General features: G+C 40.6%; 1 protein-coding gene across 1 annotated transcript; it reads right to left on the reverse strand.

Annotated features, from left to right (window-relative positions):
• Positions 1 to 15,029: 15,029 nt before the first annotated feature.
• Positions 15,030 to 111,612, reverse strand: LOC126481320 (aldehyde dehydrogenase 1A1-like). Its single transcript, XM_050104983.1, has 12 exons — positions 111,488 to 111,612; positions 93,394 to 93,498; positions 93,197 to 93,298; positions 88,583 to 88,748; positions 61,039 to 61,229; positions 57,527 to 57,640; positions 44,946 to 45,048; positions 32,366 to 32,550; positions 26,044 to 26,208; positions 18,528 to 18,685; positions 15,327 to 15,401; positions 15,030 to 15,246 (listed from the first exon to the last, which is right to left on the reverse strand). Exons 1-12 carry the CDS (start codon positions 111,518 to 111,520, stop codon positions 15,177 to 15,179), a joined length of 1,467 nt encoding a protein of 488 aa, XP_049960940.1. The 5' UTR covers positions 111,521 to 111,612; the 3' UTR covers positions 15,030 to 15,176.
• Between the last annotated feature and the right edge of the window lie 32,567 nt (positions 111,613 to 144,179).

The raw sequence follows: 144,179 nt of genomic DNA on the forward strand, positions 1-144,179 counted from the left end.
TTCGTGAAGACGCAAAGCTGGTTCTTTTCTGATGATATAAAAGTACAGTAATCACACCCAATGAAAAAGAATTAGCTAAGGAAATTGTAAATAATACCTTTCATAAAATTACCAAGTGGTTCTCTGTGAACTACCTCTCACTAAATTTTGAGAAAAAATGGTATATACAGTTCTGGCCAGTAAATGTCATAACACCAATGATAAATATACACTTTGAAGAGAAGTCTGCTGCTAAGGCTGAATATTCAAAATTTCTGGATGGGTGCATTGATGAGAAATTGAGTTGGAAGAAATACATTGATAGTCTGCTGAAACATTTGAGATCAGTGACTTACACTGTTAGGGTTGTTGCAAATTTTGGTGATAAACATATCAGTAAAGTAGCCTAATATGCCCATTTTCATTCACTGCTTTCATTTGGCACCCTGTTTTGGGGTAATTCATCATTAAGAGAAAAAGAACTCGTTGCACAAAAGTGTGTAATCAGAATAATAGCTGGAGCCCACCCAAGACGACCTTGTAGACATTTATTCATTTATTTATGGAACTCAGGATATTCACAGTAACTTTACAATACATATATTCACTTATGAAATTTGTTATTAATAACTCACCCCAGTTCAAAAACAATAGCAAAGTACATAGTTACAACACTAGAAGGATGGATGGTCTTCACTATGCTGCCACAAAAGGCTTTGGTCATTTACCAAATAGAGAGATAGAGACAGAGTCAACCAGCATTTAAAAACAAATTCAATGAATTTATGAATACTAACTTCTTCTACTCAATAGATGAATTTTTAGGTACGAAGTAAAAAAAAAAAAAAAATAATTACATCATATAAAGGAGCCTTATGTTAAACTGACACATTTCACATCATTACTAAACGTCATATTCATGATCTGTGAAACAAGTATTGATGTAATGTAACATAATACAACAATTCCTAAGGTGGTCTGTAACAAGCTTAGAAAGTTATCTGAAGCAAAATACAAAGTTACCATATCAAGTTGAATTACATTCTTAGCAGCAGTTGTAGCAGATTATGCCAACATGCTCCACCTCCTCAAAGATCTCCTCTTTATGGATCTATGGAATAGTGTACCTAGTCATCTAACCAAACATCACAAAGTCCAGCATTTGGCTCTAATATACTAATCATTTCAACACAAAAAAGTATGGAAAAAAATATGACATGTGTATGAGAATGAGGATTTTATTTATTTCTTAACCTTACCTTTGCCTTGTACTTCAGTAATAATCATTTAGTATCTGACCTATGAATACTTCTGAAAATCCTTTCAAGGCCCACGAGAAGATGGAAACTCCTAATTGTGAGGCGTGAAAGATAAAATATGCATTTCACTGTAACATCTGTCTTCTCTCAGATTGGCTGATAATGTTCATTTACATATGTCTTATTCTTCCTGTTACTTGTAGGTTTCAAATGTTGTAATTCCTCTCCCATATACACATGTGTTAGCAATTCCATCTTTAGCTGCAAGATAAGTTGCTGTTTTTCCCTGTTAATGTCACAGTAAGTACAGTTCTGTATTTAGCATTACATATTCATCTATTTATTATCTCACAAGACAGCTTTCAAACTGCTTAAGACACCATCCACAATTACATACATATTTATTAAGTGTTTTCAAATACATGTTGTACTGACAGTGTGCAATTATACAATTTTTTAATTACGCTAGGTTAAATTTAGTTACACTACCTATTAAAAGTTGTACTCCACACACTCCTATCCTAAGAACAGTATGCCTGGAAGCTGTTTGTTTATAATTAAATTAACAGGTAATACAAATAGCAGCAATTTGTTTGTAATTAGATTGATATATCACTCACACCACTATTTACAAATTCATCAAGAGTGTAGACTGCTTTTTATTTCAGCCAGGAGTCTATAACCTTTCTGAATTCATGAGTGGTTAACTTCAACCCAGTAGCTAATTTGTTAAAAAAAGGCCTTCTTGTGTGAAGAAAGTTTTTTCTAGTCCAGCGAATATTCAAAGAGTCCCTTTTCCTATAAAAGTTTTATAAGAGTGAACATTTGATCTTCTGTCATGTTAATCCCAGTTTTTCTTGGTGTGTATAAGGGTGTGGAGTAGGCATAGACTGGGGAGAATCATTATTCTGTTATCAATGTAATACACTTTGGACTGAGTGTTTGGTTTGTAGACCATACCGGTACATGTTTCTGATACATGTGTGTGTGTGTGTGTGTGTGTGTGTGTGTGTGGATGGAGGGTGGGTGGGTGGGTAGCAAAAGGCATAGATGGTAAGGAATAGTTGTTTTGCACTAATGTAAATTTTTAATTTCTTGATGAGATTCAACACATGAACTAGTTTGCTGCATAAATATCTGTGTGTTTTGTGTTGAGGTGGATCCTTGGCAATTTGACAGAGTCTTTGTCATTGTAATCATTATCTTTTAGGGAGTATATCATCTTCTCAGTTTTGCTATTGTTTAATTTATTTGTCTTAAACCAGCAAGATGCCTTGTCAGTCATTGATTTACTCATTTCCATCATAGAATTTTTGCCATTATGGGAAGTAATAGATGTGGCATCATGTGCATACATTACTACTTCTTTGTAAAGTAGCAGGCGAGGCAGATCATTAACATAAAAAAGATCAAAAATGGTCCAAGCACCAGTCCCTGAGGCACTCCTCTTATAATGTTCAGAAAGTTTCATGTTTTGTTTGAATCAGTTAGGACCATGTGCTTCCTGCTGGACAAGTATGATTTTAGTAATGGCAACTTCCTATCTGTTATCCCATACTATTTAAGTTAATTTATAAAAATATTGTGTGACATTGTGTCATAGGCCTTTTGTTAGATCAACCAATGTGACACATTTATATTGCTTATGTTCATATCTCTTTATGGCAGATAAAACCATATCCTGCATTGCTTTAATTGTGCACTGACTTTCACGAAATCCATATTGTATTTGTTTTAAGAGGTGTCTGTTCTCAATATATTCATTTACCTGCTTCTTTCATTATTTCTTCAACTATCTGAGATATAAATGGAATGTTGTAAGAGGGTCTACAATTTCCTGGTGATCCACAATCTCCCTTTTTATGCGCAGGTATAATTATAATTAGCTTTAGGTAGTCAGGAAAGGCACTTTCCTCAAACATCCAGTTTATATAGCAGCACAGGGAATGCCATTTTATTTCTATAATATTTTACAATGAAGTTGGAAAGGTCATAATATTCTTTAGTTTTTAGTTATTGAGTTTTGCTACTACATCTACTACATCCTCAGGGGAAACACATTTCCATTTAAATTCACTATTATGTCATAGACAACATTTTGTAGTATGACTTTAACAGTATTTTTAGGTTATACAGACAATGAGTGTACCAGTTAGAAAGAGTTTAGTCTTAAAATTTTCCACTAACGTATCTAAATTAATATCACAGTTAGAAAGAGTTTAGTCTTAAAATTTTCCACTAATGTATCTAAATTAATATCACAAATAACACATATTCTGTACCTCTTATATTTAAGCAATGATATTAATAGGTTTCCCATGCCCTCCATGAAGTCCTTAAAGTCTGTTTTGGAAGGACAGTACACAGGCATTATAATTACTTTGCAATCAGGCAGCTACATAGCAGCATCTTCAAATTTTCCTTCTACAGTTAAATGTTTAATATCTGTTACTTTGGGTTTTACAGACAACTGTTTGTTAACTAATTGTACACCACCACCCTTGGTCTTCTGTGCTGTTTAGTAACCAGTTAGGCTAGTGAAACGTGGATGATTAATAGTTTAGACAAGAAGAGAATAGAAGCTTTTGAAATGTGGTGCTACAGAAGAATGCTGAAGATTAGATTGGTAGATCTCATAACTAATGAGGAGGTATTGAATAGAATTGGAGAGAAGAGAAATTTGTGGCACAACTTGACTAGAAGAAAGGATCGGTCGGTAGGGCATATTCTCAGGCATCAAGGGATCACCAATTTAGTATGTGAGGGAAGCGTGGGGGGTAAAAATCGTAGAGGGAGACCAAGAGATGAATACACTACACAGATTCAGAAGGATGTAGGTTGCAGTATGTACTGAGGGATGAAGAACCTTGCACAGGATAGAGTAGCATGGAGAGCTGCATCAAACCAGTCTCTGGACTGAAGACCACAACAACAGGCTAGTGCAGCCAGCTGGAATCCTCTTCCTTAAGCAATTATCCATCCAAACTTAATATTTCACACAGTAGTTTTTCTGAGAACATCTCCATCTCAGGAAGTTTGTTTCTTAGTGACTGTATGTTGAATTGGATTAAGGTCATATTTTCCTGGATAGAGACAGTCCTAACAAGTAGCCTAAAATAGTCTTGTTTTTTAGTATGGTTCTGGTCCTCGTAACAGAACATCTTCTTCTAGCTTTAATTTTCCTCAACAGCAGTTGTCAATACCAGTATTACTGTATTTTTCAAATTTTGGACAGGTCAATATTATTTTAGTTTCAATGTTATAATTTATAAGTACTAGTTCTGAATGTACAGTTAAAATTAATTTTTATAGAAACATTTGAAATTATGAATTATTTACACACTTAAAATTTCTATTATTGATTATGCAATCCTATAGTATTTACTATGTTTATTTCTCGATTCGTTTGTGAAATAATAATTGAAATTAATAATGTAATGAAAACTAGTAGGAATAATTTTTTAAGAAAAATTGTAAACCCTTTGGAATATTGTTAATTCTGCAGAGTGTGAGTTTTTTACGCTTGCCTCTGATGTGATCAGATCTATTTTTGTATAATAGGTGCAAACAATTTAATTTCAGCTTTGTTAATGTGAAAAATCAAAATACTGTATGATATACTAAAATGTGAGAAAATCAGTGGAAAATATATTTATGTAAAAAAAAATTTCTGCAACAACAATCTTCCAATTTATTTAGTTCAAACCAACCATGAGGACCTGATGTTAGATTTTCAGCCTCAAGAATCAAACCCCTAGACAAGAAGAACTGGAGCCATCTCAACATGACAAGCTAAGTAAACTTGAAAGTTTATTGTATTCTTCGTTCCTCACAAATCTTCATAAAAGACTTTGCTTATTAATTACTTGGACTGCGCATTGTTTAATGTGGACAATAGATGAAAGAAGGAAGGAGAGGAGAGTTACATCTTCTTCATTTGGAAGAGACCAAGCCTGACATGGATTAGGCTTGGTCACTGACTCATTTCCCTTGTCCTTTAAATCTGTTTTCATTTCACTGTATAGAAGTGATGTAGAACCACTCATCCGTACTTTAGTGCCAAAGTCTAATGCTGCTTTTCTAATAAATTCCAGAATTCTTTCACTTGCATAGTATTTATCAAGACTGTTCAGGTGAAGGCCGTGTATTGTGTGGAATCTACTTCATAATCTGCTTATATCCACAAATAATACATTTGTATGTTTCTTCCAAATGTGAAACATAGTTTCATTTGCTTTTCTTACTTTTACATCGACACAGGACCACTTAAGTAGATCGTGCCTGTGGGGCACTGAGGAAAGTAAGACATGACTGTTTCTTAAACAATGCAATGTTTACTAATGATAAGCACAAACTGAGATGCATTTAGCATGTGTGATGTGACACAATTTCAATAAATGATGCATAGGTTCCACATGTCTGGTGCAGACCTGTGCATATTGAGATGAGCATGACGACTGTGCCCTTCAGTCAGGGTGACACACATATGTGGGATACTACATAATATGTATCATGTAATACAATGTCAAGGGATGAATTTGCTAATACTAATCCTGTTAATCCACCAATCATGAATAGGAAAATGAACCCTAGAGACACCAGTTACTGACCTACTGCCTGCCAAACTGACAATATGTGATTTGCGAATAAAATAGTTATTATTGATAGACTTGAGTTTCAAATCAGATTCAGATGCTAATGCTGAAGATAAAGTGTTGCCTTATTCATTAATGAATAAAAAATAAATATCATTCAGTAAATATATTTTGTTTGAAAGGAAAAAACATGGACAATTTCAAACTATGACTAAGATGAGTGGTGCTGATTGTACAAATTAGTCCAGAATTACTAGAAAGCAGTTTTCTGAAGTAAAAGGAATCACACAGCACGCCATTAACTCGAAGGGATGTAACGGACAGGAGCCAACTGTATGTGAACAAAAACTGTCAGTATTTTTGAGGCAGGTGATGAACACTGACATTCAATCAGGCATGTGTCGCATCCCACATCTGATTGATTGACTTGGCTGACAATTTCAAATGCAACATATTTGTCATGTGCTGTGTTGTTGTGGTCTTCAGTCCTGAGACTGGTTTGATGCAGCTCTCCATGCTACTCTATCCTGTGCAAGCTTCTTCATCTCCCAGTACCTACTGCAACCTACATCCTTCTGAATCTGCTTAGTGTATTGATCTCTTGGTCTCCCTCTATGATTTTTACCCTCCACGCTGCCTCCAATGCTAAATTTGTGATCCCTTGTCATAAACAGATAAATATACAATGTTCATATCTAACCAATAAAAGAAATACTGATACACTTATTCCAGAATCATAACTGAATGTGAACTCTAAATATATAGTCAACATTCACAGTCTGAAAGCCATAAAAGATTCTCTATGATCCCATACGTGTTATGGTGCCACATCGCCTAAGCAAATTTCTGCAGCAAATAGTTTTACCTGAGCACATTGTGTTCAGTGTGATTACAAGTCACATTCATGAACATGCTATGTTATCAACCACACAACTCAAAATCACACTCTACTCAGTTCTTCACAGCAAAACATACATTACAAATGAAAATGATTCCTTAAATAAAGAAAAATACTTTTTCTAATTCCCAGCTGAGGATTGCTTTAGCACAATTCCATAAATTTACCTTCAGAGATAGAAAGCAGAAATAATGGATAACTTAGCAATCAACTAATGCAATTAGATCTTGCCTAATAATCTTATAACAGCTCACTAGTTTAAATTCTTAAAGGTAATTGATGTCTGAATATATGTTAATGTGAATACTGTTAAAATAGATAACAACTTTAGGAATGCACAAGTTTGAGAAGGATTAGAAGAAGTTTATCAAGACAGTGTCTTTAGTTCATCTCTGATAGATTGCTCTGTTTACCTTAATGTCACTACATCATATTGCAATGGTTCCAACATGGCACAACCTTCTGAAACAAGTCCAAACCCCATTAAAATGTTGTTGTTGTTGTTGTCTTCAGTCCTGAGACTGGTTTGATACAGCTCTCCATGCTGCTCTATCCTGTGCAAGCTTCTTCATTTGCCAGTACTTACTGCAACCTACATCCTTCTGAATCTGCTCAGTGTATTCATCTCTTGGTCTCCCTCTACGATTTTTACCCTCCACGCCACCCTCCAATGCTAAATTTGTGATCCCTTGATGCCTCAGAACATGTCCTACCAACTGGTCCCTTCTTCTTGTCAAGTTGTGCCACAAACTTCTCTTCTCCCCAATTCTATTCAATACCTCCTCATTAGTTATGTGATCTACCCGTCTAATCTTCAGCATTCTTCTGTAGCACCACATTTCGAAAGCTTCTATTCTCTTCTTGTCCAAACTATTTATCGTCCATGTTTCACTTCCATACACTCCATACAAATACTCTCAAAAACAAATTAAAATACATGAGGAGAATCAGATTAAAATTCAGCACGTTATGGGGAGCCCAGTGCATCAACTTTACTAGAGTTTGACACTTCTGATAAACACAGTTTTGCAACACCTCCGTACACAATCTCCACAAAAGCTTCTACTTTAAGCTTAATCCAAAAGTTCTAAAACAGTATTACTACAGAGCACCACCAGAATATTTCCAGATTACTTCCATAGAAAATTGGGAAATTTGTTAGTGATGAGCATGATAAGACAGCCTATGAAACATTACTAAATGTCTTCTCTGAGAACTACCTATAACACATAGTTAGGAACCCCACTCATGGTGGAAATATATTGTATCAAATGACAATGAGTAGACCCATGCACTGTGCTCCAGCAGGTTGCAGCGAGCAGGTGTGGATCATGGAGAGAATGCCTGCAACTGCCGGTGGAGGGGGAAGGCTACAGTCATGAATACTGGACTAGATCCACTTGAAGAGCAGTCTCAGATCGCACCTGATTAAAATTACAAGCTACATTACCAAAATATCGTGCAAGAATGACGCTGATATCTGGCAGAACACCCGACAACCCAAGATGTCATTAGATCACCAGCAGAGCCTGAAGAGTTACATCAGAAGACTCGATGGGGAGGAGGTGTACCATAAAATCGAGAAGCTGGACAAGCTTCGACAGAGGAAAGGGAGGATGCTGAGTTCCATCAGGTTTTTGCTGAGATGTTGAGATGGAGAAGTGGTACCAGTATTCGCCAGAATTAAACATCACTTCAACTCCAGAGCGGCAAACAAGATAAAATGCCGAGTGAGCATGGCACTAGTGAGAGAGAGGATCCAAGGTATGCACCACAGATTGGGTGTTGTAGCAAGGGAGCTGTTACACCTTCATCTGTACATGACAGCCTCCTTAACAGAGGAAGATTGGAACTGGGTAAACTACACCTCCTGGTCTTTAGCAGAGTGTGCCAGAAGGAATGCCTCATCTAGCCAATCTGCAAAGTTTGACTGCATGAGCAAGAAAGCACAGCAGATGGAGGAGACTCACACTGAGATGAACCTAAGTGGCACACAGTTTGATGACACAACCTTAAAGGTACTCAGCAAGGTTCTCAAATTTTGCACCAACCGCTAGAAATGTGCCCATTTCAGGTTTAAACAGTGCAATAGAGCAAGTTACAGCCACACTTCCACCTAATGTGACAGAGGAAGTCTGCTGAAAGACTTGCAGGTCTCTCACCTATGCCAAGCCTCCAAAATCGAACATCACAACTGAGGAGAGGCATGCACTCAAGAAGCTCTGGGAAGACAACAGTATTGTATTACTGGCAGCAGACAAAGGGAGTTCTACAGGCATTCTACAGCAGGTGGATTATGATGAGGAAATATGCCAACTGCTATGGGACACTACATATCGAACCTTGGAGTGTGTCCCCACTGATAAGGTGGACAAGAAGACCAAGGCTCTTCGGACGGAGATGGGGTTGCCTGATAAGATCATCAGACAACATCGGGCAAAAGCACCAGTGCCACCTAGACTTTATGGTTTTCTCAAAATACACAAGGACGGCATGCCCCAAACACTCAATTGTCAGTAATATTGGGGCACCTACGTATGCTACAGCCAAGTACTTGAAAGATCTGCTGTCTCTGTATGTGGGGAAATGTGTTCACCACATCCAAAACTCAGAAGACTTCCTGCAACGCCTCAAGCAACTACGCATCACAGATTCGGACATCATGGTTAGTTTAGATGTGGTATCACTGTTCCCTAGGATCCCACTGAAAGACTCACTAGAATTGATTGTGGAAAAATTTGACGGTGCTCTGTTGGACCTGTTCAGGCATACACTGACATCCATGTATTTCCTGTATGGGAACCAATATTATGAGCAAACTCAAGTGTAGCTGTGGGCAGCCCACTGTCTCTTGTGTTTGCCAAATGTTCATGGAGAGATTTGAAGAGAGGGCATTAGAGACAGCCTGATTTAAACCCACATGCTTCTTCAGGTATGTGGACGTCACCTTCATGATCTGGCCACATGGGAAGGACAGTCTCAATGAGTTCCTTGAACATCTGGACTCTTGCCGCCCAAATATCAAGTTCACCATAGAACTGGAGAAGAATGCCCAGCTTCTGTTTCTGGATTTACTAGTTAAAAGGAAAGTGGATGGATCAATCGGCCACAGTGTGTATCGAAAACCCACACACACTGATTTATATCTGCAGGCCAGCAGCTGTCACCAACCTGCACAGAAGGACAGGGTTCTTAAGACATTGGTCCGTAGAGCACGTACCCTGTCAGACCAAGAGAATCTACCAACAGAAATAGAGCATCTTAAAACAGTGTTCTGTAAAATTTGATATACTACCAAACAAACTGAGATGGCACTCCAACCAGTCAGTACACGACAGGTTCCAGAAGCAGAGCAAGATGAAGCAAAGAAGGTGGCGTATCTGCCCTATGCTGGTTCTGTTTCTTCCAGAATCAGTAGGATCCTCTGTAAACACATCAATTGTGTTTTCTGTTCATCCAGCAAGATAGGGGGACTGGAGGGAAATGTTAAAGATGACCTGGGGTTACGGAAACAAGGCATTTACAACATTTCAATGTGGCATGTCCTACATTGGCCAGACAACAAGGAAATTGGATATCAGATGCAAGGAACATCAAAGGCACATAGATTAAGACAGGTGATGAAATCAGCCATTGCTGAACATTGTCTGGAACTAGATCATGTCATGAATTATGATGAAACCAAGATTCTAACACAGACACCCAGATTTTGGGACAATGTTATAAGGGAATCGATAAAGGTAAATGTAACTGACAATCTCATGAAATGAGACATGGGGTACCAGCTAAGCAGAGCCTTGAACCCTGCTCTGGAATAGTTGAAGGAGCAATGGGGAGAGCTGCAGCACTACATGAATAGAAGAACTGAAGGCGTGGATATAGAAAACAATTTCCAGACAGAGTGCCAGGCTCACCGGACCAAAGGCAGAACATCCAGGAGCAGGTCCGATGGGCACAGACTGCAGAGGGAACATCCGGAACTGCAGCAGACAACGCCCCAGAAGATTGCATGGAGTGGGAGAGGACCACAGGGAGAACACTTGGCAACACAGACAGAACTCCAAATGCACCAGGCCGAAGATGGAACACCCAGTAGTGGGTCTGGTGTGTGCGGAACACAGAGGGAATGCCCTGAACTGCAGTGGATGGGAAAGGAAATGGCAGTACTCCAGCAAGTTGCAGCAAGCAGGCGCGGACCGCAGAGTGAATGCCTGCAACTGCTGGAGGAGGGCAAAGGCCGCAGACATAATTACTGGACCAGGTCCATTTGAGGAGCAGTCTCAGGTCACACCTGATGAAGGTTACGAGCTATATTATTGAAATATCATGCAAGAGAAACCCTGATATCTGGCAGAACACCCGACAACCCTAGATGTCATTAGATCACCAGGAAAGCCTGAAGGTGTACTTCTCCCAAGTTGTTTATTGACTTAAGTGTTTTTCACCAAGTGCTCCAGATGCAGGTTGATACACGTGCTGCAGTGATGTTTTTGAATTCTCAAACTTATGTGACTTGAGGCTCAATGACATTGACATTCATCACATAGGAGCTGGTAAGTTATAACAGACAGAACATTGTACTGTTGGAACAATTTAAAGCATCTGCCTCTTCCACGTCAGTGGTTCATTCCATCACGTTTTTGGTGGTTGCTGATGCCAGTGTTGAGAACATTTTTCAGGATGGATACATTTTAGGCATTTGGATTTTATATTACTGATACAGTTCACATTGAACCTGATCAGGTATCATATTCTCCACTGGAATCACTGTGTGATGAATTTTCGGACTTGGATTCAGAAGAAATAGGGTGTGCTACAATTTTTTTTCATCAAATGTTTTTGGAATTCACTGCTTAGCTTCATCTTTGTTGTACACACCCTATTCCTGTCACCCTGAAAGATCAGGTGAGAGCAGAATTGAAAAGACTTCAATCTCTAGGAATGTGCAACCTGTTATGGCTAGTGATTGGTCATCTCTGGTGGTTATAGCTCATAAGCCATCAAAGAAACTTCACCTCTGTGGTGACTTCAGTACTACTGTCATTGCACAGTCAATCACGGATATGTATCCCCTCCCATGCCGGGAGGAACTGTTGGTAAAAATACCGCGTGGCCAGTATTTTTCTTAAATTGATTTGTCTGGAGCGTACCTGCAGGTTCCTGTGGACGAATAGCCTCTGCAAGTTCTGGTTTTGAATACTCCTTCTGGTTCCTATCAATATTTGCACGTTCCTTTTGGTATGGCTAGAGCCCCTTCTATTTTCCAATGATATTTATACCAAATGATTACGCATGTGATGGGTGGCATTAATTATCTGGATGTTACTGTTGTCACTGGCTCCTCTCCTTGAAAAATTTGTGCACTTTTTTTCTGTCTTACAGTCCACAGGCATACTGCATAACCTTGCAAAATCTCATTGTTTTTAACCTTCTATTGTTTGTTTGGGGTTCAAAGTCTCAAGGATGGGGTTCACCCTATGAAAGACCACATTTCCTTACCTGACAAGCCAGCACACCATCTACAATGCTGGGCACTGTTCTTGTCTTGCTACAATTAGGATATCCATTTTTGACCTACATCCATACTACCGTAATGCAGACACTTTGACTTGCTTTCCTGTGGGTCCTGATCCCAACTTTGATAATGAAGAACTGTTTTGCTTCCATCTTGATACTGAAACCACAAGCCAAGATTGAGGGTTTCTCAGTTACAAGTTCATGCATAGCAGCTGCCAACCTGGTTCTCCATCAGGTGGTTCAGTTTGTTCAACAGGGCTGGCCAGACAAACTGCTTGGTAGGGCTTTGGACCCTATGCATGGCTATTTTCCCTTATGGTATTGCCTCTCAGTTTTTGACAGTGTTTTGCTGTTGTCCATGGGAGATCGATATGCCGGGGCAGTCATTTCTGCCACATTATGGCACGAGTTTCTACGCCTTCTCCACCAGGGTCATTGGGTAGTTTTGGCATTAAACTGATAGCTGGGAAACACGTTTTTTGGCCATGGATTGATGGTGAAATTATCCGTTATGTTGTGGCTTGTGAGCAGTGTGCCTGGCAGCAGGCAGCTCCCAGGGCATCTCTGTCAACCTGACCTGCTCCACACCAACCATGGGAGTGCATTCATGAAGACTTTACAGGCCTCTTCTTGAATACCTATTGGCTCTTGGTGGTGGATGCATTTCCCCAGTTTCCTTAGATTCTCTGGTGTGTGTTGACACCAGCTGAGGTCACAATTTGCACACTTTTGAGGATTTTTTTTTTTTTTCTTTTTTTTTTTATTCAGTGGTTGCCTTGTACCTTACTTTCTGCCTGCTAATGGTCACCAGTTCATTTCACACACCTTTCAATTATTTTGTTCCCATCACAGCATTTGTCATGTTAATGCTCCATTCTTCCACCATCAATCAAATGGCAAGGCAAAATGACCAGCGCATATATCCAGGTTCCAAATGAAAAAGTTTGTTGTGGATTCTTCACCAGACAACATCCTTCTCCGTTTTCTGAGAACCTACTATGGGTGAATGGAGACTAGCTGAGTTGCTTAATGGCTGGCAGCTATGCATGTTCCTCCACCTGCTGTGGCCTGCACTGCACCTGCTTTCGTCGGCTTTGTCCGGCAGCTTCGCACCGGGATCACCAGTGTGGGCACAAGGTTTTGGTTCCTGGCCCAAGTGGACAATTGCCATTGTTGTCTGCCGTTGGGTAGTGCACCATTTTGATCAGTTGCACTCCATCACCACAGGCCGCACCACTTCTCTCCGCCTCGAGCGCATTGTCGCCTGCTGTGGAGGCACCTCCATTCCATTGGCCATCTCCTCCCCATGCAGTACCCTGGGGCTCCAGCTTCCTGGTGCAAAGTGCCTCTCCACCACATCATCTGCCAGCAACTTGCACATATATAAGCAAAGTACAGCAATGAATAACTCTAACCAGACATTCTAGTTTGTATTGAGCACATAAAATGTTCTGTGTTTTGTGGAGTTTCAAGAGGCTATCTCCATTATTGTTCATAGATTATGAATAAAGCCATATTTGTGCAACTTGGACTAGTTTTTTGTATTAGTTGGTTACTACACAATTGGAAACATGCACACGTGGCGGCAACACACTCAGTGCACTCACACTCACAGACACTAGTACGATATAGAAAAACCTTCTTTTAATGAGGGATCAATCTTACGACATAGAATGTGAAATATGATGTCACATTCAGTGCACTGAATACTGTTTCTCACCATGATTCTACACTTTCTGCAAAGATTATGATTAAGATTTTTAATCATGTTTATCAGCACTTGTCAGTCCCATTTGTGTTCATACTTAACATTTTACCCATTTGTGATTTAACACATATATTTCTTCCAGTAGAATTGTAATGATCTTGTGTGTACAGACCTTGTTGATAAATTTCTTACTGAGATTGTCTTTATCACAACTTGAGCATAACTAAATTTTTCATTTGATTCACTTTTGCACATTTAAAATGACATGCATTTTATCTTACCAGGACCACTATCATGATTAGGATTACAAATCTAGGCATAGTGGAAATGATGTCAACAGTGATCACACTGGGAAATGCCAATCACCATGTTGCAGCAAATGGAAAAAGAAGCTAAGTTACTTAACAGGTCACAGATTGTCGAACACTATCCTGTGAAAACCTACTTGTTCAGTTTATAGCAATGAACCTAAAAATGTTATCAACTCCTTATATATCTGTTACTGCCATAAGGATCCCAAACACAAGATTAGATGAATTAAAACACCCACAGAAGCATTTAAGCCGCATCCTTCCTGTGAGTCATGTGTGAAAGGAAAGGGAGAAAGTCCTAATAACTAGCACTATGAGACTGAACCTGTGCCATGCACCTGATACTGTTTACCCAGTAAAAAAGTTGATATCCCACAACTGAATAAAAATTTATCTGAGTTAAGGCCCATTGCTCTAAATTATAATAGAAGGTAAACTTAGGTACAAAAATGAATTACGTCTCACTACTTGTGTATTGCAATAAAGATTCTATAATAGCAGACTCTATACAGTATTCAGTGACATAAAATTAAGTCTGGAATCTTATTATTTTTTCATCGTCTCATGAAACTCTTACAGTTTTATAAAAGTGAAATGGGCTACTGCCTTTGTATGGCAAGAAGTAATACTTAATAGCAATCCATTAATGCTTCTTCATTTGGTTAAATGACAGTTGAAATTCAGAGTAATGACAGACATGGTTCAGAGTAATGACAGACATGGAGCAGTACCAGCACGCTAAATAAAATGAATACACTAGACTATAAATTAGGAAACAGTTTATTAAAAATTGCAAATGATTTACTTCATTAGAAATTATCCTGAGAAATAATAATTTTAACAAAGAATACTGCTGGTTCTGTAATATTATAAAAGCAGCAAAGCCTTGTTTCATTTCTTGGAAACACTTCAAGACTTGGATGGGAGCTTCACAGAAACTGTCTTCACTTCTAAGTACTCATGTAGTGTTTCTTCTCCCCTGCAAAAAGTTAAATTTGTCATTAAAAAATATTTCTGTTCAGTAACTCATGTTATTTAAAAGGATTATTTTTTACTTACATTTCCCTACCAATTCCAGACTCTTTATATCCACCAAATGGTGCCTGAACAGGAATAACAAGGAAGCAGTTGACCCTTAAAATAATACAATGAATTTATCAATCATTACACTGAACGCAGAAAGCACATAGCATTTGAGAACAAATGTTATAAGGTACACAATTTTCTAGCACATTTCTATTACTTTATACACTATCATAAAATTGTACCATGACAGTGTGAGAAGAATGGTTCAACTAACTGTTCTGTGACTAATGTGGTCACACAGTCTCTCAAAAGAATGAAATATCTGTAATGTTATAAAAAGATGGCATGACAGCTTTAGGATGTACAGAGCAGTTACAACATGGGAAGGTGTCAGTGCCTTGTCTCTGTATGTCTGCTAAACTGAGTTTCTCTATAACCTTTATTACACAGAATGGCCTCCCTCACCCACTTCCTCTTACTATATGAGCCTTCTGCATTGTAGCAGACTTTGTAAAAATATGTGCATTTTCAAGAACACGTTCCTCAACTCACAAAGCCAATAGTCTGGCATAATTATATTCATGTACATTAAAAAATATGTTTCTGGAACTTATGGATCCCAACCTAAAAGACAAATTTTCATCTTTTTGCAGAAACATTTTGCCTGAAGTGCCTGTTATTTAATGATCTGCAATTCAATAAAGCTGATCATGTTAGATTACGGATATGAGACCATTCCTTGCAATAAATAATGTTTAATGGAAGGTTTTTGTATGAATTAGCTTGAGGTTAAAAGTGTGCTCTGTGGATTTCCAATATTTGTTGCATACATATATTGGTTTGCCTTTCTTTAACCTAGCATCTAACATAAGTTGTGGAGGAAATATTGTCTTACATATTCCTGTATTTCACTGGAAGCCAAACAGATCTTCCCTAAGGTACACCTCTACCAGTTTTTCTATTCTTCAATAATTTGTGTCAGTATGTATTTCGCAAACATGACTTATTAAACTTATGGTTTGGTAGTACTCATACCTTTTTGCACCCACATCTTTGAAATTGAAATTACTAAGTTCTTCTTGAAGTCCAAGTTTATTTCACTTGTCATGTATATCTCACATACAGTTATGTCATGATTCCCAAGGATCTTAATATTTCTGAGGAAATGTCATCTATGCTGTGGACCTTGTTTTGAAAAAGTTCTTTCAATTTGGTTCATACTGGTTTCCCACCAGAGCTTGTAACATTAATTAAGGTGGGTCTATTTTCTCAAAAGGTGTCTTTAATTTTCATACAAGTGGCTTCTGTTTGTCTCATAATCATGTATGTTTCTACAGCTGTATATTTCTCTAACCATTCCTGCTATGGTATTTTGTGCTTTCTGTCAGTTTCATTTCTTAAAAGCTGTCTTCCCTTTTGCCTACCTCATTTCTTACATTTTTAAATTTTTTACATTTGTAAATTAAATTCAGTATCTCTTGTGTACCCAAGGATTTCTTCTGGACCTTGCCTCTTTGCCAATTTAGTGTTCTACTGCCATTACTATTCCAGTTCCCAAAGCTCCTCAATCATATTCTTCTATATCCCTTTCCCTTGTTGTAGCCAATCACTGCCCAGTGCTTCCTTTGAAACTCTCAATAAGCTCTGCATTTTTACTTTATCCACTTCCCACCTCCTTAACTTCCTACCTTTCAGATTCAATTTACAATTATGGTCTGAGTCCACACCTGCCCCTGGAAAAGTTTTGCAGTTTAAAATCTGGTTTCAAAAATTCCTGCCTTACCAGTAGGCAATCTATCTGAAACTTCTGCTCTTTCCTGATCTCTTCTGTGTAATGATAGTAATGGCAAATAAGGAATAATAGAAAAGGAAAACTAAGACTATGAACTGACAACATTAATCAGTTTGTCGAAATTCTAACAAGGGAAACTCCCGATTACATCCCCCATCAGATTTGATTGTGAGAGGGCCCAGTGGACAGCCCGTCAAAAATGAACACAGATCAAGCATGGAAACAGGAAGAATGTGAACTGGACTGTGAAAAAAAGCAACATAGAAACAGTGAATAGTCCAAGAGCAAGAAGTGCAATATAGAGGTAGTGGAATGCAAATGGCATCATGGTTAAGTGGCTACAGTGCTGGACTGCCGGTGAGCAGGTGAACTCTGTTCAAACTTCCATTATGCTAAATTATTATTATTATTATTATTTCCACCATTTGCTTTATTCAAATTTGTGTCTGTGTCATAGTGTAATGTCCATTTGTAACAGAAAGGCATAAGGTAGTGAGACAGGGACCTATAATGACATTTGATTCTGCACAACTACTCTATTAGCAGCTGAAAGGAAGTGGCTTTCAAATGGGAACCACAAACATTTGATGACAAAGGTGACAAGTCAACCAAATCCTCTACAGGAAACGATGTCTGGTGTGTCATACATGGCATTAGTGACAGTATGTCTGTCACGCAATAGGAATCTCTTATAGACGCACCTAATTTGTATGCATGGTAAATGAGTGAGATAGGCATCCTTGCTTAATATACATGTTCGTATGAATGTGAAAACTCCCCAGAGAAAAGATGAAAACATAATAGTCTGTCACATAAGCTGCACTGTTTCTCTGTGCACTGTCAAAACATACGGTGTTAACATTTTTGAAGTCACATTCCATTTTAGAAGTCCTGACTCTTGAATTTATTAGCTGTAACATAGTTCACATGCATTTATTTGTTGTTTTATTTTCTGTGAGACATCTATGTTGTATCTTGCTTGCTCTCACTATTCATCACATTTACTTGCGATGGTAATGTAATCTTACCACCTGACTCATTTTCTGTAACCAATGTATAGTATGACAACTACCAAGAGTACAGAAAGGCATTCTGATACCATCACCACTTACCCACCATGTTATGGCTGTTTCAGCTTGCTCTTTATTCCACTTCTTGTCCTCAAACCATTCACTGTTTATATTTTGCTTTTTTTCACAGTTGAGTACACCTTTTTCTTGTTTTCATGTGTGTCCACTGAACTATCTTACCACTAAATCTGAAGGGGGTGCAATGTGGAGTTTTCCTTGTAAGAAACAACTGAGACACCTGAGATCATGTGGAGATAAATAAAATAAACTTTTGTTCTGGAGCACAATAACATATGTTTGACTCAGTAACATAACAATAACATTAATTCACACATTAAAAAGTATGAGGAATACACATATATTGAAACTCACCAAATACTCCCAGCCTCTAAAGCATTTGCACAAGTGAGTGCACTATTGATATCCTTTGTCAAGATTCCAGCAGCCAACCCATAAGAAGTATTGTTTGCTCTTTCAATGGCTTCCTCAAGAGTTTTGAATTTTAAAATACTCTGAACTGGTCCAAATATCTGAAACAGCAACATTTTGAATGTTTTCAAACTTTAAATGATGTATAAATCTACTGTAAATGATCATTTGTTTTCAAAGCTCTATATTCTCCAAAGTATTATGTATACAAATGTGACTGGTGCATGAATAGAACTGTAAGCTCAACAAGTTTGCATTTTTCACTCCACAAATGTTCTACGAGTGCTCCTCTGCCCACATGATATACGTCCAAGTGGTAATCAAGTTTGTTCTGTACCTTACATAGTATACTGTCAATGGTCATCAAAGCAGCATTAATGTTTTCTCTGAGCTGTTCCAATGTTCTTGACAGTGGGGGTACATAAACATAGTCCTTAACATACCACCATACAAAAACTGTCACAAAGCATTAGTTCATGTGATCTGGGGGACCACTATGCCCAATCCAGCAATGCAGAATTTCATCATTTGTGTAGTGCCAAACATAAATGCTCCAATGAGAGGGTGCCTCTTCTTGTTGGAAGATGAAATTCTCAGAATCAGAACTCATTTGTGGAAACAACCACAACTGCAACATATCAAAGTAAGAGGTAGCCATCACAGTCTTCTCACAGGAGAAAAATGGCCTATACAGAATTGTCTGTGACATTATGCAGAAAAAATTGATCTCTGGCAAATCTCATCCCTGCACCACAATTTCATGAAGATTTTAAGTGCACCACACACTCATATTGTGGTGAATCGGAGGTTGCTTCATTGCTGCATATTAGCTTGGAGGTTGAATGTCTATCCTCGAGTGCTTCCTACATTGTGATGCAAAACTGAAGGTGCCACTCATGATCTTCTGATTTTAATTGTTGCATGACTGCAGACAGTATGTGCCAAAAAGTAAACACCATCACAAAACCTTCCACACAGTTTGCTGCGGTATTCAAGTTCATGACTTGCTGGCTTGCATGGATCATCGATTTTTTTGGACTGCATACAAAACATTCTCTCACCCTCTCCATGGTTGCATCTGGCACACTTGGTCAACCAAGACAACCAGACCATTTACAGAGACAACCAGTGTCCATAAACCGTCAATAACAACACGCAATCCTCTGTTTACATGGCAGTTCTTTTCCATAATTTCTTCTGAATGCACACTGCACTGTTGTAGTAGACAAACATCACACATATGCCAACACACAAAAAATCTTTCTTGCTTTGAAGCCATATTGTCAGGACAGTACACTCATTATGTCAACTGGTGGGCATAAGGCAAAACTGGTGCATTTATGGTTCGATCATCCATCAGTCATCTCTGTACTTGTAATACTTTGGAAAATATAAAACTTTTAAAATAAATGAATCATTTATAATAGCACTGTATTTTGGAGAGAAGCTCTATCATTATTTTTACTGGCAATGTCAATTAATGCAACATACTTAATTATAATGGGAGTAGGAAAAGCTTAAATTAGAACAGAGGTGAAATTTGTGAATGTCTTCATTTTATAGTTATTGTACATTATCTTACAGTATACCTATCTGAGCATTCCTGTGTGTCGATACACCAACAAGGCAACAATTTTTTTTAGTAAGGCTATTGCATAAAAAGGAAAATATCATTCAAAAAATCACTTTGTTAACAGAGAGACAGACAGACAGGCCATCATTTATATTCAGGAGGCACAGCTGTTAATACAGCTGATAGAAATTGATATAAACACACAAAGAACAGTATTCCTAGCAGTAAGAGCTTTCCTGATCTGATCCAGAAACAAATCTCTTGGACAGTATCCAGGGGCCATGGCACGGGAGGTGGGGCTATGGGGGCTATAGTATAGTGTCCCTCCCTCTCCCCCCCCCCTCCTCCCATCCCCCAATGGAGTATCATATTACATGGATAAAATGACTTCACAAATCAGCAAATATATTACTTCAACAGATTCAATCTTTTTTTTTTTTTTTTTTTTTTTTTTTTTTTTTTTTTTTTTTTTTTTTTTTTTTATATATATATAGTCATGTAGCAGTATAGGTTGCAATGTATTTCAAATACATTTTAAGAATAAGAGTGGCAAATAGCTTACTATCTAAACCAATAAATAACATTTAACTTAAAATGGGTGTCTTTATTAATATTCATTGGATGTATATTAATGTATGAGTACCACTTACAATAATCAAGAAAGCTAAATGTGCCGGGTATGCCTACCAACACTTAAATTACTGACCCCAGACAAAAACTTTGAAATTGCCAAACATCTGGGTTAAATCGTATTATTTTCCCAGGCACACACATTCTGTAGATATGTTTTTACACTGAACTCCAAAAATTACCACAAACTACATTAAGCAACACCAAATTTTACAAGTTTGTCGGTGGAGGACCCCAACTCTCCTTTTGTTAAGCTATATTCCATTCCCCCCAACCCCCTCCCCTCCTCCCACCCCCACCCCCCACTAAGCCAACCCCCCCCCCCCCCCTCCAGACCAACTTCTAGAATCACCCGTGACAGTATCCACATCTTGCTCTCTGAGCAGCAAAGTTTTTACCTCCAAACCACTTAAAGCACTCTTTCCCAAACTTCTCATTACCCAATGCCATTCACAGCTTTAATGCCTGAATAGGTTACTGCTCTATCCATAGAGATATGAATTTCCTATTTTGAACTCTGAAATCAGAGCATTATTTCCTAATACTATCATTACACTACACAAGAGTTGCTTTCCATCACCCTCCTAACCTATGCAACATACCTGTTGACATATTTATTCCAATGTTCATATTCCCATTAACTGATCTCTCTTTAACACCTGCCTATGCAGAAATCCACAAACATATTTAGCTGCACCTCAGGAAAAAGTAAAACATTAAAAGGAGTGTCATATGTGAGACTGTTAGATGGCATTCATTCACTGCATAGTGTTTTACATAAGAACATCACTCGTCAAATTTCCAGAACACTTGAATGCTGTTAGACAATAAACCTATCTCCTTACTTAATCTTTCCCTCTACTCCAGAATACCATTTGCCTAAACTTTCTCCCCCTTTCTCTTTATACCTCATGAGCCTAGTTTCTGGGATAGACATGCCCCCTCCCTAATGCACCCACTTTTTCCTCTTTTTCACATCCTGAAGAAAAACTAGTTCAAAAGTAAGATGTGCCCTTTTGTTGATTTGTATATGTTTTTATCAGCTATACTGAGAATTGCATGACCTACAGGCTGTTGAAAATATTCTTCAGACTGGTAGCATAATTTATCAGTGCTAATAACTAAACAGCATAGATAGAGAATAATGTGCACTTCATTGACTTTTACTTAGAAAAATGATGTATGAATAGTACATAGATGACTGAATGTTTCAACATGTAAAAGTAAATATTTGTTGTACTAACTGAAAAAGTGGTTCATGGTGTGGACTCCTGTTGTCATGTCCTAGTTCATGAACCACGGGCAATATATGAGTGGCCAGGTAAGTGGTCCTGACAGTCGGGATACCAGTTACTTTGGAATAAGGCTGGGCATCTCAGATATATTCTGAGTCGTGGTCACCTTTGTGCTCAGACGGCAAAGACTACCAAATCCACCAGTTATTCTCTCAACCATTAGGGGTAAAACCCAATGGAACACGGGGCAAGTAAGGCTAGCAACCTGCTTTCCTGGTACTTTAAATATGATGCTGGCAAAAATCACAGCAAAATGCCTCGGACCTTTGGAGGTGACAGAGTCTCACCTCTAATTGACAAACCAGGGACTCCTAAGATATGACTCGGCAAACGAATGGTAACGAGATGGCGAGCTATTAATATCAATGGGGGCTACTCTGTGAAGAAGGTAGAGCTGGCAGAGGCTGCAAGTAAGATGGGGTTGGACGTTTTAGCTGTTAGTGACATTCAGGTAAGGGGTGAGAAAGAAGAGGAAGTGGGAGAATACAAGGTCTACCTGTCAGGAGTCAAAGCAAGAATAGCATAATGGGGTGAAGGGCTTTACATCAGGAAATAAATGAAACCCAGCGTAGTTGCAATAAGGTATGTAAACAAATGACTGATGTGGATAGATTTGAAAGTGTCTGCAAGAAAATTAGGATTGTGTCAGTATATTCGCATTGTGAAGGGACAGATTAAGATAAGATGGATAGTTTTTATGATGCACTCAGTAATGTAGTTGTTAGCGTAAAGGACAAGGACAGTGTTCTTGTCTTGGGTGATTTTAATGCCAGTATTGGAAATCGAACAGAAGGGTATGAAAAGGTTGTGGGTAAATTTGGAGAGGATATGGAGGCCAACAGGAACAGGAAACAACTCTTGGATGTCTGTGCCAGTATGGGCTTAGTAATCACAAACTCCTTTTTTAAACATAAGAACATTCACCGGTATACTTGGGAAGGCAGGGGAACCAGATCTGTCATTGACTATATAATAACAGATCAGGAATTCAGGAAGGCTGTGAGGGGCACGTGTGTATTCAGGGGATTCTTTGATGACACTGATCACTATTTAATCTGCAGTGAAATTGGTATTGTGAGGCCGAAAGTGCAGAAGGTCAGGTCCACATGTAGGAGGATAAGAGTGGAGAAACTTCAGGATAAGGAAATCAGGCACAAGTACATAACAGTGATCTCAGAAAGGTACCAGTTAGTTGAATGTAGTCAATTACAGTCATTGGAAAAGGAATGGACAAGGTACAGGGACACAGTACTAGAAGTGGCTAAGGAATGTCTTGGAACAGTAGTGTGTAATGGTAGGATGAAGCAAACAGCTTGGTGGAATGACACAGTCAAGGCAGCCTGTAAAAGGAAAAAGAGGGTGTGGTGTCACCGCCAGACACCACACTTGCTAGGTGGTAGCTTAAATCGGCCGCGGTCCATTTAGTACATGTCGGACCCATGTGTCGCCACTGTGTGATCGCAGACCGAGCGCCACCACAAGGCAGGTCTCGAGATACGATATAGCACTCGCCCCAGTTGTACGACGACTTTGCTAGCAACTACACTTACGAAGCCTTCTCTCATTTGCCGAGAGACAGTTAGAATAGCCTTCAGCTAAGTCCATGACTACGACCTAGCAAGGCGCCATTAACCGTATCTGAAGATAGTCTATCTGTATTATCAAGAGCGATGTACCACAAGGACGATATAAAGTTAAGTATTCGAGGAGCTGCATACTTTTCTTATTAGCATTCACTCCTTATCCTGTTCCAGAATTCACGCCCGTCTGCGTTAGATTTCAGCCTCCTCTATCTACAAGGTGTTGGCACATTACCAACACATCAGAGGGCATATCAAAAATGGCTACATACTAGAACTCAGGTAGACAGAGAACGTTATGTTGAAGAAAGGAACAAAGCCAAACAGATAACTCGAGCATCCAAGAAGAAACCTTGGGAAGACTTTGGAAACAGGTTGGAGACTTTGGATCAAGCTGCTGGAAAATCATTCTGGAGTGTAATTAGCAGTCTCCGAAAGGGAGGTAAGAAGGAAATGACAAGTATTTTGGACAGGTCAGGAAAACTGCTGGTGAATCCTGTTGATGCCTTGGGCAGATGGAGGGAATATTTTGAAGAGTTGCTCAATGTAGGTGAAAATACGATCAGTAATATTTCAGATTTTGATGTACAATGGGAAGGGAATGATGATGGAAATAGGATCACATTTGAGGAAGTGGAGAAAATGGTCAATAGAGTGCAGTGCAACAAAGCGGCTGGGGTGGATGAAATTAAGTCAGAACTCATCAAATACAGTGGAATGCCAGGTCTTAAATGGCTACACGGGATAATTGAAATGGTGTGGGAGTCGGGACAGGTTCCATCAGACTGGATGAAAGCAGTAATCACACCAATCTTTAAACATGGAAACAGAAAAGATTGCAACAACTACAGAGGTATCTCTTTAATCAGCGTTGTGGGTAAAATCTTCTCAGATATTGTTGAAAGGAAAGTGCGAGTATTAGTTGAGGACAAACTGGATGAAAATCAGTGTGGGTTTAGGCCTCTTAGAGGTTGTCAGGACCAGATCTTTAGCTTACGGCAAATAATGGAGAAGTGTTACGAGTGGAACAGGGAATTGTATCTATGCTTTATAGATCTAGAAAACGCATATGACCAGGTTCCTAGGAGGAAGTTATTGTCTGTTCTATGAGATTATGGAATAGGAGGCAAACTTTTGCAGGCAATTAAATGTCTTGACATAGGTAGTCAGGCAGCAGTTAGAATTGACGGTAAATTGAGTTCATGGTTCAGAGTAGTTTCAGGGGTAAGACAAGGCTGCAACCTGTCTCCACTGTTGTTCATATTATTTATGGGTCATATGTTGAAAACAATAGACTGGCTGGGTGAGATTAAGATATGTGAACACAAAATAAGCAGGCTCGCATATGCGGATGACTTAGTTGTGATGGCAGATTTGATTGAAAGTTTACAAAGTAATATTTCAGAGCTAGATCAGAAATGTAAGGACTATGGTATGAAGATTAGCATCTCCAAAACGAAAGTAATGTCAGTGGGAAAGAGAGATAAACAGATTGAGTTCCAAATAGGAGGAACAAAGTTAGAACAGGTGGACGGTTTCGTAGTTAGGATGCATATTCTCACAGGATGGCAACATAGTGAAAGAACTGGAAGTGAGGTGTAGCAAAGCTAATGCAGTGAGTGCTCAGCAATGATCTACTCTCTTCTGCAAGAAGGAAGTCAGTACCAAGACTAAATTATCTGTGCACCGTTCAATCTTTCGACTAACTTTGTTGTATGGGAGCGAAAGCTGGTTGGATCAGGTTGCCTTATCAGTAAGGTTGAGCTTACGGATAAGAAAGTAGCTAGGATGATTGCAGGTACTAGTAGATGGGAACAATGGCAGGAGGGTATCCACAATGAGGAAATCAAAGAAAAACTGGGAATGAACACTATAGATGTAGCAGTCAGGCTCAACAGGCTTAGGCGGTGGGGGCATGTCACACGCATGGGAGAAGCAAGGTTACCCAAGAGACTCATGGGTTCAGCAGTAGAGGGTGGGAGGAGTCAGGGTAGACCAAGGAGAAGGTACCTGGATTTGGTTAAGAATGATTTTGAAGTAGTAGGCTTAACATCAGAAGAGGCACCAATGTTAGTACTGAATAGGGGATCATGGAGGAATTTTATAATGGGGACTATGCTCCAGACTGAACACTGAACACTGAAAGGCATAATCAGTCTTAAATGATGATGATGATGATGACTGAAAAAGTAATTAGTTATGGTTATTGTATTGACAATTTTGATACAGATTACTTTTACCTTACTACTGGAGGCATGGGCACCTTATTGTGTCATGAATGGAATATGGTATTAATTTCAGCAAATGAAAATCATAAACTACAGCTTATATTCAGAAAAGACAATAAAACTTTCAAAGACAAAACAATAAAAAGTGCTTACCTCCTCTTTTGCAATTTTCATGTCATCAGTAACATTTGAGAAGACTGTTGGCTTGATAAAATAACCTGTTGTACCCAGACGTTCTCCACCACATTCGATGTGAGCTCCTTGTTCCTTTCCTGATTTAATATAGTCCAGAACCTTATTCATCATTTTCTCATTGATCTGTAAAGAACTATCTTCATTAGCAGTTTTTCTGAATTTGAAACAATAATTAGACAGGTCAGCTCTTAATGTACATTTTTATTTGTATCAAATGGAAAACTCACTTGAGAAAATTATAAAATTATGAGACAGGATGGCTGGCCAGTACTTACCTTGTAGAGGTGAAATTCCAATTCTGCTGATAGACACATTTAAAAGTACTAGAAACTGTCCTAGCTTATGGAACTACTAATTCCTTCTTTAGGACGAAAGAGGGATGGGTGGGGAAGGTTAGAAAGTAGGGGTAGGTGACTCAGATTCAAGGATGAGAGTGATCCACCTTTTGTAATAACACGATGAACTAGCTGAGCACCTGTATGAGCATTGAAGAAAAGTTTATTTTTGGGGCACACTTTAATATTTTTTATTATATTTGTTAACTCAGTTAACATTTTATTGCTTTCCAATTTTTATCTTTTTATTCTATTCTGTACACCTACCCTCCACATTTCCCAACCCCACCCCCCCACTTTCCTCCTAGTTTTGAGTGGACAACTTGTAACTGAAATACTCATGTCACTTCTCATTTCTCTTTCTCTTAATCCATCTTTACTTCTCATTCTGTTCTCTGGACTGAAGCTGGCACTGTGCTTACCAATATATTATCTTTGACCTCCAACTCTCTTTGAAGTCTCCCCTTTTGAACTTTGTCTTCCTTCATACTCACAATATGTGGGTTCCTCATATCATGCAATTTGAGTGAACTGCATCTCCTGTCTAATCTTTGGCTGCCGCTCCGTCTTTACTCTTTGAGGAAGAAACTAATAATTCCAAAAGTCAGAATTTTTGTCATAACTGTCTGTTGGCAGTACTGGAATTTTTGTCTCCTGAGTGTAAGTTGTGGCCAGACATTCTGCCTCCAAGTAATTACCATTTTTTATTTCATTTTCTCAGGTAATAAAGACTGCTTTGTTGGTGGTAATAATTCTGTTCAATGTCAACTACATCAGTGAAACCTTACTATTGTCTGAAATGTTCAAGTTATGGGACATTTCAAATCATTCTGACTATGTGATATGTGATTCAGTCTTCTCACAGCAAGAACCTGTCAAATCATTTCAACTGAATTACATGAAACAGAACAAAATTTACTTCATAACATTCATGTTTCGCAATTTATTTTACTGCTTACTAGATGATGAGTAATTTAGTAATACAAATAGTATATTTAAAAGAGAAAAGAGAACAAACTGAGGTCACCAGGTAAAAATAGGTGTTACTTGATGGGAGCCTAATAAGCTGAGCACTGGTAAGTAATAACCAAATGTTACTAGAACAAAACACAATTTGTTTGCTTTTTATCTTTAAATCTGAAATTGTTCTACTGGAAATGACAGAGGAAGCCATTCACATGGTAATTGGTGTAATAAATAATTATACAATTATTGAGTTCAAAATTTCAAATCTTTAAATATGGCTACATGGACAAAAGAAACAAAACTTATGTACAAAATTGTGGTGCACAGGTCTTCTTAGTGAGGTTAACTGCTGAAATGTGGCTTGACCAAGGGCACCTATAACCAGGCAGGCAAGGGGAGGAGGGGGTGGGACAAGGTGGGGTTGATCCCCTCCCCCCACCTCTCAAGAAAGACACAAATATAGTGTATTCATGTGTTTTTCTTTCAAGAAAATGATTTAGGAGTAAGTACTACGCAGGTTTCAGAACTGGGACAGGTTTTTGGCTATGTACAAGTCACCATTTGTCTCCCAAAATAATTAAAATACTCTGTACTCCAAGTTTAGCCCCCGCCCCCCCTTCCCCTACAAACTATTGCATGGGTGTCCCTGGGTCAGACAGGCATTTAATTTCACTAAATGAATTATCTGGAGAGTTCTGGGTAAACTAAAAGTAATGGAAGGTGTAAAAGTAATCATTCACTGCATAGTTGAGGCGGTGTGTGATTGACACATGCATAAACAAGACTGAAATTGCTGCTTTTGCACTACATTCTTCTTCATATATAACTGACTAGCAAAAGCAGTCTAGGGGTTAGAAAGATTCCTTATATAAAGTCTGTCAATGTATTTGACTGTTATACGATTATAATATTATATTGCTGAATTATTATAGGTGAGCACAGCTACCAAATAACATAGGCAAACACAAAGTCTACAAGTTAAAAACAACAGTGTATTGCATACACCAAAATCAAATGTGATCTGTTGATGGTTGGAACATCACTCAGTGTGATCAAACATGTGCAGTCATTATGCAATAACAAATACTCAAACCCAATTATAACTTGTGAAGTAACACATTCTACTGTATCATTTTAACAGGTTTTGAGCATGTTGCCTAACTTGTCAGTCATCAGCACACGCACATCCTTCAGCCACATAATCCCCTACAGCCGGCATATCTCATTCAAACTGCCAGCTATGTTTCACACATTTATGAGAGACAAGTAAATGCTAAAGTTATGTGCAGCTACATTGTCCTGTAATATGTGCAGCTACATTGCCCTGGTGCTTAGGCTGACTGAGTTGTACAGCTGTGTACTTTTCTTCTTACTGAGCCAATGTAAGATTCAGTAGAGAAGTGTGATGAATGGCATGGGGCAAAAACTTCAAAAATGTTCAAATGTGTGTGAAATCTTATGGGACTTAATTGCTAAGGTCATCAGTCCCTAAGCTTGCATGGGTGTCCCTGGGTCAGACAGGCATTTAATTTCACTAAATGAATTATCTGGAGAGTTCTGGGTAAACTAAAAGTAATGGAAGGTGTAAAAGTAATCATTCACTGCATAGTTGAGGCGGTGTGTGATTGACACATGCATAAACAAGACTGAAATTGCTGCTTTTGCACTACATTCTTCTTCATATATAACTGACTAGCAAAAGCAGTCTAGGGGTTAGAAAGATTCCTTATATAAAGTCTGTCAATGTATTTGACTGTTATACGATTATAATATTATATTGCTGAATTATTATAGGTGAGCACAGCTACCAAATAACATAGGCAAACACAAAGTCTACAAGTTAAAAACAACAGTGTATTGCATACACCAAAATCAAATGTGATCTGTTGATGGTTGGAACATCACTCAGTGTGATCAAACATGTGCAGTCATTATGCAATAACAAATACTCAAACCCAATTATAACTTGTGAAGTAACACATTCTACTGTATCATTTTAACAGGTTTTGAGCATGTTGCCTAACTTGTCAGTCATCAGCACACGCACATCCTTCAGCCACATAATCCCCTACAGCCGGCATATCTCATTCAAACTGCCAGCTATGTTTCACACATTTATGAGAGACAAGTAAATGCTAAAGTTATGTGCAGCTACATTGTCCTGTAATATGTGCAGCTACATTGCCCTGGTGCTTAGGCTGACTGAGTTGTACAGCTGTGTACTTTTCTTCTTACTGAGCCAATGTAAGATTCAGTAGAGAAGTGTGATGAATGGCATGGGGCAAAAACTTCAAAAATGTTCAAATGTGTGTGAAATCTTATGGGACTTAATTGCTAAGGTCATCAGTCCCTAAGCTTACACACTACTTAACCTAAATTATCCTAAGGACAAACACACACATCCATGCCCGAGGGAGGACTCGAACCTCCGCCAGGACCAGCCACACAGTCTACGACTGCACTGCCTTAGACTGCTTGGCTAAACCCGCGCGGCACAAAAACTTCTTTTGAATACATGCCACATCCAAGAAAGCTATCTTTCCTTGTTTGTGACAACATATCATAAAAGATGCTAATTATTTTTCTTTATCTTCATAGAACAATGATGAAAAGCTCTCAGTTTTGCAGCTGGGGGGCCACATTAACATACCATGGCATTTTGGTGAGTGTCATGTGTCATCCTCATCATCTTCTGGCAAAGTGTCAAGATATTACAAATGACCCAATATCTATACAAATAGTTCCCCACCCACCTAGCTGCAGTCAGCTAGGTCCCCTGTGCAACCAGTGGGCGACGGGGGGAAGGGGGGGGGGGGGGGGGGAGTGTAGTGGTGTAAGGTGGGAAGTGGGCCACAAGCTGTGCTCAAACCTCTGCGTCTGCATGAGTATTCTAGATGTGTCTTGTGTTTTGAAAAGTGGTGGGTGTACTCTTGTTGTAATGCAGCTAATGGTAGCTTTCAAGCCTTACTATTTTGGTGACCTTCATCTCTATTTACAAGACTCTCATGACTCTGTATTTCTGTGGATTCCTTTATAATGCTGCCCCCAACAGCTGGTTGTTCAGCATAGCATCATCACGGTACCATAAAGCTGCCAGCTATATGGAAACCCAAGAGCTTTTCATTAGTAGAATACAATGGGAAAGTCTACATTAATTCATTGTACAATGTCCATACGAGTTACTGCATATAATGAGCTAATGGCACATGTAATCTCTTTAGACGCTTCTGGACCACTGCCTACTATTAGGGGACATAACTCGTCATCCACATGAGAATCTGCAAGTTAAGTTGTGCATATTACATGTCAGTCTAGAATTGTAAACATTATTAAGATGAAAAACTCTCTTGGAAGTTTTCAATTACGAATGTAAAGAAATTTGTACAAGAAAATCTGATGCCAGATATACATTTAATAACCAAGACAACTGAATGGGTTGCTTCCAATGTCACATACACTGTTGACATGTTCCAGAGAGGACAGAGAAGAGCTGAGAGGTTTCTGTCTCCATAATAACCACACTGATAGGCTTTCTGGGTACGAATATGTTTTATTGGTATTGAGAAAGCAAAGAGAGCGACACAAGTGAGAAACTCCTCATAGTTTTCTCAATAAATCTGTAAAATATCATAGTAGGGCCTTTGGAGGAGTAGGGAGTAATTTTTTAACTAGGTATAAAACATCTGAGCTGATACAAAAGACAGAAATATATCATTGAGGTTGTTGTGATTTATACAGTGAACTAACAAATATGAGATTAACTTCTTGGAAATGAAAAAGTTATTTTTTATTCAGAAGAAATTTATCATTTCTTGACAATTTCTGGTATGATTATACCATTTTTAAATCAGCTACAAATGCAGTTTTTAAGCTCATTTGTGTCTTAAAATAAAATAATTATTTGTGGCATCACACAATAGTTAGACTGTGTATCACCAGTTACCCCATTTACTCTATCACCACATACAATTTTAAAACCCTTTTCTCTTGTCTCCACAACCAGGAATATCACTTTTGGAACCATAGTTAGTTACTTGTTCCATACATCATATTCACAATTAACATTACAATTACTTTCCTTCAGGCTTCACTAGATGTTTTGAGTTGTGCCTCTAGCAATACTGACCTGATTCTCATAGTTTCACCTCGGTAGCACTACTCTTGATCACAGCTAAGATGAAAATCTAAATGAGTGTGAGATGGTATTTGCTCACAGATGCACATGAAGATCCCGAGTACGAGACTCGGCCCGGCACACAGTTTTAACCTGACAGGAAGTTTCATATCAGCGCACACTCCACTGCAGAGTGAATATCTCATTCTGGAAACATCCCCCAGGCTGTGGCTAAGCCACGTCTCCGCAATATCCTTTCTTTCAGGAGTGCTAGTTCTGCAAGGATCGTAGGAGAGCTTCTGTAAAGTTTGGAAAGTAGGAGACGAGGTACTGGCAGAAGTAAAGCTGTGGTGGTAGGGCATGAGTTGTGCATGGGTAGCTCAGTTGGTAGAGCACTTGCCCGTGAAAGGCGAAGGCCCCGAGTTCGAGTCTCGGCCCCGCACACAGTTTTAATCTGGCAGGATGTTTCTTATGGGGAGTTGGTTTTATTTCCTAAGAGCTAGTCAGCATGTCAGTAAAACTAAGACAAAAGGTAGTTACAATGACTGATTGAGTGTATTTCATGGTGCTGGTAAAAGGCTGATGTCAAGAGTTTAAGTCCTACCCAGAACACAGTTCTGAAAATTGTCATTGTTAGTTTCTCTCTTTCAGTAACAGAAGACTTGTTTTTATAAATATCCCACATAAAATATTATATTTTCTTTTGTCAGTCAATATTTAGCATTATTAATGACTGATTTCTCTTTTGTGATCTAAATGCACATACAGTAGTGTAATAAACTGAATGTCATTCATAGTTAATTTTAAAAATAGATGTTGTATGTTATCCATACACAGTAATTTGCAGATCATATTTTTTTATTACCTGAGGACCTTGAACAACACCATCTTCAAAGGGATCACCAACCTTTCTTGCTTCAGCTTTTGCTTTGGCTTTCTTAACAAATTCATCATATATGTTTTCATGCACAAATGTTCTTGTTCCTGCACAGCAAGCCTGTCCCTGATTGACAAATACACAATCATGTGCTATGTTCACTGCTTCATCAACTGCAAAACAGATAATTAAGAAATAATTACTAGTAACATCTCTTGAATGTTAAAAAATCTAATTTCAGATCAGACATGATAAGAATCCAAACACTTACTTCATTTGCAAGTGAACATCCAATATTTGGAAAGACAGAACATGTTTACTGACTAAGTATCACCTCAAACAAATACTTTTTGAAAATGGCTTCATCAAAAACTGAAGTTATACCAATCAACAATAAACAAAAATAGATTGAAGTACCATATAACAGATATCCCCCTCTGGATGAATGATGAGCAGCTCATTGGCATACTTGAAGGCCCATAAAATGTCAAATTTTCAAATAGTTAAGCGTGTTTGTTCCCATCCATGTATTATTTGAGGTAAGTGGTTACCTGGCCTACTGTCTGTTTTTTCTTTCCATAGTAGTATTTCTCTTATTATAATATACTGAATAAATATTGTACACAAGTTATTTCCTAGTAGCAGTGATGATGATTATGATGATCATGATGATGTTTGGTTTGTGAGGCGCTCAACTGCGCAGTCATCAGCACCCTTACCAAGTCCCAATCTTTACACAGTCCAATGTAGCCACTTTCATGAATGATGATAAGGAGGACGAGGACAGCACAAGCACCCCATCCCCAGGCAGAGAAAATCCCCAACCCAGCCAGGAATCGAACCCGGGACCCCGTGATCCAGATGCAGCAACGCCAGCCACTAGACCACGAGCTGTGGACTCATGGTAGCAACGTTGTATACCAGGGACTCTTCATCAACCATATGCTAACCTGGAAGGCACCCATGAAATATGTGACTAATAAAGGCAACATGGCTGTCAACATAATCAGACCTATGACATAACTTAGGTGGGGCTTGAATGTCGGCACCACTAACACTTTACCATACAATGGTGTATCCAGTCATTGTCTATGGGAGTGGTTGTTATGGATCAGCACCTGGCAGTTAACTCAACAGAATTAATAAATGCCAGTGTAAAATCACTGAGAGTTTGTCTGGGGACAATGTGCTCCACCCTTAACAATACACTCTTGGTTGAAGCACATGATCCTCCAGTTCATCCATGGTGGTGGTATTTCTGTGCCAAGTTGCTTCGTAAAGGGCACCAGTATGCATCCAACAATCTGAAATTGACTGCCTCATACTTAACACACGGTGCTTAACTGGTCTCTTCTGGATCACTAGCATTTTTTTCAGATGTTTCGGGTGTGAAACATATAGCAAAGTTTGTTAAGAAATTGTTGAGTTTCAACCATAAAGGACACCACTAAGGAATCACTGAATGAAGTTGACAATGATCCTGAACTTCTAAAGAAGGTTATAACAGGTGATAAAACATGGGTATACAAATATGACATCGAAAATTGTCCTGATGTAAATGGCCAGAAGAGTCAAGAACCAAAAAAATTGACACATTGGATCATGTGTGGAAGTTCTCCTCACTGTTTTCTTCATTTACAATGGGATATTGCATCATGAGCTCCTGCCTTACAGTTGTGTGGCCAATAAAGAATACTACTTGGAGTTATGTGCCCTTTGCATGAAGCAATCCAAAGAAAGTGACCAGAATTGTAGCAAAACCATTCATGGCAATTGCATCATGATAATGCTCCTGCTCACATCTCAATGTTTGCTCATGATTTTATGCCAAAAAACAAAACTTTTATGTTTCCTCAGCCACCATATTTGCCAGAAATGCACTCCTACAACTTCTTTCTATTCCAAAAGCTGAAGAGAACCATGAAAGTGTGTTGTTTTGCCACCATTTATGATATAAAAACAAAACTGCTTAAGGAACGGGACACCATAATGCAAAGTGGGTTCTAGAAGTGCTTCCAAGATGGGAAAAAGAGCTGGCACAAGTATACTATATCTGAGGGGGATTAATTTGGAGGTACAAAGTTGATGTTGTTGAACAAATAAAGATCCTTTAAGAAAAACAAAAATTTCCGTTACTTTTTCATCATGCCTTGTATATCTATACTGATGGCTCCCAAACCAGTGACTCTTTCAGAAGGGAGTACTGCATACCATGATTGCAGAAGTCTGGACTATTTAAATGACCAGATGATGCAAGTATCATGATTGCAGAACTTATTGCATTACTAGAAGCATTTCATTTCTGCTCATGGATGTCAGGTTCTCTGAATTTCTGACTCAGTGGCTATTTGTCTGCTCTGGTCATACTTAAAAATTTTAGCATCTGTTTGGCTGAAAATATCATTGTATTCATGGTTATCCAAGTGTTGAAATCAATGTATGAAGCAGGCCATTTCATTAATTTCCCTTGCGTGACATCACACTGTGGGATCACTGGCAATGAATCTGTCAACCACTTATCCAAAGAAGGCCCTGTGATAAGGTGTACAGTAAGGACTGCAATCCCAAGTATGGGTTACCCATGTGCCCACACAAATACATGACAGAAGACTGACAATGGAAATGGTAGGGAACTGCAAGATACGGAGACAAGAAGTATGCAACAGTTCACCCATCTGTCCCCTATTCCACAAAATCATATACAATTGCAGTGCTTAGGCACCTCACCAGTCACCAGATCAAAATTTAACCAGGGATGTTTCCCTAAATATCTTCACAGACTGCACATAATAGAGACATGTTTCTGCTCTTCTGGAGAAGAAGATACAGATCACACATTCTTTGGGTGCCCCAGACTACATGGAAGTAATAAAATCCTTTTACAAGAATTTTTGAGGCTTGGTAATCCATTGTGACCTGTTTGACAGCTATGTTAGCGACACAGGATCACAGAATTTTCCATGTGATGTACTGATTCACTTTTGATGCAGGTATACACATCTAATATCAACATATCACTGGCAGTTGATTGTACAAAAGTGTTCAACAACATAAGATTTCCAGAATGAGATTTTCACTCTGCAGGGGGGTGTGCGCTGATATGAAACTTCCTGGCAGATTAAAACTGTGTGCCCGGCAGAGTGAAAATCTCATTCTGGAAACATCCCCCAGGCTGTGGCTAAGCCATGTCTCCACTATATCCTTTCTTTCAGGAGTGCTAGTTCTGCAAGGTTTGCAGGAGAGCTTCTGTAAAGTTTGGAAGGTAGGAGACGAGATACTGGCAGAAGTAAAGCTGTGAGTACTGGGCGTGAGTCGTGCTTCGGCAGCTCAGATGGTAGAGCACTTGCCCGCGAAAGGCAAAGGTCCCGAGTTTGAGTCTCGGTCGGGCACACAGTTTTAATCTGCCAGGAAGTTTCATATCAGCGCACACTCCGCTGCAGAGTGAAAATCTCATTCTGGAAACATCCCCCAGGCTGTGGCTAAGCCATGTCTCCGCTATATCCTTTCTTTCAGGAGTGCTAGTTCTGCAAGGTTCGCAGGAGAGCTTCTGTAAAGTTTGGAAGGTAGGAGATGAGATACTGGCAGAAGTAAAGCTGTGAGTACCGGTTGTGAGTTGTGCTTCGGCAGCTCAGATGGTAGAGCACTTGCCCGCGAAAGGCAAAGGTCCCGAGTTCGATTCTTGGTCGGGCACACAGTTTTAATCTGCCAGGAAGTTTCATATCAGCGCACACTCCGCTGCAGAGTGAAAATCTCATTCTGGAAACATCCCCCAGGCTGTGGCTAAGCCATGTCTCCGCTATATCCTTTCTTTCAGGAGTGCTAGTTCTACAAGGTTCGCAGGAGAGCTTCTGTAAAATTTGGAAGGTAGGAGACGAGATACTGGCAGAAGTAAAGCTGTGAGTACCGGGCGTGAGTCATGCTTCAGCAGCTCAGATGGTAGAGCACTTGCCCGTGAAAGGCAAAGGTCCCGAGTTCGAGTCTCGGTCGAGCACACAGATTTAATCTGCCAGGAAGTTTCAACATAAGATTTAACAATGATTATTTGGTGTTGGTCTATCTGTAGCTACAATGTGTACTAATATGAAAACAAACAAATATTCTAACACTAATTTTCTGTCAGTACCTGTATGTATTATATAAATAAGAGCTGCCTGTATTGTGAAAGCTTAAGGTCAAGGTCATTGTCTCATGATAAAAGGAGTAGTGTTAACAATTCATTTAAGAAGACTCTAAAGTGTAACAAAAGGATAATTTCGTCTTTAAAATGAATAGTACATTGTCTAAAGTAAATTTTCAGAAATAAACTGTTTTTATTTTACAACAGAAATTCCTTAGTGTTTCATTAAACATCATTAAAACAAGTAAGTAAACAATATTATATAGTTTTCCTTTATAAAAAGAGTGAAAAAGAGTCAAAACATACTGCTTATATGAGCACTTATAGTATTTTTACTGTTACATACAAATAAGGTAAGTGCCAAGAATTTGTAAAGATTCTGAAGTGCAGTATGTGACTAAAATGCTTGTTGAAATCAAGGAACAAAAACATAGAACAAACAATTTAACTCTAGAATTACAAATATTTGGAAATATGTAGGAATAAAGGAGTGAACAGAATCATCTAAGCTTGAATGTGCTCATAGTTCAGATATTTGATAAGAGTTTTGGCTTGGCAGCTTTAGTACGCATACCTGTCACATTTGATACATATGCATGATGTTTTATTCATCTTTTGTTCTTTGAAGGAAACCTGAATTTCACAGCACTTTCTACTTCCAGGTTGGCCAGTGCCAGTGCCAAGTGCCTGCAAGAGGAAATCGGCTGCTCTCTGCAGTTTGTAGGGGCCAGGAAGCTCATCTCCTACTCTGAGGATAAAGTCTCAGTGCAAAATAGTCTTAGGGGTAAATAACTTAAAAACTGTGCCAGCACTGGTCATGGCAAGTTCAAGAAAGTTGTAAAAGACATGCACAACCCATCTATGGTTGCCAGTTTGGACACTGTTGAGTCTAGGTATTTGGTCAATTATATCAATCTAGCCTTTGTTTCATTATAAACTTCACTGTTTCTGGAAGTTTCTTCTCAGTATTCCCATTGACCTGATATCCAACTCCCATGTTATTCAGAATAAGGACACTGTTTTTAATTTTTCCATAGGTATAATGTGAGAAAATTGTCACCAAACTTGTACAAGTGTGTTGAATACAGCATGCCGTCTCCGCTTTCTGCTGCAGAGGGAACCTCTTTGAGTGATCTCAGAAGAGTCCCAACTAAACTTTCTCCTTTTTGTCTCAGTTCATCTGCCAGTTTCATGGAGGTGAAGAAGTTGTCAGTCGTGATGTTACAATCACAGTTGAGGAATAGTTGCGCCAATTTCATAATGACATGGTGACCAAAGCCCTTGCTTGGATCACAAATTCCATGCTCGCCACAGTGAGGGAATCCATTCAGGAAGTAGCACTTGCCAGCATCACACAAAAATCAGTTTCTTATCCCTTACCTTTCAGGTTTACTCAGCATGTACTGTATGAAGGGGCACCTACATATGCAAGAATACAGTTGTACAACCACAATTATGTTCTCACCTGACTTGCAGCAGGCAATGCAATTGTCAGTAAACAGATTCCATATTTCTGAACTAAGCAAAATTTATCAGTTTCCTTGCATTGCCTCCTCGATGACATAGAATAAAACCTAAGATGACTGGATGTCACAGGACTGTAGGGAACCAAAAGCAATATGAAGCATCATCTGACCTCCGAGTTTGTATTTCAGGCTATGCTTGTCCTAAACTGTCGTAATATTCTCCAAGATCTTGTGAACAACATTGAAGCACACCCAGAAACTACTTAAGTTTCTGAAAACATGTATTATTGATATAAAATTGTGTTAAACTGTATGTAGGTAAAGAATGACCCACATGGTACTTCAGGTACAACAGATAAATTTTTCGTACTTCTAGGTGGGATAGGGGGATGAAATTTTTGTGAGTTGTATGACCTAATAAATGATTAACAGTCATGAGAGCATTTTGTCCTGCAATGATTATGGATGGATGGGGCCCTTGACAAACCCTCTTGGGTCTGAAATGATCTATATTGTACACCTAGTGTTAAAGAGGTTAGGAAACAGACTGTTGTACTACCGAATGCCGCTTTGGTCAGAAATGATTCTGGCATCTCACCCATGAATTTTACTTTGGAGGTTGTGTTGGTGAGTGATTGTTTGATGACATTTAGGGTTTTCAGATGGAGTCCTTATTTTCTGAGGGTGGTACAAAGGAATTGGTGATTAACAGAATCATATGCCCTCTTGAAGTCCACAAAGGAACATATAATCAAGTTGTTCCTGAACACTCTGTATTTTAATGTTGTTTTTAAATTGAATATTTGTTCTATATAACTTTGGCCAGTGTGGAAATTGACTTTGGCAGAGGCATGCTGACACAATTTTGTATGTAACTTGCAGAACGGATACTCCTCTATAGTTATTTAAATTGGTTTCATCACATTTCTTGTATGTTGGATGAATTATGTCACATTTCCAGTATTTTGCTAGTTTTTCTGTCTGCTAAATCTCTGCTGTGATTTGTGCGCAAATTCTTCAAGGGAATTTGGCCCAGGATTTTTCAGGTCTCCTGAACCTTTGTTATTTTTGGGTATGAAAATATGCCTGTTAATCTCTTCTTGCAAGGGCAGTAGGGATTCATTGTGGGTGTAAGTGAAGATTCCCTTAGGAAATCTTGAGAATGGTTTGGGCAGTTGAGGAGTTCAGAAAAACATTGTGCCAATTCATGGCAGTTTTCCTGATTGATCGAGTTGAGTCTTCCACCTGATTTATTGAAACATAAATTCTGAAGGGTATATCTTCAGATTATTCCTTCGAAAGTCCTATAGAAATCTCATGTACTGCAGTTGTAAACATTTTATTCAGTGCAATCCAGTTGTTCCTTCACATGAATGACTTTTGTCACATATTTCCTGAGTTCACTGAAGTGTCATTAATTTTCTAATGTTTTCTTACTTGTATGCTTAAGAAAAGCCTCTTTATGTTGTTTCAGCACTTTGTCACATTTTGAATCCCACCAGGGTTCTCAGTTCTTTTTCAGTGGGATCAATTGTTTAGCCTTTTGTGTGATTTTGGTGTGGAATTTTTCCCAGGTGTTTGCATTGTCTCTTTCCAATTCTTCTTTAAAACAATGTTGGTAGTAATCTCAGACTTTTTGCACATGATGCTTTTACCTGTAATGGAGTACTGCCTAAAAAAGCTGCTCAAATATTCAAACAATGGAAAATCCAGGATGGAATGTAATGATACCAGAGAAGGAAAGTTGCTACTCACCATATAGCAGAGATGCTGAGCTGCGATAGGCACAATAAAAAGATTCACACAATCATAGCTTTCGGCCATTAAGGCCTTTGTCAGCAGTAGACACACATACACACACGCACACACACACACACACACACACACACACACGCAAGAGCAACTTGCACACACATCTGCAGTCTCAGTGAGCTGTGAGCAGCAGCACCAGTGCATAATGGGAATGGTGACTGGGTGGGGGTAAGGAGGAGGCTGGGGCGGGGAGGGGGCGGGATAGTAAGGTGGGAGTGGCGGACAGTGAAGTGTTGCAGTTTGCAGTTTAGACGGAGGGTAGGAGCGAAGGTACAGAGCAGGGGGGGGGGGGGGGGGGGAAGTAGTGGAAAGGAGAGAAATAAAAATAAAAATAAAAGAAATTAAAAGACTGGGAGTGGCGGTGAAATGATAGCTGTGTAGTGCTGGAATGGAAACAGGGAGATGGCTGGATGGGTGAGGACGGTGACTAACAAAGGTTGAGGCCAGGAGGGTTACGGGAATGTAGGATGAATTGCAAGGAAAGTTTCCACCTGTGCAATTCAGAAAAGCTGGTGTTGGTGGGAAGGATCCATATGGCACAGCCTGTGAAGCAGTCATTGATATGAGGGGTATCATGTTTGGCAGTGTGTCCAGCTACAGGGTGGTCCACGGTCCACTTGCTTTTTGGCCTCAGTTTTTCGGTGGCCGTTCATGTGGACAGACAGCTTGTTGGTTGTCATGCCTACACAGAATGCAGCACAGTGGTTGCAGCTTAGCTTGTAGATCACATGACTGGTTTCACAGATTGCCCTGGCTTTGATGTGACAGGTAATGTTAGTGACCGGGCTGGAGTAGGTGGTGGTAGGAGGATGTATGGGACAGGTCTTGCATCTAGGTCTATTACAGGGGTATGAGCCATGAGGTAAGAGATTGGGAGCACGGGTTGTGTAAGGATGGATGAGTATATTGTGTAGGTTTGGTGGACAGCGGAATACCACATTACCTATCACATCTAAGGCAGGGCTACCTGTGAACCTGTCATGTGATCTACAAGCTAAGCTGCAACCACTGTGCTGCATTCTACGTAGGCATGACAACCAACAAGCTGTCTGTCCACATGAACAGCCACCGAAAAACTGTGGCCAAAAACAGTTGGACTACCCTGTAGTTGAACACGCTGCCAAACATGATACCCCTCATCTCAATGACTGCTTCACAGCCTGTGCCATATGGATCATTCATACCAACACCAGCTTTTCTGAATTGTGCAGGTGGGAACTTTCCCTGCAATACGTCCTACGTTCCTGTAACCCACCTGGCCTCAACCTTTGCTAGTCACTGTCCTCACCCATCCCGCTCCCTCCCTTTTCCCATTCCAGCATTACACAGTCGTCATTTTATCGCCACCCCCAGTCTTTTAATTTCTTTTATTTTTATTGTTATTTCTCTCCTTTCCACTACTTACCCCCTCCCCCCTCCGCACCTTCTCTCCTAACCTCCGTCTAAACTGCAACACATCACTGTCTGCCACTCCCACCTTACTATCCCTCCCCTTATCCACTCCAGCCTCCTCCTTACCCCCACCCAGTCGCCACTCCCATCATGCACTGGTGCTGCTGCTCGCAGTGTAGTTTCAGCTCTCTCAGACTGCAGATGTGTGTGCAAGGTGCACTTGCGGGAGTGTGTGTGTGTGTGTGTGTGTGTGTGTGTGTGTGTGTGTGTGTGTATATGTGTGTCTAGTGCTGACAAAGGCCTTAATGGCCAAAAGCTATGATTGTGTGAATCTTTTTAATGTACCTATCGCAGCTCAGCATCTCCGCTATATGGTGAGTAGCAACTTTCCTTCTCCCATATTGCTCAAATATTCAGTTAGATATTGATAAGCTTTCAAAGTGGTGCAAAGATTGATAATTTTTTTAAATGTTCATATATGTGAAACTTTACACATCATATTGTATCTGTTTGGGAGTCTACTGTACCACATTCCAGGCATGTATTGTGGGCTGCTGCCTTGCCAGGAGACCATGGCTAAGCAGCTTACAGCAGCATAGTTCACTGAACTGTGTACAAGCCTAACCTCACATGATTCAGGGTGTTTGTGTCTTGCCTTCACACAGCCTCCACATCATCCAGCGGCACCAGCCTTGCAAATAGGCATTGTGACTATTCTGGTAGAGAGCACTGAAGTCAGGACATCACATCCTTATGCCACGTTGTGTGTCCACTCCGTGCCATGTGAGTATCCCTCTACTGTAGAGTATTTTGGCCACTGCCAGACCACACTATGACCAATACCACTGTGTGCTTCACACTGGTCACACTAGCAGCCCACTAATCACAGTCACCACCTTCACATCAATGACACGGTGTGAGACCATTATCCTCTGCTCTCATGCACCAGGCCTCAGTGAACATTGTTCTTCTGACAGCTATCATTGTCGAGCCACCACCTCCACCATCCACTGATGCTCGTCGCCCCAGGAGCATCATCATTCCATCAGCAGCTATCATCACTGAACCAGTTCCTCCATCATCTGCTGACACCCAACATCCCAGAAGTATTGTTGTCCTACCAGTTGCTATCATTTTCGAGCTATGCCTCTGACAATAGTCAACTGCTGATATCCTGGAGGCCCATTGTATGCAAGGGCACACTCTGTGTGCCAGGTTGGATCCTACCATCTCTCATTCTTGGCCCCTTCTGCTCTGCCAGCCCCTACTTCATCAAGTAGGCACATCCATGCCAAATGTCTCAGAAAGACAGTTCTGTTTCTTTTGGCATTGTGTGGACATATGTTTCAGACGCTGCATTTGAGTTCTGTTCTTATATCAGTAATAAACAGTTGTTGTGGCACTTGCACATTTCATTGGAAGTCTGTAGCACCTGCTGCTGCCACCTCCACCACTGTGGTGGCCACCTCCAACATCTTTGACCCCTGTACAGCCATCCCTGTCATTTCTCTGGTGTTGTCCTGGGCAATTATGGTGATGCTTTCACCTCCACCAACCCCAACTCTGCTTGCCGCCATCTCAGTAACAGCCACCCCTGCACCAGTGCTGGGCTAGACACTTGCAGAGATGCCTTCACCTCTGTCATTCCCAATGCTGCTCACTACTGGCTCACTTGCAGCCACCCCTGCTGAGTGTAGGCTCAGGCAACTGCAGGAATATCTTCAATTCCACTGCCCCTGATGCTGCTCACTATCACCTCTTTCACAGCTGCCTCAGGTGTTGGGCACTCACAGTCTGAAGACTTCTCTCTTCTGTTCCATGTTGCTCCCTCATTTGGCTGCACAGGTTGCAACTCTCTGTCATTGTGCTTTGGGTTTGGTTTTCATGGAAATGTTGCTGCAAACCTCAGGCAATGCCAGGTTTTGCCCTGTCACCATCCCCAGCTACCAGATGGTCTTTATCTATGTTAACCCTTTCTGTCTATTGTTTTTCAAGTTCCTGGTTGAGACAGCATTTTGTCAATAACATCAGATGCCTCATTGGTTCATCAGCATCCTTGCGCCTCTGTTGGTCACCATTGATTGAGTGTTGCTCTCATCTGCCGCTGACACCTACTCAAGTTGTTGCCAACTCTCCAATCCCAGGGCACCTCCTTCTGGTGGCCAGTATTTGAGCTGGCTGCACTACCTACTAAGGGGAGATGGGGTGATATGTATTGCACCGGACTGTACTGGATGCCATGCCTTGCTGCATATCATCACACTGAAAACTACCATCATCAATGCACTTTTTCTGACATCAACTGATGCCAAATGTCTCAGAAGCATTGTTTTCCCACCAGCAGCTGTCATTGCTGAGCCATTGTCACTGACATCCACCGATGCCCAACGTCCCAGAAGTATCTTTTTCCCATTGACCACTACTGTCATTGAGCTATGCCTCTGACACCCACCAATTTCTGACATCCTGAAACCCCATCGCCCTCAAGGACACACTCCAACTGCTAGGTTGGATCATACCATCAGTCATCCTCAGCCCCTTCTGTTCTGTCACCTACTATGATTCATGAAATTCATCAGGAGAGATATCTCTGTTTGTATTTACATAGTGTGCACATTCATCCACAGACATTGTATCAGAGTTCTGTTCTTATATTGTTAATAAACAGTTGTTGTGACATTTGCACATTTTACCTGTAGTTGGTAGCATCCCTAGGCCAATCAACTCATACAAACATCTGGTTGTAGCAGTAAGTGGAGAAATGAAATAGAATGATCAAATAGGCTCAGACATTGGTAGATCAGGTGCAGACTTTGGTTTAGTGGTAGAATATTACAGAAATGCAGTCAGTCTACAAAGCAGTTTGTTTAAAAACCACTTTTATAATCTATACTAGACTACTGCTCAAGTGTATGGGGCCTGTATCAGACAGAACTAAAAGGCAATATTGAATGGATACAAAGGAGGACAGCATAAATGGTCAAAGGTTTGTTTGGGCCATGGGAAAGCTCCACAGGGATTCTGAAAAAACTGAACTGGCGAACACTTGAAGATGGACACAAACTAACCTGTGAAAGCCTACATACAAAGTTTCAATAATCAGGTTCAAGTGAGGAATCGTGGAATATACTGCAACCCCATAGATACCACTCCCATAGTGACTGCAAAGACAAGATTAGAGAAATTACAATGCAAACAAAGGCATGTAAACAATTTTTCTTCCTGTGCTCCATATGTGATTGGCATGGAAAGATGCCCTAATAACTGACAAAATGGGAAGAATCCTCAGTGAAACATTTCACTGTGGTTGCCAGAGTATGGATGGAGATGTAGAACAACAATCACAAGGGTATTTGAACTGTTATGTCAATAAAAATCAGCTCAAGATATAGCCTCTTTACTGTAGATCTAGCCAAGTCAAATAATACCAACTACAGAACTTTCCATAAATTGAATTCACTGCAGAATGTGAAAGATAGAGTAGGTCTCTCTGTTCATCATTTATTGATCTCATATTACACCTAGAAAATTAAACAAAATAAGTAAATTTGTTAGAAATATGTCTAAATTTAGGACATGGATTGTTCAAGAACAGGCATGCCTCTGCAGAATGTAATCAAATAGAACATGAGATTTCAATTTGCTGTATTTATGTACTTCATGCTAACACTTAAAGAAAGGATACTTCAAATAGTAGTGAAACATTCAAATAATCATAAAAATAACTTTATCTTACTTACTTACATACACACATTTAAAGTAAATATTTTACTTTACTCACTGTCAGCATCGGGAAGTATTATCAAAGGACTTTTACCACCCAGCTCCAATGAGACTTTCTTCAGGTTAGACTGTGCTGCTGCTGCCATAATAGATTTTCCAACCTAAAGAAAATTTCACTACTTTTTATGATTTATTGTAATCTTAAACTTTACTGCACAACACTTACAGGTGCATTCAGGCACCCTCACATCATATTTATATATGACTGTCAATGAGAAAGTTTACTTATTTATTCACAACAAAAAATAACAACATCCCCTCAAGAACACTCACACATACACATGTAAAACAGACTGACACAAAGTCACAAGCACTTTATTTAAAATCAGTCTTGTAATCCACATCAATGAGGCTCTGTCACTAGTAACGAACATTCACAACAGTTTAAAAGTTTACACTGGACCATGAGAGAAACACACATCAATGCTTTCTGGAGATATGAAGTATTAGAACTGCCATTTACTAGCTGTTATCAGTTTCATGACATTGGACTTCACCCCCTTTTTAGCTTCTCTTGTTGATTGTCATGTAATGGACATAAATACGAGGGCCGTTCAGAAAGTAACCTCCGGTTGATTTAAAAAGTACACCAAGTTAAATAAAAATATTTTAATATATACATCTTACAACTACATCTTTGCACTATTTTTCTACATAGTCTCCATAGCGATTGAGGCACTTATCGTATCTCTTCACAAGCTTTGAAATTCCTTCTGCATAAAAATCACCCGCTTGTGCCTGGAGCCAGCCTGTGACCGCATCTTTGAGCTCTTCGTCGTCATCAAACCGCTGTGACCCGAGCCATTTCTTCAAATGCATGAAGAGGTGATAATCACTTGGCGCCAGGTCTGGGCTGTAAGGTGGATGGTTGATAACGTCCCACTTGAAGGACTCAAGAAGGGCCGTTGTTCTGCGAGCAGAGTGAGGACGGGCGTTATCGTGCAAAAAAACGATACCGGAAGCCAGCATACCACGGCGTTTGTTCTGTATAGCCCGTCGTAACTTTTTATTGTTTCACAGTACACGTCTTGATTAATGGTCATACCACGTTCCATGAATTCAACCAACAACACCCCTTTGGCATCCCAAATCACCGTTGCCATCAGTTTTCTGGCAGAAAAATCTTGCGAGGCTTTTCTTGGTTTGGTAGGCGAATTTGAATGTGCCCACATCTTTGATTGTTCTTTTGTCTCAGGGTTCACGTACTTAATCCAGGTTTCGTCACCGTTCACGATTCTGTTTAACAATGGTTCTCCTTCGTCCTCATAACGTGACAGAAAGTCTAATGCAGAGGCCATTCTTTGAGTTTTGTGGTGGTCGGTAAGAATTTTGGGCACCCATCGTGCACAGAACTTACGGTAACCCAATCTTGCTGTCACTATCTCGTACAAGAGAGTCTTAGAAATCTGTGGAAAACCAGTAGACAACTCCGACATTGAGAAACGTCGATTTTCACGAACTTTTGCATCAACTGTCTGAACGAGTTCGTCAGTCACCAATGATGGTCTACCACTCCTCTCTTCATCATGAACGTTTTCTCGTCCACTTTTAAATAAACGTACCCATTCACGGACAACTCCTTCACTCATAACTCTTGGTCCGTACACGGCACAAAGCTCACGATGAATAGCTGCTGCAGAATATCCTTTGGCTGTAAAAAACCTTATGACAGCACGCACTTCACATTTGGCGGGGTTTTCTATTGCAGAACACATTTCAAACTGCCACAAAAACTAAACTAGCGCAGGTACGACGTTCACTCGACCACGGCTTGATGCCGACTGACCTGTTGAGTGCGTGAACGCACAGATGGCGTCGCTACTCCCCCCACAACCCGCACTGTGACCAATCGGAGGTTACTTTCTGAACCGCCCTCGTATATTGCACCTCACTAAAATTATTTAAATGTTTTCTTTCATTTTGTGTGTTTAGTTGAACTTCCTTAAGCACTGTTTTTGGAAAATAGTGAAAAGTCGTGGAAGCCAAAGTATATTTTTGCTGACAATCCTCTGAGCACAAATTACAAAAGGCTTCCCTTGTATCTTTTTTGTGTTATCTGGTCACAAAATTAGTTGGAATAATAGTTGATGAAGACTGTAGTTATGGTGAAATATATGGACAATGTGAAAAGCAAAAACAAAAATCTCTCATGTTGCCCATCACCATTAAATTTCTACTTGTGTACTATTAAAAATATTATTAATTTCTCATATTTAATTTATTTTTATATCCTTAAGTAATGTTTGCTTACAAATTCTTTGTTCCCAAGACTGTGCATTGGTTGACACCAGTTGTCACCATGCTGATATCTAGTTTTTCATCAAACATTTAACATATGTCTCATCATCGGCATTGTTTTAAGTCCTCTGCTGTGAAATTTGTAGTCAATTCCAGCATTTAAACATGAGTGTAGGAAGCTATTTAGTGAATTTTGATTACGTTTGTACTGAGATGTCATTGCTGATGGTGGTGGTAAGCAATACAGTCCACATAAGCAAGCAAGAGACATAGTTTGCAGGAAAATGCTTTCTTCAAGCACAAAACATGTACACACAGACTGCAACTGGCAACAATGTCGACCCCACCCATGTCTCATCTGTGTGAATTGTCATCATTTGTGATTTGGAGTTAAGTGGATGTGTATATTTTGAGACCAAAATGCAACAGGCTGTAAGTAATTCCATAAAGTGACAAGAAAAGAGAACTGCTGAATGTCTCAGCACTGGCTAAATTACAGTCAAATAATTTTTAAGAAATATCAACAGACTGAAATGCTGTCTCTAGCCAAAAGAAATTTCAGCTGGTTATTTTTACACAGGGGAATGGGTTGGGTGGGAGACAGTAATTGGGAGGATGGGGGGAATAAAATCCATGTCTACTCCCTGTCTTCTATGTGAAAAAATAGTTTTCAACAGTAGCAGATATACTGGAAAGTTGAAAATGCAAGCAACAGATTTTTCTTATATGAGTAGCATAATCTTTGCATGTAAAACTCAGATTTTTAACACAACAATATACTTTTTATCAAAATATTTATTTTGATGTTAAAACAGAAATTTAAAAAAATGCTTTATGCAACAAGAAATGGAAGTGGCTCCTCATAGGAAGTGTGCAGGAGTGAAATGTCTGGAAAGATAGAAATCAGACACAGTCTGCTCCTGCAAAGATAACAGAGATAGAACCTAATAAGGTTTAAAGGACATGGTTGGAAAGTTATACAACAGATCCATGATTGTAAGTGATGAAAACCTGTGTCACACAATAATAAATTCAGTCCCATGTAACTCATGCATTTAATGGAATATTGGTTTGATTACTGAATGGTTGTAAAAGAGTAATCCAAAGCTCTTATCTAAATTCATGTGTTAAAACGAATTCACGAAAGCATTGTACTTGAATGTGGATGCCCCCATTCCAAGTCAAGAATACCTTTTGAGAATCTATTGTGCTCAGTGGATAAAGATATTAAACATCTGCCTGCCAGTGGTCAACCCTGAGTTCTATGTCATTTGACTGATTTAGGAATTTGTCAAGAACAAGGAAACACTAGAGAACAATCCATTTAAGTTCACTCAATCTAGAGCTGCATTTCTCTGTTCTGCATAGTGGTTTCCAAAGCAACTCATGGAATTAAGTGTGTCATGTATACAAACATGAAAATACATGCACAAAGAAATCATTATGTAGACATTGCACCAGAACCATATGAAGTGAAGCAGGTAGATATGACAGGAGTGAGGCCACATTATGGAAGATTTCTTTGATTTATCACTCTGTCAGTCAAAAGTTATTCCATCTAATCACTGTACACCATACTTTAATTTATGTTTTACTGTTACAGATGTACAATTCATTTCCTTACTCATTTGTTGAGAACAATGTGCATTTCAGGTCGTCATATGCTGTTACTCATTTAGTGCTTCTTACCATGTAGGTCCCCCCTCCCCCATGAACCATGGACCTTGCCGTTGGTGGGGAGGCTTGCATGTCTCAGCGATACAGATAGCCCAACCGTAGGTGCAACCACAATGGAGCGGTATCTGTTGAGAGGCCAGACAAACGTGTGGTTCCTGAAGAGGGGCAGCAGCCTTTTCAGTAGTTGCAGGGGCAACAGTCTGAATGATTGACTGATCTGGGCTTGTAACACTAACCAAAATGGACTTGCTGTGCTGGAACTGTGAACAGCTGAAAGCGAGGGGAAACTACACAGCCGCAATTTTTCCCAAGGGCATGCAGCTTTACTGTATGGTTAAATGATGATGGCATCGTCTTGGGTAAAATATTCTGGAAGTAAAATAGTCCCCCATTCAGATCTCCGGGCGGGACTACTCAGGAGGATGTTGTTATCAGGAGAAAGAAAACTGGCGTTCTCCGGATCGGAGCGTGGAATGTCAGATCCCTTAATCGGGCAGGTAGGTTAGAAAATTTAAAAATGGAAATGAGTAGGTTAAAGTTAGATATAGTGGGAATTAGTGAAGTTCGGTGGCAGGAGGAACAAGAATTCTGGTCAGGTGAATACAGGTAATGCAGGAGTAGGTTTAATGATGAATAGGAAAATAGGAATGCGGGTAAGCTTCTACAAACAGCATAGTGAACGCATCTTTGTGGCCAAGATAGATACAAAGCCCACACCTACCACAGTAGTACAAGTTTACTATATATGCCAACTAGCTCCGCAGATGGCGAAGAGATTGATGAAATGTATGATGAGACAAAAGAAATTATTCAGATACTGAAGGGAGGTGAAAATTTAATAGTCATAGGTGACTGGAATTCGATAGTAGGAAAAGGGAGAGAAGGAAATGTAGTAGGTGAATATGGATTGGAGGGAAGAAATGAAAGAGGAAGCTGCCTGGTAGAATTTTGCACAGAGCATAAGTTAAGCATAGCTAACACTTGGTTCAAGAATCATGAAAGAAGGTTGTATACATGGAAGAAGCCTGGAGATACTAGAAGGTGTCAGATAGATTCTATAATGGTAAGACAGAGACTCAGGAACCAGGTTTTAAATTGAAAGACATTTCCAGGGGCAGATGTGGACTCTGACCACAATCTATTGGTTATGAACTGTAGATTAAAACTGAAGAAACTGCAAAAAGGTGGGAATTTGAGGAGATGGGACCTGGATAAACTGAAAGAACCAGAGGTTGTAGAGAGCTTCAGGGAGAGCATTAGGGAATGATTGACAAGAATGGGGAAAGAAATACAATAGAAGATGAATGGGTAGCTTTGAGAGACAAAATAGTGAAGGTAGCAGAGGATCAAGTATGTAAAAAGACTAGGGCCAATAGAAATCTTTGGGCACCAGAAGAGATATTGAATTTAATTGATGAAAGGAGAAAATATAAAAATGCAGTTAATGAAGCAGGCAAAAAGGAATACAAATGTCTCAAACATGAGATCGACAGGAAGTGCCAAATGGCTAAGAAGGGATGGCTAGAGGACAAATGTAAGGATATACAGGCACATATCACTAGGGGTAAGAGAGATACTGCCTACAGGAAAATTAAAGAGACCTTTGGAGAAAAGAGAACCACTTGTATGAATATCAAGAGCTCAGATGGAAACCCAGTTCTAACCAAAGAAGGGAAAGCAGGAAGGAGGTGGAAGGAGGATATAGAGGGTCTATACAAGATCGATGTTCTTGAGGACAATATTATAGAAATGGAAGAGAATGTAGATGAAGATGATATAGGAGATATGATACTGCGTGAAGAGTTTGACAGAGCACTGAAAGACCGAAGTCAAAACAAGGCCCCAGGAGTAGACAACATTCCATTAGAACTACTGACAGTCTTGGGAGAGCCAGGCCTAACAAAACTCTACCATTTGGTGAGTAAGATGTATGAGACAGGAGAAATACCCTCAGACTTCAAGAAGAATATAATAATTCAAATCCCAAAGAAAGCAGGTGATGACAGATGTGAAAATTACCGAACTATCAGTTTAATAAGCCATGGCTGCAAAATACTAACATAAATTCTTTACAGATGAATGGAAAAACTGGTAGAAGCCGACCTTGGGAGATTAAGAAAAGGCAAACCTATGTTTCTGGCATTTGTAGACTTAGAGAAAGCTTTTGACAATGTTGACTGGAATACTCTCTTTCAAATTCTGAAGGTGGCAGGGATAAAATACAGGGAGCAAACGGCTATTTACAATTTGTACAGAAACCAGATGGCAGTTATAAGAGTCCAGGGGTATGTAAGGGAAGCAATGGTTGGGAAGGTAGTGAGACAGGGTTGTAGCCTATCCCCAACGTTATTCAATCTGTATATTGAGCAAGCAGTAAAGGAAACAAAAGAAAAATTCAGAGTTGGAATTAAAATCAATGGAGAAGAAATAAAAACTTTGAGGTTCGCCGATGACATTGTAATTCTGTCAGAGACAGCAAAGGACCTGGAAGAGCAGCTGAATGGAATGGACAGCGTCTTGAAAGGAGGATATAAGATGAACATCAACAAAAGCAAAACGAGAAGAATGGAATGTAGTCAAATTAAATTGGGTGATGCTGCAGGAATTAGATTAGAAAATGAGATGCTTAAAGTAGTAAATGAGTTTTGCTATTTGAGGAGCAAAATAACTGATGATGGTCAAAGTAGAGAGGATATAAAATGTAGACTGGCAATGGCAAGGAAAGCGTTTCTGAAGAAGAGAAATTTGTAAACATCGAGTATAGATTTATGTGTCAGGAAGTATTTGTATGGAGTGTAACCATGTATGGAAGTGAAACGTGGATGATAAATAGTTTAGACAAGAAGAGAATAGAAGCTTTTGAAATGTGGTGCTACAGAAGAATGCTGAAGATTAGATGGGTAGATCACATAACTAATGAGGAGGTATTGAATAGAGTTGGAGAGAAGAGAAATTTGTGGGACAACTTGACTAGAAGAAGGGATTGGTTGGTAGGGCATATTCTGAGGCATCAAGGAATCACCAATTTAGTATTGGAGGGCAGCATGGAGGGTAAAAATCATAGAGGGAGACCAAGAGATGAATACACTAAACAGATTCAGAAGGATGTAGGTTGCAGTAGGTACTGGGAGATGAAGAACCTTGCACAGGGTAGAGTAGCACGGAGAGCTGCATCAAACCAGTCTCTGGACAACAACAACAACCACGTAGGTTTCTAGCTGTCTAGATACAGTAGTTACTAAAAGCAAGACTGATGGTGTGAAGGAAGAGAACAAAACTCTACCACTGGTGGAACATGAAATTATTGAGCATTATAATAGTGTCAGCCTGTAACCTTGACAACTACATTAACCTCAGACCCATAAATTGCTTCCAGAGGGCAAGTGCTTTACAAATTCATAAGTGGCATTTATTCACCAGGAAGATATATGATTTTACCAATAAAAGTTCAAATGTCCCAGTTGAATTTTTTCTGCAACAATACCAACGATTATATTCTCAATCACAGCCAACAGTATTTTGTGTTACTGCAATAATAACAACTAATTGGAAAACAAAACAAATTTGCAGAAAAGAGAGAAGGGTCTTGTCTTCGAACTGTGTACAGGCAATTATTTACAAAAATATGGCCTGACTTTCATGACTCTTGAGAAGCAAAGAACATGAAAAACCACACTTTCTTGTAATTATCTTTGATTATATTGCCCTCTTTCCAATAAAAATATAGTATTCACATATGAAATTAAATAAGACACTTTCACATTGCTGGCAAGGTGTGAATACTCCAATGACCATCATAAGATGGACTCACAAAATGACACTGAAGTACAGAGCTCGCCATTAAAATTGCAACACCTGGAAGGATATAAAATAATGAAATTTTATTATAAAGCATCTACAGAATAAAAGGAAGAATATACGATTAAATTTGTAAGTGGTTTTGGAGGATACAGGGTGCAAATTCTGTACACAGAATTGCCACTTCCCGTAGCAACAATGAAATTTAACCTGATAGGCTCAGAGTCAAACTGAGCTTGTCTGACAGGTATAGGTATGTCATTCTGCTGTTCCAACTCTATGCCACAGTTCATCACTGAGTTACTGCATGCCACTCTCTTGGCAACCCATGATGAAATGCTTTCAATGGGTGAGGGACTTAGAGATTGTGCTCACCAGGCAGCAGTTGAACACCCTGTATATTGAGGTAAGTGAGGACAGCACTGGCAACATGCACTCTTGTATTATCTGTCAGTGCATCTCTCTCTGCGGGTCCATCAAGGGGGGCAACAACAGTGGTCACTGTGCTGAAAGTTTGTGATGCTCCAGATGTTGTCACATTGTCTTTGTGGCTATTCATCATGCTGAAACAAGTCCATTTTCTGGTTCATGGTATGTGATGTAGCTGTACAATTCTGCATGGTCAAGTAAATAATATGTCTTCTGTTCTGTTGGACACTAGTCATGTGGGGCTGCTAGTATCCTACATGGCACTGAGTACAGCCCTCCTGAAACAGCTGATTCCATATTTGTATGCCTGTCATGTACTGATCAATGTGAGCAGCAATATTGTGAAACCATGAACCATAGTCTTGATAGACCACAGTGAAATTCTGACACACACTGGTACACATTTCTCCTTTTTACACAGGGTACAACATGATGATCTCACAAACAAACAACATTCAAATGTGTTTCCTGAATGAAAAACCCACTCTGATATCTTTACTTATTTACAGAATGTAGGTGACATTACTCCTTCCTACTTTGAGTGGCTGCCCTAAAATGCAAATTAGTTTCATTCCAAAGCAAGTAGTACACTTTATGTAAATTTCACAGTTGCTTCATAACATCTTCTTCTGCACTTAAAAAATCAATAGTAAAGCCTCTTTATAAAAAAGACTGTCTATATTATAGACCATTGTCACAAATTTCAGGTTTTGCTAAAGTAATTGAGAGGATTATATATGAGAGACTATTGAGTTTCCTAAACAAATGCAAAATTGTAACCAATGCACAGAATGGATTCAGGAGAAACAGCTCTACAGAAACAGCTGTATATCACTTCTTGGAACAGATTTTAACTGCAATGGATAATGAGGACTTAAACAGTGGAATAGTTTTAGATGTATCCAAGGCATTTGACCTCATCAGCCATGATATTTTCCTAGAGAAACTGTATTGCTATGGAGTATGTGGAAAAGCATACAGCTGGTTTCAATCGTATCTGTGCAACAGATATCAAAGTGTTGAAATAATACATAATGGCACAAAATATTACTCAACATATCTGAAAGTAAACTGTGGTGTACCCCAGGGCTCTGTTTGAGGCCCTCTGCTCTTCTTAGTTTTTATTAATGATTTTCCTAACCATCTAACAAGAGCAGAATTAGTACTTTTTGCAGATGATAAGAGCCTTTTTAGTAAAGGAGTTAGTGAAGCTGACCTACAAGAAAAAATAGCTTCACCAATGAATGAGGCAGCAGAACGGTTCAAGGACAATTATTTAATTATAAATGACAAAAAATCCACTTGGATGAACTTTATACACATAAGGAACAAAAAATAACATAAGAGTAGAGATTGGGAAATGTCTGATAGAACAAACTTTGTTTACAAAATGTTTCGGTGTATGGCTGAACAATAACTTCAGATGGGAAAAACATGTTGAACTATTGAATAAAATACTTAGTAAATACTGTTATATATCAAGAAAACTTAAAGAAAACTGTGATTTTGAAACAATACTACGTGCCTACTACTCTTACATTCATAGTAATCTAAGATACGGTATCATATTTTGGGGGAATACAGGTTTTGCAAAAAGTTGTTTTAAGCTCCAAAATAGAGCTACTCATATTGTGAAGGGTGTTGCCTACAGAGATCCACGTAGAGGACTCTTTAAGGAGTTAAAAATTTTGATCCTCCCTAGTTTATTCATCCATGAACCAGTATGTTTCCTAAAGTCAAGTCAAGAATTCTCTTCTCTAAACAGAAGTACACAACTATCAGACCAGAAACAGGCACGATTTCCATAGAAACATACATTCAAAATCCCTGTACCAAAATAATGTTCAACACTTACCAAAAGAAATAAAAAGCATTAAAAAAAAGAATTAAAGAGGCTACTTTAGGTCAGAGTTTCTATAACGTTACTGAATTTTTTTGCTATCTAAACAGATAGTGCTCATCTTTTGATTTTTCTGCATAATCCTTCATTTTTTTCCAACTTGCATGTAAATAGAAGACAAAATATGTGAAGTTTAATTAAGAAAAATATTAAAGTGTAATTAAAAAAATGTTATTCCCCTTAATGGATTTTTCATTGTATAAACTTTGTAAATTTTTTTTTCTCATCTTTCATGTAAAAAGAAGACAAAATATGTAAAGTGTAACTAACAAAATGTTATTTCCCTTAATTGTAAAAAATATAAATCATGCTCTCTCTCTCTCTCTCTCTCTTTCTTTCTATATGACAATTCTTATATCATGCATATGATAAAATGGATGATAATAAACTGAATTAAACTGAATTGAAATCTTCAGTTTTATGGTCAGCAGTGTATGTTGCCATCTTGATAAATGGATAGTAATTTGGCTACTATATATAATTAAAGAATGTTCAGTTGGCTGTGTCTAAAGAATCTCTGGAGACAAATTAAATGGATACGTTCTGTAAAGAAGTAAAGACTCAAGCAGATACAGTATCAAAACTCTCTTCATTTTACAGTATCAAAACTCTCTTCATTTAAGAAATAATTTGAATAGAGATGATACTCATTCATCTCTCTATCATTATGATTTGTATCAATCGCTGATACTGACAGAGACATGTTTAAAATGATAGCTCAGTTTGATATCTTTTTAAATAATTATTATTTTATCACTCATATCCAGTGACATTCATTTTGCTCTCCTCCTCCTCCTAAATCAAAAAATTGCCACACAATATAAATAGACACAAAGCCCACATACAGCACATTAATAAAATTTTATGTGCCAACTAGCTCCACAGATGACGAGGAGAATAGAGGAAATGTATTATGACATAAAAGAAATTGTTGAATGAATATTTAATATTCATAAGGGACTGGAATTCCAAAATAGGAAAGGGTAGAGAAGGAAAATCATAGAGGGAGACCAAGAGATAAATAGTGTAAGCAGATTCAGAAGACTGCAGTAATAACTCAGAGATGAAGAGGCTTGCACTGGATAGAGTAATGGAGAGCTGCACCAAACCAGTCTTTGGACTGAAGACAACAATACACAACACAACAGTTAATGAACTGACAAGCAACATGTTTAACTCTTTGAGGCTAATCATAGATAATGAAGTTGTTTATAGGAAGATCACATTGTTAGAAAATTGTTCAAATATGTAAGAGGGTCATTGTTCAACACACAGACCAGCAGCTGACCCTCAGCATAAATAACTTCAATGTAACACATATAAATATTCATTTGATTACAGAACTGGTATTCCCACACAGGAAACATTCACAGTCATTATTTATCTAAGCATCTGTCCTGAGCAATTTAACATAGGATGATCACATAACCTAGTTGAGGGAAAGGTATGTGTTACATTCACTTCTGGCAATGTCTTCCTATTATGAAAAATTAAGTGACTTCTTCCAGTTAGAAAGTCTTCAGTTCCACTGGATACCTGTTCTGAGAATTACATGTTTAGCCCCATCTGGCAGGGTGTCCTCAACAGAATCACAATGCTGATCCTATATTCTGTAAGATTGTATTTTCATCATTACATGACAGTGTGGAACTGTATCAGAATCAAACTGGACATCATAATCTACCTCCTCCTTGTTCTCATGGATGAACAGAGTGAGCAGAAACTTTATGGCAGATTAAAACTGTGTGCCAGACCGAAACTCGAACTCGATGCTAGTTCTGCAGGTTCACAGAAGAGCTTCTGTGAAGTTAGGAAGGTAAGAGATGAGGTACTGGCAGAATGAAAGCTGTGAGGATGGGTCGTGAGTCATGCTTGGGTAGCTCAGTTGGTAGAGCACCTGCCCGCGAAAGGCAAAGGTCCCGAGTTCGAGTCTTGGTCTGGCACACAGTTTTAACCTGCCAGGAAGTTTCATATCAGTGCACACTCTGCTGCAGAGTGAAAATCTCATTCTGAGAGTGAGCAGACTTTCACAATATTACTACATGTGAAACACTTATTGACTCCTACAGTGCAAATGTTTGGCCTTCAAATGTTCAAATGGCTCTGAGCACTCTGGGACTTAACATCTGAGGTCGTCAGTCCCCTAGAACCTAGAACTGCTTAGACCTAACTAACCTAAGGACATCATACACGTCCATGCCCGAGACAGGATTCAAACCTGCGACTGTAGCAGTCATGCGGTTCTGGACTAAAGCACCTAGAACTGCTCGGTCACAGCGGCTGGCTTTTGGTCTTCAGAAGGTTCATAATATATGACCATAACTTTAACTGATATCAGTAATATAATGCTAGATTTATATGCATCTGCCAGAATGACACTACTTGAAACTGAGAACACACTTCACTTTTTTCTAACGCTTTGGAGTACTTGCTACAGGAATCTCTTCTGCCACAGAAGCAAGCTGATTGCATCCAAAATATGATATTAATAACTACCTTCATCGTAAATATCTAGCTCCCTTTGCCAATTTTCTTACCACAACAGAACCTGTGAAAGCCACTTTGGCAACGTCAGGATGTGAAGCAATGGCAGCACCTGCAGTTGACCCATAGCCTGGGACAACATTGACAACACCAGTAGGAAAGCCAGCCTGAAAAAAAAGTTTACATCAATTACTGTTGTCGAAAAATGATATCTGAAATAAAACATCACATAAATCTCTCACTCTCACCCATTTCTTCCTTCATGGAGTGGTTGAAAGGAGGGACCACATTACAGTCTTCTGTGGTGAAACAATTTCTAAATGCTGAATTCAGGTTTTCGGCCTTCCTTCTATCATCTTCCATTTCAGTGCCAATATGATCACTGAGAAATTGAGTAAATGGCATGCTGACTTTACGTAAGACAAAAGTTTCTTAGCATTCTTAGTTCGATCAGTTGGCATACTTTTTATTTCCAACTCAATGAATGCTCCTCCATTGTTCTCCTTATGCTAATTATGGCTTTGTTCAGTTTTTGCGTCTATCTACACAGACTTTGGTTAAATCTGTGTTGAAGCTCTCTTTGCTTCTGTAATAGCTTTCTAACAAGGGCATTGTACCACTGTTTGTCTTTTACCATCTAAAATAGCAAGTTGATATATAAGTCAACTAAGGTCTAAAGTTCTGGTTGTGAAACATGTGCATCTCACTGCAAAGGTAGGTGCCACATTTCAATTCTACATCACAGATGACATTACTTTTACTACAACTACATGTACCAGTAATGTCAGGATACATCTGATAAAATAGTATACGAGGTGTGACAATAAAGTAATGAGACTGACATGGAAAAAATGTTGCTTACCATTTTAGTCAAGTTTAGTGTTGTCTCCTTCAGAGAAGTTCCCTTCTGATTGCACACACTTTTTCCAGTGCTTATGCAGTTGATGATAACATTTCTGGAACTCATCTTCTGTAATATCCTCCAAGATATATGGTGTCCCTTGACTGCTGTTTTGACTCTTGGAAATAGGAAAAAGTTGCACAGAGCAATATCTGGTGAATAAGTTGGCTGTGGTAACACTGAAATTTGTTTTGAGGTTAAAAATTGCTGTTCTGACAGAGCACTATGGGATGGCACTTTATCGTGATGCAGAATCCAATTATCAGCAATGTTGGCACAGACATGAAAAACTCTTTTACGAAGTCTTTCTAAAATTTCTTTGTAGTAATGGTTAACTGTTCATCCAGGAGGCACCCACTCTTTATGAACAATTCCCTTGGAATCAAAGAAGCACACAAGCATGCATTTCACTTTTGCCTTTGACATGCATGCTTTTTTTGGTCTGGGTGATCCCTTTCAGAACCATTGCGAACATTGGCATTTTGTCTCTGGATCATACTGAAAAAACCAACTTTTATCACCAGTGACAACATGGCTCAACAATTCTGGATTGATTTCCATTTGCTGTAACAGATTGGCTGCCACATTTTCCCATGTTTCTCGCTGTTGTGGTGTGAGATTTTTGGGGACCATTTTTGCACAAATATTTCTCATACCATGATCTTCAGTTATTATTAGATTAACCATTTTTCGACTGATGTTTAGTTCTTCTGCAATCATTTTCATGGATAATCTTTGATCAGATCATACGAGTTCATGCACCCTGGCCAAGTTGACATCCATTGATAGTCGTCCACTGCAGTCTTCATCTTCAATATTCGTTCTGCCTTCACTAAACATTTTATGCCACCAAAAAGTTGAGCTCTTGACATAATCTCCTCTCCAAAAGCCTTCTGAAGCTTACTGTATGTTGTCATGGCGTTTTCACCCCATTTAACGCAAAAAGAAATAGCATACCGTTGCACAATACTAGGCGGTTCCATTTCTGTGACAAGAGACACAAACACGTGTTAACTTATTACAGCACAACTCATGACTGAGCAGTTGCATCGATGTGCCGCTTGGACTAGAAGCAGCTTATAGACCAAGGTCAAAGATATTGTGCCTACGCAAGCCTGCAGGGTTGCCACGTCTTGCAAAGAAAATCAGTCTCATTACTTTATTGTTGCACCTCACATGTGGTTTAAATATTACAATATTATGAAAAGGATAGTTGTTACTCACCATGTAACATAGATGCTGAGCCACACAACAAAAAGACTGTCAGAAAGCGAGCTTTCGGCCAATGTGGTCTTCGTCAGAAACAGACAAAACACACACACACACACACACACACACACACACACACACACACACAAATGCAACTCACACACAAATGATAATCTCTGGCATCTGAGGGCAGACTGAGAGCAGCAGTGCATAATGGGAGAAGCAACTGGGTGGTGGGGATAATGGGGGATGGTAAAGGTGGAGAGAGGGTACTGCAGTTACGCACAGTCATAAGGTTAGTTGGAGGGCAGGGAGTGAGGGGGGAGGGGGGGGGGGGGTAGCAGAAAAGGTGAGAAGTAGGAAGACTGGGCAGGGAGTGAGGGGGGAGGGGGGGGGGTAGCAGAAAAGGAGAAAAGTAGGAAGACTGAGCGCATTGTCGGAATAGAGGGCTATGTAGTGCTAGAATGGGAAAAGTGATGGGGCTAGATGGGTAAGGACAATATTTAATGAAGGTTGAGGACAAGAGGGTTACAGGAATGTAGCGTATATTGCAGGGAGAGTTCCCACCTGGGAATTTCAGAAAAGCTGGTACTGCAGGAAGGGTCCAGCTGGAAGAGGTTGTGAAGCAGTCATTGGAATGAAGAATGTTGTGTTGGGTAGCATGCTCATCAATGGGGTGAACCAGCTGTTTCTTGGCCATAGTTTGTCAGTGGCCATTCATATGGACAGATAGCTTTTTGGTTGTCATGCTCGTGTAGAATGCAGCACAGTGGTTGCAGCTTAGCTTGTGGGTGACATGACTGGTTTCACAGCTCATACTGATTTCGCAGCTACAAGCTAATCTGCAACCATGGTACTGCATTCTACATGGTCGTGACAGCAAACAGGCTTTCTGTCCACATTAATGTCCACCAACAAACTGTTGCCAAGAAACAGCTGGACCACCATGTTGCTGAGCACACTGCCCAACATGACATTCTTCACTACAATGACCATTTTACAGCCTGTGCCATCTGGATCCCTCCCACCAGCACCAGTTTTTCTGAACTCTTCCAGCGATATATTCTATGTTCCTATAACCCTATTGGCCTCATCATTCATTATTCATTGTCCTTACCCACTTAGCCCCTTCCCTGTTCCCACTCCAGCACTAGACAGCCCTCTATTCCACCAATACACTCACAGTCTGTTTGCTTCTCTCTTTTTCTGCTAACCTCCTAACCGCACCTAGCTGCCCAACTGTCTCTCCACCTTGTCCCTGTATGCTCCCACAAGCAGCACTTTACTCTTCCCCAGCCCTACCCCGCCATCATTTTTTGTGTCTATCTGCGACTCAGCATTTATACTATATGGTGAGTAGCAACTAACCTTTTCAAAATATTGTAACATTCCATCCTGGATTTTCTATTTCTTTTATGTGGTGAAAGGAGGTTTTAAAGAAATGGAGATACATACTTCTTTGCACAGGGCTGCAATATATAACGCACAGAGAGGTGTGTCTTCAGCAGGCTTCAGCACTACAGTACAACCTGTGGCAAAAGCAGGAGCTAACTTCCATGCAGCCATCAGCACTGGAGCATTCCACGGTATTATTTGGCCAACCACACCAACAGGTTCTTTCCTTGTGTAGGTGAAGTAAGGGCCATCTGGAATTTAAGGACCAATGTCATGTTATTTCATCTTAGTCATTTAAAACATACATGTACACAAGCTATAAATTCATGTATGCTACCTCAATATGGTAATTAACATCGCTTGATAATTAATTACTGTTGAAAAAAGAAAAACTGTAGGGGGCTGAAAGAGATGGAAGAAAAAAAAAAATATTGAACTGCAAGTTTCTTAGAACTTTCTAGACAGCTCCTTTAGAAAGAGAAAGAGGGCAGTAGTAAAAATGAAAGGTGGATAAAAGAATTATTTAGAAATTAACAAAGAACACTTATTGTTACTTCTGATATTTTACTTCATCTTCTCACTCCCAGTAACTGAATACATTACATTATGTAGATCCTATTGTAAAGAAGCACCTTCAGAGATGTGAAATGAACCAATGAACCAATGTATACATTAAAAAAGATGTGACAGTTACCAACTGCTTCTGTGAACTGTTTTAACTATAAACATAATTAATCCAATATACTCCAGTCATAGATACAAATTATTTGAATATAATACAATTCGAAGAAGAACAATATACAAAATAGCTGATATTTATACAATTGAAACAAGAACAATATGCAGAATAGCTGATGTTTATTTATTTTATGAAAATTCTTTACATTAGCACACCTTCTTGTAGCCATTGATAGGCGTTTCTAGGTGCAGTATGAACAGTAGGCTTTTAACAATCCACATTATTACAGTGTTGCTGATAAATAACTTGTAACAGGAATGGTTAGTAGATCATTTTAATTTTCATTTGGAATCCATGGAGAAAAACGTTTTGCTTGTATTTTTTATTAACCTCTTTTATTACAAAATATTAAAATAAATTTTCAAAGGCTTGTACAGATTTCTCCTCATTGTTACTGAGACATCTGCTATCTGCTGAAATGTGATGTTCACACAGCACACATTTAGTTTTTGTCTTATATACACTTGTTACTGTTTTCGTCATGTTTCTAACCACATTTTATTTATATCATCTCACTTTCTCTTGTACACATTTATGAATAGTTTTCTTTAATTCAGTATAGTCTTCCCTGTTCCTATCACTGTTTGACTGAGACTCTCATGTTCTCTTAAGTAATGGCTTTGTTCTATTCAAAGACTTATTTAATTTATCATCTTCAAACTTCCAATATATTTTGTTGTTTGCCTAAATACTTTTATTAAATAACTTCACCTTTGTCTATATAAGTATCATCTTCATTTTCTGAGATCCTTAACATGTTGCTTACTTCAATCTTGCATATCTCCCTAGTTTTTAACAAAGTTTTGTAATTTATATGTCTGACTTTCTGCCTAATAATACCTTTTTTTGGTTTAATATCTGGTTTTGCTCTGCATCCTACAAGTTTCCAATCACTCAAAATTCTGAAGTAGTTTACGGTTTATTAGGTAAATAGTATCCAAGCCTGGAAAGAAGTCCATTATATGCTTGGTATATCTGTTGAAGTTCCTCAAGCAAGATGTGGAGGAGGCACAGCTATTGACGGTGCAGGGTGCAGCCGTTTGCAAGTTGGTCTTGTGTCAGTACCAATGGCTCCTGTCACTTGGGTTCTGAGGTCATCCATAGCCTGTGTGGGCAGTTGGTAGAAATGGTGAAGACTGCTGACTTCATTCATGGGATGCAAACAGAGCTCATTATTTGCAGCATTGCATCCAGAGTAGATCAAAGTCTGTTGGTTTGGAGCTGAGTAAATGGCCTCAACCAAAGGGCCCATCAATTCTGTGATGGTCTTGGCTGCAGATTTCTCAGGAACTGCATTATGGGGTGGAAAACTGTATGACTCCCTTGATAGGTCAGGGTGCACTACACAGAGGAAACTACTTAGATATTAAGTACTTGAGGGTTCACATTTAGGTTTTTTAGGCTAGGCAGCAGTTTGAGGTCCTCTGAGGAGTGCTCATCAGTGGACACGCAGAGAGCAAAACCAGACCATGTACAAAGTAAAGACACTTCAATTGTCATAATTCTAACAGTAAATTGTTGAAGTATTTGTTAAATTAAAAGCACTCAAATGAACACCTGTGGACTCATGTGAGCCATGATCTTTGTACATCTTTGCCTTTATGTCCCAGGGTTTTTGCTTTGCTCATCCTCAGTACATGTCCATTTGACCATTTGTCTGCTTGTCAGTGTATACCTGCTACTGCATCATGTTATGTTCATCATACTGTATGTCATCTAGCACTCACTGCAGTATAGTGGTGTTTTTTCCCCTTGAAGTGGTCTGATAAAGTGTACAGTAATGTGTTTACCAGTCTTCTTAATAGAAGTAGTTTACCAACAATATTCACATATGACACTGGTAAATCAATTTCTCCAGAGCACAACACTGGAATTTCAGTCTGATTCACTGCCACAGATTTATGCATGCTAACATGGTTCACTACATTCGTCATCCAATTTTTATTTACTATAAGACCAAAAAGCCAGGACATTTTTGAAGTAAGTGCCCTTACTTGGACAAAACAGAACCTCAAGTGCCTTCAGTGCGGCATTTTTCAGTGGTTCTTTTAATGGAAGTGACAGTTAAGTTGATATGGGTGCTAGTGTGCCATCTCATGCAAATAAAAACTGTATAAAGGATACAGTAGACAACGTTAGTATGCACAAACTTGTGGCAGCTAACCATTCTGAAATTCCAATGTTATGGTCTGGAGAAGTTGATTTAACAGTAGTACTTGGAAAGACTCACTGTGATAAGAGTGAAAACTGTTGTGTGTGCTCCAGAATTGAAGATATATTTATTATCTGTGAGCAGCTTGACTGAGCAAGGAAACTCATGTGAATTTGCTAGTGATCACTGTAATAGTTTTAACAAGACTCAAGAATTAATTGCAACTCACCACAACATGGTTTTGGAGAAGGATAATGAACACTAACAGCATCAACACTTTAGTTGAACATATTCTGAGTTCACTTGACAGGCAGCAGAAGGCTTATGGGGTCGCCATGGACCTATCAAAAGCATTTGACTATGTACATCATTCTAGGTAAATGGAGAAGATCCAGCGGTAGTGGACCTGAAGGAAATCCTACGCAATAATCAAAATGCACATTTTGCACAGAAACAATGTAAAGAAATCAGACATACTATTGATGGAAAAATAATGAATTACATATCTGAGTCACACACTGCCAGATAATGGTGTGCTGCAGGGTTCGATGCCCAAGCCAATACAGTTTATTCTCTATTTAAATGACTTCCTAAAATATGTTAAACAGAAACATATAATTTATGCCGATGACACTTGCTGAGACAAAGGAGGAGCTTGAAGAGGGAGCACTCCTAAATATAGAAACTGCAATAAATACCTAGTACAAAACAATCTCTTTATAAATCAATCTAAAACAATTTTTTCAGTGTTCCAACCAAACAGTGTGAAATGTATAATGTAAATACTAAATTAAATAGTGAATAAATAACGTAACTGGACAGAAAAAAATCTACTCACCACGTGGTGACAGGAGAGCACACATATAAAAAGGTACTGAAATTTTCAAACTTTTGCAACCTTCACTGGATTTAATTATCACACCAGTCTAGCTCAAAAGCAGATTTCCTGGGCCATCACATCCAATGCTGTCCGCCTCCAGTAGCTGATTGGTCACCACAATGGACTGTCAATCCTAAGGGCACGGGTTTGATTCCCGGCTGGGTCGAAGATTTTCTCTGCTCAGGGACTGGGTGTTGTGTTGTCCTAATCATCATCATTTCATCCACATCGACGCACAAGTTGCTGAAGTGGCGTCAAATTGAAAGACTTGCACCAGGTGAGTGGTCTACCCGATGGGAGGCCCTCGTCACACTACATTATTATTATTACATCCAATGCTGGAAATGCTGATCCCTCCAAAAGACAACTTATGAGAACACTTCTTGTCACTCACTATCATACAGGTCTTGATAGCATTAATCAGCTACTTCAACAAAGCTATGACTTCCTAAAATGAGTTCCATTCTGTTAGACATTTTGTCCACCACACCTAGAATAGCTTTTTGTTGCCCACCCAATCTCCACAATATCCTTGTCAGACCCTATGCTCCTTCTGCACTCATTTCCCTACCTATGGCATCTATCCTCATAACCATCTCCACTATAAGACTTGCCGTACCACTGCCTATACTAGCCCTGTAAGTAGCAAAACATATACTGTCAGAGGGAGAGCCACTGGTGAGTTGACACGTCATATACCAGCTATTACGTAAACACTGTTTACCAAGTTATGTTTTGGGATGAAAGGGCATAGTCAGAGAGAATATACTGGTAACATACATTCTCGGTGGCTGTTTCACCACACATGCCATCTGGATTCTTCCTCAGACACCAGTTTTTCAGAACTCCACAGGTGGGAACTGGCTTTACAACATGTTCCTGCTTCTTATCACCCACCTGGCTTTAACTTACATTAATTTCTCCCATGTTAGCATTCTTCTCAGTAAATATTCCTTTTTTGAATCCATTTTAGTTTTCAATATCTTTCTATATCTTCTACTTTGTCCTGTCCCCACCTCTACCATATGCAATGCACTTAGCTTCCTGCTCTTACTAACTTGTAAGTTAAGCTCTCAGGTTTTCAAATCTCATCCAGTGCAGCATCCAACAATCAATCTTTCTTTCTCATCCTGTCCGGTACGTCTTTGCTGACCCGTGATTCTGGGTGACTTTTCTGAACTCTCCCCATTTCCTAAACCTCATAAGACCCTTTCCTTCACCCCTCTTCCTTCCCCTTCAACTCTTCTGCCAGAAGAAGGCATCACTGGTTCCAATAGCTTGCAAATTCCAATTCCTTTTTTATGTTTGTTCTCCTGCCACCACTTGGTGAGTAGATTGATTACATATGCAATTACATTATATATTCTCAAAAATTCATTATTTCAGTTGATAAATTAATAGTGAGGCACTTAATGAAGTAAGCAACGCAAAATTTTTAGAAACTACTATAGGTACGCATTTGACATGAGGGACAGCAGTGTCGTACTGACCGTCAAAGACAGAGCACCTCGTGTTCCTGCTGCTAATAATGCGAGTACACCATGCATTTGTTATATATTTTTATGAGCTTCCAACAGCTTAAAGTAACTTATTTACAGATACCTGTGCAGTTACTACATTATTTTTGTAATTTCTTGTGTTCGAGTGCTTACTAGGCACAAGCTTTTATTTTAATAACAGCGTAGCGTACAGTATCGCCGTTGTTATCAACCCTCGTATCGTATAGGCTTTCGTTTGTTTTGATTAGTGTAGCACAGTGTCATTTAGACTGTTAGTGAGAGAGCAGCTCGAATTCCTGCTGCTAATAAGCCAAGTACCCTGTTCATTTGTTACATATTTTTATATTTTTACGAGCTTCAAACAGGAGCAACTGCAGTAACGGATAGGAACTGTGATTGCTCTGTACAGATGCAACCCGAGTTGGTGACCCTTTGCTCAGAACTCCAGGCTGTGTTGGCTTCCATCACACAGCTTGAGGCTGTAGCGAAGGGGCACCACCGTGGGGGCTGGACGTGGGGATGAAAGGGATGTCAAGCATGTCCCATGTGTGCCCCGATCAGTCCACTGCTGTGGCCACCCCAGGTACTGCCTGCACTGAGGTTGACCCCACACCCATGGTTGAGTGCAAGATCATTCAAAAGTCTGGCAGGCAGCAAAAAACTTTCCTAGGGGCTGATCGTAGGGCCTCCCCGGTTTGTTTGACGAACAGATTTCGAGCATTATATGTGGATGACGATGTCTCTGAGCTGGACGCAGTTGTCCACCCTGTTCCAGTGGAAGCTTCTCAGCCCACAAGGTGTGGGCAATCACAGAGGGTGGCTCTGCTGGTAGTTGAAAGCTCCAACATCAGGCGCGTAATGGGGCCCCTTAGGAGGGGAAGGAAGCCAATGTGCACTCCGTGTGCATACCAGGGAGTCATTCTGGATGTGGAAAGGGTGCTTCCAGAAGCCACGAAGAGTACAGGGTGCAGCCAACTGCAGGTGGTGGCCCATTTCAGTAACAATGACGTGTGTCACTTTGGATCGGAGGAGATTCTTTGGTGTCATGTGGTTAGCGGAAGTGGTAAAGACTGCCTGTCTTGCTAGCATTATTAAAGCAGAGCTCACCACCTGCAGCATCACCAATAGAGCCAAATGTGGCCCTTTGGTGCAGAGCCAAATGGAGGGTCGAAATTAGAGGTTCAGGCATTTCTGTGTCCGTGTAGGCTGCAGATTCCTTGACTTGTGCCATCGGGTGGTGGGTTTCCAGGTTCTGCTTAATATACCAGGAGTCCACTACACGCTGGGAGCAGCTACACGGGTAATGGGGGCTGTGTGGAAGGGAATGGGTGGTTTTTTTAGGTTAGAGGATCTCAGGGAACCACAGAAAGGGTGTCCATCTAAAAGGGGACAGGTAAAACACAGTAAGTTAGTTGTGGAAACAATTGGTATTGTAATTGTAAATTGTCATAGCTGTGTTGGGAAAGGACCAGAGCTCCAAGCCCTAATAGAAAGCACTGGAGCTCAAATAGTTATAGGTACAGAAAGCTGGCTAAAGCAGAAATAAGTTCAGCCACAATTTTTTTCAAAAGATCTAACAGAATAGATTAAATACAATTGGTGGTGAAGTATTTATTGCTGTCAGAAGAAGTTTGACTTGTAGTGAAATTGAAGTAGATAGTTCCTGCAAAATAGAGGTTATACTTGACAATCAGACTAAACTATTAATTGGATCATTTTATCAACCCCAACTCAGAAGATACAGCTGCTGGACAGTTCAAAGAAAACTTGAGTCTCATTTCAAATAGGTACCCCACTCACACAGAGACTTCAATCTACCCTCGATATGCTGGAGTAATTATACATTTAAAGCTGGCAGCAGGCATAAAATGTCATCCGAAATTGTACTGAATGCTTTCTCAGAAAATTATTTTGAACAAGTAGTTCATGACCCCACTCGAAGCGTAAATGGTTGCAAAAGCATACTTGACCTCTTAGCAACAAATAATCCTGGACAAATAGCGAGCACCATGATGAATACAGGGATTAGTGACCACAAGGGAGTTGCTGCTAGGTTGAATGCCATAACACCCACAACCATCAAAAGGAAACGCAAAGTATATCTATTTAAAAAAGCTGATAAAAATGCTCTTAATGCCATTTTACAGACAGTCTTCACTCCTTCCGATCTGATCATGTAATCATAGGAAAGTAGTGGAATGATTTCAAAGAGATAGTATCAACAGCAATTGAGAGATATATACCACATAAATTAATAAGTGATGGTACTGATCCCCCATGGTACACAAAATGGGCCAGATTGCTGTTGCAGAAGCAGCAAGAAAACGAATGTCAAATTTAAAGGAATGCAAAATCCCCAAGACTGGCAAAGTTTTACAGAAGTTCAAAATATAGCACATACTTCAATGCGAGATGCTTTTAATGATTTCCATAATGAAACTCTGTCTTGAAATCTGGCAGGAAACCCAAAGAGACTATGGCCATATAAAGCACACCAGTGGCAAAACACAATCAATATCTTCACTGAGTGATAGCAATGCTGAAGCCACTGATGACAGTGCCACTAAAGCAGAGTTTGTAAACATGGTTTTCCGAATCTCCTTCACCAAAGAAGACAAAGTAAATATTCCTGAATTCCAATCAAGAGCAACTGCCAAGATGAGAAACATGGAAGTAGATATCCTCGGTGTTGCAAAGCAGCTTAAATCAATTAATAAATCCAAGGCTTGTTGTCCAGATCGTATACCAGTCAGGTTCCTCTCAGAGTATGCTGAGACAATAGCTCCATATTTAGCAATTATATACAACTGCTCGCTCACAGAAAGATCTGTACCTAAAGACTGGAAAATGTTCAAGTCACACCAATACCCAAAAAGAGAAGTAGGAATAATCTGTTGAATTACAGGCCCATATCACTAACGTCAATTTGCAGTAGGGTTTTGGAACATATATTGTATTCAAACATTATGAAGTATCTCAAAGAAAATGATTTATTGATACATCGTAAGCACGGATTCAGAAAATATCATTCTTGTGAAACACAATTAGCTCTTTACACTCACGAAATAATGAGTGCTATTGACAGGGGATGTCAAATTGATTCCATATTTTTAGATTTCCAGAAGGCTTTCAACAATGTTCCTCACAAGTGTCTTCTAACCAAACTGTGTGCCTATGTTCAATGACACCTCAGTTGTGTGACTGGATTTATGATTTCTGTCAGAAAGGTCACAGTTCATAGTAATAGACAGAAAGTCATTGAATAAAATAGAAGTAATATCCAGCGTTCCCCAAGTCTTTTGCTGCCTGTCAAGTAAATTAAGAATGTGCTCAATTATATCTGTTGATGCTGTTTTTGTTGACTTCCCTTCTCTGAAACCATGTTGTGATGAATGCAGTATACTGTACTTTGTTATAAAACTTACAATTCTATTCTTTATTATCATTTCATAGATTTTAGCAAAAGTTGAGATCAATGATATTGGCCTGTAATTTCCTAATTCATCCCTGTTCCCTTTCTTAAATATTGGCTTCACTTTACTTACTTTCAGTGAATCTGGAAATATACCCTCTTCTATCGCAGCATTCAGCATGTGTGTCAATGGTTTTAATATACATACTCTGCATTCCTTTATGAGATGTGATGTAACACCATCCAAGCCAGAAGAGTGTTTAATTTCAAGTTGTTTTATTAGGTTTGACACTTCTGCATCTGTTGTAGGTATGAAAACCATAGTATGATTTGTATGTGGGGGGTTTAACAATTTACTTACTGCATTTGTTTTATTTTGACTTATTAATTCGTCTGCTACAGTAATATAATATCTGTTAAAAGAACAGAGCCATAAAATTACATAGCAATACCCTTAACTTAAGTTTGCTGAGTATTCTTCAGCATATTCTGAGTATGACTATAATAAATTTCCTTGAGATGGGACAGCTTTTGTCCACAAAGTAGCACAGATCTATAAAGCATCTCAAGTGTAAAACTCAGCTTGGCCTTTTCTTCCATATCTTGCAAACCATGGATGAAAGGCAACAGGCAGACAGCATTTTCCCAGATTTTTGGAAAGGTTGGGGCAGGTGGATAAATTGGCTGTGGCAGAGCATGCACTGAGTGAGACCGACCATGTACTAAAATTTGATGATGAGGATGTTCTGGCTGTAGAAAAGAACTATCACACCTACTTGTCAAGAGAAGCTATAAAAATACATGAACAAGAGAATAGCTTCAACAAGAAAGAAGAAGGCCTCAAGGTAAATGGATCCTGGCTTCCCATGCTGCAGCGAATGACTGTCACAAGTAGCAAGAGCACTGTACCAGAAATGACTGTGGGGGAGCCCTTATGCACTGGTGCGACAGGTACATATAGTTTGCAGTGACGAGCTTGGCTTCAGGTCACCAACTGCAATGGGGGGGAGGGAGTGAAACTTTGACAATACCAGCCACTCATACTGGTGAAACAGCAGAAAAATCATCAGAAGAATGTCAGTTGAAGAACCCGAGACAGAAGCCAACAGGTAGTTTGTCTCCAGAAAGCGTTCAACATGGTGCTGCATAGCAAACTGTTACAAAGGTCCAAGCATGTGGATTAGCTTCCCAGATACATGAGTGACTCAAAGAGTTCTGAAGTAATAGAACCCATTAAGATGCCCTTGATGGCAAGGGTATCATCAGGAATTCCCCAGGGGAGGGTGATATATATATATATATATATAAATGATCTGATGGTCAGGATGAGCAGCAATCTGTGGCTGCTAGCTGATGATGCTGTGGTGTCCAGCAAGGTGTCATAGTTTAGTGACTGTGGAAGGATACAAGATGACTTTGAATTTCTAGTTGCTGTTATGAGTGGCAGCTTGCTCCAAATAATGCAGAAAAGTGTAAGTTAATGCTGATGAGCAGGAAAAAATCCTGTAATGTTCATTATTGATATGCTGCTTGACACAGTCACATTGATTAAATATGTAGGCATAATGTTGCAAAGTAATATGAAATGGAATGAGCACCTAAGGTGGTAGCAGGGATGGCAAATGCTCAACTTTTGTTTATTGGGGAAGTTTTAGGGAAACATAACTTCAGGGAAATGTATCTATTCTATAAAGAAGACTGTGTATAGAACGCTAATGGGGCCCTTTCTTGAGTACTACTTGAGTGGTTGGAAACTGCACTGCATCAGTTTAAAGGAAGATATAATAGCAGTTCAGAGGTGTGCTGGCACATTTTTTACCAGTGGGTTCAATCTACATGCAAGTATTATGGAGATGCTTCAGGATCTTGAATGGGAATCCCTGAAGGGGAAATGAAATTCTTTCCATGAAACACTGTTGAAAAAAATTAGACAGCCAGCATTTTAAGCCAACTGTGTGACAATTCTGCTGTTGCCAATGTACATCTTGTGTAAGGACAATAAGGATAAGATAAGGGAAATTAGGGTCCATATAGAGGCATATGGACAGTCATTTTTTCCTCGCTCCATTTGGGAGTGGAACAGGAAAGGAAATGACTAGTAGTGGTGGTACAAGGTACCCTCTACCATGCACCATACTGTGGCTTGCAGAATATCTATATAGATGTAAATTGCCACATCCTACACATTTCTTTATTGTTTGTTCAAACAAAGTTAATTTCACTTTTAGTTTAATTTTCCATGCCCAATTACTCTTTGTTTTCTTCAGGAAAAATATGTTATTGACAAGAATGACATTCTTGACTGATTCAAATAATGTATGGCCTCTGACATTTCTGCCGTTGTATCATGATCCCCACCGAAGAATCGCTCTTATTTTTTGTCCCGTTATCATACTACAGTGACATTTGCTCTCATTTATCTCTTTTGTAACTCTTCACAGTGATTCTTTATCTCTTCATCTAAGCATGAGCATATTGATGAATAGACTTCATTGGTATTCAATGAGCACCCTATGTTTATTTTTAAAACAAGAATAGCTTTTCTGTCATATTCCTTTGATTCTGTATTATTCTTTTTAATTGTCTATCATTGAATCTCCTCTCTGGTTTCTTCCTTTGCAATAAAAAATTTGATCTGATAATAATTCTGTTTGTTCTTAGGTTTTTTTGCACTTCTTATAACTGATGTCTTGTAACTCTGCTTCCAATCTGTTCGGGAGGCGTTTAGTTTATCCTTGAATACCAAAGTTCTATAGTATACTACATCTAAATGAAAAGTGGTAGAAGCAGTTAGATGCCTAGGTCCCATATTTTATTTAGCCCAAATTCACACAGCTATAGTAGCTGGGCTTGCCCCCATTGTCAAAGACATTGTCTGAGTTCTCTCAGCCCACAATTCTCTCTGTTCTTTTGCTCAGGCCACAATTTTGATACCATAGGAACTCACACAACAATAGCACCTCTGACAACAAACACTTTATGGTCCACTAGCCTGTTAGAGTCCACAGATTTGTATTTGTAACTCTCAGCTCAAGGTGACATGTTTGCATGCTGATCACATTTCAGCCAAGCCATCAAGCCTCTCAGCCACAGTGTCATTTAGCAGTCAGTCTTTGTGTTCCATTCAAGCTGTGGGAATTTACTCAGCACAAAGTTTTCCTGGTACCGAGCACCGCGGGTTTCAAATCCGCGCCAGATGGTATGGACCTCAATTACCACTAGAGGTCTCTGCAGCCATCGCGCCATAAGCCGTGGATGCGTGTGCTCCTGGCCCGTGTATAATGTGAAGGCACCACTGTGAAGCATGTGATCCTAGGGGCCAATAGCAGCATACCTTATCATGTATTTAAGTGCCTGCCTCTCACTCAGTGAAGCAGTCTGATATTCGTGTGAGTCTCTCGATATCTCACTTACAGACATCGTACTTACTTCCATGTACAAGTGAACGTTGTTGATTTCGTGAGGTTTTCACTTGTGACCCCATTACTTATTGCTTGTTGTTGTTGTTGGTGTCTTGCTTGGTCATCTGGCATCAAGCGTGTCCTTCCTTTCCTGTTCGTCCATCTCGTTTGTCCACGGGCTGCTCCGTTCAGTCCCACCACAGTTTTGTTCACGGCAACCCTGTGACCATTCCAGTCACAGTTACAACATTTTGGTGATGAGGTAAATGGTGGTAGTTGTTAGCATGGAAGCGAAGTTGGTCTGTCTTCTGGAGCAAGAGTAGCAGTTCATGCAGCAGCAGTATCTCCAGTTAGACATCTTACAGCAGTCACTGCAGTTGCTAATGGACAAAGTTGATGCAAGGGACACACTTACACAACAGCTTCCGAGTCCTCAGGTGTCTGATGCTTTCCCATGTCCACAGTTTTCTCCCCATTTAATGATGTTAACGAAGACTGGGAAACATACTTACATTGGCTGAAACAACATTTCACAGCTTTTCAAGTCATGGATGACTCCTTGCAGTGGTCGTTGTTTTTGTCTTGGGTCTCCCCGGACACACTCTTTCTTCTCCGCAAGTTGGCACCATTGTCTGATCCTGTGGCTCTGTGTTTCCAGGAGATATGCCTTTTGCTGACAAATTATTATTCACAACATTACCAATTGGTCGCCTCTTGGCTGGAGTTCCACCAGTACCATAAACAGGCTGGTCAGTCATAGCGTTCCTGTGTCACGGACTTGCAGGGTCTCAGCTGTTGATGCAATTTTACATGCACCAATCAGCAGTATAAGGCTTTGTATGCAGGCTCCCTGATTTGGGATGTGGTTGTTCAGCTAGGTCCTGATCCTGAGGTCTGCACTGTGGTGTTGAAACTCGATAACCCTTCCTTGGACAAGATTCTGTGCATTGACCACTCATTTGAAATTGCTCAGGTGGCTAACAAGTTTCTCATGGTACGGCCACTAGTGGCGGCAATTGATTTGTCTCGGCGGGTTCCGCTCTCACGACGTCAACATGGCCTGGCCAACAGTGGCCAGTGTCATCAGGACTCCTCTTTGTCCAACGTCTCTATGGCATCAGTACCTCCGATTGCCCCTAGTCGCCGGTCGTGCGGCCCACTTCCATCTTGCCCACAGTGCTTTACCATGCACTCTCAAGCTGATTGTCCCCACCACTGGAAAACGTGCATGCTGTGTGACAAGGAGGGCCACATCCGATTAGTTTGTTGAGGTCACTTGTCTCACTCCAGCCCTGCCCCTCCTGGGCCTCAAGATACTGTATATGCTCTGCAATCGGTCCTCCCACTGGATGACCCATCAGCATGGAAGTTTTTTTTATTTTTATTTATTTATTTTTCCGTGGGACCAAATTAAGGAGAAGCCTCCATGGTCATGGAACGAGTCAATACATGAAATTATAACACGATAGTAGAAACAGATAAAATGAAATACAAGAAACGTATTCAGGCGACAATTCATAAGTTTAAATAAAGAAAATCAACAATGTAACACTGGAATTTGCTTAATTTTTCAGCTCTTCCAGGAGCTCCTCAACAGAATAGAAGGAGTGAGCCATGAGGAAACTCTTCAGTTTATACTTAAAAGCGTTTGGGCTACTGCTAAGATTTTTGAGTTCTTGTGGTAGCTTATTGAAAATGGATGCAGCAGAATAGTGCACTCCTTTCTGCACAAGAGTCAAGGAAGTGAATTCCACATGCAGATTTGATTTCTGCCTAGTATTAACTGAGTGAAAGCTGCTAACTCTTGGGAATAAGCTAATATTGCTAACAACAAACGACATTAAAGAAAATATATACTGTGAGGGCAATGTCAGAATTCCCAGACTATTGAATAGGGGTCGACAAGAGGTTCTCAAACTTACACCACATATAGCTCGAACAGCCTGTTTTGGAGCCAAAAATACCCTTTTTTAATCAGAAGAATTACCCCAAAAAATAATACCATATGACATAACCGTATGAAAATATGCAAAGTAGACTACTTTTCGTGTTGAACTGTCACTTATTTCAGATACTGTTCTAATGGTAAATAAAGGAGCATTTAGTTTCTGAACAAGATCCTGAACATGGGCTTTCCACAACAGCTTACTATCTATCCAAATGCCTAGGAACTTGAACTGTTCTGTCTCGCTTATAATATGCCCATTCTGTCTGATCAAAATATCAGTTCTTGTTGAATTGTGAGTTAGAAACTGTAAAAACTGAGTTTTACTGTGATTTAGCATCAAATTATTTTCCACAAGGCATGAACTTATTTCATGAACTACATTATTTGATAATGTTTCAATATTACACACAAGATCATTCACTACCTAGCTGGTGTCATCAGCAAATAGAAATATTTTTGAATTACCTGCAATATTAGAAGGCATATCATTTATACAAATAATGAACAGCAGTGGCCCCAGCACTGACCCTTGGGGAATGCCCCACTTAACAGTGCCCCATTGGGACTGAACATCACCACCACTCTCAATATTGTGGAGAATTACCTTCTGCTTTCTGTTCTTAAAGTAAGAGGCGAACCAATTGTAAGCTACTCCCCTTACTCCATAATGGTCCAACTTCTGCAGTAATATCTTGTGGTCAACACAGTCAAAAGCCTTTGTTAAATCAAAGAAAACACCTAGCATTCTCAAACTTTTATTTAATCCATCCAAAACCTCACAGAGAAAAGAGAATATAGCATTTTCAGTTGTTAAACCATTTCTAAAACCAAACTGTACATTTGACAGCAAATTATTTGAATTTAAGTGCTCCAGTAACCTTGTATATACAACCTTCTCGATAACTTAACCTTCTCGATAACTTTAGCAAACACTGATGGCATAGAAATAGGTCTATAATTGTCAACATTATCCCTGTCTCCCTTTTTATAAAGTGGCTTTACTACTGAGTACTTTAATCAGTCAGGAAACCGACCACTCCTAAAGGAAAAGTTACAGATATGGCTAAGTACTGGCCTAACATACATAGAACAATACTTCAGTATTCTGCTAGATACCCCATCATATCCATGAGAGTTCTTGGTCTTTAGTGATTTAATTATTAATTCAATCTCCCTCTTGTCAGTATCATGGAGGAGCATTTCAGGTAACAGTTTCGAAACACTTTTTTCTACGAGCGCTATATGATTCCCTCTTGGGACTAGGTTTCTATTTAGTTCACCTGCTATATTCAGAAAGTGATTATTAAATACTGTACATAAATGCGACTTATCAGTAACATGGACAATCCCACTACGCACTGATTCTATATCCTCCACCTGTCTCTGCAGACCAGCCACTTCCTTTACGACTGACCATATGGTTTTAAATTTATCCTTATACTTAGCTATTCTATATGCATACCACATACTTTGTGCCTTCCTAATAAATTTTTTAAGCACCTTACAATACTGTTTGTAATGGGCTGCTGCATTTAGATTTTGACTGTTTCTAATGTTTTGATATAACTGCCACTTTGTTCTATAGGATATTCTTATCCCTCTTGTCAGCCACCCAGGCTGCCTGTTTGTGCTAGTATCCTGTTTTGAATGTTCTAATGGAAAGCAACTTTCAAAGAGCATGAGAAAAGTCTTGAGGAAAGCATTATATTTATCATCTACTGTATCAGCACTATAAACATCTTGCCACTCTTGTTCCTTGATAAGGTTTACAAAGGTCTCTACAGCAACTGGATCAGCTTTCCTGAAAAGTTGATAACTATATTTAACATGTGTTGCAGCACAAAAATCTTTTAGAGTTAAAACTTGTGCATCATGATCTGAAAGGCCATTCACTTTTTTGGTAATAGAATGCCCTTCTAGCAATGAGGAATGAACAAAAATGTTGTCTATGGTTGTTCTACTGTTCCCTCGCACTCTCGTTGGAAAGAATACGGTTTGCATAAGATTATATGAATTGAGGAGGTCTACCAGCATCCTTATCCTTGCACAATCACTTATACAATTAATATTGAAGTCACCACATATAATTAACGTTTTGTATTTCCTATAAAGTGAACCAAGAACCTCCTCTAGCTTTAGCAAAAATGTTGTGAAATCGGAGTCTGGGGATCTATAAATAACAACAATTAGAAGTTTAACTCGACTAAATTTAACCACACCTGCACAATATTCAAACACCTTTTCAGTGCAGTACTTTGAAACATCAATTGACTCAAATGGGATACCGTTTTTCACATATATGGCTACTCCACCACACTGCAAAGAGCTCCTAGAAAAGCTGCCAGCCAACCTGTATCCTGGTATAGGAAGTCTCTGAATTATCTCTTTATTTAAGAAGTGTTCAGATATACCAATAATTTCAGAGTCAACATCTATAAGCAGTTCACTAACTTTATCTCTAATACCTTTTATATTTTGATGAAATATACTAATTCCCTCATTACTCAGATACCTAAGCTTTGTCGAGATTGGTTTCTTTGTTAGAGAGACTTCCCTTAATCAAGAATACCTATCAGCTGACTTCAGTCTAAAAAAGGTGCAGCTCTAACACCCACTAGTACAGGAATTTTCCCATGAGTGATCCCACCACCCCCACCTATGCTGTTACCTATAAGCTTTGCCAACCTCCCCTTTCCATACCTGTTGAGGTGCAGGTCATGTCTAGTGAAACCCGTCCTGCAGATAGACTCCACCGACACCACTGAAATGTGACTCATGCCTTCTGTCATCAGCGCACCCCCAAGTCTCATGTTATTATGCTTGACGGCTGTATTAAGATGAGGCCGATTGTGACGCTGAAACAGTTCCACGAAATGCACATTCATGTTGCCAGTCTGAGTGGCTATCTTTTCCAGGTCACCATCTATGCCATACTCCCCATCGCTATCAATACTATTACCAGCCCCACCCACAATCACTACCTGATCCTCTTTAGTAAAATCCCTACATAACCCTCCTATGTTAACAGTCACCTGAGCCAATCCTGCATTAGGCTTCACAATGCTGGTGACCTGGTACTCACTCCCCAACACTTCCTGCAACTGCTGGCCTACACCTCTACCATGAGAACTACCTAACAGCAGAACCTTCTTCAATCTCTTAGACTTTGCAACTGTCCTAGCCACCGTAACTGCTGAGGTCTGCTGCATACTTCCTACATCTACAACTACTAGAGATTCCTCTCCACTAGACTCTGACAGTTGGTCATATCTATTGCAAACACTAATAGTAAAACTATCTGAAAATCTCCTTCTCCTAGCACATCTCTTGCCAACAGCCAGCTCCCATTCCCCAACCCCCTTTTCCCTCCTCATCCTATCTAGCTCCTCCTGTGCGTTTTTCAACTGCACCTGAAGGGCACAGATCTTACGCTCCTGCTCATATATCAACTTACTCTTGCTACATAACCTGCAATTCCAGGAGAGGATCTCACCAGAATGACCACTGGCTTCCCCACTGCATCCCCCCCAGTGAAAATACTTAGAACAAGTCTCACACCGCAATCCACTAGTCACGAACCTATGGCAAAGCCCACACTTCTCACTCATGGTAAAATTTTGCAGTTATTGAAACAAGAAAACTACTTTATCTAAGTTCCGCTAGTACAATAAGAAGATGTTAAAAAACTGACTACAATAATCACAAACTTACTCTACAAGGGAAGTAACTACTATTATTAACAGTATTAATCGACAGCAAATGAGAATATAACAAAAGACTAACACAGAAAGAAAAACAAATGTCTAATGACACAGTAACGAAACTGAAAATAGTTCCCAAAAATTTCTTCTAAAATTATTTCACCAGAAAACACCAAGAACACTGGTTGAAGACTACTAAAGTTCCTAAATAAACCACTATACACAAACAATTAATTAGTACTTAGCTTTCGATGCGCCGCTACAGCTGCAACTGGTCAGCGCCGAATGTAAACACAGGTAAGAGGTTAAGTTGCTCGATACGAAACACTCACAAATATCAGGTCATAACACAAGAAAGGCAGAGGTGAATGAAGAAACCACTAATAAGTCACTTATATAGTAAATATTATCACAAAAACCGTTAAAAATATGTATCTGAAACCTAAAAATACATGAAAACTTGGAGAGCGATCTCACACGCAGTCATGCGCTTATGACATCACACTATGCCTTTTCACTGAGGATGTTTTCAGAGGCCACCATCTCCCTGATTAATATGGGGACATATGCCGCCTGGGCTCTCCTGAGTTGTCGCCTCCCTCTCGGCATTTGATCACCTACGGAGACGGTTCCATTTCCCTTCATGGGCAGTTTGTTATCCAGGCGACGTACAAACATCTCCCCGGCTCCTTACCCTATTTGTTGTTGACCATCGGTAGACTTCAAATACTTTTGGCGTGGATGCATTTTAACTGTTTGGCTTTTCAATTTCCGACAAAGTTCAGGTCATTTCCATGGGCGTTCCTTTTCAGAACTTGGACGATCTGTGCTCCACTTTTGCAATGTCATTTGCCACAGATCTTGGATGTGCTTCAGATTTTCAGGAGCACATCATACTTCGGCCGGATGTGCAGCCTCGTTTTTTTCTGGGCCCGACCCATTCTGGTGGCCTTACGGCCAGCAGTCAAACAGGAACTTGATCAGCTCCAGGCTGCTGGCATTCTGGAGCCTGTGACATACAGTGTCTGGGTGACATCATTGGGGGTCACACGAAAAACCAATGGGTCCCTTTGGCTGTGTGGGGACTTTGACACTACTGTCAATGCTCAATCCCTCGTAGACACTTACACCATTCCCCGACAGGAAGACCTTGCCAAGCTTGCAGGGGAAGAGTACTTTTCAAAGATTGACCTGGCTGAGGTACACCACCAGTTACCCTTGGATACTGATTACCAGGACAGCATGGTTATCAACACTCCTTTCGGATTATACAAGTGCCTTCCATTTGGTGTCTCTTTGGCGCCGGCCATTTACCAGCAATTCCTGGAGCAGCTTACACAACCTATCCTCAACTGCATGAGTTATCTGGATGAAAGTAAAATATGCAAAACTTAAGCACCTTTGCTCTGCAATCTGCAGGTTTATGCTGTCGGCTGGACAAGTGTTGTTTTTTTTTCAACTGGAAGTGGAATACTTAGGCCACTGGCTTAGCAAAGATGGCATTCACCCTTCGGGTTGCAATATCACTGCCATTGAAGCCCTTGCTCGTCCCAAGGATTTATCTGAACTCCAGATGTTTTTGGGCAAGCTTACTTATTGCTTAAAGTTCTTACCCCAGGCTGCCTCTGTTGCTCAACCCCTCAATCACTTGTTTCACAAAGGGGTACCTTTTGTTTGAACTCTTACCTGTGACCAGGCTTTTCTCCGTTTGAAGGCGATGCTGAAGTCTGCCCCTTGCCTTACTCCCTTCTCTCGGGACTGCACCTTGGTTGTAACAGCTGATGCATCGGCATACAGCATTGGGGCCATCCTCGCACATCGGAATGCCAATGGCTCAGAACAGCCTATGGATTATGCATATAAGACATTAAGCCCAGCACAGCAGAACTACTCCCATATTGAAAAGGAGGCCCTGGTGGTAGTGTTCACTGTCCAAAAATTTCACACCTATCTCTTTGGAGCAAAGTTCACCCTCCTGATGGACCATAAACTCTTAGTTATGCTTTTCAGACCACACTCTCACCTTCCAGAGTGGACAGCTCAATGTCTCCAGCACTGGGTGTTATTTTTACAGAATTACACTTACACTATGCGGTACAGGCCCACTGCCCACCATGCTAACATGGTTGCTTTGTCATGTCTCTCAGCAGGCCCCGATCTTGCATCTTACCAACAGGAGGTCCTGTGCTTTCACATTGATTCCGCCCACCGGGATGTGCTGGATGGTCTGCCTCTTATAGCTGCTCACATTGGCACAGCTACACACCGAGACCCTATCTTGCAGCAGGTTCTCCGCTACGTGGTCCATGGATGGCCCTGGACAGACTCCAGCTCCTGGTGCCACCTGTCCTACAGGTTCTCTGTGGTCAACGAAGTCCTTCTGTTGGCCACAGAGTCGGATGCCCGTTGGGTGGTCATCCCTCTGGATTTGTGGCATCAGGTGCTCAGTTTGTTACACCGCGGGCACTGGGGTATGTCCTGCATGAATGAAAGTTTTGGCTCGCTGGCACATGTATTGGCCTAGCATGAATGGTAATATTGTCCGCCTGGTCCGTGGGTGCACTGTGTGTGTGCATCAGCCGGCAAGCGCCGCTCAGTTGTTCGCACGCTGCCCTGTGCCTCACTAGCCCTGGAATCGCATTCATCTCGATTTTGTGGGCCCATTTTTGGAGTCCATGAGGTTACTCCAAATAATCATATGTCATCCGCATGACATCCACCACCACAGAGGCCACGCTCATGGCCCTGGTCCAGATTCTCACCATTGAGGGCCTGCCTCACACATTGGTCTCTGATAATGGCCCCCATTTCATGGCATCCTCCTTCCACAATTTCTGCCAGGCCAATGGTATCCAACATGTCTGTAGCCCACCTTTCCACCCTTCCTCCAATGGTGCAGTGGAGAGGCTTGTCCACACATCTAAACAGAAGTTGGTGAAGTCGGTCGAAACATCTCCAACCACATTGGCCCTCATCCTGTTATTAAGCAACTATCATACCACACCAATTGATGGACAAAGTCTGGTGGAGTTCCTCCATGGGCGACAGCCATGGACCCAGCTCCATTTGGTCATGCCGTCCCCCTCATGCCCCCGTTCCTGGCCACCTCAGCATTACGCCCCCAGTGCAGCAATGTGGGCCCGCGTGTATGGGAGCAAGGCAGGTTGGACACCCACCACAGTCATCTCAGACCATAGGCGGTGTGTGACATCAGTGCAGATGTCAAAAGGGTTGGAGCACTGCCATCATAACCAGCTCCACTAGCATACCCCCGCAGGACTCCCGCTGCCGCCTCCTCCTCCTCCACTACCTCCTTCAGGTACAGACATGATGCTTGATTTGCCACCACTGCCCCCAGTTGCTGCCTCCCTGCAATCCTGCCACCAGCCCTTCCTGCTCCCTGGTGGATTGGCGGCTCCCTCCGCTGCCCTGGCCTCTGCGTCGGCCGTCATGGACACCTTGGATGTCCCTTCCTCCCCACCAACGGTGGTTGATGGGCCCGGGTCTTCTCCCATCTGCCAACCACCCTGGCACCGTTCGGGGCATTTCCACCACTATGTGCAACTTTCAGGGAGGAGGGATATGGAACCGAGCGCCATGGGTTTCGAAAGTGTGCCAGACGGCATGGACTTTGATTACCACTAGAGGTCTCTGCAGCTGTCGAGCTATAAACCATGGCTGTGTGTGCTCCTGGCCCGCATACAATGTGAGGCTGCCACTGTGGAGCATGTGGTCCCAGTGGCCAATAGCAATGTACCCTATCGTGCATTTATGTGCCTGCCTCTCACTCACCGAAGCAGTCTGATATTTGCATGAGTCTCTCGATATCTTGCTTACAGACATCGTGTTTACTTTGATTACCTCCATGTATGAGTGGACGTTGTTGATTTCATGAGGTTTTCGCTTGTGACCGCGTTGTTTATTCCTTCTTATTGTTCTTGCTGTCTTGCTCAGTCATCTGTTGTTGTGGGTGTCCTTCCTTTCCCGTTCATCTGTGGGCTGCTCTGTTAAGTCCCACCGTGCTTTCATTCACAGCAACCCCGTGACAATTCTGGTTGCTTTTACAACAGTTTTGGTATGGATTGTTGAGTAGCCAATCCATATTTGTTCAGCACAAGACGGTCTCTTTATAGATGCTAACAGCTGCAGAGTCATGTGAAGATCTGGGTGGGGTATTGGGATACTCCCAACTATTCATTAGTATGTATTTATGGGCTTTCTTTCCATTTTTTAGCAGGGTACATTTTTGCAGTTGTGCTTGTGTAAACAGCAATAAGTCTTACTTACAGTTTCATCACCAACTAAAAAGTCTGCTTCCATAGTTTAATGGTCAGAATGTCCAACTGTCATGCTGAGGACCTAGATTCAGATCACAGTACTTCTAGGGATTTTTCCTTGGTGGAAGTACTTGAATGACGTGTTTCTGATGCTGATTCCACTTAGGAAGTGACCTGAGTAAGAAACTGTGGCTCTATGATCTGGGCAACCAACAATGGCTGGGAGGACTATATGCTGACCTCATAGCCTCTTTACTGCACCCAAAGAACATCGCTGGCAGAGGATGACATTGCAACCTGTCAGGACTGAATTGCCTGCGAGTACACAGAGGTGGTACTAAATAAAAACACTGTCAATGATTAAATGTACTGAGCACTGCTCATAAGAACTAATTTCCTCTCTCACTCTGCCTCTCTTTCCCTCCCTCCCTCCCTCTCCCCCTCTCTCTCTCTCTCTCTCTCTCTCTCTCTCTCTCTCTCTCTCTCTCTCACACACACACACACACACACACACACACACACACACACACACAAAAGTAAGAGACCCATATAACTCAGCACTGGGTGAGTGCTTTCCCGATACATCCAAATTACAATTTCTATCTTGACTGTAAAGGTATTGACAGGAAAGGTGGTGTCCGGCAGGTGAACAGAGAAATGCTACAAAATACATTCCCTGAAGAAAATTACTTATAACTAATTGTATTACCTCCAAATTCAACACATCCTCTTTAATCTTGATAGCTTGTAAGTATAAAGAAAAATGAAAAGCTGTGGATGTTTGTTTGGTCTATAATTGCAAACTATATGTGAAGAGTTGCAGAATATTACAGAAACATGCGTAAAGCTGATTGCTTTCTTTGCTCTGTCTTGTCATTGACTACCTTAGCTTTCCAGATCAAGCATTTACCACACTTCTTTGAAATGTGGTGTTGCATATATTGACCAACAATGAGTATAATTGAAAAATAGCAGAAGGAACATAAGCACCATCTTACATCCTATCAATTATACCCTAGCAGAACATTATATAGATGAAAGATATATAATGATGCAAAATTAGCTACCACATTAAGAATTTACCAGGATTGTACTGTAGAAGATTCTGCATAAATTCACAGTGCTGACAGCTTAACAGATAGGAGGTGGGGTGGGGCAGAGGATTGGGATGGATGTCTGTGTGGGGGGAGTTAGGTGTTAGAGAGAGAGAGAGAGAGAGAGAGAGAGAGAGAGAGGGAGGGAGAGAGAGAGAGGGAGGGAGAGAGAGAGAGAGAGAGAGAAGGGAATATGAATCTTACAAAAAATAATTAATTTTTTCTTTCCTTATTTTAAAACACTTTTTGGTTAAAATTCTAGTAAAACATATAAATATGGTCACACATATAAAACATAGAAAAGGACAACCACTCTCATAAGAAATTTTAAATTTTGATGAAATTGGCCGCATTAAGTGATTCAGTTTCTCCATATGACTCAAGAATTCATTTATGATTCACTGTATTATGCTAGCCATTTTATCGTTCTACTTCTTTCTCTTTCCCTTTCTGTGAAGGTGATGATCCTGTATCAGAATTAACCTACTTTGAGGCTGGATATTTCCTCCAGCTAGATATGATGGTCCATGGTTTCTGTTCAGGTAGCAGACTCAGCTAAAAATACGTGCTGTGGTGAAATGGCTTTAAACTGATTTTCTCTGGGGTCTGATTTTTATTGACAGATTTTTTTTCTTCTGAACTGATAATGGTCATTTCAGTACTTGGGACATTTGGGTGTTGTTTTCAATTCTCTGTCTTTTGTGATAATATTGCAGTTTGAGTACTACTGGTATTATTTGTAGTTGGATGAATCAGCAGATTCTGAGGATGACTCAGTTTCAGAATTATACTTGCAATGACAGGTGCTTATGTTAGCAACGTTAACCTTCGTCTTCATGGATACATCACACAGATATTTTTAGGTATGAGGCAAATGATGTGAAAATGTCAGGGATTGTGATGCTGTCAGGCATCAGCATAAGTGATCTGTCTCGTGTCACTGAATTCCTGTATCTTTTATTATTCTTGAAAATATTATGAAAAGCTAATTGCTACTCACCATCTCACCATATAACAGAGGTACTGTGTTGCAGACAGGCACAACAAAAAAGATGGCAGGATAGGGGTGGGGAACAGTAAAGTGCTCCTTGTGGGAGCACATTGAGACAAGGTGGAGAGAGGGTAGGGCAGCTAGGTGCAATCAGAAGGAGACAGAGGGTGGAGGGAGAGGACTGGGTAGTGGAAAAGGAGAGAAGTAAAAAAGACCGTGGGTGTGTTCATGGAACAGAGGGCTGTACAATGCTGGAATGGGAAGAGAGTAGGGACTAGATGGGAAGGACAATGACTAACGAAGAGTGAGGCCAAGAGGGTTATGGGAATGTAGGATATATTGCAGGGAGAGTTTCCACCTGTGCAGATAAAAAAAGCTGGTGTTGTTGGGAAGGATCCTGATGGCACAGGCTGTGAAGCAGTCATTGAAATGAAAACGTCATGTTGGGTGGCGTGCTCAGCAACTGGGTGGTCCACCTGTTTCTTGGCCGCAGTTTGTTGGTGGCCATTCATGCAGACAGAAAACTTGTTGGTTGTCATGCCCATGTAGAATACAGCACAGAGGTTGCAACTTAGCTTGTAGATTACATGACTTATTTCACAGGTAGCACAGCCTATGATGGGATAGGTGATGCTTGTTACCGGATTGGAATAGGTGGTGGTGGGAGGATGTATGGGACAGGTCTTGCACCTAGGTCTATTACTCAGTTGTGAACCATGTGGCAAGTGGTCAGAAGTAAACGTTGTGTAGGGATGGATGAGGATGAGGATATTGTGTAGGTTTGGTAAGCAGTGGAGTACCACTGCAGGAGGAATGGGAAGGATAAGTGGGTAGAACATTTCTCATTTCAGGGCATGATTGGAGGTAGTCGAAACCCTGGCAGAGAATGTGATTCAGTTGTTCCAGTTGTAGGTGGTACTGAGTCACAAGGGGAATGCTCCTGTGACTGAATGGTGGGACTTTGGAAGTTGACGGATGACTCGAGAGGTAAGACATGGGAGATCTCTTTTTGCACAAGGTTGGGAGAGTAATTATGGTCTAGGAAGGCCTCATTAGTATATTTCAAGAGGCATTGCTCATCTTTGCAGATGCAACAGCCATGGGAGTCTAGGTTGTATGGAAGGGACTTCTTGGTATGGAATGGGTGGCAGCTGTCAAATTGGATGTATTGCTGGAAATTGGTAGGTTTGATCTAGATGGAGGTACTGATGTAGCCATCTTTGAGGTGGTGGTCAACATGAGTAGAATCAAGTGAAGTGAATGGGGGAGAAAGTGTTGAGTTTCTTGAGATCTGTGGATAGTGCGTCCTCACTCTCAATTCCATGCTGGATTTTCCCTTGTTTGGTGTTGTTATTCTTGATACACAGAGAACTCCTTTCGGTTTCAGGAAAGGATATTTGGAAAACAGCTAATCCACCACTGGGCAGATGAACCATTGGCTAATATAACACATTCTCTCCATTACATGCCAGTGTCATACAGAAAAATTACTGGTACTTAAACCAGTGCATCAGGTTAGGGATATATAACCTGCCTTTGAAGCAGATACATCCCACCTTTATGTGATTTGGGAGTACTGTTCCTTCAATTTCATGATAAACACTGCTATTTTTATTAGTTTGCTATTCACCCTTTTTATTTATTATACATTAGGGATAAATGATCTCTTCTTGTGCCTTTTCCTCAATCAATTCTAATTTCAGTATATTAATAATGACTCAGCATGACACATTACTAAATTTCATGATACTGTGTAATCCATTTAAAATGAATATTTCTCAATGGATTGTTCAAAGGTTGACATTTCTACTAAAAACAGCCATTTCTCAACTGTTTTATTATTTTTAAAACATCAGAAATCCTCTCTAGACCCTTCTGGCATGTAGAATGATGCCACTGTCTCAAAAGCCCCTTCATGAATTTTCAGTTCCAAAACCATATTCTGACAAACAGCTTGTGTTCTGTTACTGATACCTGTTGATTACTTTAAAGCAGACTTCCCACAAGAATTAGTTCCACAAATAATTTTATTTATTTATTAGTTTGGTGTTGATACCCCTAGTGGCACACCCATACCACTAGGAGCTAGAAAAGAAGAGGTGAAACTCTACATATTCATCCTGTGAGTAACTGGTGAAATAAAAGCCCTCCAGATAGAGCTCCACATTATGTGGGCAAATCTAACATAGCTAGGATGATTGGGGTAGGGATGGGCTGGAACGAGTAGCCGGTGACCCAGACATTGCCCACTAATGCTTTTGGCCCTACAGCCACTCACCCCATCAACACAAAGAACGTATTTGAGTTGAGATTTTTTTTTAATTCTGTGATTTTTCCTGCTGCATCTGCTCTGATACCCAGGGGGCATTCAGGTACATAATATTTTTTGCTAATATGAGAAGGATGTAACCATTGTGCCACTCATCTGCAGAATATAATTTCTGTTGTATTTACTCTCTGACTAGTTTTGGCTGTTAGTCACTGTCAGACAGCCTGTATGGGGTGAGTGTGAACATGATTAACAACTGAAAGTAATATTATTTTACCATTTCAAGAAAAAATTATGAAGCTTAATGTGATACAATGTGGCATGTATTATTTATTGGAAGAATCCTAAGGAAATGCAATCCGTAAACAAAGGAAGTATGTTACAGTGCACCTGTTCACTCACTGCTTGAATACTGCTCACTGGTGTGGGATCCATACCAGATAGGGTTGATAGAAGAGATAGAGAAGATCCAACGAAGAGCAGCATGCTTCGTTGCAGGATCATTTAGTAATCACGAAAGTGTTACAGAGATGATAGATAAACTCCAGTGGAAGACTCTGCAAGAGAGACGCTCAGTAGCTTGGTACGGGCTTTTGTTGAAGTTTCAAGAACATACCTTCACCCAGGAGTCAAGCAGTATATTGCTCCCTCCTATGTATATCTCATGAAGAGACCATGAGGATAAAATCAAGATTAGAGCCCACACAGAGGCATACCAACAATCTTTCTTTCCACGAACAATACAAGACTGGAATAGAAGGGAGAACCAATAGAGGTACTCAAAGTACCCTCCGCCACACACCGTCAGGTAGCTTGTGAAGTATGGATGTAGATGTAGTTAATTAGTATAGTTTCCCTTAGATGATGCTTAACCAATCAATAAGTCAATAAAAGTGTAAATTTTTAAAGTTTCCTACATCAACATGAGCAATGCGCATTTTGACATCTGTAGATTAATATGCACTCAAAACTGATAAACAGTAAGTAAAAGGTATTCAATACCAACAATCGAAGTTATTTCAGATTTTGTAAAAACAAAAATGGGTGTGACTGCTTAAGAAACAATGGGTAAAAATACAAAAACATACAATATACGAAATTTTATCTCAAAAATAATGTGTCTTCAACACTGATCATTGCAAATAGAAAAAAGTATTGAACATCAACTTTGCTACGAATCTTGTTCAGCATGAGCACAGAGCACACTACTTGCTCCCTCTTTTTGTACTAAATGTGCATACCTGTGGGGATGGTCTGACCATGAATTTTGTCAGCCCAACCAGCAGCATAACGCAGAGTATCAGCAGCATATACTACTTCTGAATAAGAGGCTGAAGAGACCTTCCCTCCTTCCATTACTCGTAGAACTGTCAAGTACTGAAAATCCCTCATCATCAAGTCTGCTAACTAGAATCATGACAAGAAAGAATTAGAGTTACTTTGTTAAACATAAATCATGCTTCTACTGAAATTAAAAATTTCATTTGCATATTTCTGCACAATTCGCCATATATCCTATCATGAGTGAGAACCCTTGTGGGTATGAAACATGTTTACACATACTAATTCATCTACTTGTCCATACTGCCCTATGAATCACATCACGATGGAGAAAAGGTATGTGCAGTGACTGAACAAATGGAACAAAGAGAAGCCACTGTAAGACCTAATTCTTCACACTACATTAGCAATAAACTACTAATACACTGATGTTCAGTTGGATAGCATGAAATTTTACACATGAAATGAAGGTGTCCATGAAAGACTCTGCTAATCCCCAGTTCAGTAAGAATTAGCCTGATCACATTATTTGTTATGTTTTAGAATGCGTGAAATGCTGACAACAGACATTCCCACATGTTTCAGAAGAAAACATTGTCTTCTATACTAAAATGTAGACTTTCACGTCCGGAAATGTCATGTCCATTATAATTATCCAGGCTGTTATGCCGTGGTCGGTTGATGAATTCTGTGTCAATTCTGAACGTTTCATCCCCGTCTGCAGAGGACATCTTCAAGGGGGTCTGTAGCTACTCGTTACTGACTGCCGCTAAATTCCATATCTGTGTGCCCCCGCGGCGAGGCATGATGTCACGTGTTTTGAAAACGTCAGTGCAATCGGACGCTGTCCACTGCCATCGATCGCCGTTGCCATCACCCAGTAGTGGATGGGTGGTACACATCTTCAATGCAGGCATCCATATATCATTTAATTTCATTGCCAAACACCCTAATAATTTTGCTCGAAAGGAGGAGGGCATGAAATTAAACGGTATATGGATGCCTGTGTTGAAGAAGATGTGTACCACCTGCGCACAACTGGGTGATGGAAACGGCGATCGATGGCAACCAACAGTGGCTGATTGCACTGACGTTTTCAAAACACGTGATTTCACGCCTCGGTGCAGGAGCGCACAGACATGGAATTTAGCTGCAGTCGGTAGCAAGCCAGTGGAAGACCCCCTTGAAGATGTCCTCCGCAGATGGGGATGAAACGTTGGGAATTGACACAGAATTCATCAACTGACCATGGCATAACAGCCCAGATAATTATAATGGACATTCTCTTCTTTGTAAATTGCTTTGTCTTACTGTAATTATGTTCTTGTCTTGAAATTTAACAAAATATATTACAAGCAGTAATGCAAACATACTCTTGTAGAATAACACTCTTTTCTGCCAACCGCGTTCCATTGCCATCCCAAGCAGGAGATCTGAATGACAGTATTTACACTGCCTGACAGAAAAAGTGAAGCACAGAGAGGACATGGTCAGATGTCAATGTAATTTTGTACATGTACACACTATCAGTAGGCATGTAAATGATTAGACTTGCAATTTTCTGTGCCAAGTAGAATGGCCACCAGTGCAGGTAAGTGTTGTTCATTTTTAGTGTTGTCACCAGGCCTTGTAGGGTATATAAAGGACATGAACAACACCAGATGTTGAGCGATCACTGTGAAGGACATGGAGGTGCCTTATACTCATGTGAGACAGTGTTTTTAGCACCTGACAGATTTTGAAAGGTGCTTCATTGTTGATCTCCATCTGGCTGATTGGTCAAATTGTGCAATATCCAGATTTGTGGGGCATTCATTTGTGACTGTGGTCATTGTTGAACAGTATGTAAGCATGAGGCAGGCACACTCATCATTAAGGTTCTGACTGATCATACCTGAATCACTACAAGGGAGGATTGCCATGTTGTTCATCAAGGACATTGTTGTAACCCCTTCAAATTTGCACCTGCTATCCAAGACCATGTAATGGGCTTCCTGCAACATTCTGTGTCATCCCACATCTCTGTTCAGAGACAAGCAGAAACTGCACTAGGGAATTACCATGTGTATGCTGCCATTAACACCACAACACAAACAGAAGTGTTTGGAGTGGTGCTATGACTGGTAAGCATGGACTACTGATATGATTGGTGCTGCACTGTATTCAACAATGAATCATGGTTTAGCACTACCTCAGATGACCATCATAGGCAATGAATGTGATGGCGACTGGGCAAGAGAGCCCATTCTTCCAATGTGTTGAATGTAGTGGCAACTGTGTGAGAGGTCCCCTTCTTCCAATGTTTTGGAAGTGTTTCTCCTGCCATTGTGATGTCAGGAGACATTGGTTATAATTTCATGTCGTAGCTGGCAGTGATTGAGGGAAGTCTGAAGGTACAATGGTGCTTCATGTACATCCTGCATCCTCATGTGTTACCTCTCATGTGACAATGTTATGGTGCCATTTTTCAACAGGACAGTGCTCATCCCCACATGGTATGTGTCTGTGAACTGTCTATGTGAAGCTAAGGCACTCCCACAGCCAGCAACGTTCTCAAATCTGTCTCCAATAGAACACATGTGAAACCATCTTGAACATCAATTGCATCCCAGTGCCAGTATTCAGGATATCAATGATCAGTTACACAGCCGTGGGCTAGTTTACATTGAGAGAGCATGCAATGGCTTTATGACACCCTTCCTCTGGAAATACGTGCACACAACCAGGTCAGAGGCGGTACAATGCTATACTGTAGAGTGAACTCATACTGACAAGTTCTCTGTGAAAAATAACATCACATACCCCTTCAACCTATGAAGTTTCATTTTGTTTTCTCTTCCCCTTCTGGGTGCTTCACTTTTCTTGAATCTGCAGACAGTTGTTATTATTCTGAATTTGTGTTAAATGAGTTTTGAGAATAGAATTAAATAGTTTGGTTAACAGATCATGATTTAGGACCTCTGTATTACAGATTTTCATCAATGTTTCAGTAACTTTGTTAGGTTATTTACATTATTCATGAATGTGAAAATGCTGACTTCTGAACATAGTGAATTCCTCATTCGTTTTGTCTTTACTTTGACATTAGTTTTACTTATATGGCACAGACAGCAAATGTAATTATGTTATCAAGGTAGCATTTACACGAACTCATACTTCTCCAGGAACAGTATTTCAGAATTTCATACAAGAAGCCTATAAAGATTGGGAATAGACAAGTAGTCATAATTAGTTATCATTAATACTAACACAGACAAAAGAAGCAATGCGTTTAAAGGAAGTGTAACAATAGGGTGACCAATTTCAAGATCATATAAAGCATTTTAAAAATTTATATTTCTTTTTTTACCTCCTGACACATTCTACAATCTTTTAAATTTGTGATCAATGATGTTATAGAACAATTACTAATGCAGTCTGCCAGACTCAACCTCAACAGTACAATAATATTACCATTCTTATGATTCTTTGTTTTTATTTGACAATAAGAAATTGGGAAAAGTAAGTCATAGCTTAATTCCAAAGTACAGATAATGGGAGACTCATGTCCAATTGCTGCATTACCAATTAACCTGCTAGGATAAGATATCTGCTCAAGACTTGTAGGAAATCTGGCTGAGTTCAAGTTCTTGTCTGGTACAAATTTTCAACTATCACAACAGGCAAACATTATTGCAGTAACTGCATTGTTAACGTGATTTGCTGGTCATTGTGGCCGAGCAGTTCTAGGTGCTTCAGTCCGGAACCGCGCTGCTGCTAAGATCACAGGTTCGAATCCTGCCTCGGGCATGGATGTGTGTGATGTCCTTAGGTTAGTTAGGTTTAAGTAGTTCTATGTCTAGGGGACTGGTGGCCTCAGTTGTTAAGTCCCATGGTGCTTACAGCCGTTTGAATCTTTTTAGTGGCATGATTTAACAGATTTTGATGCTTCCCTCTAGGGTATTTGTACTGTACAAACATCACATGAAAATTAAACTATGTGCATGCCTAGGAATTCAAGTGAATATCAAAATATTAGCCAGTAAATGTAAGTAATAGCTGATTTAGATATTCAATGGAAGACCACAAAAAGTTTCACCCTATATGTTTAAACAGCTTGTCTTAGACTTGGATGAATGAAAACACTTGTCCTGGTACAGGATGCTATCATGTTCTGTGTCCTAGCTGACAAGGTTCCATAAAATCAAAAAAATATCTAATTTTATTTCAAGAAACAATTAAAATTGTCTTAGCACAAACAATTTTGTTCCATTATTATTCTCTCCACAAAATTCATGTTTCTAACAGTTATTGTCTGCAATACATTCTTTTTCACCATCAGCATAAGGCTCATACTAATGGACCAACATTCAATAGTGTTTGTTCAATACTGTACCGCTACAAGCTCAAAGGAAATAAGTATACACTATTGTGACCTTGTGGCAGATATCTCTTATTATAGAGTAAATAAGAGTAATACATCAGTAAACTGTATAGCACAATGGAAACTATCAAGTACTAAAACTAAGTGTACAGGAAAGGTGGTTGTGATAAGAAATTTTAGAGTTGCAACATTTCTGTATAGTCATGTTTACCTTATGCATCAGAACTGCTCGTTTAGAGGCATCCATTGTTCTCCATTCTGAACCCCTCTTGAATGCTTCTTTGGCTGCAGCAACTGCTTTATCTACATCTGCCTGCAAAAGTCAGATGCATTTCCATAAAGAGTTGTTCTACCTTCTAACTCAGAAAATGGGTGCCTATTTAACAAAGTAAATTCATACTTGTTTACCTTGTCTCCTTCATACACATCTGCAATTTTTTCTTCATTTGCAGGGTTATAAACTGGAAATGTCTTCCCAGAAACTGAATTAACAAATTCATTGTTAATGAACAGCTGAAAAATAAAACTGTTACCATTATTTGTATCTTATTAAATTCTCTAGGACATACAAACAGGAAAGTTGAAAATGTATTCTTTGAATGTCAGTAAGGTTATGATTATTTGCGCACATTTCTCCAACAGTAAACCAAGCCAACATTGCTTGATCATATCCATTCTGGTGAAATGCCTTTTACATTAAATACAGCTTTAAAACATACTTTATATTTGTCTGTCTGTAACTGATTGGTGTAGACCAAAAATAAAATTCAGACACATGAAATACAGTGTAAACAGTCTGACATGGAATAAATCTCACACACTTCTTTGTCCTCATGTTGGGTAGGGAGCATTGTGTCCAGGGGCTATCCCCAATCTGAAAGAAAATAATTATTTCATTGTAGGGATATGAAATAGCATAATCACATAGTCTTGGTCATGGGTAAAGCAGATGGCAGACTGTGTTTCATTGGTTGAATACTATGGAAATGCAACCAGTGTAAAGTCCGCAGCTCGTGGTGTAGTGGCTAGCATGGCTGACTCTGGACAAGGGGTCCCGGGTTCAATTCCCAGCCGGGTTGGGGATTTTCTCTGCCTGGAGACTAGGTGTCCATGTTATCCTCATCATTTCATCTTCATCACAATTCATGACAGTGGCTAGATTGGACTGTGTACAGAAATTGGGACTTTGTATGGGCACTGATGACCATGCAGTTGAGTGCCCCACAGACCAAACATCATCATCATCCACAACTAGTGCATAAAGAAGACCATAAAAAAACACTTGTGGGAACCATCCTGAAATACTGCTTAGGTGTGTGTGACCATACCAAATAGGACTAACAGTGGACATTGAATGCATACACAAAAGACAACAAGAATTGTCACGAGTCTATTGACTCAAAGATGCTGAAAGAAATGAACTGGCAGATGCCTGAAAACAGATGCAAACTACCTCAGGAAAGCCTAGTTAGGAAACTTCTAGAACTAACTTTAAGTGATAAACCTAGGAATGTATTACAACTCCATACATGTTACTCCCATAGATGTCACAAAGACAAGATTACAACAATAACAGAGTGCTCAGAGGCATTTAAGTGCTCATTCTTCCCACATTCCATATTTGAATGGAATGGGAAAGGCCATCATAACAAGTAGGCCTACAATGGGATATAACCCTCTGCCATGCACTAAATAGTGGTTTGCGGAGTATGAATGTAGATGTAGATTTCACTTTGATAGTAGCTGTGAGAACATGTACACTGTCAGTGAAAAGAAATTGCCTGTCTCAAATTAATAAATTAAATTCAGCATGTAAGATTTTTAATTTATGCTATGCATGCACAAGAAGGTCCTAACAATGACAAAGAGTTTTCTCTGCAAATGATTTTTGGCTCCATTATTTGTATGTGACTGCACTATTAACTAATTTGGGGATGGGGACTGGTCTCTGTTTCTGAGTAACCAGTGTTCAGTTTTTCAAGGTAGAGTGTCACAGCTTCATCTCCATGTAAGGCAGACATTTTTTTGTCTTCAAAAGAAACACATTGATGTGGCTCAAGAAGAAAGTGACCTATAGTATCTCTGCCAATACAGTATAGCTGTATAGAAATATGTGCCACACATTTTTTGGATTTATTCTTGACATAAAAACGTTACAGAAAGATCATACGCACATAGGTCCAAAAATCCTTCATTGGGAAGGTATAAAGTTGGTTGGTTGGTTGCTTGAGGTTAAAGGGACCAAACAGCAAGGTCAGCAGTCCCTTGTTTCAAATAGACTCCATTCTACTAACGGGACATCTCAGTATAGTCAGAAAAATAAAACGGATAAAGGGGAAACGTAAAAGGGCAGTCACGTTGTCATTAGTAAAAACAAATGAGGGAAGTTGGCAAGAGAACGAGCCCAACACTATGCTGAAACAGCATAGGCAAGACCACCTGTGACTTAAAAGGTACAACTGCTATAATGCAGAAAGTACGTATGGGAACAGAAAAACTAACCAAGCCTTAAAAAGAAGGGGTAAAAACAGAGTAAAAGGGAAAGAAAAGAGGATTCCGGTCAGGGAGGTGAATCGGGAATCTCTGAACACTGCCTACAGTGGGAGACACCCAAACACTCACCGCCCTGCCCCAACACCAGAGGGAGATTAAAAACTTTAAAACTGAGAATAAAAACCACTCTCCCGGAGGAAACATAGAACCAGAGAGACCATCCGGGAATCGTCAGCCAACATCAAAGGTAAAGTGTGGGGGAGTCTGTACTTAGCACGCAGAGCCAAAAGAAGGGGGCATTCAACCAAAATGTGGGCCACTGACTGGAAGGCTCCACAACCACATAGCGGGGGTGGCTCATCACGCAAAAGGAAACCATGGGTCAGCCTGGTATGGCCAATGCGGAGACGACACAGTGTGGTCGAGTCCTTGCGGGAGAGGCGAAAGGAAGAACGCCATGGGCCTGTATTCACCTTAATGGCACGAAGTTTATTAGACAGTGGAGTAGCCTCCCAAGAATTGGCCCATGACTGTGCAAAGTGGGATTTGATGTGAAGCCGTAAATCCGCTGCAGGAGGGGTTACAGAAAATGGGGGGTAAGTAACTGCTCCCCCAGCCAAACGATCAGCGAGCTCATTACCCGGGATACCCACATGGCCCGGGACCCATAGGAAGTCAATGGAACAAGCAGCACGGTGAAGATCAGCGAGATGGTCATGGATGGCAGAGACCAAGGGATGGCGCGAAAAACACCGGTCAATAGCAAGAAGGCCACTCATCGAGTCCGTACATAACAAAACGCGGTTGTGTTGGGATTGTTTAATAAAGGTAAGGGCCCGGGAAATTGCCATCAATTCCGCAGTAAACACCCCACATGAGGGTGGCAGTAGATGATTTTCCGTTCCAACAAAGGACGTGAAGGCATACCCAACATGATCAGCAGATTTAGAGCCATCAGTGTAAAAAACAACAGCATTCCGAAACTCCCATAAAATTTGGCGGAAAAAGGAACGGAACACCACCGGGGGGATGGAATCTTTCGGACCGCGGTGGAGATCCATCCGAATTCGAGGCCGAGGAACTAACCAAGGAGGGGTGGAGGGGAGGGAGCGAGGAAGACAGGACAAAGAAGGAAGCCGAAAATCACGGGTAAGAGACGCAAGGCGCAGCCCAACCGGTAAACCCGCCCGAGGGCGGGAGTCAGGCGGGCGACGTCCATGGTCTGGGAATAGGATAGAATAGGAAGGATGAGCGGGAGAAGAACGGATAGTAAGGGCATAAGACACCAGAAGCTGGGACCGCCGAACAGAAAGGGGGGGGATCCCAGCTTCAACCAGGAGACTATCAACACGGCTAGTAGGGAAGGCACCGGTGGCCAAACGGATACCACGATGGTGGACTGGATCCAGCACGTGCAGCGTGGAAGGAGCAGCTGAACCATAAACTTGACAACCATAGTCCAAACGTGACAGAACTAGAGCACGATAAAGACGGAGGAGGAGGGAACGGTCCGCACCCCAGGAGGAGTGGGCAAGGAAGCGAAGGACATTGAGTTTACGGAAACATCCTACCTTCAGGAGTCTGATATGGGGCAGCCAAGTGAGCTTGTTGTCGAAAAGAAGACCTAGGAAACGAAACTGTGGAACCACAGGCAATCTTTGTGCAGCGAGATAGAGCTCTGGATCAGGGTGGACCGTAGTACGGCGACAGAAGTGGACCACCTGCGATTTTAAAGGAGAGAATTGAAACCCGTGGGAGAGGGTCCATGCAGAGGCACGCCGTATAGCCACCTGGAGCTGCCGTTCTGCAGATGGCATCGAGGAGGAACTAACCCAAATGCAGAAATCATCCACATACAGGGCAGGGGCGACCAAGGGACCGACAGAGGCCACAAGTCCATCGATAGCAATGAGGAAAAGAAGGACACTCAAGACAGAACCCTGTGGGATGCCCGTCTCCTGGGTCCGTGGAGAACTGAAAGCAGTACCAACTCGAACTCTGAATGACCGATGGATCAGGAACTGGCGGATAAAAATCGGGAGTGGGCCCCGAAGACCCCACTGATGAAGGGTTAGTAAGATGTGATGGCGCCAGGCCGTGTCATAGGCCTTGCGAAGGTCAAAAAACACTGCAACCAAATGGCGGCGCTGGGAAAAAGCCTGCCGAACTGCGGATTCCAAGCGAAGCAAATGATCGATTGGAGATCGTCCCTCTCGAAAGCCACACTGGTAAGGGGACAATAGATCCCGAGATTCGAGGACCCAAGTGAGCCGACGGGCGACCAGCCGTTCAAGTAACTTACAACCAACATTGGTCAAACTAATTGGCCGATAGCTGTCAACAGATAGGGGGTTCTGACCAGGCTTAAGGACAGGAACCACAATGCTATCCCTCCACTGAGAAGGGAAGTCACCCTGGAGCCAGATACGGTTAAACACCCGAAGAAGATGGTGCCGTTGTGGAGCACTGAGATGTTGAAGCAGCTGGTTATGAATGGAATCTGGGCCAGGAGCCGTATCATGAGAAGCAGATAGAGCAGAAAGAAATTCCCATTCAGTGAAAGGTTCGTTGTAAGATTCTGACTCACAAGTGGTGAAACATAAGGTGACAGCTTCAGCCTGCTGTTTTTGATGAAGGAAAGCAGCTGGATAGGAGGCCGACGCTGATGCCACTGCAAAATGGGTCGCAAGATGTTCTGCGAGAACTAATGGGTCCGTACAAATGCCATCTGGGAGGTGAAGGCCTGGGAGGGTGGACTGCCGATGGCAACCTTGGAGAGAGCGAAGTGTAGCCCATACCCGTGACAGAGGGACAGTGGAACCAAGGGAAGAAACGAATCGTTCCCAACATATCCGCTTGCTCTGTTTGATTAAATAACGGGCTTTAGCGCGAAGGCGCTTAAAGGTAGAAAGGCTGGCTACAGATGGGTGCCTCTTAAAGTGTTGCAAAGCTCGACGGCGATCACGGATGGCAATGGCAATGGCCGTACTCCACCACGGGACTTGCCGACGACGAAATTGTCCAGATGAGCGCGGGACAGCAAGGTTAGCAGCGCGAACAATCGCGTCAGACACGTCACGTAGGACGTCATCAATACAACCCGACAAAGAGGGAGAAAACTCGACCTGTGCAGTATATAGAGGCCAATCGGCGCGGTGGAAAGACCAACGAGGTAACCTCTCCATCGGGGAGCGGGAAGGGAGCGTGATAATCAATGGGAAATGGTCACTATCACAAAGGTCGTCGTGTGGCGACCAGTGTAATGAAGGGAGGAGAGAGGGAGAAGAAAGAGAAAGATCAATGGCAGAAAAGGTACCATGACCAGCACTGAAATGAGTAGGGGAGCCATCATTAAGAAGGCACAGGTCGTAGTCTGCAATAAATTGGTCGATAAGAAGACCTCGTCTAGATGGATAGGCACTGCCCCACAAAGGATGATGAGCATTAAAATCCCCAAGGAGGAGGAAGGGAGGAGGAAGTTGCTGAAGAAGGGTGGTTAAGGCAGCAGGTGTAAGAGTTCTGTCAGGAGGGAGATAAAGATTGCATACTGTGACTGCAGAGTCTAAGTGGACCCTAACAGCAACCGCTTCCAATGTAGTTTGGAGAGGAATCCACGTGCTAGCAATGTCTGTACGGACCAACGTACAAACGCCACCAGAAGCCCGCAAGGGTCCGACCCGATTTCGACAGAAAACACGGAACCCACGGAGGGTCGGTGAGTGAGCATCAGTAAAATGAGATTCCTGGAGAACCACACAAGCTGCTGAGTAGGACGAAAGAAGGGATTTCAATTCCGGAAGGTGACGATAGTAGCCATTACAATTCCATTGGAGAACCACAAAACGATGGTTTAAATGAGGGCTGAACACGCTAAATCCAGTCCTACCGCCGGGTCCCCACCCGTCACCGACAAGGAGGGGGCGACATCCATAAACGACAGGTCAGAATCCGGTTGTGAAGCCGGGGAAGGGACCTCCGGTGACACCAGAGGCTCTTTGTCCCGGGACTTATGTTTCTTCTTCTTTTCAGGCTGAGATCGAGGAGGGCTGTGTGGCATAATGGAGCCAGCTGCAGCAAGATCAGGAACAGAAAGAGACCGGGCGACCTGGGGGCCGATAGACCGCGGCTCTCGCGGTCGCCGCGCTGCAGCAGACCTTTGACCTGGAAGGTGCCGGGAAGGGGCATCCCGGGAGAGGCGCCCTTGACCAGCAGACGCCGAAGGAGTGGGACACTTCTCCGGCTGGGGAGGGGGAGCGGCGCCCAGAGGAGAAGGTGTGGGAGCCGCAGGGGAGGGGGGAAGGAGAGGGGTCCGGGACGGGGGTAAGGAAGGGGGAGGAAGGGATGAAGATGTAACCAAGGCGTAACTAGATGTCATGGACACAGGGTGCAATCGTGCATATTTCTTACGGGCCTCTGTGTAGCTTAAACGATCAAGAGACTTATACTCCTGTATCTTTTTTTCTTTCTTATAAACTGGGCAATCTGCTGAACGTGGAGAATGACTACCATGACAATTTACACATACAGGAGGGGGAACACAGGGACTCCCCTCATGGAGTGGACGTCCACAGTCACCACAGAGAGGGTCCTGGGTACAGCGAGAAGACATGTGGCCAAAACGCAAGCACTTAAAACACCGCATAGGAGGTGGGATGTACGGCTTCACATCACAGCGATAGACCATAATCTTAACTTTCTCAGGAAGGGTATCCCCTTCAAAGGCCAGGATAAAGGCACCAGTATCAATACGATTATCTTTAGGACCCTTCTGAACACGCCGAACAAAGTGAACACCCCGCCGTCCGAGATTGGAGATTGTCCCGAAGTTCCTCATCAGTTTGAAGGATGAGGTCTCTGTGAAAAATCACACCTTGTACCATATTTAGAGACTGGTGAGGGGTAATGGACACGGGAATTGTGCCAAGATGGGTACAGGCACGAAGGGCCGCAGATTGGGCAGCCGAAGCAGTTTTTATCAGTAATGAACCCGACCGCATCTTGCTCAGGGAGTCCACTTCGCCGAACTTGTCTTCAATGTGTTCCACAAAGAATAAAGGTTTGACACTGGTGAAAGTATCTCCATCAGTCCTGGTGCAAACTAGATAACGGGGGAAAGGTTTTGCCCCTAGACGACGGGCCTGACCCTCCTCCCAGGGGGTAGCCACGGAAGGGAAGGCCGAAGGGGCAAGAGAAGCAGCACTTGAGGAATCAGTACCACGCAGAGAGACGGCCGCAGAAGAGCGGCCAGAGGTTTGGACCCTTATGCGTTTCATCTGCATAGCGTCCGCCCTGATACCACCCACTCCGATCAGGGGCTCTCCTCACGGGCACCACCCAGCCACAGCAAGGGCCGTCTGGCACGGCGGCCATTGCCGGGAGTTCCGATGCTCCAGGATGACGAGCAACCACTCCAAGGCATGCATGAGGAGGTCACAGCTCAGGTATCAGAAGTGTGATCCCTGTGTGTTCAGGGGGCTCAACCAAAAGGGTACATAGCGACCCCACCACACGGGCTGGCTACCGTGCTGGCTATGCACCCTAGCATCAGACAACGACGTAGAAGAAAAGGTGGAATATACTAGGAGGGCAAACGTCGGAGACACTAGGTAAGGTGCTCTTCCCCAAATGGCTCACACTACGGAAGAGGAATTTTGGAATGGAGGTCAAACCCCAGAGGGGGACCAAGGAATGCCAAAAGGAGGAGATGATTACGCAACAAAGCCAGAGTGTAAAACCAACAGAACCAGGAGGATAGCGGGGGCCAACATAAGCAAGGACACCAATAGAGGGAGAGGAGAGGGCGAGGGGAAAGGGGTATGGAGGGGAAAGGAGAGGAAGGGAAAGGAAATGCAGCCCGGGAGAGAAAGAAGGCTGCAATGGCTCGGGGCCCCGTGCTCGCCACACACGTATCCACGAAAGAGTTGTGGACCCCCTGGGGGGGGGGGAAGGTATAAAAGGAATTCCCTGTGTGTGGTTGCATAATTTTCCTCAAATGTGCACTTTTACTCACTTTTCATCCTACAGTTGCTCATAGCATTTATTTTGTTTTTCTGATTGTCATTTGTTCTGTTTTAGAGTAAATTCCATCAGAATGATGCATTCAATGTCTGAAATGACATACATGCACAACATGTACTGCCTAACAGATGGGAATGAATAAATAGCACATCAACTTCATTCTGAATGTTACCCTGGCAGGCAATTACTTTGTGCAAGAATTTTTGTATGATTTGACCAATGTTTGCAAAAGGCAGGGTCATTTGAGAAGAGAGTTGCAGATGGTGGGAGGCCATGCAAATGAATGAATGCCTGAGTTTGAAGAACAAGTACTTTACACTGTGGATGATGCTTCATCAACTAGTACAAGGAGCATTGTGAAAAGGGAAGGTGTTATTCACAAGACAGTCTGTAATATCCTACATAAAAATCTTCAGGAACCATATTATCTTCAGTCAGTGTAAGAATTAAATGAGGTTCACTTTCAGCCTAGATTAGCTTTGTATTAACACATGTTATGTGCTGTGTTTCTGAAGTTCTTAGAATGTAGCTTATATAGTTAGGTTAGATTTCACATGGTGGGATCTTCTGTTATGATAATAATCCCATCTGGGCTTGTGAAAACCCTCAAGAAGTGTGACACGACAGACATCAACAGAAATTCAGCCTCAACAAGTGGGGTGGAATCATTCATGATCATCTCATTGGCCCTCACTTCTTTCCACAATGTCTTACTGGACAAATGAATTTGCAGTTTCTCAGACAAGAGTTCCTTTATTTACTTGATGATGTATCTCTATACTTTATGCAGTGAAAGTGATTTATGCATGGTGGCGGTCTACCTCACATTACACAGGTGTTTACCAGTATCCTGATAATCAGTTTCTAAACAAGCATATTGGTTGTGGGGCATCCACTGCATAGCCTGCCCGATTGCCAGATTTGAACTCCATGGACTTTTTTTCCTTTGGGAACATAAAAAATCTTTGGTGCATTAAACTCCCATGCGCAGTGTTGATGATCTGAGGGACCATATCCCAAATGAATTTCATCAATTATGGAACACACCAGGCGTTTTCTGCAATGTATGACAAAAATATGGACCACAGGCTCTGGGGATGTGTGGAAGCAGGAGGTAGAGTGTTTCTTATTAAATAAACATACAATGATTCTCACAATTTTTGTAGTTCTTATAATTAGTCTTGTGTTGTGGTCTTCAGTCCAGAGACTGGCTTGATGCAGCTCCCCATGCTACTCTATCCTGTGCAAGTTTCTTCATCTTCAAGTAACTACTGCACCCTACATCCTTCTGAATCTGCTTAGTGTATTCATCTCTTGGTCTCCCTCTTCGATTTTTACCCTCCACGCTTCCCTCCAACTCTAAATTGGTGATCCTTTGATGCCTCAGAACGTGTCCTACCAACTGATCCCTTCTTTTAGTCAAGTTGTGCAACAAATTCCTCTTCTCCCCAATTCTATTCAGTACCTCCTCATTAGTTACATGATCTACCCATCTAATCTTCAGCACTCTTCTGTTACACCACATTTTGAAAGTGTCTATTCTCTTCTGGTTTAAACTATTTATCACCCTTTTAGAAAGGACTTCCTGACACTTAAATCTATATTTGATGTTAACAAATTTCTGTTTTCAGAAATCCTTTTCTTGCCATTGTTATTTGCTCCCCAAATAGTGGAACTCATCTACTACTTTAAGTGTCTCATTTCCTAATCTGATTCCCTCAGCATCACCTGAGTTAATTAGACTACATTCTATTATCCTCATTTTGCTGTTGTTGATGTTCATCTTATATCCTCCTTTCAAGACACTGTCCATTCCTTTCAACTGCTCTTCCAGGTCCTTTGTCATTTCTGACAGAACTACAATGCCATCGGCAAACCTAAAAGTTTTTATTTCTTCTCCATGGATTTTAATTTCTAATCCTAACTTCTTTTTTTATTCCTTTACTGCTTGATCAATATACAGATTGAACAACACTGGGGACAGGCTACAATTAGTCTTATGACATGTATAATTAGGTCATATTTTGCTTAGTACATGTAGTATTCATGAATATTAAGTGGCTATCTATAATTAGTTTAACCATTAATTCACAAGGTAATAGCTTTTACTTAATGCTTTTAGCCTTTGGCTAAAGGTACGGAGTTCCCTTACTTCTTTAATTTCCTGTGGCAGCCTGGTGTACAGCTTTAGGACTTTATAGAGGATACTATTCTTTGTTTTTGACTAGTTTTTCTGATTAGGTATAAGTTGTGACTGGATATAGTTTCATGGTCAAGATTGAATAGGTTGTAGTATACAGTTGAAGACTTTTCTCTTGTGTACATTTTAGTCTCAAAGATGTATTCATGTGGGACAGTCAGTATTTCTAGCTTTCTGAATGAATCAATACAATGGACCCTATTGTTACGGCTCATTATTATTTGAATAGCACTTTTCTGTACCTTGAAGACAGTTGTACATTCCCAGCACTTGTTCCCTCAAACGAGATTCCATAATAGAGGATTGAATGTATACACAAAATAGGTCACTTAGGAGCAGTGGTGGGTACTTATGGAGGAGGGTGCCTCCCCCCACCCCTCCCCCCCCCCACCCCCACCCCTTGTGGGGCCACCCTCATTGCCACCTGCACCACTCCTGCCAGTCAGCCCACACACTACTCATTCGTTTATTTCATCAGTCGACTCAACTGAATCGAGTTATCGAGTAGTTGTACTGTCCCACATAGCACGCATGTCCACATCATCATATTTTATACATTTCTGTCTGGCACATAGATAGCTAACACATACCTAGAAGAAAAGTTGCGGCCATTCCATAATTCATCATTTAAGGAAGAGAACCACAATCATAACTTTTTATATCATAAGATGGCATTGTCTTGTATATATGTATAATCAGTTCAAATAAAACTTTCTTAAGCTATGTATGTGACTTGATTATTTTTTTTATTATGGTAAAAGTGAAGATAGCTCAAGATATCTTTAGCACCCCATCCTTGTGGTTTTTCTGTATCCTCCACTGCTTAGAAGCATGAAATATTGCACACATATGAGATGCCTGATTGTGTTGAGCAGTTACAAAGATGAGTTTAAGGCTCAATTTTATTCTGGAAGGGGAATTTCGAGACAATGCTTGTTATACCATAATTTCCTGCAACATAAGATTTTGTCCCCTCCTAATACAAATGACAAACATCAATAAATTACAAGTTTTTATTTTGAAATTTATTGGCAGATTAAAGCTGGGTAGCAGACCAAGACTTGAACTAGAGCCTTGTCTTCTGCAGGAAATGCCCATATGAACTGAGTTATTCAGGCACAACCTACAACATATCCTCTCAGCTCTACTTCTGATGATACATCTCTCCTACATTCAAAACATTGCAGAAGGTTCCAGTTCAAGTACTGGACCAGCACACAATTTTAATCTCCAGGAAGTTTTGAAACAGAGCACACCCTGCTGCAGAGTAAAAGACTCATTAAGGTGTTGATTTTGCTTACCATTGGTTGCTAATTTGCGGTGAATTTAGTTTATATTACATTTTCAGCTATACAAGGAAGTTGCTGTTGGATACATTTTGTAGTTTCTGCTGGGTTTGTACCCTTTTTCGTTTTTGTTAGCTTCCCTTTTTATGATATTCTACATTATCTGTAGTGTTTTTATGTAGCCCTACATATCATTATTCATTTTTTAAATAGTTTTTGTATTTTTAAAATAATAATGCAATGCTCAGACTTACAGCAAAATATTTGAGAGGGGGAGGGGGGGGGGGGGGGCAGGGGGACTGAAACTCATGGCAGTACCTCTTTTTTAGGCTCAGGTCAGTCTCCAATCATCCAACACAGATTCAAATTAAGCTTAATGAGAAGCTCAGACAGGTAGGTACTAGACATGCTAAAATGTCACAAAATTCTCATAACAGTAGAGTTAAACATAATGTTAGTACGTAACAAGATTCTCATAAAATCACAGTGAAAAGTAGTGTTAGTATATTGCATCAGAATATCAGGGCATTAAAAACCAAAGTAGATGAGCTTCTTGTTTGTTTAGAAGATTTAGAAATTGAGGGTAGAGTAGACGTACTACGCCTGTCCTAACATCATATAGTCACAGGTACGTATATGGTAAATGTAAGTTGATATAAGCTTTCAGCACATCTAAGTAGTGATGCTATGGAGAGAGGAGGAGTTTCCATATAATTTAAAATCTGTCATAGTGTGAAAAATTTGGAAACTAAAAATTTTTGTTTAGAGCAACCTATAGAAGAACATGCATCTGAACTTAAAATAAATAATGGTACTTTTATAAATGTAGGCATGTATAGGTCCCTACTGGAAAATTTTCATCTATTTCCGAAAAACTTGGATTTTTTGTTGTGCTATCTGTCAGGCAGAGGGAAGCAAATTATTGTTTGTGGGATTTCAATGTAGAGTTTCTGAAAGAGTTCAATAGAAAGCTTGACCTTGAAGTATTACTTGATTCTTTCAATTTGCTATCAGTTATTGATTTTCCTGCTGGGGTGGTAAAGGAAAGCAGCACACTGACAGATACAAGTTTTTATAAATCAAGATAAATTTAATCAAATAAAAACTTTTCCTGTTAATAATGGTCTTTCTGATCATGATGCACAGCTGGTTACAGTACACGACATAGCTCTATACAGTAATGCAAAACAGTCCTCCAAAACAGTGCATTAAATTAATGAATTAACAATTGCAAGTTTTTGGGAAAGGTAAACAGTTAGACTGGGATGAAGTGTACACGGAAGCTGACACCAATTTAAAATTTAACCTATTTCATGATACCTTTGTGAGTATATTTGAAAACAGTTACCCTAAGAAAACATTGAAATATAATTGTAAGAAACGATCTATCCATGGCTTACTAAAGGGATAAAAATATCTTCTAAGCAGAAAAGGGAAATGTATCTTATAGCTAGGAGGAGTTATGATCCAGAAACAGTGAAACATTATAAAAACTATTGCCCTGTACTAAGAAAAGTTTTTAAAAAGTCCAGAAGTATGTGCATTATGTCTGAGATTAGCACATCTGATAATAAAATTAAAACATTTTCCAACATTGTTAAAAGGGAAAGAGGGCAACTGAGAGCACAGGAAGACTGTATTTCCATCAAATTCAATGAAAAGTTTGTTAACAGGAAGTCAGAAGTAGAAAACATGTTTAATAATCATTTTTAAGTGTTGTGGAGAAAATAGAATCCAGCTTTTCATTAGAAAATGCAAGGCAGTATATGGAAGAGGCAATACCTGTGCAGTTTGATAAAATTGAAATTCAACCCATCTCTCCTGATGAGATTAGGAAAACAATAAATTCACTCAAAAGTAAAAGCTCACACAGAATTGATGGTATTTCCAATGGAGTACTAAAAGCTTATTCCCGACAGGTAAGTGGGATTCTTAGCCGCAGATCACTGAAAGAAGGCACTTTTTTCCAGGCAGACTGACGTACGCTATTGTTAAACCATTGCATACAAAGGAGATGGGTCTGAAGTTAGCAACTACCGCCCAATCTCACTTCTGACAGCATTATCCAAAACTCTTGAAAAAGTAATGTATTCAAGAGTAGCATCACATATTTGTAAAAATGAAGTAATAAGAAAATGTCAGTTTGGTTTTCAGAAACGCTTTTCAACATAAAATGCTGTATATGCTTTCCCTGCCCAAATATTAAATGCACTGAATAGCTGAACATCACCCATTGGGATATTTTGTGATCTATCAAAGGCTTTTGACTGTGTGAATCATGAAATTCTTCTAGATAAGCTTAAGTATTGTGGTATGTGTGGGACAGTGCATTAAATTCATATTTAACTGGAAGAATGCAGAAGGTTAAATTAACAGTACAGTAGCCTGCAAAAATCAGCAGAGTCCTCTAACTGGCAAGATATCAAGCATGGTGTCCCATAGGGTTCAGTCTTGGGTCCCTTATTGTTCTTAACATATCAATGCACACACAGTAAAAATTTTATCTCTCTGTCTCCGGTAGTTTGTGAGAAAATGTTCCCTATAGTAGGCATATTTTAACATTGCAAGGATAGGCGAGTCTGTATCCCCTTAAATGCACTGAATAGCTGAACATCGGCCATTGGGATATTTTGTGATCTATCAAAGGCTTTTGATTGTGTGAATCATGAAATTCTTCTAAATAAGCTTAAGTAGTGTGGTATGTGTGGTACAGTGTACAAATGGTTTAATTCATATTTAACTGGAAGAATGCAGAAGATTGAAATTAACAGTACAGAAGCCTGCAAAAATCAGCAGAGTCCTCTAACTTGGGAGGTATAAAGCATGGTGTTCCACAGGGTTCACTCTTGGGTCCCTTATTGTTCTTAACGTATATTAATGATTTGCCCCTCTATATTTATGAAGATGCAAAGCTAGTTCATTTTACTGACGATACAGGTATAGTAATCACACCCAACAAACAAGAATCAGCTGAAGAAATCGTAAATGATGTCTTTCAGAAAATTATCAAGAGGTTCTCTGCAAATGGACTCTCACTAAATATTGAGAAAACACAACGTACACAATTCTGTGCAGTAAACGGCGTAACACCACTGATAAATATAGTCTATGAACAGAAGTCTGTTGCTAAGGCTGAATATTCAAAATTTCAGGATGGGTATACTGATGAGAAATTGAATTGGAAGAGACACATTGATGATCTGCTGAAATGGTTAGGTTCAGCTGCTTATGCTATTAGGGCAGGGCTTCACAACATACTTGCTCGCGGAGCAAGCTGTGAGCAGCAAGGCGCTAGCACGGAGCAGCGCAAGCACGCTACCCCCACTACCAGACCAGAGCGGAGAGTGGGGAGAGTCACGTGGGGTACACAACAGCTGCCGCCAGTCAATGTAAATCCGTGGCCACCTGCAGGGTTATCACTCACGAATTATTACTGCGACAAATGAAACAAATAAAGGAGAATGCAAACGTGCCACATAATTTTATTAGCTTAATGTATGCCTCTACCATCTGTAGACACTGAAACTAAAGAATTCCACGACAATCCTATATTTTCAACACTTTCTTCAACACTACTTAAAATATCACCTCCGGTTGTAGTGTTCTTCATGGCTACTACATTGAGGAGCTCCTCCCTCACCTGAAGATCTCTATTAACACCTCTAATATATATGGCAAGCTGCGCTGTTCCAGTGATATCAACACTTTCGTCCAGAGCTAGAGAATACGCCATAAAATCTTTACAGATATTTGCAAGCTGGCTCTGGACGTCGTCTGCCATGTCCTGTATGCGACGCATAATGGTCATGTTAGATAATGGCACAATCCGAAACTGTTCAACTTGAGATGGACACAAATGTTCCGCTGCAACTACCAAACATTCTTTTATTAAATCGCCATCAGTTGTGGGGCGCAGGGATTTTGCTAAAAGCAAAGCAATTTTGTAACCCACTCAGAGCTGCCTCAGTTGATTTTTCTTCGTCGTCCAGATCTTCTTCGGATAGCTTTCTTTTAAGTTTAATAACTTCCTGTGCATGATCTGCTCAATCACATTTTCCACGTCCGTAGTCTTTCGCGTGGTACGACATATAATGTCGCTGCAAATTAAATTTCGTAAAAGAATTCAGCGTTTTGTGACATACTATACATTTTGCAACACCATCTTTTTCAGTGAACAGATACAATTCCTCCCAATGGGGGTTGAACTGCGAAAGCATGGTTGGGGTTACACAACGGCGACTTCACATGATTCTTAACCAGCGAAGTGACTGTTAAGAGCTGATCGTAGTACTTTAAAGATTACACAGTCGGCGCGAATTCAATAGGCACGCTGCGGCCCTATTGAAACGTGGGCGCGCATTTCCCCTCCCTCCCTACTCTGCGACCTTGCAGCTGCTCGCGAGCACGTGCCTGAGCAGACGCGAGTACTCGCGCTCAAAACCGGCCAGTTGCTGAGACCTGTATTAGGGTTATTGGAAATTTTGGTGAGAAACGTGTCAGTAAATTAGGCTACTATGTCTGTTTCCATTCATTGTTTTCATATGGCATCATATTTTGGTGTAATTCATCATTAAGAGAAAAAGTATTCATTGCACAAAAGTGTGTAATCAGAATAATAACTGGAGCCCACCATAGATCACCTTGTAGACATTTATTTAAGGAACTCGGGATATTCACAGTACCTTCGCAATACATATATTCATCTATGAAATTTGTTGTTAATAATCCATCACAATTAAAAAAAAAAAAAAAAAAAAAACAAACAGTGAAATGCATAACTACAGCACTAGAAGAAAGGATGATCTTCACTATTGTGGGCCAAATCTGTGGCACAGAAAGGTGTGAATTATGCTGCCACAAAAAATCTTTGGTTATTTGCCAAATAGCAGTAAAAGTTGACAGGTAGCCAACCAACATTTAAAAACAAATTAAAAGAATTTCTGAATGACTGCACCTACTCAACAGACAAATTTTTAGATATGAAGCAGTAACTGTAAAAAAAAATTAATTAACAATTCTGTGTAAAGAAACCTTTTGTTAAAGTGACACATTCCACATCATTACGAAATGTCGTATTCATGATCTATGGTAAATGTAAAAAAATAAAATTGCAAGAAATTTCCATTACTTTTGATATTCAGCCATAGCTTCTTGTATTCCGACTTACGTTTTTCACTTTTCGAGGGACGACAGTAACAAAATGATGACCATTGTTTTGTGGATACTAATGCCGAAATTTATATCAGTACCATACTTTTATAAACAGCAGATAAGTCTTCTCTGTTCATATCATGATGAATTAAAGATATCTGCTTGTTTGCTTCAATTGTAGAGTATCTGCAGGAAACTAAGGAAAGAGTTAGACAAAACATCCACTTGTTGCGTCCTTAACGAGTAACAAATTGTTTTATTTGTGATGGAAATGCTCATGAGACAGTACATGATAGTGTTCAGTACAACATTAGTGTTATAACGCTAGGTTTTGTCATGCCGGTACCGACTTCCCCGGCGTCATACTGTGAAGCCTTCTGTAACTTGTCATGAACACCACTCTCGAAGGTGTGATATCTTTATAAGGTCGAATTAAATACCTAGATAGAAAGAAACTCGAAGTGAGCTGTGACCGGTCTGTTCTGTCAGTAAGAGGAATAGCGTCTGAACTTCGAAGAGCTGACATCCTTTTCACGAGAGTCTGAATAACCAATAGCGGTACCGAGTCAGGCAGCAAACCGATTTTGCCGTATCCATCGTGTATCTCGTACAAGGGCCACAAGAGGAAACAAGGGGCGAGTAAGGCATTTAAGGGAACACGCGCTCGTTCTTTCCTCACTTCATTCGCTTGTGAAGTAGAAAAAACGAGAAACACATTAACAGCAGTACAGGTACCTTCTTGTTTATGCACTGATTCGGTATTTACTTGGATACTGAAAATCTTGTCTCTTACGATTTCGTACGGTAGCCAGATGAAAGTGGCAAAATACCGAAGAATTGCCTAGCGAAAGGATTTGCTGAGATGACGGTGAACAAAATGTAACATTTACTAAACATAAAAATTATATTTGTTGTCGCTAGTTACAGGTTCCAAGAAGTTTTTTTTACCGGTACCTGCAATTTTTTGGTAAAAGTTGTTGCTTGTTCTAAATTTCAAATTACAACGAACGCGTGATTCTGCTTATAGCATAACGACACTCAGTTATTGACTTGATTTTGCAAATTAGTAAATAAATTAGTGACATGAATGGCAATCTAAACATAACGAATCACATATACCTCGTTACAGAACACCAAACAGAGGGCTGAAATACTGAATAGTTCTGTAAAAACCAGAGTCATGGGAACCCAGCGCGTTACTGAGCGGCCACATTTCTTTTCGTACAGGTACTTATAAAAATAAATGTGCGTATCTCCTGGCGTACAGTAGCGAGCTCCCACAACACACTTTTGGTCTATACCCTTGTTTCGCCTTCACACTGTACTAGAACGTCAGATGACTGCCGGCACTCACCTGCGTGTACTTGATGTCAACTTTTCTGGCCATGCTGCAGTGTTGCTTTTACGGTTTCGCTCCCGGCCGCTTCCACGTGAGAACTGCGACCAAGTGTATGCTGGTAAGCATTCCGCGCTGCGTCCCCACCTTCATAATGACCCCGCCTAGTGTTTCTCCCCTCCCTAGCGTCACACTCACTTCCCCTCCTGCTCGCCACATCTGGAGTTCCTTGCCAAACGTCTTACCTAACTGCAAATACTCAGCGTTATGCAGTACCGTTTTCTGCAAGGTTACGTAGCGTTCTGCAGGGTTCTGCAAGATTGTGATCACGACACCTGTCTTCTCGCCATTACTCGATAAAAGTCATTTTTAGCTACCGCAGGCCTTGAAGTCGGCTCTGCAGGTAGATACATTTAACGTCTGGCCGTTCTTACTGAGGATATCCATCAATATATCTTTCTTGGAGTTTAATCACCGTTTGAAATAAAAAGACTAAGTATAATTCTATGTAAGCAATAATTTGCTTGGAGCTTTTTTATGGAATTTCCTTTATATTTGTAATCAATATACGGTTCATAATCATGGCATTAACTCATGTTGACTCATCTTTTCATGGTATTGTCTCGTCCCATATCAGTTTGTACTTATGTACAATAATGATGACGAGGATCGATAGAACAGTATAATACAATACTAAAGTTTTGTAGATGAGCACATCTGACGAGTGTAACCGTTAATAAGAGGAAGTTGCATGCGAATTGTGATTGTTCCACAATTTTGTTTTAAAAATTATTTTGTTTCAGTGAGGTAGTAATTCTGATGTATAGATTGTTATCACCACATCTCAGAAATAATTTTCAACAAACTCATTACCAGTCTTGAACGAAATATGTGACGACAAACGGAGAAAATGAACGATTTGCAGATTACGCACTAATTTTGGAGGACCAAAATAAAATAAATACTCTTCGTCACCCCATGTCATTTGCTTCAATGAGGTGTGCATCTTCAATTTGTGTGAAAAATAAATCCAGGCTATCGTTTAGAAGCCACAAGCAACTGAACTACGGTGAAAATGGGCTGTTGACAGATTTGGCTATACGTGTAAAGGGCCATACTTACCGTTTTGTGCTACCCTCTTTCGCGTACAGCTCCACGTTATTTGTGTCTAACTGGTAAAAGGTGTCGAAAGTGCAATATACAGTAAATAATGCCATTATCTGTGTGCTATCTAAAATGTCTACCATTTTCGTTGCCGAAAAATAGAGGCGACACTGAACGAAAATTCGGAACTACTAGCAGTCTGGAAGTCAAATGCTACAATGAAAACGTGGTGAAAACAGTGAAAGTAAAGGACAGTGACTTTAAGTGTGTAACTGATGAAAGTCATAGTCTCAGTTCAGAAATTTATCTACTGCAGGAAGATGTGGCAAATTTACAGAAAACAATTACTGTGTAGTCTTAGTTGAATGTAAACAGTGAGCGTCTTAGTTATAGAAATTTTGCTAATAACAGTATAGAAATGCGCCAGATTTGTAAAACTAGGAATGTGTACGACGATCAGAAATGCATAGACAGAATTAGATAAGAGAGTCAAAGTGTGTGAAAGTATACATTCAGTGTCGTCTACAGATAATGTCCACCACATCGAGAAAGAAAAAAACGAATGTCACCACTAAAGAATAAATATCAAAGGAATCATGTGTGTAAAATGTAAAACAGTGTTTAGTGGTAGCTGTGCAAAAAAATGTAGCTGCACTCTAGGTACTGCGTCCCGAAATTATGTCTACCAAGAAGAAGCAAAGAAGAAAATCATTTCTGTACTAACTAAAGATGTACAAATGTGAAAAGACAAATACGAAAATCTGCAACTGTCCAAAATGCACGCTTTTCACCAGGAAAGTCCAACAAATTGTACAAGCTATACAGTTACTAATCTCCAAAACAACTTCGGTAGGATAAACAGTGCAGACATATAGCGACGAGGGTAAAGAAAATAGGATGTCTTAATTGATACTACACAACATATTGAGGCTCACAATCGACATAAAGAAAAGGGCTTATGGAAATGCGATTCTCCAATTTTTAATGAAGATTCACAAAAAATGGTTCAAATGGCTCTGAGCACTATGGGACTTATCATCTATGGTCATCAGTCCCCTAGAACTTAGAACTACTTAAACCTAACTAACCTAAGGACAGCACACAACACCCAGTCATCACGAAAGAAGATTCACAGGTATCTGCCTTAGATTCTGAAAGTCGTAGCAATGTACTGTCCCACTGTGTCTGAATATGAAAAAGTAACAGAAATTTTATTGTCCTTGCTCACTGCCATGGTCATGGGATTACTACTCCTAGTTAAGCTTGGTTCTTCCATGTCTGAAATAGGAAAACCCGTCCACTTGCCTGATGTCAGTAATTTAACTTATAATAATTGTATTGTGTTGTTTGGATGAGCAAATGATGTATTTAAAAATGAAACCCCAAAAGCCACTGACGAATAAAAAAAAATTGTTTAGGACGTTTGACTCATAGAAATGTCCTGTTGATGACTATTCCACACCAATATGACCTACTTCCATGGTTGTGTGTAAACAAAGAGATAAGTGCTGCAAAAACATACTGCTCACTAAAATATGCACACAATATGAAAACGTAGCAGCTGTTGATCTCAGTGGTACAGGACATAGATCTGACACTACATATGGACCTCACTTAAATGATATAGGGTAGCAACTTGTGGAGGAAAATTAGCGGATGTGTCGTCAAGAAATCGGATATAAGACATATATTATCAAAGATAACAGGTCCATCTTCACATCTTCTCCGTTCACTAAAACATCAATAATATCCCTCTTACCACAAGTGGAAGAAAAGATTTGGACACCAATAACTCAATAGAAGATTCCAGGCTCCCACACAGGCTAGGTGTAATGAAAGAGCCTTAAGGGAACTCTAACGTTAATGATCAAATCCGTACTGGTAATCCAATAAATTGCCACAAAGAAGGTCTTTCTGTTTGCCATCAAAATATTCAGTCAATAACAAACAAAATTTTAGATATAGAGATTTTATTAAATACAGAAATCCATTTTATCAGCTTTCTGTTGATTACAGAGCACTGGTTAAATATTGACCAAATTGTCTCTTTTTCTATACGACAGTACATACTAACAAACTATTTCTATAGAAACAGTTATAATAAATGATAATTTTCATGAAGTAAGGTGTAAAATATAATTCTATTAATAAGTTTTGTGACGTCTCTGGGCAAGACATTTGTAAAATCGGTGCAATATATGCAAAAAACATTTATCTGTGTTCTTATATTTGACTTCTGTGTGAACAGTTATCGATTATGTGGCTTCTGTATAAAAGAAATAATCATTTTGTATTTTTATGTTTGTAAAATTTTATGTCTGTCAATTTTTAAATAACGTCTGTGGTCGGCGAGTGTGAAAACTGATGAAGACAATGATAATTAAAAATATAACAAAAGTATATATTAGCATATTAAATTGCCTATAAATAGTGAGGCTTAGACGTTACTGTCTCTGTCTTCTCGTAGCCATGAATGTTGTTAGTGCCTGTGACGCTCTCTCGAACGCTTAGTTCGTGATGAAAAATATTATTTAAAGGCAAGAAAAATTTTTATTAGCTTTGTAATTACACCCTGGATACGAAAAAAAAGCCACATTTACTAAAATAAAAAACAGAAGTTACATACAAGCCAAGAATAAAGATATTGACAGCAGAGTCATGGAGCAGCACATAAATATAGACGTCAAGGATTTTTTTTCTTTTCTTTTAACACTTCCTCCAAAAGAAAAAAAAACATGAAATTATTGCTTTGCTTTCTGCAACTGACTTGTCCATGACACTGCACCACCTGAGTACTTTGCAAGAATTCCAGTTGTTGAGCGCCTTGTCCGGTTATCACATGCGAAATCTGCATCAGCGTAAATCTTTAATTCTTCTTCGGTTTTGCAATACTTTGGCATTCTTCGGACGGTCAACCAGCACCCAGGTATTGTTTTTCTTTTGTGATTGAGGTTCTTCACTGATAGCTTGCATCCATTCTTCCTTCTCGTTTGACTGCAATATTTCTGAAACACAGTTTGGATCTTTGCGTTCAAGTGCATCAACTTTTATTGCCATACAAAATTCACCACTTTCCATCCAGGTTGGTTTTCTTCGTTGTCTTTTATTCTTCTGTTTCTCTTCATTAGAAAATTCAGCAGCTTCTGCTTTTAGAAATTCTGTTAATACTTTATTTTCATCAGATTCACTCGACTCTTGACTTTCTCTAGAATCGAGAGTGCCAATTTTTTCTTGAGTTTGGCTTCCTCCAGATGTGTACAGCCTAGGAGATTTACATTGGTCGTCTTTAGATGAATTCGGATCATTAAATTATTCCTGAGGGACTTCAAATTCAACATGATCACTATATTCAACATGATCACTATGTAAATCACAAACAATTTCTGGCTTAAATTTCACATCGTGACTTAACACCACTTTTCTTTTAGATGGAATCCAAACTCTAAACCCATCTTTGTCATTAACATATCCAACAAGTCGTCCAAAAACTGCCTTATCATCAAACTTGGAACGGAATTGTTTGTCAATGTGAACATAGCAGCCTGTGCCAAAAATTCTGAGATGATCAAGTCGTCCTACTGGTCGATTAAACCATAGTTCATAAGGGGTTTTATTTTCAACTGAAGATTTTCCAGTACGATTTATTAGGTAGACTGCTGTGGTACATGCCTCTGCCCACAACCCTTTAGGTAATTTACTCGGATTTAGCATAGACCGGGCAGCTTCAACAATGGTCCTATTTTCCCGTTCAGCCACACCATTTTGTTCAGGAGTGTAAGGAGGAGGAATCAGTAGCTCTATTCCCCTGTCTGCAAGCAGTTCACTGGCATTCTTATTGTTAAATTCTTTGCCACCATCACATCTAAATTGTTTGACAACATGTCCATTATTTCGTGCTTCATTTAAAAACTGCTTAAGCACAGTACACACTTCACTTTTGTGTCTTAAAAAGAAAATTCGACAAATTTACTAAAATCGTCCTTGAAACATACATAATAATGCTTACCTCCAAAAGATTTCGTGCTCATTGGTCCATTGACATCCGCGTGGATTAATTCCCCAGTACTGGTAGCGCGTATTGTTCGTGTTTTGAATGGCAGCCTATGCATCTTTCCAACCGCACAGCCGTCACAAAATTCACTCTTGGCATCTTCCACATTAATGTTCATTCCTTTTAAAATATTCTTCACATGTTGTTTATTTTGATGACCAAACCTTTCATGGTACACTTGCAATGTATCGGATGAAGTCATCAAGCTCACACGATTCATTTTTGCATTTCTAACAACACGCATGTTCAACACATAAAGTCCATTTTTCACATAACCTGTCATAACAATATTGCCACTGACTTGTTTTCGAACACAGACATTATTATAACTAAAATTAGTACTGTAGCCTCTGCAGGCAATGGCTCTCACAGAGAACAGATTAGCACTTGCATCAGGGACGTACAAAACATTGTCCATTCTAGCATTGTACCATTTATTGTTTCGTCGAATTTTGATCTAAACTGTTCCTTGACCGTACGCACACATTTTGACATCTTGTTTTCCCAATGAAATGACTTGAGGAACATCAAATTCACTATACGAAACAAAATACTGTTTGTTGGGAGTGATATGATTTGTAGCGCCACTGTCGCAATACCATTTATTTGGGTCACTGTGATTACTAGTACACACACCCATAGCGTATGAAGTAAATGCAGCGTCTTTACTTTCTCGATTCTTCTCTTTTCTTTTATTGCTGTCACGAGTGTTCTATGGACACTCTGCTGCCCAGTGACCTAATTGTTTGCATATATTACACGGAAACTTCTGTTTTAATTGTGACTTCGTCATCTTTACTTGCTCATTACTTGTTTGCCGTTTTCTTGTTTTAGAAACGACAAAAGCTGCACTTCCATTAATGTCTTGTTCACGCAGTTCAATAGTACAGAGTTCTTCAATCAATAAATTCAAGCTTTGCTTTTCTGTCGGTATCGTATCCCAGAGATCCTTAAAATTGTCGTAGTCTTTTCCCAGTGTAGACAAAATTCGACCATTTAAGATTCTTTCAGATAGCTTATTGTCTTCATGTTTTGCTAATCCATCGTTCAGGTCCACAAATAACTTTTGCAGTTTGGCCACATGTGCACTAATATCTTCCGTTTCATCACGTTTAACACGGAAAAATGTTTCAATCAACATATTCAAACGCTGAGTACTGCTACGTTCAAATCGGGCGCGTAATTTGTCTCAGATTTCTTTAGCATTCTTGCACGTTAAGACGAGTTCTGCAACAGGTTTACTTAGTGCACTTGCTATAAGACTTGCTGCCTTTGCGTCGTCTTTGTGCCATTCCACATACGCTTCTTTTTGTGCACTTGTCGCATCTTGCGGCAACTCTACACGTTCACGTGTACCGTTAATAATATCTTCTAGTCCATATGAACGCAGCACCATAGAAATATGCTATTTCCATTTGGCCCAGTCGTCAGGTCCTTCAAGCTTATCAATGCTGGCCTTATAATCGCCGCTAGCAGTCATGTTTCTTTACAGACATAAGCTCATTTCAAATATTGTTTTAACTAAACTAAGTTGTTTGCTTTTACACGTGTACTGGGCCCATAACCTGATGAAAAATATTATTTAAAGGCAAGAAAACATTTTATTAGCTTTGTAATTACACCCTGGATACGAAAAAAAACACATTTACTAAAAGAAAAAACAGAAGTTACATACAAGCCAAGAATAAAGATATTGACAGTAGAGTCATGGAGCAGTACATAAATATAGACGTCAAGGAATTCTTTTCTTTTCTTTTAACAGTTCGCTTTCACTTGTTTTTTGATCGAGAAAGACGCCATTGAGCACTGATGTATAAAAAAGGTGTGTACTTTGAATTTTGTGTTAATTCTGAATATAGAAATAAATTCACTTGCCCAGCATTTTATCCCACATTTTTAGCCCTTTTCAGCGAGTTTAGGATTTTTTGTGAAGTAGTGCTGCGCCACAATCGCGGGAGCCCCTGACACGGCAAATTCAAACTATAATATTAAATGAAAGTAGTTTTCCTGCAACTACGAGGGCAGGTAATTGTACATTAAATTTCTTTCTTTCAGCTTCCCGGAGATCACAGAGAAGAATTGCAGATTTTATTATGTCATTGTGCAGCATTAGTGACGTAAATAATTTACATAAATCAGAGAGTTAAAATTTACTTGTGTGAGATCAAAGACTGCTGTATTGAAATCTGGTCTGGCTAATAATATTAAAATCATTTTCATTTTTAGTTTCAAGCTCTCGTGTTAGCTGTGGCAATCAATAGTGTTCAAATATTAAAAAATCCACTGCAGCTTTTATGGTTGGCAAACATTGCATACTGTAACTTCTGTGCGTTTAATAAGAGTAATTTTCAGTGAATTTCAGAGACTAAAGTAGAGAAAGACATGTTTAATTTCGTAATCAGTTACAGTAATGACACAGTGTTTCATTTGTAACAAGCCAGATCAGAGTTATGAGAACGTAGTTTTGCAAATTAAAGATCATACATTCACAGCAGGAAATCTTTCGGTGTTGTGCGTATCCCCACATAATAGATCAACTACAGGAACCAGTAGTGAGAACTGCATTTTATCTTTTGTGTTTGCAACGATAATCAACATTTGGTTTACTTAAAGTGCTATGTAATGTAAACTGTATTATAGCCAAAGATCATAAAAGTTCAATCCATGATTTTATTACTACCAAGCAAATGAATAACATTCTTTTACATTCAAACAAACTGTATATAAAATCAACATGCACAGGGATACGTAACAGTGTCAGCCTCTCATTACGGCAAGGGACTTCGAAAAAATTGATATCACTTTAGCCCTAATTAAAATTAAAAAGATTTTTGACACATTGAGAGGCGCTTTACGGATCTATGCGTTTCACGGATCTATGCCATAGATAAATTCCGGTTTTTTCACATGATATTTGTAGGAGACGAAAGTTTTAAGCCATTTTATTTTGCCACTGAGGGGGAATGCTGTAGTGGCAGCCTGCAGTCACTTCTCGTCACTAAGACACCGCAACTTTGTACCTCAAATGTCTCAAGCCAACTAACTTAAATCTGACTATATTGACGTTGGTGTCGACTGATCTTTCTCCTTTCTAGACGAGTGTCGTTGCTCTGAGATGCGGTATCTATTATTTCTTGTGTAATACTTTAGCTATTGATGCGACCCGTAATGTCAACATAAACTGGATGGGACTTTAAAATTTTATTTCTTCTACGATAAGGCTCCTTGTTATTACTGAAGAGAAATTAATGTTACCGTCTGGGCATCATTTTGTTAATGGAATGTATGTCTGGCGAAATATCGATTATTCAACTAATATTCTCGAAAGCTACTGGAGTAATTATCTAATTACTCTCTTGTCCTGTCACAACCTGTTTACTGGGAAGACATTTGGTCATCGATGTAGTATGTTTATGCACTTCAAGATAAAGTTGTTGGAGGAGTGTCACAATGAAAGAAGAATACAGAGTTCTCTGTTTATTGTTACGGCTCCTGACTATGTAACAAACGATTAATCGTAAGAAAATTTATTCTTTTATTGCTTAAATAGTTTTGGTTTTTAATGTGAGTAATATGTTTGCATGAGATGTAGAATTTGAACAGTTGAGTTACATTTTGTCTGCAAGGAGCACTCCTGAATATTAAACGTCTTGTCATAGAAGGATCTGGCATTTGGTTGTTCTTCATAAGTCTTGTTTTTATTCTCCAAGAATGAAATCTAAATTGTCCTATGACTCATGAGTAGATATAAGAAAGATGTGAATACTGAAGATAATAAGAAGAGTTTTAATAGTCAACAGACACCCTTTTTGACTGATGAATTGAGTCTTCATTGGATGAGAAGTTATGAATACGTAATATTTGTGTTCTTATTTTAGCTGTACTGATGGTAAGTGGTAATGCGTATTTCAGGGGATACAGACTGCTTGTAACAGCATCAGATATGTTTTTCATAATATTTAGTGATTGAAAGAGTGATGTAAATTATTAACTGATGTTTTTGTATAAGTATAAATTAAATATATATTTAAATCAGTCTTGCAACATTAAGGTGCCCAACTGTATGAAAAATTATGCATTCTACATCCATGTGGGTGGAGTTGGCGATAAGTGGCTGAGGGTGTCGGTTGTGCTGAGATAAGGACTGTAACGTAAGTTACTAAAGTGTTCATTTAGTTTCAAAATTATATTCTTCACATGACAGACATGTTTTATTAATTGTGGCATTTGGTTTAGAATTATATATTGGTTTTCACAACTGACCATGTAAATTTTCCAATGAACATTGCACGTAGCGCTTCAACTTTAAGTGATGTTTTTCCGATGTTCATACGGCATTCATCGACAACATTTTTTGTATGGCACAAGTACACGTTAAACAGGGGGTCCGATTTGTTTGAGAGCACGTTAAAAAGATTCATGTTTTTCATTTATTCTTAAAATTTCCATAAAAACGATAAACCATTTTATTTGACATTAATCTCGGAATTTTCACCAAGCGGAGACATACTCTCATTACTTAGGAGTGCCGTATTTTGGCAAACTACTGAGAAGCAGTTACGCTCCATTCTCCCTTCACACTCCAAGCTCATTTTACACTCGTCTTCTTTCAGTCTCGATATGAAATGAGGAAGTGATCAGGAACGGACAAGTGCTAATTTTTTGCGGGACACTATGACTATTACCGATAGAGTTTTTGGAATAAAGAATTTCGTTCCGACTGCGAAGCTAGAACAATTTTTGGTGGCGAAAACGCAAAGGATCCAGAATTATTTAACCTTACACTTTATCAAATTTCCTCATTTAAGTATGCATCTGTCACTTCTTGCGATGTAAGAAAGAGTATTTTCTGCGTTAAAAAATCTCCCGGCAGACAAATGCATGAGCCTAAAAGAGGAGAATTTGGATTATTATTTATCATTTGGGTTTTAGTGCCGGGAGTCTCCAAAGAGATTATAGGCTCACCTTCAATGCAGCTGTTTTCATTTAAGCAGGGGGGCTGCATCATTAAGAGAATTTGAATCCTTCAGGAAAGAAACGTATTTGGAAGGAATTGGCTGTAGTCTATAGTATGGGACCAATCCAGGCATTTGCCTAAACTCAAAATGGGAAACCATACAAAACCACCTTCAAAGTTGCTGGCGGATGGGTTCAAACGACCTCGCCTCCTGAATCTAGTGATTGCTAGCTCAACAGCCCAACACCAAAGCTACCCCAAGCTAATGGAGAGTTTGGAAAAAAAATGGTTGATGTACATTGTTTTGAAATACAATAAAATGCATCACAACAAAGACTGAATTCTGACATTGCATGTTTTTGTGATTTCGTAGACTTTCCCGGCGTAATAACTGCTGGCTGGCTCTGAGCACTATGGGACTTAACATCTATGGTCATCAGTCCCCTAGAACTTACAACTACTTAAACCTAACTAACCCAAGGACATCACACAACACCCAGCCATCACGAGGCAGAGAAAATCCCTGACCCCGCCGGGAATCGAACCCGGGAACCCGGGCGTGGGAAGCGAGAACGCTACCGCACGACCACGAGATGCGGGCGGCGTAATAACTGCTGATATTCTTCACGGGTTTGCAGCCGTATCACGTCGTCGTCCAGACACAACATTTCGGCGGACCAGCTGGCCGCCATCTTCAGGTGAGTTAATGCTCGTGCACTGCCTCGCCGGAACTGAATTCCAGCCACAACGACGGAAACCTTTATACATCACGGGCAGAGCACCGCGCGTGAGCGAGATGATGGGCATTATTTGCATTTGGAAATTTCTTCAAGACTGTCTGCCACATCGTGGGAATGAGTGGTCTAGGCGCTACAGTCTGGAACCACGCGGCCGCTGCGGTCGCAGGTTCGAATCCTGTATCGGGCATGGATGTGTGTGATGTGCTTAGGTTAGTTAGGTTTAAGTAGTTCTATGTTCTAGGAGACTGATGACCTTAGAAGTTAAGTCCAATAGTGCTCAGAGCCATTTGAATCATTTGATTTGAATGGGTGGATAGCGCTTTATGGGCTTTTTCAGACTCAGTGCAGAAAATTGCTACTAGTAAACAGTCATCTAAGTTCCAACGTTTCTGTGTTTCTCCCGTTATATCTGGTGACGGCACCCGCCAATGGAAGGTTATTAATCTTAAGAATCAGGAATTTGATGATGCTAAATTATCTGTTTTGGAAAAAGGTTTAAATTTTGCACCTACTCCTAAGAGGACTCCTATTACGGCTTTTATTTGTGCCGTAGAACAAGCTGTGGCCCGCCTTCCTGAGAACAGAGCAGAAGAGATCAGGCAGGAGATTGCCTACGAACTTCGTCGAGTTTCCGCTCCACGGAATAATACTCCATCTTGTGAAAGGGCTGCTATTCGGTCTCTGAGAGAAAATCATGATCTAATAATTCTTCTGGCTGATGAAGGTAATGCCACGGTTATTCTCTCACGTGAGGATTATGTCGCCAAAATGGATCTTTTGTGAGAGGAATCGGCCTATCGGAAAATCAGAAATGATACCAATAATTGTATAAAACGGAAGACTCTCTCACTTTTAAAGCAGAGCTCCTTACCTAGTGATGTCATCAAGAAACTTCATCCTGGTGGGACGGTTCCTCCGAGAGTGTATGGTTTACCCAAGATTCAAAAGAGTCTCTGCGTCCCAATGTCAGCATCTTGGGCGCCCCTACCTATAATTTGGCCAAATATTTAGCTTGAGTCCTCAGGTCATATGTGGGAAAATGTGAACATCACATATCAAATTCGTCCGATTAAAATCGTTGTACTGTGGTCTTTCTGACTTTCTCGTCAGCTTTGATGTTATATCTCTCTTTACTTGGGTTCCTCTTGAAGAGCCCCTGTTACTAATCGGTGAGAAATTAGATGAAGAAACCACCAAGTTATGTCGTCATGTGTTGACTTCAACGTATTTTCTTTTTAATGATGTATATTTTGAGCAAACTGAGGGAGTGGCTACGGGGAGTCCACTCTCCCCCCATAGTCGTCGACCTTTTTATGGAAGACATAGAGGACATGACACTCAAAATTTCGTTTCTTAAACCAAAGTGTTTTCTGAGATACGTTGATAACATTTTTATGGTTTGGTCACACGATGCTTTGAATCGCTTTTTAGATCATTTTAATTGTCTACATCCGAGTATTCAATTTACTATGGAAATTGAAAGTGATGGTAAACTTCAATTTCTTGATGTTTTAGTTCAAAGAAAGGACGATGGGACTTTTGGACACAGTGTGCATCTGAAACCTACTCATACTGACTGCTATCTTCATGCGACCAGCTGTCATCCAGCACACCAACGTAGTGGAGTTTTGCGGACTCTGATGAAAAGAGCTTATGCCATTTCTGACGAGGAACATTTGAAAGAAGAACTTGATCATTTGATGATTGTTTTTAAACAGAATGGATATGCGGAACAACAGATATGCCGTGCTCTTCAGTTTGGTCCGTCACGCGAGCCAATAGAGGATACTTTTGAAGCTGTTGCTTATTTACCCTTTGCGGGAAGTATATCATCCAAAATTTCAAGAATTTTAAGAAAATATGATATTAAAAGAGTTTTTATGCCGTTGCCCAAGACTAGAGCCCTTCTTGGCTCAGTTAAAGATCATTTGGGCTCGAGGAAGCCCGTGGCTTACGAAATTCCGTGTCACTGTGGAAAGAAGTATATTGGTCAAACTATTCGAACTATTCAGGACCGGTGTGTGGAACATCATCGGCACACTCGGCTGTTGCAGCCTGAGAAGTCGGCAGTGGCACTGCCTTAACGAAGGATACAGGATGATGTATGACAGGACACAGTTGATCTCTCCTGCTTGTCGCTATTGGGAATGTGTTCTTAAAGAATCCACTGAAATTAGATTATCAAGTAATATTTTTAACAGGGTAAAGGTTTTCCTCTAAGTAAGATATGGAATCCGATTTTGTCCGACATTAAACAACAACGGTCTTCTTTTCGATCATTAGATTCTTCCAACTAGTGCTGTTGCGATTCATCGTTTCTGCCGTCTTCTCCCACCGGCGCGCTGCGAGTCTACTTGCCGTCAGGAGGCGCTGCCCATCATCTAGCGCACGCGCGGTGGTCTGTCCGTGGTGTATAAAGGTTTCCGTCGTTGTGGCTGGTGTTCAGTTCTGCCGAGGCAGTGCACGAGCATTAACTTACCTGAAGATGGCGGCCAGCTGGTCCGCCGAAATATTGTGTCTGGATGACGACATGATCCGGCTGCAAACCCTTGAAGAATATCATTGCATGTTTTTCCTTTAATTGTGCATATTTAGGCATTTGATGGTGCACGAATACATGCATATTTTAAAATTTAATGGTACGTGGAATTGCTGGCTTCAGTTATTACGTTACTACAAGAGCGTGATAGATTTTGGTCGAGAGGAGAGGGAGGGAGGGGGGGGGGGGGGGGATGCAGAGCGCAGTCGGCTAGAACGAATTCGAGCAGCCCAGTGAAAAGAATCATTGAGAAACGAACGAATTATAGAGTGTGACTGTCACCTGGTACCCCTTCCACTCTCCACGAAACCTTCCCCGTCGTTCCGTAAAGGAACTGGTTTTCATAATTGCGTACCGCTCAGGTGACCAGTTATCCATAGTAAGAAACTTTCACAACAGGGCATACCACTGAAGCAGTAAGCGGCAGCACTTACATTAAATTCAACTGCAAGTAAGAACTGAATTGAGAAACAAAACAAGTGAGCTCAAGCGAGGCCAACAATTGGTCCTGGCTAAAATAGAAATGGACGATAGACTGTAGTACTATGGATGTGTAGGTAATTCTATCGTTAACCTTGCTGACTTTCGATAGTTTCTATCCCATTTTCGTCGTATGACTGAAAAACAAAATACCTTTCAGTTTCACTGCGGAGCAGTTAGGTTGTGTGCAACTTCATTTAGGTGGTAGTGGGGTCGCGACCTCCCTGGGCAGCCCCTCGCTTTGGGTACGGCCTTGTTTGGCAGATGTGTTCGTCTCTGGAAAACAGAAAAGGTACTAGACGATGGCCAGGCTGTTCTTGTAGCGTATGAGGTCGGTTCAAAAGTTCCCGAACTTTGACCACAAAATTTTTCTACCGTTACCTTTTACTTATTGTGCATGGTCTCCGAAATACTTTCCTCCACAACTGATACACCGCTACCGACGCCGTTTCCACTTCCGGTAGCAGTACTGGTACGTATCTTGCTGAATCGTGCGAAGCGCCGTCTGCCAATTTTCTTTTATCTCGTCTGTCGTTGCAAATCCCCGTCTTTTCAGCAGGGTTTTCAACTTTGGAAACAAAAAACAAACTCCACAGGGGCAGGTCCGAATAGTAAGGAGGATGAGGCAGCACAGTAATTTCGTTTTTTGTGCAATGGTCACGCACCAACAGGGATGAATATGCGGGTGCGTTATCGTTACGCAAAAGCCATGAAGTGTCTCGTCACATTTCAAGCCGTTTCCATCTCACATTTCCTCGTAGGCGTCGCAACATGTCGCAGCAATACCATCGATTAACTGTTTGCCCCTGTGGCACGAATTCATGATGAACTTATACTTCAAAGTGAAAGAAAACTTTCAACATGGCTTTGACATTTCACCAGACCTGACGAGCTGTATTTGGTCTTCGAGAACCTTCCGCGACCCATTGTGAAGATTGAATCTTGGTCTCAACGTCATAACCGTAGATCCACGTCTCACCTCCAGTTACGATTCTCTTAACACATTGACTGCCATGACGAAATCTGGACCATGCGTTGCTATGCCACATTGAAATCACGAATATTATTCCTGCAACCAGATTGATTTTTCGCGTCAGATGTGTTCTGTTGAACATGTAGAATTAAGTTGCTTAATAAAATGTCAATTCATGACTGGTCTGGACTGGTAACAGGCGTGGGCCATATATGGCTCACGTGGCCCAACAACAACATTTTAACGCAATTGGCCAAGCGGTTCTAGGCGCTTCAGTTTGGAACCGCGCGACCGCTACGGTCGCAGGTTCGAATCCTGCCTCGGGCGTGGATGTGGGTGATGTCCTTAGGTTAGTTAGGTTTAAGTAGTTCTAAGTTCTAGGGGACTGATGACCTCAGATGTTAAGTGCCATAGTGCTCAGAGCCTTTTGAACCATTTTTTTAACACAATTACTAGGGTAATCCCGAAAGTCAGGTCTCCTATTTTTTCATAAGCACAGAACTCTGTGTGGCAGTTGGTCACACTGTTGTGAAGAGTGCTTCACGCGCTGTGTGTAAATATGCGCACTCCGCGCTGAGGCGCTTAGTCTTGGCTTGGCAGCCGTTGAGAAAGTTGGATGTTACCGCCAATTGCGAATTGCGCGCAGTTATTCGGTTTTTGAACGCAAAAGGCATTGCGCCGATTGAAATTCATCGCCAATTGACGGAAGTGTGTGGTGAGTCGTGTATGGATGTCAAAAATGTTCGTAAGTGGTGTAGAGAATTTGCAGCTGGTCGGACCGAAATTCACGACGAACAAAAGAGCGGGAGACCGTCAGTTTCTGAGGAGACAGTGTTGAAGGTTGAGCAAAGCATGCGTGAAGATCGGCGTATCACCCTGCATGATCTCTGCACGTTGGTTGCTGAGGTTTCCCGAAGCACCGTTCACAGAATTTTAACGGAAACATTGAACTATCGGATGGTGTGCGCAAGATGGGTGCCACGCATGCTGACTAAGGACCACATGCGGCAACGAGTTGATCCTTCCCGCACATTTCTTCACCGCCTTGCACCCGAACAGGACAACTTTCTGGACTCAATTGTCACGGGTGACGAAACCTGGGCATACCTGAGACCAGGCAACAATCACGCCAGTTGCGGCATCCTTCTTCGGCAAAACCGCGGAAATTCAAACAAACACAGTCTGCCGGTAAAGTCATGACAACCGTTTTTTGGGATAGGAAAAGGGTATTGTTGGTCGACTTTATGCCCACTGGGACCACAATTATCGCTGACAGGTGCTGTGAGACTGTGAAAAAACTCAAACGGGCAATTCAGAACCGGAGAAGAGGAGTGTTGAGCAAGGGCGTACACATTCTCCATGGCAATGCTCGCCCCAAACACACCGTTCGGCAAACTGTTGCTCTCCTGCAACAGTTTGAGTGGAACATAATCACCCACCCACCCTATAGTCCTGACTTGGCGCCCAGTCACTATCACCTGTTCCCTAGGTTAAAAGAACATTTTGCCGGAAAGCGATTCAACTACGACGACGAGGTGAAAGAAGAGGTTCATAACAGTCTGAACAGCATGGCGGCGAGCTGGTATGACATGGAATTATAAAAACTGCCACAGCGTCTACAAAAATGCATCGATATAAATGGTGATAATGTCGAAAAATAGCTAAATGTTCAAGCTGTAAAGTGATGTAAACCATTGTAGAAATAAACAGGTCTATGTACTTACAAAAAAATAGTAGACTATTTTTGGGATTACTCTAGTGTAATCTGTAGCCACGTGCTTTAAAACCGCAATAGGTATAAAAAATCGTTTTTCAAGAAATAACTCAAACACTTAGTTTATTTGTTTATATTAGCTACATATGATATTATTTAAAATTTTTTTACCTGGTCTGACAATCATGTTCATGAATAAAGATCTTATAATATTCTACTTCTTCAACACAGCATTGTGAATGTCATTAAAACACTCGTTGCACATAAAACTGTCACATTTATTGCATTTAGTGCACATCCTCTTCACTTTCTTAGCAGCATCCTTTCTTTCTTATGTTTTTCGCTGCGCTGATAAAAGTCCGAACATCCTCTTCAACTGCTCAGCTTTGGTCCCTCTGTTGTCACAAGGTGATGGTTGTCATCTTTGTGGAACGGTTGCAGTGTTGCTCGTAGTTGCGGATCTTTGGCTTTCAATAGCAACAGAGTCAAGCTCTCCCTGAAAGGAATTATTTGTATGTGAGACTTCGATCCTTTGTTTGCCAAGTTGAACAGCACTTGAGCACTTACAATAGCTGTTCCAAAAAGGATTTTAAAACCAGTCTTTCTGTGCCATTTAACTGTACACCGAAGTGTCGTTGAGTATGAGCTCATATGATTGGATACATCAATAAATGATTTGGAGGCATTGTAGTCCACGACTGCTTTTGGTTTCAAAACTTCCACGCCATTTTTACATTTTACAAGTACCATATCATTGTTATGTTTGGTAGTGATCACCAAAACATCCCGTATATCTTTCCATTTGATCACTTCGATTTTTGTGTTGCTCTGTGAACATACTGTTTGCCTTTCTTTCAGTTTTGCAGATATTTCAATTTGTGGGTTACCTTTTCTGTTACTGTAAGAGTGTCAACAAGGTGGGTAGAGGTATTCATAAGTTCTGTAGCCAGTGACACACTACTGTACCAATTGTCACAATACAGTGTCCTCCCATTGTGCAACAAAGGGTCAAGTAACTACTTTCTGTGAAACATAAACACCTGTAGTTGCTTCCTTACCAGCATAGACTTTCTGAGTTTCCATGTATAGCCAGACGGAAGGCAAAGTTTGAAGACTTTTTAGCCCATCCTATGCCTGAACGAGATAACAGTCTCATCAGTACAAATTTTCTCTTGAGGACAAATCGTGTCCTCGAATTTTGGTGCTATAAGGTCTAAGAGAGGTTGGACTCAGTGGAGTCTATCACCTTCAAGTCTAGTTTCATTATTATAAGCATGAAATAATCTGAGGAGTATATCAAACCAATTACGTGACATAATGGAGCTAACTTTGTTAGAGTAAAGCATCGACTAGCTCCAATAGCAAGCAAAATTTGGCATTTTTACCAAGTCCATCCACATTATAATGCCACAAAAACGTTTCATTTCTGCTATATTTGTTTCTTTCCATTTCGTTAGCCTGGAATTGCGGTTGAGTTGTTGAGAATCAATTTTTTTGTTTTGCATATCGATTTGTTCCAGCCACAAGAAATTCAAACACGTCATTATCAGTTAAATGGATATACACTTCCTCTGGTGAAAAATTGCTCAACATATCCAAAACATAATTTGAGAAAGCGGGGGGAATGCACATAGGAAATATCTTTGGCTCCTCAGTAGCATCAGCCCATATTAAATCTGTGACATTGGTAATATTCCCATGTGGTGTTTCATCGGCGTCATTTTCGGAATTATAGCCGTCATGTATAACACTCACATCCACATCGATGGATGTTTTCAATAATTATGGCCTGTAGAGCAGGAAGAATCTTGTGGGCCTAATCTATCTTGTGAAGATAGATAAGAAAAGTATTACCTGGATTAGGCGTATCAAGAATATTCAATTCCTCAAAGTCACGTTCTTCGTCATCACTTTCAATAAATTCCTGTTGCATTGTACGGTCTCTAATACAAAGTTCATGATCAGGCTCGTAATCAAGGTAGCTGTCTGTGTTATCAAAAATGTCGCTTTCACTACTTGATAAGCTATCCTGCCAAGCCTCATATACTATCTGTTCAAGTTCTTCAAAAGTTTGTCTTCCATTGGCCATAACTATAAACTAGGGAACTAATTAAATTCACAGACGTAACCTCAATTAGCACACACGAACAATCAGCAAAACTAACAAAAGACTACTATAGCTGAGTCGTTGTTAAGTATATCTCTGACAGTTGCAATTAGGAATCACCATGGCTAACAAAAGCAAAAATATTGAGTGCTACGAACTTGAGATTGTTCAGTGGAGCCACCACTTTTAAAACCATAACTGAAACGCGTTATCTGTGAGCCCTATGAGGCTCACGAGGCCTCTAAACACAACTCTGCATGTGAGCCAGTTATGGCTCACGGGGCCCACAGTACAATGTGTACGTGAACCAAATATGGCTCACGTGGCGTCACAACCCGCGTAACGGCGAGCCAACATTGGCTCACGTGGCGGTCGATGTGTTAATGAACATCTCGTTCTCATTTGCGCTATCCGAAAGCTCTTCATAGATTGTGAGGTGAAGGTCTTTCTGGTATTGACTCGTAAACAGTGGGACTAATTTGACAGCAACATGATGCATTCCAAGATGTTGTGTCAGAATTTCATGATACGATCCAACTGAAATGTTACATTCTTCCGCAGTCTCTCGGAGAGTCAGTCTTCGGCTGGCATGCACAATTTCGTTCACGTTCCTGATATGAGCGTAGTCGGTAGACGTCGAAGGGCGTCCTGAAGGAGGGTCACCTTTAACTTCCGTCCAGCCATTTTTAAACCGTGTAAACCGTTCGTAACACCAAGTGTAGCTTAATCAATCATTACCGCAGGCTTTCTGCATCATTTTCTGTGTCTCTGTAAAAGTTTTCTTGAGTTTATGCAAAATTTAAGGGAGACTAGTTACTCCTCTAATTCTGCCTTTTCGAAATTCGCAAACTATGCGACACAACGTTTGGTTCCTTACAGCACTGAGCAATAACTAACAGACATACAACAGTGAAACTTCCGGCAGTTACGCACTAAACACAGGCGTGTGCAGGGATGCCAAACGTATTTCGCTCTAACACACCATTGGGACGAAATTACGAATTTTCCGAAATTTTTTTAACAGACTTCGTATTTACCGTCCAGTAAGTTTTACAAGCATCCCTAACAAGTGTTACCCTGCGCTGTTATTTATCTGCTCCCAGCTCTTTATAATATCGTGCTCCACATAAACTGGTGGTAGAGTTTTTAAGCTATATAGATAAAAGCACGAATAAATTTTCGTAAGTGTGTACTTGACGTCCACAGGTAACTGCGCTGCGCAACCTGCATCAACTATTTTTCTTCCCGAGCACTCCTGAAGTCTGAAGTAAACGTTGCATTGTTCTTCAAGATGAACCCTGCAACTTCAAAAATTTGTAGTTCCATTATCTGCATAAATTAAATTCACTTTTTGTTCAGATGGCTCTGAGCACTATGGGACCTAACTTCTGAGGTCATCAGTCCCCTAGAACTTAGAACTACTTAAACCTAACTAACCTAAGGACATCGCACACATCCATGCCCGAGGCAAGATTCGAACCTGCGACCGTAGCGGTTGCGCGGTTCCAGACTGTAGCGCCTAGAACCGCTCGGCCACCCCGGCCGGCTCACTTTCTGTTTAAGATAGCGCTTTCCAAGAATGTCCGTTGAAGAATCATGTATCATTATAATGGCTGCGGTTTCGGCAGATAAATTCAGGAGACCTAGTATTTTGACATATATTCCGGTTGTAGGATGAAAGTTTGGCGCTAACGTTGGAGATATTTCGATGTCTTTGTGGTCTGAAACATCCTTAAATACACAGCTAAATGCGACATCATTAAATTCCGTTTTAAGGCTGAAGAATACTGCGGCATCACATTGTTTACAGTTGCCACGCAATAAGTTTTCCTGCAGCAAAACGTCTTTCAAGAAAGTTATTGAATTAATTTGGAAGTACATCCCATCAATCAAAAACTCTGAATGTGATTTATCTTACAGAAAGCCCACAAACGTTCGGCTCTTACAAGCTCTTCTTTTTTTATCCCCGTGTTGTTCTTGAAGGAAGGAAGTTGACAGTGACGAGGACATACTTGAAGCGATTAGCACTGTTTTTCGCTTGTCACACGTTAAATACCTTTTTATATAATGTTTACCACTGTTAGCAACGAAAAATATCTCACTACAAATATAGCACCGTATTTCAAAAGGTGTTAAAACCCTTTTGCAAGAAAGGGAACTCTTGTTGCAAATCCTCCGCGAATTTACACCTTAGCTTTTTCACGGTCGGCAGTACTGTTAAGGAAAACAAGGACATGTTAAAGTGAAGCTGGGCGAAACAGACAAATGTAGATTAAAAATGTCGTACCATATCGCTCCCTAATTCATAACCAAAACATTTACCACTCCTAGCGGTTTTTGACCTTGACTGAATATGTCACGGGGGCACTTCAGAAAGAACATGTCATCTCACGCTAAGACCTGTGCGCAACAAGAGTGGCGTGATGTCAGCAGAGAGAGTACAAGCTCTGGTTTCCTGCAGACACATTTATCCTTTGATACGCATGACAATTACGTCACAGTGTGGGAGTTACATAGCGCTGCAACTGGAAACGTACTCTGTAGTTGAAGTATGCGTGATAACACGGTTCTTGTGGGCAAAACGTCTCTAGTTCACACAGATTCGCCGTGAGCTTTTGGCAGTACACGGACCAGATGCAATGTCACGGCCAGCCGTAGTGAAATGGTGTCAACAATTTGACCAGGGCGGCACGAACGTGGGTGTTACTGATCAGTACAGAAAGCTATCGACATCGGCCACAGAGGAGTAAGCTCGAGCAATCGAGAAAATGAAATCGAAGGAATCGCAGATTTTCCGACGATGGCGACTTCCACACAGCCGTTCTCGAATGGCTCCGTGACCAAAGAGCGTATTTTTATCCTCGAGGAACTGAACTATTGGTAGAACTTTCAGACCGTTGTTTAGGGAGACTTGGCAACTATGTCGAAAAATCGTGTCGTGTATGTGTGTCACTTATAGGTCTAGTGCAGCATTCAGTAAAATTTACTTGGTCTCCCATAATAAAGTGTAGCTTTTTCCTGAAGTCCTATCACCTACGTTCCTCTCATTTCTACTTACACTTGTCGTGCAAAGCTATTACACTCACTCACATACATAGACACTGCGTCGTAAGTTGACTGGTGCCTTGTACGGTGTACACCTACAGGTAGGTTCGATGCGCGCACACTAGGAATTTGACAATTATAGGAATGCCGGAATCAGTAGGTGTTTTGCGGGGCTGTTTTACTGATTATCTAACGTGGGATTACAGCTACCATTGTGGGATGCTCCCGCAGAATACGGTACGGATGGTCGACTTTAGCGTCATAGTCAGGTGCTGGCCAGGCGGACGATGTCAGGGAGGCAACCCTCAGGGGTTTCACTTCGCATAGGCACATAAAATTAAAATATGATGCTAATTCACATAAAAACTCTCATAATTACGATAGGAGCCCTCATAGATCTGGAACGGCACTGCTAATTTGCTGCTGTTGTTGGGGTCTTCAGTTCGAAGACTAGTTTGGTGCAGCTGTTCGCGCTACTCTGTCCTGTGCAAACCTCATCATCTCCGAAGAGCTACTGCGTCTTACATCCATCTGAATATGCTTACTGTATTCGTCTCCTGGTCACCTCTCCAATTTTTACTCCTCGCGCTGCCCCCCAACACTAAATTAGTGATCCCTTGATGTCTCAGAGTGCGTCCTGTCAACTGGTCCCTTCTTCTAGTCGGTTTGTGCCACGAAAAGATTTTTTCATCAGTTTTATTCAGTACCTTCTGATTAGTTACGTGATCTATCCGCCTAATCTTCAGAATTCTTCTCCAACCTGTTTCGTCCGTGTTCCACTTTCGTATATGACTACACTCAATACAAATCAAATATTCTCAGAAAAGACGTCCGAAAACTTAAATCTATATTCGATGTTGAAAAATCTGTCTTCTTCAGAAACGCTTTTCATCCCATTGCCAGTCGATATTTTATATCCTCCCTACCTCGGCCATTATCAGTCATTTTGCTGCCCGAATAACAAAACTCATCTACCACTTTATGTGTCTCCTGTCTCCTAATCTAATTCCCTCAGCATTCCATTATCCTTGTTTGGCATTTGTTGCTGTTTATCTTATTTCCTCATTTCAAGACACAATCCATCCCGTTAATTGCTCTTCCAAGTCCTTTGCTATCTCTGACAGAATTACAATGGCGCTGGCACACCTCAAAGTTTTTATTTCGCATACCTTAACTTTAATTCTCACTCCAAATTTTTCTTTGGTTTCCTTTACTGCTCGATTAGTGTACAGATTGAAAAGGCTACAACCCTGATTCTCCCTTCTCAACCACTACTTCCCTTTCATGCTCCTCGACTCTCAAATCTGCCGTCTGGTTTCTGTAGCTCAGAATTTAAAAGAGAGTATTCCAGTCAACATTGTAAAAAGCTTTCTCTAGATATACAAATGCTATAAACGTAGGTTTGCCTTTCCTTAACTACTTTCTAAGGTAAGTCTTAGGGTCAGTATTGCCCCGTGTATTCTTACATTTCTGTAGAATCCAAACTGATCTTTCCGGAGGTCGGCTTCTACCAGTTTTTCTATTCTTCTGTAAAGAATTCGTGTTGTTATTTTGCAACCACCACTTATCAAGCTGATAGTTCGATAATATTCACACCTGACAGCATCTGCTTCCTTTTGAATTGCAATTGTACTGCAGTCTTCTTGAAGTCTGAAGGTATTTCGCCTTTCTCATAGATATTGCACAACATATGGAAGGGTCTTGTTCTGACTGGTTCTTCCTAGGCAATCAGCAGTTCTGATGGAATGCCGTCTAGCCCCAAGCTCTGGTTTCGACTTGGGTCTTTCAGTGTCCTGTCAAATTCTTCTCGCAGCATCATATTTCCCCATCGTATCTTCATCTACGTCTTCTTCCATTTCTATAATACTGCCTTCAAGTTCATCTCCCTTGTATAAACCATCTACATACACCTCCTACCTTTCAGCTATCCCTCCTTCGCTTAGGACTGGTTTTCTATCTGAGCTCATATAGCTGCTTCTCTTTCTTCCATAGACCTCTTTAATTTTCCTGTAGGCTATATCTATCATTCCCTTAATGAAATATGCCTCTCAATCCTGACATATGTCCTCTAGCCATTCCTGATTAGCCATTTTACTCTTCCTGTCAGTCTCATCTTTAGACGTTTATAATCCCTTTCGCCTGATTCATTCGCTGCATTTTTATGTTTTCGCCTTTCATCAATCAAATTCATTATCTCCTGTGTTATCCGAGGATTTCTACTAGCCCTCATCTTTTTACCTATTTGATCCTCTGCTGCTTTCACTATTTCATCTCTCAAAGTTACCCATTCGTCTTCTACGCTATTCCTTTCCCCTGTTCTGGTCAACTGTGGCCTAACGCTTTCTTTGAAACTCTCAACAACATCTGGTTCTTTCAATTTATCCAGGTCCCATCTCCTTAGTGTTCTACCATTTTGCTGCTAACTCAATACACAGACTTTGTACGGAACCCTAAATAAAAGATTTTAAAAAAAAACCTTACACTCAAAGTAAATTTTATCACACTCGTACATTACCATGGCCGTTTGTTTACTTCAGCACACACCATACACATCAAATAGGCCGGGCGGCATGCCCCAAGCCATGTCGGCTCGCCATCCTCTTTGAGAACGACCGGCGAGCATAATAAAATAGTGTGTGGGGAACCCCAAATATTTATCCGTTCTGATTTATTTTGCCATTTGCCATTCGTAAATAAATGTCCAAACACGAAAGTCTGTGCATCATATTATGTTTTCGGTGCACCAAACATTTTCGTTGCTAGGGGATGCAAAATAAAAACGTTATTTTGCACATGGAAAATGGATTATTTTATGTAATATCGCATGAAATTCGCGAGAAAGATAAGACTCAAATAATAAGGTTCAATAATAATTGACTGTACATAGATATCTGGAGACTGATTTATAGTTTTTGAATTTCATTGTGGATAATAGCCAGCTATACTGCTCTGTGCATGGTTTTTATGTTATATAATTCAGGATGAGCGCATTTCGACATATTGCCGTCATTAGGTGCTCTGTAAGGGCATAAGTAAGCGATGGTCTTAATATAGTGGTCTGTAACTATGATCAGAAAAGCTATAATGCATCGTTACGTGTTTTTACTTTACATGTAACGTCGTTGTTGTCATGTCCTGCCATTTTTAGAATTATTACTTTCTCCTAGGTGCACACTGGAAATGTATATCTGACTTGTCTTTAGTTGGTTTCCATGTATGCTACTTTGATGGCAGCTTGGATGACAGTGGATCAGCGGTATTACATGTTTGCGTAGTTACCATCGTAAATAAGTGATGTGTGAAATTCAGCTGTTTTTTATTATTTTTATAGGTTTGGATCTAAGTAAGTTTTTACCTGGAGTTTGTTTTAGTTTCATTTGAGATTTTTATTTTACCTTTTTAGTTTTTTCGTGAGGATTTTGTTATTGTTTATGATTTATATTGGTGTTATGTCTCTGTATTACACTCTTCGTGTTGTTATCGCTGTTACTATGAATATATGTTAATCAGCGTCTCTGATTTATTACTTTACCCATTTTCTTGATTTATAATGTGAATAAAGTTTTCTATGTACTTTTTGTGTGTTAGGTCGGTTTGTTCGTTCAGTAAATCTGTAGGGTTTCTGTATGTCTGTAAAAATATCTCTATTTCCTCAAGGATGTTCATGAATATTCCCTTCTGCGTAATATGGTGGATTTATAGTGATTCGTATATAGGTTTTACGTCGTGTTTTTCTGTTTGTAGATGTCGAAAAAATGTAGATGGGTTGTTTTTACTTTCTCTGGTGTGCTCTTTATAACTAATTTTGAAGTTTCTACCTATTTATCCCATGTAGAATTTGTGGCAATAATGTTACATGTAAGGTAAAAACACCGAATAATATTTGACAACTTTTCTTACTATAGTTAAAAACCATTATATTGCTGGCTATTATTCATATAGATATTAAAAGACATATTTTGCACTGCTGGCCCCAAAGAACAAAAGCTTCTCAAGTTTGTTGACACTGACATTGCTTGATGATGTAAATACTAATTGTGTAAGGGCATAACGCCTTTGTTTTACGACCATCGTTCAATTACACTGGCCGAGAACAATGAAAAGCTGTTTTCAGTAATGCAATGTATGGATGTTGTCATTTTAAGGAAGATTTTAACCTTGTATGGCGCAGTAATGGCACCAACGTTAATCAAGAATGTTTTATTATCTGATGATGGCTAGATTGTTAGACGAAACTAGTAATCAATCCAAATAAGAAAATTTCATGTCCGATCTTGATTTCATAGGTTTCAAGCCCCAATAAAAGTAAAAAAATATAATTTTTCTTTTCGCTTGAAATTTGAAAGCCATAGCACGCGGTTACTTATTAACGTAGCAATGGCAACACTGTGTGATGGAGTGAATTGACAAGCGGGAATTTCTCTCTTGTGTGATGTATCATACGGAGACGCTATTTAAATTTTTTTAGCTGAAATTTACGAGAGAAAAGTTGACTGTAAAACGTACGACAGTCATCAATCAGTAGAAAAAGGAGAGACCTAGTGTTAAAGTCACTATAGTGTGATAAATGTAAATTATAATTTTAGTTGATACTTATGTTACTTTAATTATTTGTGAAGCGAACGCACAATATCGTTCCTAAGTACTTGCAATCTAGTCGAGATATTTAAGCTATTTTATATGTTTGTTTGAATGCCGCCATCGGAAGAACCGTCTGGTTCCGAAAGATCAGAAGTGCACGTGAAGAGGAACAAATACATTTAGCAAATGGATATCGTCGACTCCAAAATAAGGTAGCACAGTTAGCACATAGCAGTTACAAACTGACACCATAGCTTCTCTAAAGTAGATTTTGAAGCCCCTCTGAATAGACGCAAATCAAAGAATAATAGTGACTTTGACGATGGAGCAGCTTCAGATGAAACAGAAAATAATGGTATGCGCTGATTAACATATTATATTTAGTATTAGGTTAGGTACTTCGTTTAGGCACAGTTCCCTCTTGTTAGTTGCCGGTTGCCTCTATTTCTCGAACTGTCTTCTTCCCTCCTTACCCTCGAGCCAACAACATAATTTTTACGGAACTACGTAATGTTTGCTTCAGAGCATTAGAAATGATACTCTTTTCTTAAAAAAATAATTAAGCGCTACAATATAAATGGGCCACTTGGTATTATTATCAACAGAATATGTAAAAGTGAATCGTCCTTAGGCTGTCACGGACTAGTTATTCGACTGCGAGCACGCTTGTGAGCACGCTTACGAAGGTTACTGCATTAGTACACTTTCTTCAGAGTCAATCATTGCTGTTCGGCTTTATATGGCCAACTACTATTAAATGTTCTTTCATACAGCGGGAAATTAAACACGATCTTCGATTAATATATTCCCGTGCGCAGTCAAACTGAGCGCGCGTAAGTGCGCTCCGTTTGGTCTACTTTCTCAAGCTGGACTGTCTCAAACATTCTCCGTTGTTCAAATTTGTATGCAGATGATCGTAATACACCGATGCTGACATTCCACAAACTATTACGCTTTTACACACGACAGCAAACAGCGTGCGCACTCGCGACCTGCACTCCAGTCTTGCTCAGGCTCGACTGACGCATTCACGCACCTAAAATCAACAGGTGCCATACTTCGCCCCGCTCGTAGTAAGGGGTATCCACAGCCATCGAGGCTGCTACACCTGAGTAGGGTAGATATTACCTGTTAAGCACATAATCGATATCTGTACCCTCATAACTGTAGTAGAACATGTGTATTTGACTCTCCATTAATAACAATGCGTCTCTCAGCCGAACAGATTCACTTGTCTACTAGATAAACCTCATTTCTTGACTGAGTTTTCTTCCTCCTAATTCAGACTCAGACTCAAGGGACCTCTTTTAAAAGTGCCCCCGGAACTTATTCTAGGAACCAACATTTATCCAGTTGTCGCCACTGAATTACGCGGTCCAGTTGCACTAATGTGACCACCCCCTACTTTCGACGCCAGTAATCGCTCACAGAAGGGACGCGGAAAACTGTACTTTCGCTGTCGTAATGCGGAAACGGAGCGATTTATCTGACGTCCAAAAGAGCACGATCGTTGGCTTTTGGGCTCAGGATGGAAGCATTTCCAAAATGGCTAAGTATGTAGACCGTTCGCTTGCCGCCGTGCTTAAAGTATACTGTGCATGTCAAAATGGTGCTATCCAAAACCTGCGTTTATACTGCTGTGGTGCTCCACGGGTCACAGATGACAGGGATGAACGACGGCTGCGGAGATCGGTATGGGCGAACAGACGTGCGACTGTTGAGCAACTGACCATCCAGATGAACAAAGGGGCTACCAAATGTGTCTCCTCAAAGAGACACTGGCCTATACGTTGCCGTGTATAGGCCTCTGCAGCAGACGGCAGGTTCAAGCACGCATACTAACTGCTGTTCAACGGCGACGAAACATGAGTACCGCATCTCGACGTCCAATGAATGGCGACTGGTGGCCATTTCAGATGAATGAAGTTTTATGCTCCATCGGACAGAGGCCTTTGGCGTGTAAGGCTCTGTAACAATCGTCCGAAGTGTCCAGGCCAGGGTTTTCGTGGTATTCCATGAATGATCTCGACATTCTGGAAGTCACAATGGATGAACACAAGTACGCATCCACCCTTAGGGACCACGTCCATCCCTATAAACAATTTCTTTTTCCTTGACCCCATGGCATCAACCAGAAGTATAATGCAACGTGGCATACGGCTGGCACTTACGTGCCTAGTTCGAAGAGCGTGACGATGAGTTTATCATATTATCATACTCCCCTGGCCACCATCCGAGAATCTGAGGACCTCCTTGATCGGGCAGCTCATGCCATGGATACTCTATCGAGAAACCTGACGCCTCTAGCCACAGCACTGGAGTCGACATGGCTTCACATCCCTGTCGGTATCTTCCGGAACCTCACTGACTCTCTTCCTGCACGTCTCGGTGCGGTCCGCACAGCAAAATCTTGTGACAAGTGATCACATTAACTTGAATCCACAGTGTACCTTCAGCGACAAGTAACCGTCATGATCGTGGAGCTCGTCCACTTACGACACGCATATCAAAGGCGAATAGGGACCTAACGCACAAACAAATACGTGAACGAGCCTGGGATCGCATGGTTTTTTCTACTGTGGTTGGCAATGATGCGACAATTGCCAATTATGTGAATTCACGTGCTTTTCGCTTTTCTTATGGCAGTCGTAACACAAAAACATACCCTGAAGCGTCAAAGAAACCGGTATAGGTATGCGTTTTCAAATACAGAGATATTTAAAGAAGCACAGTATGACGCTGCGATCGGCAATGCCTATATAAGACAACAAGTGTCTGGTGCAGTTGTTAGATCGGTTACTGCTGCTGCAGTGGCAAGCTGTCAAGATTTAAAAGAGTTTGAACGTGTTGTTGTAGTCGGCGCACGAGCGATGGGACACAGCATCTCCAAGTCAGCGATGAAGTGGGGATTTTCCTGTACTACCATTTCACGAGTGTATCGCGGATATCAGGAATCCGGTAAAACTTCAAATCTCCGACATCGCTGCGGTCGGGAAAAGCTCCTGCAAGTAAGGCACCATTGACAACTGAAGAGAATCGTTCAACGTGACAGAAGTGCAACCCTTCCGCAAATTGTTGCAGACTTCAATGCTGAGACATCAACAAGTGTCAGCGTGCGAACCATTCGACGAAACATCATCTATGTGGGCTTTCCGAGCCGAAAGTCCACTCGTTTACCCTTCATGACTGCACCACACGAAGCCTTACGCCTCGCCTGGGCCCGTCAACACCGACATTGGACTGATCAAGACTGGAAATATGTTGCCCGGTCTGAAGAGTCTCGTTCCAAATTGTATTGATCGGATGGACGTGTACTTGTGTGGAGGCAACCTCGTGAATCCATAAACTCTGTACGTCAGCAGGGGTCTGTTCACGCTGGTGGAGGCTCTGCAATGGTGTGGGGCGTGTGCAGTTGGAATGATATGGGACCTTGATACGTCTAGATACGACTCTGAAAGGTGACACGAACGTAAGCATCCGGTCTGATCACCTGCATCCATTCATGTCCATTGTGCATTCCGACGGACTTGCGCAATTCCAGCAGGACAATGCGACACCCCACATGTCCAGAATTGCTACAGAGTGACTCCAGGAACACTCTTATGAGTTTGAACACTTCCACTGGTCACCAAACTCACCAGACATGAACATTATTGAGCATATCTGGGATGCCTTGCAACGTGCTGTTTGGAAGAGATCTCCACCCCCTCGTAGTCTTACAGATTTATGGATAGTCCTGCAGAATTCATGGTGTCATTTCCTTCCAGCACTACTTCAGACATTAGCCGAGTCCATGTCACGTCGTGCTGCTGCACTTCTGCTTGCTCGCGGGGTTACTACACGATATTAGGCAGGTGTACCAGTTTCTTTGGCTCTTCAAAGTAATACTTCCGCTATTCGTATTACCTGCCTAGTAGACAGTATGGGCTAAACGTAAAAATTCCACTGTTTCTCCAACAAGATTACCTGCGCCTGTGAATTTCATCGTAGTTACAGTAAGTTTTCCTATTTTTAACCAATTTTTCTTCGTGTTTGTAGTTTATAAATAGAGAGATTCGTTCACAAAGAGGGTTATGGACGTTCTTTAAGAAGTTCTGCCAACGACTAATAGTTTCAATATCTCTTTAGTATTCCCTGCTGTTTGACAAGGGGTTTCACTACTCTGTAAATGACCCAAGTTTTGCACTCCTTACCGATTGGGTAGACAATGTGAAACTTCAGCCATTATCCTCTCGTTAGCGACACAGCAGAGATGAATGGCCCTATGCGGATGATATGTGTCACTGTATCAAGTGAATTACTGTCAGGAGAGTTGGTTCAGAGAGATGTATGTGTTGTAGTGAATTTGGGATATCCTAGTTTTCGTGACGATCGATTCTCTCTATAAAATCCAGCCAATTTAAGAACGTGAGCTATGAATTTACAAAGTCTCGATAGTGTTTAGAAACAAGAGAGGAAAATATTCACAGCAAATTCGTAATAAGTTAATGTCCAGAAATAACTGAAAGAGCAGAAAAGTTCGTCCACAACTTTAGGAAATTACAATAAGATAGGTTTCAGAAAGTAAACGTAAGTTGCCGTCGCCTTCTAACCATCGTATTCAAACTACCCACGCTGTCCGAACCTTCCATCAATTAGAAATAGCCTGTTTTGTTCTGATTCGCCAGAGACTTATAATGGCGTATGATACTGTTCGCTTGTATTTCATAAAGTTCAAAACAAAGATACGTATAGTTCAGTACAAAATTAGTAAAATATGTATATGTAACAGAACATCCTCCAAATCCATCTCCGTAGCTAAGTGTCTAGAGTAAATGGCTGCCATGCAGAGGACCCAGGTTCGATTTCTGGTTCTGCCAAAGACGGCACATTCAGGCACGTATAGGAGTCCAGTCCCACACTCCGACAGTCTTCAGGTGAGAACCGGGTGGGATGAGATGGTGAGATCCCAGTTACATTGCTAGCGCCAAGGAAACGTCGTTGGCGACAACACATTTATTGCGCGGTAATACAAGATTGTCTTCAAAGTATCGCGCCACAGCCGCGTCGGCGCTGTAGCACCTCACCAGTGGTAGAAGGTCGGTTGGCTCTCGTCTTGCAGTACAGCCAGTGCAGCGAAGTGTCAGGTGGCAGTGGTGTCATGGGTGGCTGCTGACCACAGGATCCGGCGGCCTCCAGCTTTGGGTATCGATCTCCAAATTGCTCTCATGGACGTCGAAGATTTGCACTCAGGGGTCTTGCCCCAGGTCCACCTAAAGTATTTGTTGACTCGTAGAGATCGTCTCTCAGCCCCAGTTTAGAAAATAGGAGACAGCAGCATTGGCGTCGGCCTAGAGAACAGGATGAGCAGCTGCAGTGGCCCCTCCTCTCGAAGGCAGATGATGAACAGCATCCAGGTCACACAGGTCAAGCCCCCAGCAGATCTGCAAAGTGATGGTGGCCTCTGCGCCCCATCGCTGTAGCCTCAGATGCTGGCAAAGCAGCTGCCAGCGGCAGCGTCCTTCCAGCCGGATTCGTGGTTCCGTAGACGATTGGAGACATTTAGGCATGCCAAGGGTCGACCTCTGCAATTTACCCACTGACTGGATAGCTGAAACTAACACGAGAGCTCAACGACGCACTGGGCAGTCAGCAATCAGCATTCATCAATCCCGTTTGTTAAGAAAGTTGGGGTATTCATGTTGGCACTTCCTGGGCGCTCTGCGACGGTGAGGATGACTATGCCATCATGTGTCCAGGATTTTCCTCCTCACTGTCCGCTCTCCTAGTGACTTCAGACTTTCGCAGCATCATCTTCCAGAGGCTCTATTCAACTGGCTCGACACCTAAATACTTATTGTTGCATTGTACCTAGCCTTCCCTACGAAACTCTGCTTTTTCACTAGTATGACGGAATCTCTCGACTTCCATGATGTCATTATGTTTCCGTCGCAGACATGGGCACTCGGTGATTCCCCTGTGTTGCGACAGCTTCCGTGTTTGTTCCATCTCGCTCAGCATTTCTCCCTAGCTGACAGTCTGCTCGTCGTTGACAAAAGCAGTTTGCCTTCCGCGAGCTGCCAAGATAGACCTTGGACAATTTAGTAGTGTCCGCTGGGGATACTATCCTGGGGCGTAACACATGTGATGTCTACTGAGGCTATTTCATTGAGTTGCAGCGGCTCCACAGTCTATAAAGTCTGCAAAACGGTTGGGAGAGCAGTGTGCTGACCACGTGAGCCCCCATATCACATCCACACGACGCTGCAAGACAGAGAATGCCATAGCAGTCCTAGGACCTCCATGGTCTGGCGAGGAGTTCGTTTAAAACATCCCCTAAAATACACAAGAAAATTCACATAATGACAAATAAGAGCAAGAAATCAGAAATCATGTGTAGTTGTCTAAGAGACGAACATGTGTGAGATTTGTACAACTAC

Source organism: Schistocerca serialis, chromosome 5 (genome assembly GCF_023864345.2).
Source record: "Schistocerca serialis cubense isolate TAMUIC-IGC-003099 chromosome 5, iqSchSeri2.2, whole genome shotgun sequence".
Classification (NCBI taxonomy): Eukaryota; Metazoa; Arthropoda; class Insecta; order Orthoptera; family Acrididae; genus Schistocerca; species Schistocerca serialis.

What these genes read in the sequence shown, in the direction of transcription:
- LOC126481320 (XM_050104983.1), bottom strand. Translation starts at nt 111,520, where the DNA reads ATGGCCAGAAAAGTTGACATCAAGTACACGCAG. An exon ending in CTTTCACAGGTTCTGTTGTG is followed by an intron (nt 45,049 to 57,526) that starts GTAAGAAAATTG and finishes AATTTTCTTTAG; the next exon opens with GTTGGAAAATCTATTATGGC. An exon ending in TTAGAGGCTGGGAGTATTTG is followed by an intron (nt 15,402 to 18,527) that starts GTGAGTTTCAAT and finishes TATTATTTTAAG; the next exon opens with GGTCAACTGCTTCCTTGTTA.